General features: G+C 46.1%; 2 protein-coding genes across 2 annotated transcripts; both read left to right on the top strand.

Annotated features, from left to right (window-relative positions):
* The first annotated feature begins 4,394 nt into the window (after positions 1–4,394).
* On the top strand, positions 4,395–34,047 carry LOC138645674 (uncharacterized). The gene is made up of 4 exons (XM_069735131.1): positions 4,395–4,834; positions 10,118–10,244; positions 15,244–15,311; positions 33,233–34,047. Exons 1-4 carry the CDS (start codon positions 4,495–4,497, stop codon positions 33,556–33,558), a joined length of 861 nt encoding a protein of 286 aa, XP_069591232.1. The 5' UTR covers positions 4,395–4,494; the 3' UTR covers positions 33,559–34,047.
* Positions 34,048–48,920: 14,873 nt separating this feature from the next.
* Positions 48,921–128,315, top strand: LOC138645673 (reticulocyte-binding protein homolog 2a-like). The gene is made up of 4 exons (XM_069735130.1): positions 48,921–49,265; positions 92,583–92,709; positions 112,028–112,101; positions 127,757–128,315. The coding sequence occupies exons 1-4, from the start codon at positions 48,947–48,949 to the stop codon at positions 128,200–128,202; spliced, it is 966 nt and encodes a 321-aa protein (XP_069591231.1). The 5' UTR covers positions 48,921–48,946; the 3' UTR covers positions 128,203–128,315.
* The last annotated feature ends 15,864 nt before the right edge of the window (positions 128,316–144,179 follow it).

The following is a 144,179-nucleotide window of genomic DNA, read 5'->3' as shown; positions in this document are numbered from 1 at the left end:
CTGAGCACACGGCCTGAGTGCAGAGAGGAGTGCTGAGCACACGGCCTGAGTGCAGAGAGGAGTACTGTGCACACGGCCTGAGAGCAGAGAGGAGTACTGAGCACACGGCCTGAGTGCAGAGAGGAGTACTGAGCACACGGCCTGAGTGTAGAGAGGAGTACTGAGCACACGGCCTGAGTGCAGAGAGGAGTACTGAGCACACGGCCTGAGTGCAGAGAGGAGTACTGAGCACACGGCCTTAGGGCAGAGAGGAGTACTGAGCACACGGCCTGAGAGCAGAGAGGAGTACTGAGCACATGGCCTGAGAGCAGAGAAGAGTGCTGAGCACACGGCCTGAGAGCAGAGAGGAGTACTGAGCACACGGCCTGAGTGCAGAGAGGAGTACTGAGCACACGGCCTGAGTGCAGAGAGGAGTAGTGAGCACACGGCCTGAGTGCAGAGAGGAGTACTGAGCACACAGCCTGAGAGCAGAGAGGAGTACTGAGCACAAGGCCTAAGAGCAGAGAGGAGTACTGAGCACACGGGCTGAGAGCAGAGAGGAGTACTGAGCACACGGCCTGAGTGCAGAGAGGAGTACTGAGCACACGGCCTGAGAGCAGAGAAGAGTGCTGAGCACATGGCCTGAGAGCAGAGAGGAGTACTGAGCACATGGCCTGAGAGCAGAGAAGAGTGCTGAGCACACGGTGTCAGAGCAGAGAGGAGTACTGAGCACACGGCCTGAGAGCAGAGAGGAGTACTGAGCACACGGCCTGAGTGCAGAGAGGAGTAATGAGCACACGGCCTGAGGACAGAGAAGAGTGCTGAGCACACGGCCTGAGAGCAGAGAGGAGTACTGAGCACACGGCCTGAGTGCAGAGAGGAGTACTGAGCACAGGGCCTGAGAGCAGAGAGGAGTACTGAGCACACGGCCTGAGGGCAGAGAGGAGTACTGAGCACACGGCCTGAGAGCAGAGAGGAGTTCTGAGCACACGGCCTGAGAGCAGAGAGGAGTACTGAGCACACGGCCTGAGAGCAGAGAGGAGTACTGAGCACACGGCCTGAGTGCAGAGAGGAGTGCTGAGCACACGGCCTGAGTGCAGAGAGGAGTACTGAGCACACGGCCTGAGTGCAGAGAGGAGTACTGAGCACACGGCCTGAGAGCAGAGAGGAGTACTGAGCACACGGCCTGAGTGCAGAGAGGAGTGCTGAGCACACGGCCTGAGTGCAGAGAGGAGTACTGAGCACACGGCCTGAGAGCAGAGAGGAGTACTGAGCACACGGCCTGAGTGCATAGAGGAGTACTGAGCACACGGCCTGAGTGCAGAGAGGGGTACTGAGCACACGGCCTGAGTGCAGAGAGGAGTACTAAGCACACGGTCTGAGTGCAGAAAGGAGTACTGAGCACATGGCCTGAGTGCAGAGAGGAGTACTGAGCACACGGCCTGAGAGCAGAGAGGAGTACTGAGCACACGGCCTGAGTGCAGAGAGGAGTGCTGAGCACACGGCCTGAGTGCAGAGAGGAGTACTGTGCACACGGCCTGAGAGCAGAGAGGAGTACTGAGCACACGGCCTGAGTGCAGAGAGGAGTACTGAGCACACGGCCTGAGTGTAGAGAGGAGTACTGAGCACACGGCCTGAGTGCAGAGAGGAGTACTGAGCACACGGCCTGAGTGCAGAGAGGAGTACTGAGCACACGGCCTTAGGGCAGAGAGGAGTACTGAGCACACGGCCTGAGAGCAGAGAGGAGTACTGAGCACATGGCCTGAGAGCAGAGAAGAGTGCTGAGCACACGGCCTGAGAGCAGAGAGGAGTACTGAGCACACGGCCTGAGTGCAGAGAGGAGTACTGAGCACACGGCCTGAGTGCAGAGAGGAGTAGTGAGCACACGGCCTGAGTGCAGAGAGGAGTACTGAGCACACAGCCTGAGAGCAGAGAGGAGTACTGAGCACAAGGCCTAAGAGCAGAGAGGAGTACTGAGCACACGGGCTGAGAGCAGAGAGGAGTACTGAGCACACGGCCTGAGTGCAGAGAGGAGTACTGAGCACACGGCCTGAGAGCAGAGAAGAGTGCTGAGCACATGGCCTGAGAGCAGAGAGGAGTACTGAGCACATGGCCTGAGAGCAGAGAAGAGTGCTGAGCACACGGTGTCAGAGCAGAGAGGAGTACTGAGCACACGGCCTGAGAGCAGAGAGGAGTACTGAGCACACGGCCTGAGTGCAGAGAGGAGTAATGAGCACACGGCCTGAGGACAGAGAAGAGTGCTGAGCACACGGCCTGAGAGCAGAGAGGAGTACTGAGCACACGGCCTGAGTGCAGAGAGGAGTACTGAGCACAGGGCCTGAGAGCAGAGAGGAGTACTGAGCACACGGCCTGAGGGCAGAGAGGAGTACTGAGCACACGGCCTGAGAGCAGAGAGGAGTTCTGAGCACACGGCCTGAGAGCAGAGAGGAGTTCTGAGGACACGGCCTGAGAGCAGAGAGGAGTACTGAGCACACGGCCTGAGAGCAGAGAGGAGTACTGAGCACAGGGCCTGAGAGCAGAGAGGAGTACTGAGCACACGGCCTGAGTGCAGAGAGGAGTACTGAGCACACGGCCTGAGTGCAGAGAGGAGTAGTGAGCACACGGCCTGAGTGCAGAGAGGAGTACTGAGCACACAGCCTGAGAGCAGAGAGGAGTACTGAGCACAAGGCCTAAGAGCAGAGAGGAGTACTGAGCACACGGGCTGAGAGCAGAGAGGAGTACTGAGCACACGGCCTGAGTGCAGAGAGGAGTACTGAGCACACGGCCTGAGAGCAGAGAAGAGTGCTGAGCACATGGCCTGAGAGCAGAGAGGAGTACTGAGCACATGGCCTGAGAGCAGAGAAGAGTGCTGAGCACACGGTGTCAGAGCAGAGAGGAGTACTGAGCACACGGCCTGAGAGCAGAGAGGAGTACTGAGCACACGGCCTGAGTGCAGAGAGGAGTAATGAGCACACGGCCTGAGGACAGAGAAGAGTGCTGAGCACACGGCCTGAGAGCAGAGAGGAGTACTGAGCACACGGCCTGAGTGCAGAGAGGAGTACTGAGCACAGGGCCTGAGAGCAGAGAGGAGTACTGAGCACACGGCCTGAGGGCAGAGAGGAGTACTGAGCACACGGCCTGAGAGCAGAGAGGAGTTCTGAGCACACGGCCTGAGAGCAGAGAGGAGTTCTGAGGACACGGCCTGAGAGCAGAGAGGAGTACTGAGCACACGGCCTGAGAGCAGAGAGGAGTACTGAGCACAGGGCCTGAGAGCAGAGAGGAGTTCTGAGCACACGGCCTGAGGGCAGAGAGGTGTACTGAGCACACGGCCTGAGGGCAGAGAGGAGTACTGAGCACACGGCCTGAGGGCAGAGAGGAGTACTGAGCACACGGCCTGAGAGCAGAGAGGAGTACTGAGCACACGGCCTGAGAGCAGAGAGGAGTTCTGAGGACACGGCCTTAGAGCAGAGAGGAGTACTGAGCACAGGGCCTGAGAGCAGAGAGGAGTACTGAGCACACGGCCTGAGAGCAGAGAGGAGTACTGAGCACACGGCCTGAGAGCAGAGAGGAGTACTGAGCACACGGCCTGAGAGCAGAGAGGAGTTCTGAGCACACGGTGTCAGAGCAGAGAGGAGCACTGTGTTCTGCGTTACATACAGAGTGGTTGGATTTATAGAAATCTTGGGCCCACTATGCTTCTATTTGACGCTGTGTAAGGCTACGTTCACATTAGCGTTTTGCGTGTTTGCGTCGGGCGACGCAGCGGCGACGCATGCGTCATGCGCCCCTATATTTAACATGGGGGACGCATGGACATGCGTTGTGCTGCGTTGTGCGACGCATGCGTTTTTTTTGCCGCAAGCGTCGGGCGCAGAAAACGCAACAAGTTGCATTTTTCGTGCGTCCAAATTTCGGCAAAAAACGACGCATGCGTCGCAAAATGCAGCGTTTTTGCGTGCGTTTTGGTGCGCTTTTATTTGCGTTGTGCGTTGCGTCGCCGATGCAGCGGCGCACAACGCAAATGTGAACGTAGCCTAAGCTCCCCTGCGGTGCGGGTTACGAGCTGCAGCGTGTCAATTATCTACAGCAGAGACGCTGTTCTCACCCATAGTCATTCATTAGATGCAGTAAGTAGTTCACTGAACAGATGCGGCTTTACCTGCGTGAGTAGAACGCAGCGATAATACGATGGATATCCTGATCGCGGATCCGTCCCCAGCTGCTCTCAGGATCTCTGCTCCTATAATGGAACAGGACAGCAGGAGGGTTCAGCAGGTTCGTGGCTACAGCCTTCAAGGGGTTTTCCATCACTTTTTAACATTTTATTATGTGTCCAGTAAAAATGAAGTGATATGGCTTATGGGCTTGGTGTGAACCGAAAGTTGGCATGGTCGGGCCCTCTCCCTGCTGATGGTGTTTACTTGTTACAATGTAGCAATCATTCTCTTTCACTTTCATTCTTGTTATTTTGTTTCCTGTTTCTTTACAGCAAATTCAGCTTCTCCAGACCCCACTATGGATTCCCAGTCCATGAAGGATTATATCAGGAACTTTAGCCTGGATAATGGGCCCCGGGGTCATCAGGGATACTCTCGGGGTCATCAGGGATACTCTCGGGTTCTCCTGCAGATCTTTGGTTACTTAGGTCATGGGAAATCCTCCTTCATCAACTCCTGTAAGTACGTGGTTGATGATGGACCCTATAAGCCCTATGCTAAGATGGCCGGGTCAGCGGAGAAGCCCGAGACCATGATACGACACCAATATCAACTGACGGAGACCATCACCCTGGTGGACAACAGAGGCTGTGCCAAAATGAACAAAAACGAGATTGGAGAAATCTACGCACAACTGGGTGAGAACCGAAGACTGATACATAGTATCACAATGTGTGCTGAGCGTGTATCTAATCCTCTCCTGTGTGATACTGTCTGCTGAGCCGTGTATCTAATCCTCTCCTGTGTGATACTGACTGCTGAGCCGTGTATCTAATCCTCCTGTGTGATACTGTCTGCTGAGCCGTGTATCTAATCCTCTCCTGTGTGATACTGTCTGCTGAGCCGTGTATCTAATCCTCTCCTGTGTGATACTGACTGCTGAGCCGTGTATCTAATCCTCCTGTGTGATACTGACTGCTGAGCCGTGTATCTAATCCTCCTGTGTGATACTGACTGCTGAGCCGTGTATCTAATCCTATCCTGTGTGATACTGACTGCTGAGCCGTGTATCTAATCCTCCTGTGTGATACTGTCTGCTGAGCCGTGTATCTAATCCTCTCCTGTGTGATACAGTCTGCTGAGCGTGTATCTAATCCTCTCCTGTGTGATACTGTCTGCTGAGCCGTGTATCTAATCCTATGCTGTGTGATACTGTCTGCTGAGCCGTGTATCTAATCCTATCCTGTGTGATACTGACTGCTGAGCTGTGTATCTAATCCTATCCTTTGTGATACTGTCTGCTGAGCCGTGTATCTAATCCTCTCCTGTGTGATACTGACTGCTGAGCTGTGTATCTAATCCTCTCCTGTGTGATACTGTCTGCTGAGCCGTGTATCTAATCCTCTCCCGTGTGATACTGTGTGCTGAGCCGTGTATCTAATCATCTCCTGTGTGATACTGTCTGCTGAGCTGTGTATCTAATCCTCTCCTGTGTGATACTGTCTGCTGAGCCGTGTATCTAATCCTATGCTGTGTGATACTGACTGCTGAGCCGTGTATCTAATCCTATCCTGTGTGATACTGACTGCTGAGCTGTGTATCTAATCCTATCCTGTGTGATACTGTCTGCTGAGCCGTGTATCTAATCCTCCTGTGTGATACTGACTGCTGAGCCGTGTATCTAATCCTCTCCTGTGTGATACTGTCTGCTGAGCCGTGTATCTAATCCTCTCCTGTGTGATACTGACTGCTGAGCCGTGTATCTAATCCTCCTGTGTGATACTGACTGCTGAGCCGTGTATCTAATCCTCTCCTGTGTGATACTGTCTGCTGAGCCGTGTATCTAATCCTCTCCTGTGTGATACTGACTGCTGAGCCGTGTATCTAATCCTCCTGTGTGATACTGTCTGCTGAGCCGTGTATCTAATCCTCTCCTTTGTGATACTGTCTGCTGAGCCGTGTATCTAATCCTCTCCTGTGTGATACTGTCTGCTGAGCCGTGTATCTAATCCTCTCCTGTGTGATACTGACTGCTGAGCCGTGTATCTAATCCTATCCTGTGTGATACTGACTGCTGAGCCGTGTATCTAATCCTCTCCTGTGTGATACTGACTGCTGAGCCGTGTATCTAATCCTCTCCTGTGTGATACTGACTGCTGAGCCGTGTATCTAATCCTCTCCTGTGTGATACTGACTGCTGAGCCGTGTATCTAATCCTCTCCTGTGTGATACTGACTGCTGAGCCGTGTATCTAATCCTCTCCTGTGTGATACTGACTGCTGAGCCGTGTATCTAATCCTCTCCTGTGTGATACTGACTGCTGAGCCGTGTATCTAATCCTCTCCTGTGTGATACTGACTGCTGAGCCGTGTATCTAATCCTCCTGTGTGATACTGTCTGCTGAGCCGTGTATCTAATCCTCTCCTGTGTGATACTGTCTGCTGAGCCGTGTATCTAATCCTCTCCTGTGTGATACTGACTGCTGAGCCGTGTATCTAATCCTCTCCTGTGTGATACTGACTGCTGAGCCGTGTATCTAATCCTCCTGTGTGATACTGTCTGCTGAGCCGTGTATCTAATCCTCTCCTGTGTGATACTGTCTGCTGAGCCGTGTATCTAATCCTCTCCTGTGTGATACTGACTGCTGAGCGTGTATCTAATCCTCTCCTGTGTGATACTGACTGCTGAGCCGTGTATCTAATCCTCTCCTGTGTGATACTGACTGCTGAGCCGTGTATCTAATCCTCCTGTGTGATACTGTCTGCTGAGCCGTGTATCTAATCCTCTCCTGTGTGATACTGTCTGCTGAGCCGTGTATCTAATCCTCTCCTGTGTGATACTGACTGCTGAGCGTGTATCTAATCCTCTCCTGTGTGATACTGACTGCTGAGCCGTGTATCTAATCCTCTCCTATGTGATACTGACTGCTGAGCCGTGTATCTAATCCTCTCCTGTGTGATACTGACTGCTGAGCCGTGTATCTAATCCTCTCCTGTGTGATACTGTCTGCTGAGCCGTGTATCTAATCCTATCCTGTGTGATACTGACTGCTGAGCCGTGTATCTAATCCTCTCCCGTGTGATACTGTCTGCTGAGCTGTGTATCTAATCCTCTCCTGTGTGATACTGACTGCTGAGCTGTGTATCTAATCCTCTCCTGTGTGAAACTGTCTGCTGAGCCGTGTATCTAATCCTCTCCTGTGTGATACTGTCTGCTGAGCCGTGTATCTAATCCTATCCTGTGTGATACTGACTGCTGAGCCGTGTATCTAATCCTCTCCTTTGTGATACTGTCTGCTGAGCCGTGTATCTAATCCTCTCCTGTGTGATACTGACTGCTGAGCCGTGTATCTAATCCTCTCCTGTGTGATACTGACTGCTGAGCCGTGTATCTAATCCTCTCCTGTGTCATAATGACGGCTGAGCCGTGTATCTAATCCTCTCCTGTGTGATACTGTCTGCTGAGCCATGTATTTAATCCTCTCCTGTGTGATACTGACTGCTGAGCCGTGTATCTAATCCTATCCTGTGTGATACTGACTGCTGAGCCATGTATTTAATCCTCTCCTGTGTGATACTGACTGCTGAGCTGTGTATCTAATCCTCTCCTGTGTGATACTGACTGCTGAGCTATGTATCTAATCCTCTCCTGTGTGATACTGTCTGCTGAGCTGTGTATCTAATCCTCTCCTCTGTGATACTGTCTGCTGAGCCGTGTATCTAATCCTCTCCTGTGTGATACTGACTGCTGAGCCATGTATCTAATCCTATCCTGTGTGATACTGACTGCTGAGCCGTGTATCTAATCCTCTCCTGTGTGATACTGACTGCTGAGCGTGTATCTAATCCTCTCCTGTGTGATACTGTCTGCTGAGCGTGTATCTAATCCTCTCCTGTGTCATAATGACTGCTGAGCCGTGTATCTAATCCTATCCTGTGTGATACTGTCTGCTGAGCGTGTATCTAATCCTCTCCTGTGTCATAATGACTGCTGAGCCGTGTATCTAATCCTATCCTGTGTTATACTGTCTGCTGAGCCGTGTATCTAATCCTCTCCTGTGTGATACTGACTGCTGAGCTGTGTATCTAATCCTCTCCTGTGTGATACTGACTGCTGAGCTGTGTATGTAATCCTCTCCTGTGTGATACTGACTGCTGAGCCGTGTATCTAATCCTCTCGTGTGATACTGACTGCTGAGCCGTGTATCTAATCCTCTCCTGTGTGATACTGTCTGCTGAGCCGTGTATCTAATCCTCTCCTGTGTGATACTGTCTGCTGAGCCGTGTATCTAATCCTCTCCTGTGTGATACTGACTGCTGAGCTGTGTATCTAATCCTCTCCTGTGTGATACTGACTGCTGAGCTGTGTATCTAATCCTCTCCTGTGTGATACTGACTGCTGAGCCGTGTATCTAATTCTCTCCTGTGTGATACTGTCTGCTGAGCCGTGTATCTAATCCTCTCCTGTGTGATACTGACTGCTGAGCCGTGTATCTAATCCTCTCCTGTGTGATACTGTCTGCTGAGCCGTGTATCTAATCCTCTCCTGTGTGATACTGACTGCTGAGCTGTGTATCTAATCCTCTCCTGTGTGATACTGTCTGCTGAGCTGTGTATCTAATCCTCTCCTGTGTGATACTGACTATTGAGCTGTGTATCTAATCCTCTCCTGTGTGATACTGACTATTGAGCTGTGTATCTAATCTTCTCCTGTGTGATACTGACTGCTGAGCCGTGTATCTAATCCTCTCCTGTGTGATACTGTCTGCTGAGCCGTGTATCTAATCCTCTCCTGTGTGATACTGACTGCTGAGCCGTGTATCTAATCCTCTCCTGTGTGATACTGTCTGCTGAGCCGTGTATCTAATCCTCTCCTGTGTGATACTGACTGCTGAGCTGTGTATCTAATCCTCTCCTGTGTGATCCTGACTGCTGAGCTGTGTATCTAATCCTCTCCTGTGTGATACTGACTGCTGAGCTGTGTATCTAATCCTATCCTGTGTGATACTGTCTGCTGAGCCGTGTATCTAATCCTCTCCTGTGTGATACTGTCTGCTGAGCCGTGTATCTAATCCTCTCCTGTGTGATACTGTCTGCTGAGCCGTGTATCTAATCCTCCTGTGTGATACTGACTGCTGAGCCGTGTATCTAATCCTATCCTGTGTGATACTGTCTGCTGAGCTGTGTATCTAATCCTCTCCTGTGTGATACTGACTGCTGAGCCGTGTATCTAATCCTCTCCTGTGTGATACTGACTGCTGAGCCGTGTATCTAATCCTCTCCTGTGTGATACTGTTTGCTGAGCCGTGTATCTAATCCTCTCCTGTGTGATACTGACTGCTGAGCCGTGTATCTAATCCTATCCTGTGTGATACTGACTGCTGAGCCGTGTATCTAATCCTCTCCTGTATTATACTGTCTGCTGAGCCGTGTATCTAATCCTCTCCTGTGTGATACTGACTGCTGAGCCGTGTATCTAATCCTCTCCTGTGTGATACTGACTGCTGAGCCGTGTATCTAATCCTCTCCTGTGTGATACTGACTGCTGAGCCGTGTATCTAATCCTATCCTGTGTGATACTGACTGCTGAGCCGTGTATCTAATCCTCTCCTGTGTGATACTGTCTGCTGAGCCGTGTATCTAATCCTCTCCTGTGTGATACTGACTGCTGAGCCGTGTATCTAATCCTATCCTGTGTGATACTATCTGCTGGGCCGTGTATCTAATCCTCTCCTGTGTGATACTGACTGCTGAGCCGTGTATCTAATCCTCTCCTGTGTGATACTGACTGCTGATCCGTGTATCTAATCCTCTCCTGTGTGATACTGACTGCTGAGCCGTGTATCTAATCCTCTCCTGTGTGATACTGACTGCTGAAGTTTTTCTTCTTATTCTATCACATCTGATCCAATCTCGGAGAGTCGGTCAGTACTACACCCCTCATCTTCTCACGTCGGTGACTTTCCTGCATTGATCACACAGGGAACTTCCTACCTCTGGAGAAGAAGGTGAATTGGCAGACGGGATTCCACGACATGATGGAGCTTCTGCTGCAGTCGGAGCGGCTGGATCTGTCCTCAGACTTCATAGTCCCCGTGCTCGTCTACAGGTAGCCCAGCTGTTACATGGTACATATAGACAGTGCTCAGCATAAATGAGTACACCCTTTGAAAAGAAAAATTTTGGTCAATATCTCACTGGATATGAGAGCATCTTGCACAATTTTTAAAGTGATTACTATTATTATTATTATTATTATTATTATTATTATTGCGCCATTTGATCCATGGCGCTTTACATGTGAGGAGGGGTATACAAAATAATAACAAGTACAATAATCTTAAACAATACAAGTCATAACTGGTACAGGAGGAGTGAGGACCCTGCCCGCGAGGGCTCACAATCTACAAGGGATGGGTGAGGATACAGGAGGAGAGAGGACCCTGCCCGCGAGGGCTCACAATCTACAAGGGATGGGTGAGAATACAGGAGGAGTGAGGACCCTGCCCGCGAGGGCTTACAATCTACAAGGGATGGGTGAGGATACAGGAGGAGAGAGGACCCTGCCCGCGAGGGCTCACAATCTACAAGGGATGGGTGAGGATACAGGAGGAGTGAGGACCCTGCCCGCGAGGGCTCACAATCTACAAGGGATGGGTGAGGATACAGGAGGAGAGAGGACCCTGCCCGCGAGGGCTCACAATCTACAAGGGATGGGTGAGGATACAGGAGGAGTGAGGACCCTGCCCGCGAAGGCTCACAATCTACAAGGGATGGGTGAGGATACAGGAGGAGAGAGGACCCTGCCCGCGAGGGCTCACAATCTACAAGGGATGGGTGAGGATACAGGAGGAGAGAGGACCCTGCCGCGAGGGCTCACAATCTACAAGGGATGGGTGAGGATACAGGAGGAGAGAGGACCCTGCCCGCGAGGGCTCACAATCTACAAGGCATGGGTGAGGATACAGGGGAGAGAGGACCCTGCCCGCGAGGGCTCACAATCTACAAGGGATGGGTGAGAATACAGTAGGAGAGAGGACCCTGCCCGCGAGGGCTCACAATCTACAAGGGATGGGTGAGGATACAGGAGGAGAGAGGACCCTGCCCGCGAGGGCTCACAATCTACAAGGGATGGGTGAGGATACAGGAGGAGAGAGGACCCTGCCCGCGAGGGCTCACAGTCTACAAGGGATGGGTGAGAATACAGGAGGAGAGAGGACCCTGCCCGCGAGGGCTCACAATCTACACGGGATGGGTGAGGATACAGGAGGAGAGAGGACCCTGCCCGCGAGGGATCACAATCTACAAGGGATGGGTGAGAATACAGGAGGAGGGAGGACCCTGCCCGCGAGGGATCACAATCTACAAGGGATGGGTGAGGATACAGGAGGAGTGAGAACCCTGCCCGCGAGGGCTCACAATCTACAAGGGATGGGTGAGGATACAGGAGGAGAGAGGACCCTGCCCGCGAGGGCTCACAGTCTATAAGGGATGGGTGAGGATACAGGAGGAGAGAGGATCTGCCCGCGAGGGCTCACAATCTACAAGAGATGGGTGAGGATACAGGAGGAGAGAGGACCCTGCCCACGAGGGCTCACAATCTACAAGGGATGGGTGAGGATACAGGAGGAGAGAGGACCCTGCCCACGATGGCTCACAATCTACAAGAGATGGGTGAGGATACAGGAGAGAGGACCCTGCCCGCGAGGGCTCACAATCTACAAGAGATGGGTGAGGATACAGGAGGAGAGAGGACCCTGCCTGCGAGGGCTCACAATCTACAAGGGATGGGTGAGGATACAGGAGGAGAGAGGATCTGCCCGCGAGGGCTCACAATCTACAAGAGATGGGTGAGGATACAGGAGGAGAGAGGACCCTGCCCGCGAGGGCTCACAATCTACAAGGGATGGGTGAGGATACAGGAGGAGAGAGGATCTGCCCGCGAGGGCTCACAATCTACAAGAGATGGGTGAGGATACAGGAGGAGAGAGGACCCTGCCCGCGAGGGCTCACAATCTACAAGGGATGGGTGAGGATACAGGAGGAGAGAGAACCCTGCCAGCGAGGGCTCACAATCTACAAAGGATGGGTGAGAATACAGGAGGAGAGAGAACCCTGCCCGCGAGGGCTCACAGTCTACAGGGGATGGGTGAGGATACAGGAGGAGAGAGGACCCTGCCCACAAGGACTCACAATCTACAAAGGATGGGTGAGAATACAGGAGGAGAGAGGACCTGCCCGCGAGGGCTCACAATCTACAAGGGATGGGTGAGAATACAGGAGGAGAGAGGACCTGCCCGCGAGGGCTCACAATCTACAAGGGATGGGTGAGAATACAGGAGGAGAGAGGACCTGCCCGCGAGGGCTCACAATCTACAAGGGATGGGTGAGGATACAGGAGGAGAGAGGATACAGGAGGAGAGAGGACCCTGCCCGTGAGGACTCACAGTCTGCAGGGGATGGGTGAGGATACAGGAGGAGAGAGGACCTACCCGCGAGGGCTCACAATCTACAAGGGATGGGTGAGAATACAGGAGGAGAGAGGACCCTGCCCGTGAGGGCTCACAATCTACAAGGGATGGGTGAGAATACAGAAGGAGAGAGGACCCTACCCGCGAGGGCTCACACTCTACAAGGGATGGGTGAGGATACAGGAGGAGAGAGGACCCTGCCCGCGAGGGCTGACAATCTACAAGGGATGGGTGAGAATACAGGAGGAGAGAGGACCCTGCCCGCGAGGGCTCACAATCTACAAGGGATGGGTGAGGATACAGGAGGAGAGAGGACCCTGCCCGCGAGGGCTCACAATCTACAAGGGATGGGTGAGGATACAGGAGGAGAGAGGACCCTGCCCGCGAGGGCTCACAATCTACAAGGGATGGGTGAGGATACAGGAGGAGATAGTACCCTGCCCGCGAAGGCTCACAATCTACAAGGGATGGGTGAGGATACATGAGGAGAGAGGACCCTGACCACGAGGGCTCACAATCTACAAGGGATGGGTGAGGATACAGGAGGAGAGAGGACCCTGCCCGCGAGGGCTGACAATCTACAAGGGATGGGTGAGGATACAGGAGGAGAGAGGACCCTGCCCGCGAGGGATCACAATCTACAAGGGATGGGTGAGGAAACAGTAGGTGAGGTTAGAGCTGGTCGTGCAGCGGTTTGGTTGATCGGTGGTTACTGCAGGTTGTAGGCTTGTCGGAAGAGGTGGGTCTTCAGGTTCTTTTTGAAGGTTTCGATGGTAGGTGAGAGTCTGATATGTTGGGGTAGAGGGTTCCAGAGTAGAGCTGATACACGAGAGAAATCTTGTACAGTATACGATTGTGGGAAGAGGAGATAAGAGGGGAGTAGAGAAGGAGATCTTGTGAGGATCGGAGGTTGCGTGTAGGTAAGTACCGGGAGATGAGGTCACAGATGTATGGAGGAGACAGGTTGTGGATGGCTTTGTATGTCATGGTTAGGGTTTTGTACTGGAGTCTCTGGGCAATGGGGAGCCAGTGAAGGGATTGACAGAGGGGAGCGGCCGGGGAATAGCGGGGGGACAGGTGGATTAGTCGGGCAGCAGAGTTTAGAATAGATTGGAGGGGTGCGAGAGTGTTAGAGGGGAGGCCACAGAGCAGGAGGTTACAGTAGTCGATTCGGGAGATGATGAGGGCATGGATTAGTTTCTTACAGGTTCTTCATTAAGGAATGTGCAGATCCAGAGAGGGCAAGAGGGGGCAAGAGAGGGCATGAGGGGCAGGAGGGGGCATGAGGGGGCAGGAGAGGACATGAGGGGCAGGAGAGGGCATGAATGGCAGGAGAGTACATGAATGGGGGCAGGAGAGTGCATGAAGGGCGGCAGGAGAGTGCATGAGGGGGCAGGAGAGGGCATGATGGGGGGCAGGAGAGGACATGAGGGGGCAGGAGAGTGCATGAGGGGGCAGGAGAGTGCATGAGGGGGCAGGAGAGGGCATGAAGGGGGGCAGGAGAGGGCATGAGGGGGCAGGAGAGTGCATGAAGGGGGGCAGGAGAGGGCATGAGGGGGCAGGAGAGTGCATGAAGGGGGGCAGGAGAGGGCATGAGGGGGCAGGAGAGTGCATGAAGGGGGGCAGGAGAGTGCATGAGGGGGGCAGGAGAGGACATGAGAGGGGTGGGAGAGGGCATGAGGTGGCTGTCTGTGTCTGGAGACAGATGATTGTATGTTGAGGAACAGTTCTGAGGAGGAGGTGAGGTGGATGGGGAGGATGGAGGGGGAGATGACCAGCTCCTTACTAGGTGTGGGGATTAGGGGGGTTTGCAAAAAGTGAAGAATTATAGGGGTGAGGGAGAAAACTAACAGAAACATTGTCTAATGTGACTGTATCCAGTTACCTTCAGTTTCCAATTCTGGGCTAATTCATTATATGACACTTATACAAATCTGAGTTTTTCATAAAACATTTTCCCCCGTAACATCACAGTAAGTTTAATAATTAACTCTCATTACAAAATCTTCAGTTTTACTCAAACTAGATGATAGAAAGTCCAAAAGGGGGAAAAGCTTTAAACAAAGCCAAAATGTACGTTTTAAAAGTACCATATATAAAGTTTAGTAAAGACATTATAAAACCACATAAAAAAGAGCGAGCACCACAGGTACAGACACAAGGTGGGAACACCCGGATGAAATAGAAGCATAAATATGTACTCGGAGTATCAAACATTAATGAAGCCCCTATTTATATAGATAAACATATATGTATAAGTGGTCCCGAACACTTACGGTAGCCAATAATATATCGGGAGATATAGGTAAATATTATTTATACTAACAGTGTAGGTATGACAATAAAAACTACTGAACAATGGATATATATACAGTATATACACCTATAGAAAACTGGCAGCACCACAGTCGGATTCTCAGTAGTTCAAGAAGCATGGCTGCCATATTAGAAAATCAACCAGATGTACATTGAACAAGCCAAACAGTAAAAGAGCACATGGTAATAGGTATTTATCTCTGGAGTAGTTACCGGGGACCCACCACACCCGACGCGCGTTTCGGTTTATTAGTAGTAGTAATAATAATAAATGATGTTTCTGTGTAGACGAATCGCTGTGATGTTCTTCTTCTCTTCCAGCGCTGACTGCCTGGTCGCCAATGTCAATGAGATGAAAGAGATTCTTATTGCTGCCAGAGATATCACAGGTACTGTCCTCTGTGGTCACTGTATGGGTGCCAATCCTTCTCACTGCATCAATCCAGCTGGTCCATGCTGCTCGCTCCGTTCTCCAGCTCAGTATGTGCTGTCCACATTATTAGTTATGAATTTAAGGAGTATTCTCAGGTTGTCTCCTTACTTGGTAGTATCTGACAGGGCGGCACTCTTGCTCCATGAGTGACAGTTCTGGTGATTAGCAGAGCTATAGAACTACAAGGTTCCGTGCCGACAATCTGGAAGTGGCAGCGCTTTGGACTCAGCGTATGTTTGCTGCTTCCAAAGTGCTGCCGGCTTCTGAACGCAGGTGATTCCATATGTGATCACTGAACCACGCGGATTCATTGAGTCCAATACATTCTATGGGTGAAATTTTTTATGTGGAGGTTCGCGTCTCTGCAAGAGAAGTAGTCAAATAAATAAGGCAGCACACTGCGTCGCTAAAACATGCAAACATGAAACATGAAAATTGAACTGCATTACTGCACTAGAAATATGAAAAAATGAGAGCGTTTAGCGCATAAATTGGCCAATTCATGTGTACCTGGTAGCTACATTAGTGCATCTCTCGTATACCAGGTCCTAAACTTTCCCTTCCTCGCTGACGGTCAGTTTTTTGAAATTTGTATTCACTAGCCTTCTGACTGAGCACTCCGCCTCTTAGCCACAGGTGTTTTAATCGCAGCAGGTCCGTTACCCCTCCACAGAGAGAGAGAAAGTTAGTCTAAGAAGAGGATTCACAGGTTCCCATTCAGATGGAGACGTTTATTCTCAGCGAGGAAAGGAAAGTGTAGGACCTGGTATACGAGAGATGCCCTAATGTGGCTACCAGGTACACATAAATTGGCCAATTTATGCGCTAAACGCTCCCATTTTTTCATATTTCTAGTGCAGTAATGCAGTTCAGTTTTCATGTTTCATGTTTGCATGTTTTGGCGCCGCAGTGTGCTGCCTTATTTATTTGACTGTATACGAGTTGGTGACTCTAGGTTCAGCACCTGTTCACACTTGATCTATGTTTGGATGTGACGGTCAGTTTTTTTAAATCTGCAAGAAAATAGACATGCTGCAGTCTAAAGAGACGCGCCGCATGTCCGTCTCCATGGGTGAGCCGTGGATGTCTCTGGACGCATAGTGGGCCTTCCATTTCTTGAAATTCCATCCACTATGCTGTAACATCTAAACGATGTGGGTTGGATGCTGCACAAGTACGCAGCATTCAACCCGCAGTGTTTACTGATACATACCATAAAGCTCAACACAAGCTCTGCTGTAACACATTCAGCTCTCAGTGGTTTATTCTGGAGTCTGTACTGGTACCACGGTACTTACATATAGAGATAACAGGGCATGTGAACAAGCGCACTGGTCAGAACAGTGAGAGCAGTGATGCTGGATGCTGAGCACTGTCATTCTACAGGATTCCTAAAAGCAAGAGTAATAACAGCAGCATGTCAGGAGCTGAGATGAAGGGAGGGAGGATACTTCATTTTCTGGAATAATTTCAAGGGTGCCAACACTTTTGGCCATGACTATAGATACAAATTCAAATCACCCCCACTTTACCCTAGTTAACAAAAAAGAAATGTTAAAAAAGCTAACAAACACATTTACTATCAACGTGTCCATTAAAGTCCGATCTATTTAAATCTAAAATTAATTAAACCGATCTCTAAAAACTATTAGGGTATGTGCACACGTTCAGGAATTTTCACGTTTTTTTCGCAATAAAAAACGAGATAAAAGCGCATAAAAAATGAATACATATGCATCCTATCATTTAGAATGCATTCTGTAAAAAAAGAGCAGCATGCTCATTAATTTTGCAGATTTTTTGCGTTTTTCCGGCTATTTAATGCATTGGGAAAAAACGCCAAAAAAAAAGCAAAAAAAAAAAAAACGCTCAAAAAATGCGTAAAAATCACGCAAAAACCGTGAAAAAAAAAACGCGGAACAAAAAGCGGATTTCTGGCAGATATGTCCGGTTTTTGTCAGGAAATTTCTGCAAGAAATCCTGATGTGTGCACATAGCCTTAAAGCGCAAAAGAAATATATATCCTCAATGCCACAATTTTGGAATTTTGGTCATCACAACTCCACAAAAATATGTGATCAAAGTCTCATATGTACCCAAAATAGTACAAAAAAACCAACAGTATGCTTCACTGCTGTTAGATAACCAATAAACATGTGTGGATTGCCTGCCATAAACGGTAATGCTGTAGCCATGTTTAGCTAAATAAATAACCAGCAAAGGTAAAGCAGACAACAGTGGGCTGATATTATTAGGCTGGGAAGGTCCATGGTTATTGGGCTCTTCCCAGCCTAAATATACGAGCCCGCTGCTGCTGCAGAAGTGGAGCATCACATGAGATCCACCAATTCTGGTGCTTTGCCCTCCTCATCTCTATCGCCCTGATGTGGTGGCACTCAGGTAAATGTATTTGCGGGTTTATGTCAGCATCAAGCCCAGGGGTTAGTAACGGAGAGACATCTATCAGACACCCCCATTACTAGCCCAGTAATAAAAAATAAAAAAACACAGACAGAAAAAAATTCTTTATTTGAATAACGTCTCCCCCATACTGTCCCTCGTTCACCAATTTATTATCAAAAATATTCCCATGAAGTTCTGTCGTAGTCCACACTCCCCGGATTCAGTTCCGACGACAGTAAAGTGACCGCTATTCACAGGCGGGGGGTCGTGACGACAGCTCTCATCAAAGCCGCCGGCTCAATGCTGTAGAATCTAATGGATGTGCCAATTCTGGGGTGCCTGTGGGCTGATATTTTTAAGCTGGGAAGGGACAAATAACCATGGACCTGCCCAGCCTGATAATTCTGCTTTACCTTGGCTGGTTATCAAAAATGGGGAGGAGGGATGACCTTATATTGTTTTATTACATTTATGTTTTTGGTTTCCAGTAGTGACCTGTGAGAGGAAGATGCATCCAGTTGCCTTCCCCTTACTGTTTCTTTTCGATTTCAGCACTGTTTCCATCCATGTCAGCAATGTTCCTGCCCTCCTGGCTGGGTCTTCCAGAAAAATGCTTGACTTTCCCATAACTTCCATTATACTCCTTCCTCTAGTTGTGCCGTCTGTGCTTCTGACCTGATCAATTTGAGTACTGAACACCGGAGCATTTTAGTGCTCGATCACTAGTACGGAGCTGAACAATCATATTTCCCATAGCTCCCAACCGTCCCGGATTCGGCAGGACTGTCCTGATTTCGAGGGCTCCGTCCCGTCACGCCTCAGCTTTTCTCCCGCCTTTTACAATACTCACCTGTCCGATGTCTTCTTTGCTCCTGTAGCTCCTCCTCTGGGGCGGGGCAGTTCTCCCGTCTCAGTGCATAAATTAATGGTCTTAATTAGAGGACTTGCGCTCGCCTTACTTTGTTTGCAGGCGGCAGCTTTACTAATGAGCTTATGATAAAAGCGGTAGGAGGATTTGGTGATCTTGGCCTGTATTGCAGGCAGTGAACCCAGGCGCAGACAATACAAGCACATTCGATACAGCCCTGTATTCCTGTGTACCTGTATTCTGAGGTGAGAAAAGTCAGATTTTTGTTCCCATAAAACTAATATTTTTATGATAAGCAATTACAATAGAGTATTATTTTTTTTGCTGAGAACCCACCGCCCTCCATATCCAGGCAGGAGCTGCCACCACTCTGGTGATGTCCAGGGGAGAATTCTCTGTACTTGATCTGCTATAGCAGACACTGACTCCACAGACTGATCACATAGAGATACATTGTACACCGCAGTGGATTTCTAGTTTGAGAATAAAATATTTTTTTTCTTCCTATAAAATTATTACAAAATAATGAAAAACACATAAAATATTGTCATGATTAATGCGCTTAAAAAAAATGTATAATCAGCACAAATCCGCACATGACATGGACATTGCTGTCCCTGTAGTTGTAACGACCTGCACAACACAACGTTTATAAGAACGGTCAATGGCGTATAAACAATGGAGCGACTGATATTTTTTCTCTATTAAACCGATAAAAATGTAGTAAAAGCACAATGCTGAGGCCGTGTTCGCACGTAGTGTAAATGCTGTGTTTTTTTCTTCTGCTTTTTTTCTGCACATTTTCTGCAGGTGTCTGCACCAGACGACGCAATAACAATCTTCTCTGATCATTGCCGTGTTTGCCGCGTTTCTTTTATGTGCGTTGTTGGTGAGGATGTGAAGCCGTTTGCCTTTAATGGTTTTTTAATAATACAGAAAAGCTTTGACTCCGCGCTTAAAAATGTAACTGCTCATACATAAAATAAATCAGATCGTCACGTCTCCCGTTCCCGCAGCAGGTTCGATACTCAGCGTCTCTCCTGACTGCAGTGCTCAGGTCTGCATGCGTGCGCCCCTGCCTCCTGCGCTTTTAAAGGGCCTGTGTCCCTAAAAACTTTTTATATTTTTCTTCCTTCCTCCTCTCTCTGGAGCCCGCCGGGCATTTCACCGATACCCCACCAGGCCAGTCCGACCCTGCCTTGTATATCTAATTCTTCTCCTCGCTGCCACGCATGCCATCCAGCTTGTCCAGTACTTTCTGCTTGCCCTGACCCTCAGCTTAGTGAATCCACTTCACCAGGTGAACCCACCCCACAAATGGAAAAGATACTGTGCCAACTAATACCAAAATGAATAGCAATATATGAACCAAGGACAATGCACGAAATCGGCATCAGCCACCGACCAAAACAACCGAACAAACAACACGATAACCGAGAGCGGAACATCAATAATCCGACCACCAATGCCAACAATAGTAACACGATACTAGTACACCAGTCACCACTAATGTGCCAAACAGCAGTAATACACCAATACATAGCAGGAAACCGAGAGAGACGTCCAAGACGAGCCAGAATCCCAAAATGTGGCTACTGTTCACATTGGAAAACAAGCCAACCTTCATAAGTGTCTGTCCTATATACGTTTATACGTGTGTTTATAGGTCTTATGTATGGCTATATTTTATATGTGTGCTTATGTATGTGTGCTTTTATATATACAGTACAGACCAAAAGTTTGGACACACCTTCTCATTTAAAGATTTTTCTGTATTTTCATGACTATGCAAATTGTACATTCACACTGAAGGCATCAAAACTATGAATTAACACATGTGGAATTATATACTTAACAAAAAAGTGTGAAACAACTGAAAATATGTCTTATATTCTAGGTTCTTCAAAGTAGCCACCTTTTGCTTTGATGACTGCTTTGCACACTCTTGGCATTCTCTTGATAAGCTCCCAGAGGTAGTCACCGGGAATGGTTTTCACTTCACAAGTGTGCCCTGTCAGGTTTAATAAGTGTCTTCAAAGGGAGATTTGTAGTTAAAATTCTGCGCTGCCGCTAAGATGAATTTCAGGAGAGTATAGTTGATTCACAGTGGTTTTATTCAACTCGTTTCAGGGGTCTCATGCCCCCTTCATCAGGAAATACCACACAGAATATACAGGCATCACAGGTATAAATAGTTTTGCTAGGTTACAAAAAAAATGAGCACCAACAGGTCAGATGACTCGGGGTCAAAGTTCAATGATAACACACAATTAACAATTCAAACGATTAGAGAGGTGTATATATAATGACAAAAATACAATGACATCTTTTATGTTTCTAGACAATAGTTCCAAATTTGCAGCATTAAGGAGGAAATTAAAAAAAACAAAAAACGATGTCTACTTAAATGGACAAGAACCTGTAAAGGTACCGTCACATTAAGCGACGCTGCAGCGATATAGACAACGATGCCGATCGCTGCAGCGTCGCTGTTTGGTCGCTGGAGAGCTGTCACACAGACCGCTCTCCAGCGACCAACGATGCCGAAGTCCCCTGGTAACCAGGGTAAACATCGGGTTACTAAGCGCAGGGCCGATGTTTACCCTGGTTACCATTCTAAAAGTTAAAAAAAACAAACACTACATACTTACATTCCGGTGTCTGTCGCGTCCCCGGCCTCAGCTTCCCTGCACCGTGTCAGCGCCGGCCGGCCGTAAAGCAGAGCGGTGACTTCACTGCTGTGCTCTGCTTTACGGCTGGCCGGCGCTCACAGTCAGTGCGGGAAGCTGAAGGCGGGGGACAGACACCGGAATGTAAGTAACATAGTAACATAGTAACATAGTTAGTAAGGCCGAAAAAAGACATTTGTCCATCCAGTTCAGCCTATATTCCATCATAATAAATCCTCAGATCTACGTCCTTCTACAGAACCTAATAATTGTATGATACAATATTGTTCTGCTCCAGGAAGACATCCAGGCCTCTCTTGAACCCCTCGACTGAGTTCGCCATCACCACCTCCTCAGGCAAGCAATTCCAGATTCTCACTGCCCTAACAGTAAAGAATCCTCTTCTATGTTGGTGGAAAAACCTTCTCTCCTCCAGACGCAAAGAATGCCCCCTTGTGCCCGTCACCTTCCTGTTGTGAATTCTGTGGTCACAAGTGGTATTGCAGTCTCTGGGCGTCCTCCCTCAGGTGTTTTGGTGAGCTCGTTGGCTGCCTTGCTATTTAGCTCCACCTGAGTCTGTCTTCCTTGCTCCTTGTCAATGTTCCAGTGTTGGATCTGAGCTACTGCATCTTTCCTTGGACCTGCTGCTCTGCTAGATAAGTGCTTCTAGTTTGTTTTCTGTTTTTTCTGTCCAGCTTGTTATTATCTTTTGCTGGAAGCTCTGAGAAGCAAAGGGGTGCACCGCCGTGCTGTTAGTTCGGCACGGTGGGTCTTTTTTGCCCCTTTGCGTGGTTTTCGTTTTAGGGTTTTTTGTAGACTGCATAGTTCTCTTTGCTATCCTCGCTCTGTCTAGAATATCGGGCCTCACTTTGCTGAATCTATTTCATTCCTACGTTTGTCTTTTCATCTTGCTAACAGTCATTATATGTGGGGGCTGCCTATTCCTTTGGGGTATTTCTCTGAGGTAAGTCAGGCTTGTATTTCTATCTTCAGGCTAGTCAGCTCCTCAGGCAGTGCCGAGTTGCATAGGTAGTGATAGGCGCAATCCACTGCTGCTTCCAGTTGTGTGAGGACAGTTCAGGTACTGCAGTCTACAGAGATTCCACGTCTCAGAGCTCGTCCTATTGTTTTGGGTTTTTGCCAGATCTCTGTATGTGCGCTGATTACTGCACGCTGTGTTGCCTGATTGCCAGCCATAACAGTACAAGGAGCCTATTCAATGATTTCCAATAGAGGGAAAAAAGAAATCCTGACATCATTTTTTTTTCTTAGCTCTGTCTTCAGTCTTTTTTTTCCCCTAGACATTAGAGTGCTTCAGGACACAGCTGTGGACATGGATATTCAGGCTCTGTGCTCCTCAATGGATAATCTCGTTGTAAATGTACAAAAGATTCAAGATACTATTGATCAGAAATCGATGCTAGAACCAAGAATTCCGATTCCTGATTTGTTTTTTGGTGACAGAACTAAGTTCCTGAGCTTCAGAAATAATTGTAAGCTATTTTTGGCCTTGAAACCTCATTCTTCTGGTAATCCTATTCAACAGGTTTTGATTATTATTTCTTTTTTGCGCGGCGACCCACAGGACTGGGCGTTTTCTCTTGCACCAGGAGATTCTGCATTGAGTAATATTGATGCTTTTTTCCAGGCGCTGGGATTGCTTTACGATGAGCCTAATTCAGTGGATCAAGCTGAGAAAAATCTGCTGGCTTTATGCCAGGGTCAGGATGATGTAGAACTATATTGTCAGAAATTTAGAAAATGGTCAGTACTCACTCTGTGGAATGAATCTGCACTAGCGGCTTTGTTCAGAAAGGGTCTCTCTGAAGCTCTTAAGGATATAATGGTGGGATTTCCTATGCCTGCTGGTTTGAATGAGTCTATGTCCTTGGCCATTCAGATCGGTCGTCGCTTGCGCGAGCGTAAATCTGTGCACCATCTGGCGGTATTGTCTGAGAGTAAGCCTGAGCCTATGCAGTGCAACAGGACTATGACTAAAGTAGAACGGCACGAACACAGACGTCTGAACAGACTGTGTTTCTATTGTGGTGATTCTACTCATGCTATTTCTAATTGTCCTAAACGCACTAGGCGGTTCGATAGCTCTGCCGTTATTGGTACTGTACAGTCCAAATTCCTTTTGTCCATTACCTTAATGTGCTCTTTGTCATCATATTCTGTCATGGCGTTTGTGGATTCAGGCGCTGCCCTGAATCTGATGGATTTGGATTATGCTAAACGTTGTGGATTTTTCTTGGAGCCTTTGCGGTGTCCTATTCCGTTGAGAGGAATTGATGCTACACCTCTGGCCAAGAATAAGCCTCAGTACTGGGCCCAGCTGACCATGTGCATGGCTCCTGCACATCAGGAAGTTATTCGCTTTTTGGTACTGCATAATTTGCATGATGTGGTCGTGTTGGGGTTGCCATGGCTACAAACCCATAATCCAGTATTGGATTGGAACTCTATGTCGGTAACCAGCTGGGGTTGTCAGGGAGTACATGGTGATGTTCCATTTTTGTCTATTTCGTCATCCATTCCTTCTGACATCCCAGAGTTCTTGTCGGACTTTCAGGATGTATTTGAAGAGTCCAAGTCTGATGCCCTTCCTCCGCATAGGAATTGTGATTGTGCTATCGATTTGATTCCTGGTAGTAAATTCCCTAAGGGTCGTTTATTTAATTTGTCCGTACCTGAACACACCGCTATGCGCAGTTATGTGAAGGAGTCCCTGGAGAAGGGACATATTCGCCCATCGTCGTCACCATTGGGAGCAGGGTTCTTTTTTGTAGCCAAGAAGGATGGTTCGCTAAGACCGTGTATTGATTACCGCCTTCTTAATAAGATCACTGTTAAGTTTCAGTATCCCTTGCCATTGATTTCTGACCTGTTTGCTCGGATTAAGGGGGCTAGTTGGTTTACTAAGATTGATCTTCGTGGTGCGTATAATCTGGTGAGAATCAGGCAGGGAGATGAATGGAAAACGGCATTTAATACGCCCGAGGGTCATTTTGAGTATCTGGTGATGCCGTTCGGACTTGCCAATGCTCCATCTGTTTTTCAGTCTTTTATGCATGACATTTTTCGTGAGTATCTGGATAAATTCTTGATTGTTTACTTGGATGACATTTTGATCTTCTCAGATGATTGGGAGTCTCATGTAAAGCAAGTCAGAATGGTTTTCCAGGTACTGCGTGCTAATTCCTTGTTTGTGAAGGGATCAAAGTGTCTCTTCGGTGTGCAGAAAGTTTCATTTTTGGGGTTCATCTTTTCCCCTTCTACTATCGAGATGGATCCGGTTAAGGTTCAGGCCATCCAGGATTGGACTCAGCCGACATCTCTAAAAAGTTTGCAGAAATTCCTGGGCTTTGCTAATTTTTATCGTCGCTTCATCTGTAATTTTTCTAGCATTGCCAGACCATTGACCGATTTGACCAAGAAGGGTGCTGATTTGGTTAATTGGTCTTCTGCTGCCGTGGAAGCTTTTCAGGAGTTGAAGCGTCGTTTTTGCTGTGCCCCTGTGTTGTGTCAGCCAGATGTTTCTCTTCCGTTCCAGGTCGAGGTTGATGCTTCTGAGATTGGTGCAGGGGCGGTTTTGTCACAGAGAGGTTCTGGTTGCTCAGTGTTCAAACCATGTGCTTTCTTTTCCAGGAAATTTTCTGCTGCTGAGCGTAATTATGATGTGGGCAACCGAGAGTTGCTGGCCATGAAGTGGGCATTCGAGGAGTGGCGTCATTGGCTTGAGGGTGCTAAGCATCGCGTGGTGGTTTTGACTGATCATAAGAACCTTACTTATCTTGAGTCTGCCAAGCGCTTGAATCCTAGACAGGCCCGTTGGTCGTTATTTTTTGCTCGTTTTGATTTTGTGATTTCATACCTTCCGGGCTCTAAAAATGTGAAGGCGGATGCTCTGTCTAGGAGTTTTGTGCCCGACTCTCCGGGGTTATCTGAGCCGGCGAGTATCCTCAAGGAAGGAGTCATTGTGTCTGCCATCTCCCCTGATTTGCGGAGAGTGTTGCAGAAATTTCAGGCTAATAAACCTGATCGTTGTCCGGCCGAGAAACTGTTCGTCCCTGATAGGTGGACTAGTAAAGTTATCTCTGAACTTCATTGTTCGGTGCTGGCCGGTCATCCAGGAATCTTTGGTACCAGGGAGTTGGTTGCTAGATCCTTTTGGTGGCCGTCTCTGTCGCGGGATGTGCGTGCTTTTGTGCAGTCCTGTGGAATTTGTGCTAGGGCTAAGCCCTGCTGTTCACGTGCCAGTGGGTTGCTTTTGCCCTTGCCGGTCCCGAAGAGGCCTTGGACACATATTTCGATGGATTTCATTTCTGACCTTCCCGTTTCTCAAAAGATGTCTGTCATTTGGGTGGTCTGTGATCGCTTTTCTAAAATGGTCCATCTGGTGCCCTTGGTTAAATTGCCTTCCTCCTCTGATTTGGTGCCTTTGTTCTTCCAGCATGTGGTTCGTTTACATGGCATCCCTGAGAATATTGTTTCTGACAGAGGTTCCCAGTTTGTCTCAAGGTTCTGGCGAGCCTTTTGTGGTAGGATGGGCATTGACCTATCTTTTTCCTCGGCCTTCCATCCTCAGACTAATGGCCAGACCGAACGAACCAATCAGACCTTGGAAACATATCTAAGATGTTTTGTTTCCGCTGACCAGGATGATTGGGTGTCATTTTTGCCGTTGGCTGAGTTCGCCCTTAATAATCGGGCCAGCTCGGCTACCTTGGTCTCTCCATTTTTCTGCAATTCTGGGTTCCATCCTCGTTTCTCTTCAGGACAGGTTGAGTCTTCGGACTGTCCTGGTGTGGATTATGTGGTGGACAGGTTGCAGCAGATCTGGACTCAGGTAGTGGACAATTTGACCTTGTCCCAGGAGAAGGCTCAGCTTTTCGCTAATCGCAGACGCCGTGTGGGACCCCGACTTCGTGTTGGGGATCTGGTTTGGTTATCTTCTCGTCATATACCTATGAAGGTTTCCTCTCCTAAATTTAAACCTCGTTTTATTGGTCCGTATAGGATTTCTGAGATTCTCAATCCGGTGTCTTTTCGTCTGACCCTCCCAGACTCCTTTTCCATACATAATGTATTCCATAGGTCGTTGTTGAGGAGATACGTGGCACCTATGGTTCCATCTGTGGAGCCTCCTGCCCCTGTTTTGGTGGAGGGGGAATTGGAGTATATTGTGGAGAAGATTTTGGATTCTCGTGTCTCTAGACGGAAACTCCAGTATCTGGTCAAATGGAAGGGTTATGCTCAGGAAGATAATTCCTGGGTTTTTGCCTCTGATGTCCATGCCCCAGATCTTGTTCGTGCCTTTCATGTGGCTCATCCTGGTCGGCCTGGGGGTTCTGGTGAGGGTTCGGTGACCCCTCCTCAAGGGGGGGGTACTGTTGTGAATTCTGTGGTCACAAGTGGTATTGCAGTCTCTGGGCGTCCTCCCTCAGGTGTTTTGGTGAGCTCGTTGGCTGCCTTGCTATTTAGCTCCACCTGAGTCTGTCTTCCTTGCTCCTTGTCAATGTTCCAGTGTTGGATCTGAGCTACTGCATCTTTCCTTGGACCTGCTGCTCTGCTAGATAAGTGCTTCTAGTTTGTTTTCTGTTTTTTCTGTCCAGCTTGTTATTATCTTTTGCTGGAAGCTCTGAGAAGCAAAGGGGTGCACCGCCGTGCTGTTAGTTCGGCACGGTGGGTCTTTTTTGCCCCTTTGCGTGGTTTTCGTTTTAGGGTTTTTTGTAGACTGCATAGTTCTCTTTGCTATCCTCGCTCTGTCTAGAATATCGGGCCTCACTTTGCTGAATCTATTTCATTCCTACGTTTGTCTTTTCATCTTGCTAACAGTCATTATATGTGGGGGCTGCCTATTCCTTTGGGGTATTTCTCTGAGGTAAGTCAGGCTTGTATTTCTATCTTCAGGCTAGTCAGCTCCTCAGGCAGTGCCGAGTTGCATAGGTAGTGATAGGCGCAATCCACTGCTGCTTCCAGTTGTGTGAGGACAGTTCAGGTACTGCAGTCTACAGAGATTCCACGTCTCAGAGCTCGTCCTATTGTTTTGGGTTTTTGCCAGATCTCTGTATGTGCGCTGATTACTGCACGCTGTGTTGCCTGATTGCCAGCCATAACACCTTCCTTGGTATAAACAGATCCCCAGCGAGATATTTGTATTGTCCCCTTATATACTTATACATGGTTATTAGATCGCCCCTCATTTGGCTTTTTTCTAGACTAAATAATCCTAATTTCGCTAATCTATCTGGGTATTGTAGTTCTCCCATCCCCTTTATTAATTTTGTTGCCCTCCTTTGTACTCTCTCTAGTTCCATTATATCCTTCCTGAGCACCGGTGCCCAAAACTGGACACAGTACTCCATGTGCGGTCTAACTAGGGATTTGTACAGAGGCAGTATAATGCTCTCATCATGTGTATCCAGACCTCTTTTAATGCACCCCATGATCCTGTTTGCCTTGGCAGCTGCTGCCTGGCACTGGCTGCTCCAGGTAAGTTTATCATTAACTAGGATCCCCAAGTCCTTCTCCCTGTCAGATTTACCCAGTGGTTTCCCGTTCAGTGTGTAATGGTGATATTGATTCCCTCTTCCCATGTGTATAACCTTACATTTATCATTGTTAAACCTCATCTGCCACCTTTCAGCCCAAGTTTCCAACTTATCCAGATCCATCTGTAGCAGAATACTATCTTCTCTTGTATTAACTGCTTTACATAGTTTTGTATCATCTGCAAATATCGATATTTTACTGTGTAAACCTTCTACCAGATCATTAATGAATATGTTGAAGAGAACAGGTCCCAATACTGACCCCTGCGGTACCCCACTGGTCACAGCGACCCAGTTAGAGACTATACCATTTATAACCACCCTCTGCTTTCTATCACTAAGCCAGTTACTAACCCATTTACACACATTTTCCCCCAGACCAAGCATTCTCATTTTGTGTACCAACCTCTTGTGCGGCACGGTATCAAACGCTTTGGAAAAATCGAGATATACCACGTCCAATGACTCACCGTGGTCCAGTCTATAGCTTACCTCTTCATAAAAACTGATTAGATTGGTTTGACAGGAGCGATTTCTCATAAACCCATGCTGATATGGAGTTAAACAGTTATTCTCATTGAGATAATCCAGAATAACATCCCTCAGAAACCCTTCAAATATTTTACCAACAATAGAGGTTAGACTTACTGGCCTATAATTTCCAGGTACAGTATGTAGTGTTTGTTTTTTTTAACTTTTACAATGGTAACCAGGGTAAATATCGGGTTACTAAGTGCGGCCCTGCGCTTAGTAACCTGATATTTACCCTGGTTACGAGTGATCAGTGACCAAAAAAAGGTCCTGATCATTCCCAGCGACCAACGCTCTCCCAGCAGGGGCCTGTGACACATAACGAGATCGTTAACGATATCGTTGCTATGTCACAAAAAGCAACGATATTGTTAATGAAATCGTTATGTGTGAAGGTACCTTAAGAAAAGGAGCTACTCCAGTTCAGAAGCGAATGCCTTACAGATGAACTACCGTGTGGAATCAACAAGTTGCTATTTTCTTATCGAAAATCCATTGGAATCTTTACATTAAATGTGGAATAAAATCATGTTTTATTATTTTCCATTAAAAAATATAAATATATGAAAATTAATTTGTGGTGGTTTGGGGTGATCTAAAATTACGAAAATTATAATTAGTGAGTTTAAAATTGTGTCATGTACGTAAGAGTAACAATTTAAGCTGCGAACCAGCGCTCAAGGTGAGCGCAGAAACAAAGTGAAAGTGACACTTCACCGTCCAGGGATCAATGATAAGATATGATATGTAACAAGAGACAATTTAACATTGCCAGAGATCACAAAGAACAGCAGAGTAAAGTATTGTGTTAAGTGCTCCTGTGGGGAGGTCATTACACCCTGTGAAGCTGCCACAATCAGCAGCAGCTCCCTGGATTTCATCCCAAGGGTAAATAAACCATTGTTCAGGACACAGTTGTGATGGAGACAATTTGTATGGATTAATCAAGAAGTGAAAGCGCTCCTCTCTGAACAATGGTTTATTTACTCTTTGGATTAAGTCCAGGGAGCTGGTGCAGATTGTGGCAGCTTCACCTGGTGTAATGACCTCCCCACAGGAGCACTTAACTCAATCCTCCTTTTCTCTGCTGCTGCGGCTGCTGCTGTGTATTTCTTCATTCCCCTCCCTTGGCAATGTTATATTGTCTCTTGTTACATATGATATCTATCATTGGTCCTTGGACAGGTGAAGTGTCACTTTCACTTTCTTTCTGCGCTCACTTCAAGCTGGTTCGCTGCTTAAATTGTTAGGCTATGTGCACACGTCAGGATTTCTTGCAGAAATTTCCTGACGAAAACCGGAAATTTTCTGCAAGAAATCCGCATTTTTTTTTGCATTTTTTTCCCGTTCTTTTTAGCATTTTGCAAGCGTAATTAGCTTGCAGAATGCTAAAGGTTTCCAAGCGATCTGTAGCATCGCTTGGAAAACTGACTGACAGGTTGGTCACACAAACATAGTGTTTGACAAGTGTGACCAACTTTTTACTATAGATGCTGCCTGTGCAGCATCAATAGTAAAGGATAGAATGTTTAAAAATAATAAAAAAATAAAAAAAATGGTTATACTCACCTGCAGACAGCTGATCTCCTCAGCGGCGTCCGTTCCTATAGATGGTGTGTGTGCAGGACCTTCGATGACGTCGCGGTCACGTGAGCGGTCACATGAGCGGTCACATGACCAATCACAAGACGGTGACGTCATCGCAGGTCCTTCACACAGAGCATCTATAGGAACGGAAGCTGCAGCGTGCACCGCTGAGAGGCGGGAGGACTCCGGGGCCATCAGAGGGTGAGTATATCACTATTTTTTGTTTTAATTCTTTTTTTTACCAATTATATGGTGCCCAGTCCGTGGAGTCTCCTGTCCTCCACCCTGGGTACCAACCGCACATAATCTGCTTACTTCCCGCATGGTGTGCACAGGCAAATTTATTGAACATGTTGTTTTTTTTTTCCGCGATGTGATTTTTTCACGGAAAAAAATGCAACATTTGCACAAGAAATGCAAAATACACTGTAAATAATAGGAGGCATGTGTAAGCGTTTTTTTCGCGCTTTTATCACGTTTTTATAGCGAAAAAACGCGAAACAAAAAGCAAAACAAACTGAATGTGTGCACATGGCCTTACTCTTATGTACATGACGCAATTTTAAACTCACTAATTATAATTTTCGTAATTTTAGATCACCCCAAACCACCACAAATTAATTTTCATACATATATTTATATTTTTAATGGAAAATAATAAAACATGACTTTATTCCACATTTAATGTAAAGATTCCAATGGATTTTCGATAAGAAAATAGCAGCTTGTTGATTCCACACGGTAGTTCATCTGTAAGGCATTCACTTCTGAACTGGAGTAGCTCCTTTTCTTACAGGTTCTTGTCCATTTAATTATGGATCGTGTTTTTTTTTTAATTTCCTCCTTAATGTTGCAAATTTGGAACTATTGCCTAGAAACATAAAAGAAGTAATTGTATTTTTGTCACTATATATACCTGTCTAATCATTTAAATTGTTAATTGTGTGTTATCATTGAACTTTGACACTGAGTCATCTGACCTGTTGGTGCTCATTTTTTTTGTAAACTAGCAAAACTATTTATACCTGTGATGCCTGTATATTCTGTGTGGTATTTCCTGATGAAGGGGGCATGAGACCCCTGAAACGCGTAGAATAAAACCACTGTGAATCAACTATACTCTCCTGAAATTCATCTTAGCGGCAGTGCAGAACTTTAACTACAAATCTCCCTTTGAAGACACTTATTAAACCGGACAGGGCACACCTGTGAAGTGAAAACCATTCCCGGTGACGGCCTCTTGAAGCTCATTTCTCTGGTCGGTGAAGACCTGTGGATCTGCAGCAGCCGCTATCTATATGCTCTAATCTCATCCTAACCAGGGGAGCAAATCTGGTGTATATTCCCCTCTGTGTAACGTGGATAAGAACCTATTGCGCTCTTTGTCTCCCCATTGTTTTGCAATAGGTTTAATAAGTGGGATTTCTTGCCTTATAAATGGGGTTGGGACCATCAGTTGTGTTGTGCAGAAGTCTGGTGGATTCACAGCTGATAGTCCTACTGAATAGACTGCTAGAATTTGTATTATAGCAAGAAAAAAGCAGCTAAGAAAAACGAGTGTCCATCATTGATTTAAGAAATGAAGGTCAGTCAGTCCGAAAAATTGGGAAAACTTTGAAAGTGTCCCCAAGTGCAGTGGCAAAAACCATCAAGTGCTACAAAGAAACTGGCTCACATGAGGACCGTCCCAGGAAAGGAAGACCAAGAGTCACCTCTGCTTCTGAGGATAAGTTTATCCGAGTCACCAGACTCAGAAATCGCAGGTTAACAGCAGCTCAGATTAGAGACCAGGTCAATGCCACACAGAGTTCTGGCAGCAGACACATCTTTTTTGCAAAAAACATATCAACCATCTTTTTACTAGCACTTGCTGTCCACTGTGAATTTTTTGCAACAGAGTGTTTTTGGTTTTACTGTGCTTTTTTGTGTTTTCAAGTCTCTTGGTGGTGTGAACATGTCTCTACGGGCTTGTTCACTGTGCGCGCAGCTCATATGTTCTGGTTTCACATCTCTACAATTGTTAAGAGGAGACTTTGTGCAGCAGGCCTTCATGGTAAAATAGCTGCTAGGAAACCACTGCTAAGGACAGTCAACAAGCAGAAGAGACTTGTTTGAGCTAAAGAACACAAGGAATGGACATTAGACCAGTGGAAATCTGTGCTTTGGTCTGATGAGTCCAAATTTGAGATCTTTGGTTCCAACCACCGTGTCTTTGTGCGACGCAGAAAAGGTGAACGGATGGACTCTACATGCCTGGTTCTCACCGTGAAGCATGGAGGAGGAGGTGTGATGGTGTGGGGGGGGGGCTTTGCTGGTGACACTGTTGGGGATTTATTCAAAATTGAAGGCATACTGAACCAGCATGGCTACCACAGCATCTTGCAGCGGCATGCTGTTCCATCTTTCCATCTGGTTTGTGTTTAGTTGGACCATCATTTTTTTTTCAACAGGACAATGACCCCAAACACACCCCCAGGCTGTGTAAGAGCTATTTGACCAAGAAGGAGAGTGATGGGTGCTACGCCAGATGACCTGGCCTCCACAGTCACCAGACCTGAATCCAATCGAGATGGTTTGGGGTGAGCTGGACGCAGAGTGAAGGCAAAAGGGCCAACAAGTGCTAAGCATCTCTGGGAACTCCTTCAAGATTGTTGGAAGACCATTCCCGGTGACTACCTCTTGAAGCTCATCAAGAGAATGCCAAGAGTGTGCAAAGCAGTGATCAAAGCAAAAGGTGGCTACATTGAAGAACCTAGAATATAAGACATAATTTCAGTTGTTTCACACTTTTTTGTTAAGTATATAATTCCACATGTGTTAATTCATAGCTTTGATGCCTTCAGTGTGAATGTACAATTTTCATAGTCCTGAAAATACAGAAAAATCTTCAAATGAGAAGGTGTGTCCAAACTTTTGGTCTGTACTGCATATATAGTATCTAGTATATGTGTTCTGTATGTCATATATGTATGTGTTTATTATGTGTGTATATTTATATGTGCGCACTGCGTGCCTTTATATGAATGATATGTCTATGACCTGCATATGTTTGTGTATATGTATGTTTAGTATCTGTATGTTACTTGTATACTATATGAGTACAATTGTATATGTTGTGTAGAGAACGTTGGTTGTGGCTTCTCCTCTGCTTTGTACATACTGGGCCCATTACACCCCTTGTGTAGGAGTCTCCTCCATAGATATGGTGAGACGTGTGGACTCCTCGTGTGTCTGGTGGTGACTATTTCTGCTCCTCTCCTAGGACTCTTCCCGACTGTGGTTCTGACCCATGAGATCAGTCATCATCTGTCACAAGTTAAGGAGTCGTTCCGGACGATGGGAGTGAAGAACATGTTCTCTCTGGAAAACTACACAGCCAAAGACAACGTTAAGACCCGGGGGAAACATGAGACCATCCTGAGATGTGTTCAGGAGATCATTAAAGATGTGGAGTTCCGGATGCTGGAGGAACGTGACGCCATCGGTGAGAGAATTGGCCGGAAAAGGTTCCTGTTGGAATTCGCGCACAGGAGAGAATTGGAACAAAAACAGCAGAAGGAGGAGAATAGTGTCTGTGCCATACTGTAGGGGCCCCGAGGATCCTGCTAGTGACCGATTGTCTCGCTTTGTGTACATCCTTGTGTGATTCACTTTACACCTTTCAATTCATACAAAAATAGTATTAGTACTAAATCTTTTTATTCTTTCCATATTGTGGACTTTCTCTGCGTTCCTTAGCGCATGTACCCCTCTATGTCCGCAGTAGGTCTCGGCGGGGATGGGTAACACTTCTTGAGTAGCATTTCTGCCCATGTTTGGTCATGGTACTCTGTCGTTGCTTCTCCTTTGAGGACGTTTTCTGAGACTCTGTGTGATTGTTTGATGATTTTATTACAATCATCCACTATTGAGCTGTTAGTTCTGATTTGTATCACACATGTATGTGACATTGGCTCGTGTGATCATTTGCTAATCTATGATGTATTTATTTCTGTATTTTCTGTAGTGTGAGCGCTCGCTTTCGTTAGTGCCACCATATACCATTGCTTGTTTAATAAAGATTCCCGATTACTTTAATCTATGTCTCAGACCTTTTATGACCATACTGTATGTTCGGTAGTCTCTTTTGGGTTTCCTTATTAGTCACACTATGTACATGTTAGCATATCGACAATGCAGCGCATTTGTGAACCTGTGCATTAATTTAACCCCTTAATGATCTATGACGTGCTATGTGCGTCATAGGTCACCTCCTCCTTTTTGCTGCGGGCTCTGGTGCTGAGCCCGCATCTTTTCTGGCACACGATAGCTGTACCAATCATCTGTTATGTGCCACTAACAGCTGCGGGTGGAATGGCGATCCACCCACAGCTGTTAACTAGTTAGAAGCTGTTGTCAATCTCTGACAGCAGCATTTCACTTGCGCAAACCGGATGCACGTCTTAGCTCCGCCCATCGGTGTCCTTGTCACATGATCGCAGGTCGGCAATGGGTTGGCATGAGAACCCTAGGTCTGCAGGAGACCCCTGTGGTTGTCATTGCCGAACTTCTTTGAGCACTGCTCCGTGGTCGGCATGCACAGTAGATGAGCATTTCTACTATATGGAGCAGTGCAGAAGACCTATGTGTAACACAGGATGATTGCAGCTTCAGAAGTCCGGTCTCATCTTTCATTCCTGACTAGACCCCAAAATGTAATGTGATGATTATTATTATTATTATTATTTATTATTATAGCGCCATTTATTCCATGGCGCTTTACATGTGAGGAGGGGTATACATAATAAAACAAGTACAATAATCTTGAACAATACAAGTCACAACTGGTACAGGAGGAGAGAGGACCCTGCCCGCGAGGGCTCACAATCTAAAAGGGATGGGTGAGGATACAGGAGGAGAGAGGACCCTGCCCGCGAGGGCTCACAATCTACAAGGGATGGGTGAGGATACAGGAGGAGGGAGGACCCTGCCCGCGAGGGCTCACAATCTACAAGGGATGGGTGAGGATACAGGAGGAGAGAGGACCCTGCCCGCGAGGGCTCACAATCTACAAGGGATGGGTGAGGATACAGGAGGAGAGAGGACCCTGCCCGCGAGGGCTCACAATCTATAAGGGATGGGTGAGGATACAGGAGGAGAGAGGACCCTGCCCGCGAGGGCTCACAATCTACAAGGGATGGGTGAGGATACAGTAGGTAGGGTAGAGCTGGCCGTGCAGCGGTTTGGTCGATCGGTGGTCACTGCAGGCTGTAGGCTTGTCGGAAGAGGTGGGTCTTCAGGTTGTTTTTGAAGGTTTCGATGGTAGGCGAGAGTCTGATGTGTTGTGGTAGAGAATTCCAGAGAAGGGGGGATGCACGAGAGAAATCTTGTATGCGATTGTGGGAAGAGGAGATAAGAGGGGAGTAGAGAAGGAGATCTTGTGAGGATCGGAGGTTGCGTGCAGGAGAGTACCGGGAGACGAGGTCACAGATGTATGGAGGAGACAGATGGAGGAGATTGTAGCCTGTTATTCACAAGGATCTCCTTTCTGACCAACACCATGGTGTATGAGCCATGCTGTAAAATATTTCACCCAAAATAGCTTTATGGAGGATTATCAAAAGTGAAATGTCTGAGCTTCCATTCCATGGATTTATCCTTTATCCTCATGATTTGAAGATAGACCTAGATAAGATTTAAGCGACTGGTCTACATTGGTCTTGTCTTGTCTTGTGGGTCAATGTAAATGACAGTGCCCTTGGAATACACTTACTACTACTGATTCTCCATTTAGGAAAGTGGGAAGTCTAATGGGAAGCGCAGGGGCGGACACTGACAGCTTGGGGCCCCTGTGCAAGATATGTGTCAGGAACCCCCTCCTTTTATGGTGACAACGTTGCAAATATATATATATACATACAGTTGTGCTCAAAAGTTGACATACCCCGGCAGAATATTTGCTTTCTTGGCCTTTTTTCAGAGAATATGAATGATAAAACCAAAACTTTTCCTCCACTCATGGTTAGTGGTTGGGTGAAGCCATTTATTGTCAAACTACTGTGTTTTCTCTCTTTAAATCATAATGACAACCCAAAACATCCAAATGACCCTGATCAAAAGTTCACATACCCTGTTTCTTAATACCGTGTATTGCCCCCTCTAACACCAATGACAGCTTGAAGTCTTTTGTGGTAGTTGTGGATGAGGTTCTTTATTTTCTCACATGGTAAAGCTGCCCTCTCTTCGTGGCAAAAACCTCCAGTTCCTGTAAATTCCTGGGCTGTCTAGCATGAACTGCACGCTTGAGATCTCCCCAGAGAGGCTCAATGATATTTAGGTCAGGAGACTGAGATGGCCACTCCAGAACCATCACTTTGTTCTGCTGTAGCCAATGACAGGTCGACTTGGCCTTGTGTTTTGGATCTTTGTCATCTTGGAACGTCCAAGTATGTCCCATGTGCAGCTTCTGGGCTGATGAGTGCAAATATGCCTCCAGCATTTGCTGATAATACTGTATGCTGCATTCATCTTTCCTTCATCCTTGACCAAGTGTCCTGTGCATTTGTAGTTCACACATCTCCAAAACATCAGCGATCCACCTCCATGCTTTACAGTAGGAATGGTGTTCCTTTCATCATAGGCCTTGTTGACCTCTCTCCAAATGTAACGTTTATGGTTGTGGCCAAAAAGTTCAATTTTGTTCTCATCACTCCAAATTACCTTGTTACAGAAGTTTTGAGGCTTGTCCCTGAGCTGTTTTGTGTATTGTAGGTGAGATACTTTGTGGCATTTGCTCAGTAATGGCTTTCTTCTGGTGACGCGAACATGCAGCCCATTTTTCCGATCCATTGACAATTCTTTTGATTTCCTCATGCCTCACAATCCAGAAACATCAGTGGCTGGATGAAGGATGCAAGAGTCTGTCTGGATCCCAGAACCTCACTCAGCTTTTATGCACACGCACTGATTACAAGCAAACAGGTCACAGGTGAGGATGTTACCTTTAGTAGCCATTCACACCCATTTGTGTCAACTTCTGTGCATGTTATCAGGCCACAATCACCAGGGGATGTGAACTTTTGATCAGGGTCATTTGGATGTTTTGGGTTGTCATTATGATTTAAAAAGAGAAAACACAATAGTTGGACAATAAATGGCTTCACCCAACCACTAACCATGAGTGGAGAAAAAGTTTTGGTGTTCTCATTCAAATTCTCTGAAAAAAGGCCAAGACAGCAAAAAAAGCTATAATTCTGCCAGGGTATGTAAACTTTTGAGCACAATTGTATGATGTGCTCATCCACTTACAGACCGTATAGATCACATGCCTTGATCTATCCATTCATTCTCTCTATGGTTCAATGATGTGTAACACCTGAGGTTGCCTCCCTAATCTATAGTATATCCAGCATTATCTTTGTGTGGTCTCCAGGTTTTATCTTATTTGATATAAGTACTACTTGTCGACTTTTGTATGCAAATGTGGGCACTTTTTTTGCTTGTTTTCACCACTTTTTACCTTGTTTGTCCTATACAAACTTTTATACTTTTCCAAAGTTCTGCCTCCGTACTTCTTTGGGCCACTTATTCGCTGCTTTTCCTCCTTTATCTTTCTCCAGTGGGTGTAATGTTTGTCTTCACTCCTACTAGATGAAAGGTTAAAGTCCTTCTAATATCATGCCACATCCACATGTCCTGCAAAGCTGCCAGAATTTATGTTGAAGACTAGGGTTGAGCGACTCTTAGTTTTTTAGGGTCGAGTCGGGTTTCGGGAAACCCGACTATCTCAAAAGTCGAGTCGAGTGGAATAGGCCGATTATCGCGAAAAGTCGAGGATCGACCGAAACACGAAACCCAATGCAAAGTCAATGGGGAAGCATAGTCGGCAGTGAGTGGAGGCCAGGAAAACACCTACAGTGCCCATTTTAATGGCAAAAACATCCATTCTTGTTACTGAAGCTTGTCAATCTTAATTTACCTTATAATAATAGTTAGGCATTGGAAATTGGGGTTCATTTGGCTAAAGTTGTGGGGGGTAGGGCTGGTTCAAGTATTTAGTGGGCCCAGGTAATCTGGACTACCTCAGGGAAGTGGAGCAGGGAGAGGTAAGTATTTAAACTTTGCAAGTGCTGTGATCCAGAGCAAGCAGGGGGGGGCCCACTCGTTGGCATTGGCACTGGCACAGGGCCCCTCAAAGAACGGCGGTGTGTTTGCACGGCGGGGGCGCCTCCCACCAGCAGCGACACTTTTTGCGTACTATGAGGGGCCCTGTGCCAGTGACGTCGCCAACGAGTTTCCCCCCCCACCTGATGAAGGAACCTGCACCTTCATCTGCACCTTCCTCTTTGTCCCCGTGTAAGGTGGTATGGTATGCGGGAAGGGGAACCTGACTTTCAGCAGGGTCACAATCTTGCTGTGTAGCGTGCACGGCGAATGTAGCGTTCTGGCTCAATGTACCAGCAGACTCATCTATCACTGGCTGGGCAATGGGCAGGAGGAGGAGGAAACAAAGATATAGGCCCAAAGAATAAAGTGGGCTAAATGCAGTTCAAAATTGGTAACAGGACTAACCAGGGGGCATTGCTTTGTTCAGTGGAGGACAACTGTAATGAGAGGCTGACACAGAGAGTAGGCTCAAATCAGTAAGTAGGCTAAATGCAGTTCAAAATTGGTAACAGTAGTAAACAGGTGGCACTGGTTTGTTCAGTGTAGGAGAACATCAAGGAGCGGCAGACACCATTGGTAGGGCCAATAAAACAAGTAGGCCAAATGCAGTGTTATATTAAAAACAATTTAACGAGCGCCTGAAGATAGAAGCTAGGGAAAGGCAACCTGGAGAACACCTTGGAGCGGAAGACACCGTTTGTAGAACCCAGACCCAACTTGTAGGCCTAATGCAGTGTTGTTTCAACAACTATTTAACGAGAGCCTGAAGATTGAAGCTCGGGAAAGGCAACCAGGAGAACACCTTGGAGTGGCAGACACTGGTAGTAGGCCCCAACCCAACTAGTAGCCCCACTGCAGTTGTTCGATTAAAAAACTATTTAACGAGAGCCTGAAGATTGAAGCTCAGGAAAGGCAACCTGGAGAACACCTTGGAGCGGAAGACACTGGTAGTAGGCCCCAACCCAACTAGTAGCCCCACTGCAGTTGTTCCATTAAAAAACTATTTAACAAGAGCCTGAAGATTGAAGCTCAGGAAAGGCAACCAGGAGAACACCTTGGAGTGGCATACACTGGTAGTAGGCCCAAACCCAACTAGTAGCCCCACTGCAGTTGTTCGATTAAAAAAAATGCCAGACTGCACTCTTTCTACTATCGGATACCTTTTCAGGCATTGCAGACTGAGCTTCTTTAACCGGATGGACACGCTGTCCTCCAACATGTTTTGGCTTTGCCACGCGTTTTGGGCCAGATACGGGCCTGGCAGATGGAACCTGTTGCGATGTTGATGCCTGCTGCAGCCCCTCCTCCTCCACTTCAGAACTACTGCCGCCTGCACCCTGTTCCCCCAATGGCTGCCAATCTGGGTCAACAACTGGGTCATCTATAACCTCCTCTTCTATCTCGTGTGCAACTTCGTCTGTGTCACCGTGTAAGTCGGTGGTATAGCGTTCGTGACGGGGCAACATAGTCTCATCAGGGTCTGATTCTGGATCAGTACCCTGCGAGGGCAATGTTCTGGTCTGAGTCAAAGGACAAGCATAGTAGTCTGGCTGTGGCTGTGCATCTGTGCACTCCATGTCAGATTCAACTTGTAATGGGCATGGCCTGTTAACTGTTTCACTTTCTAACCATGAACGGTATGTGTAAAGAGCTCCATGGAGTAACCCGTTGTGTTGCCTGACGCATCCTTCTCTGTTGTTCTTGGTGAAGAAGACAAGGAAGCGACTTGTCCCTGACCGTGAACATCCACTAACGACGCGCTGCTTTTACATTTAGCAGTAACAGAAGGGGAGGCGAAAGAGCTAGAGGCTGAGTCAGCAAGGAAAGCCAAAACTTGTTCTTGCTGCTCCGGCTTTAAAAGCGGTTTTCCTACTCCCAGAAAAGGGAGCGTTCGAGGCCTTGTGTAGCCAGACGACGAACCTGGCTCAACAACTCGAGACTTAGGTGCTATATTGCTTTTCCCACGAGCACCTGATGCTCCACCACCACTACCATCATTACCAGCTGGCAATGACCACCCACGGCCACGGCCTCTTCCACCAGACTTCCTCATTGTTTGAAAAACGTAACCAAACTCACGATATTTTTTACTGTAAGACCAATTACAAGGTGAACTCAAACTTCTGTTTGATTTATATATCCCTTTATAGGTGGGTGAGACTGCAGGGAAAATCAGGCCCAATGTATAACAGTACACAGCTTCAGTGGCAGACAGATATGCCACTAACAGGACTGACGCTGTTGCAGACACTAACAATTAAAATCTCCCCCTTTTTATTTTTTCTGGGAGAATATTGAAGAAATGTGGCCCACACTTATACAGTATATGTTTAGTGGCACAAAATTAGAGACAGATGCCACACACAGCACTGGCACTGAGGCAGAATTGCCAATCTTAATCTCCCACTATTTTTTTTTTCCAGGGAGAATTTGAAAAAAATCTGGCCCAGTATTACACACTAGGTTTAATGTGGCACAAAATTTGAGACAGGTGGCACACACAGGACTGGCACCGAAGCAGAAATGCCAATCTTAATCTCCCACTATTTTTTTTTTCCGGGAGAATTTAAAAGAAATCTGGCAGAGTGTTACACACTAGGTTTAATGTGGCACAAAATTAGAGACAGGTGGCACACACAGGACTGGCACCGAAGCAGAAATGCCAATCTTAATCTCCCACTATTTTTTTTTCCTGGGAGAATTTTAAAAAAATCTGGCCCAGTATTACACACTAGGGTTTCTGTGGCACAAAATTAGAGACAGATGCCACACACAGGAGTGGCACCGAAGCAGAAATGCCAATCTTAATCTCCCACTAATTTTTTTTTATTTATGTGAGAATTGGCAAGAAATCAGGCCCACTGTTAGACTGTATGTTTTCTGTGCCAGAAAATGAGACACAGATGCCACACACAGGACTTCCACTGATGCAGATTTGTCAATTTTAATCTGCACCCTTTATTTTTTTTTTCTTCAGGGAGACTAGTGAATAAATCTGGGCCACTGTATTAGAGTATATTTTCTGTGGCAGAAAGTGGCTTGAAGAGATATAACAAAACAAAAAAAAGGGACTGTCCTACAATTACTATCTCCCTGTCTGCAGTAATCTCAGCCACGTATGGCAGGCAGCAATAAGGACTGGACTGATGCACAAATTAAATCAAAAGTGTGGACAAACAAAAAAGATAGCTGTGCAGAAAGGAAGGAGCAACAGGATTTGTGCTTTGAAAAAAGCAGTTGGTTTGCACAGCGGCGTACACACAGCAATGCAGCTATCAGGGAGCCTTCTAGGGCAGCCCAATGAGCTACAGCGCTGAGGGGAAAAAATCTAGCCTCCACTGTCCCTGCAAACAAAAGGTGGTGTTGGACAGTGGAAATCGCTACAGCACAAGCGGTTTGGAGGTTAATGGACCCTGCCTAACGCTATCCCTGCTTCTGACGAAGTGGCAGCAACCTCTCCCTAAGCTCAGATCAGCAGCAGTAAGATGGCGGTCGGGGGGAACGCCTCTTTATAGCCCCTGTGACGCCGCAGACAGCAAGCCAATCACTGCAATGCCCTTCTCTAAGATGGTGGGGACCAGGACCTATGTCATCATGCTGCCCACACTCTGCGTCCACCTTCATTGGCTGAGAAATGGCGCTTTTCGCGTCATTGAAATGCGACTTTCGCGCCAAAGTCGCGTACCGCATGGCCGACCCCACACAGGGATCGGTTCGGGTTTCATGAAACCCGACTTTGCCAAAAGTCGGCGACTTATGAAAATGAACGATCCGTTTCACTCAACCCTAGTAGGGACCTGTTCACACAGGAAATGCAGGTACAGAAACAAGCCAGAAGGAAAGGAGAATGAAGGAACAGGTTGGGACCTGTTCACACAGGAAGAGAAGTGCAAGACTGCAGATAGGAGTGGAAGAGCAGCAAGAGATAGCGTAGCAACAAAAGCTAAGCAGAGCAGAACCGCAAGGAATGCGGAGAGGAGCTGCAGCAAGAGATTTCTGCAGAAGCGGAGCCACAAGGAATGTGGAGAGGAGCTGCAGCAAGAGGTTTCTGCAGCAGCAAAGCAGAGCAGAACCGCAAGGAATGCGGAGAGGAGTTGCAGCAAGAGATTACTGCAGCAGCAGAAGCTAAGCAGAGTACAACGGAGCAGAACTGCAGGAGTGCGGAGCAGAGGTAAAGCCACAGAGGTACAGAGAAGGCAGAGCCGCAAGAGTGCGGAGCATAAGCAGACTGAGAACACATGGAAAGACACAACAACAGGGAAGGAAGCCACAGACGAGGAGACCGAGATAAGACTAAGTTCAGACAAGGAAATGGAACAAGACAAGAAACAAGGACAAAGACACAGGGGCCAGGATATTCTGCCTCCTGGAGGGTGGAAAACAAGATCAAGGCAATAGCACAGAGAAAAGCCTCCTGAGAGGGAGTAACACAGAGCAAGGCCAGGCAAACTCCGAAGCTAAACACAAACTGAGCTAACACATTGCACAGGCCCAGACCACAGGGTGGAGCTGCACTATATACAGGAGGCATCTTGGTAATTGGTCAGGAACAGATTAGACAGGTGCACCTGATTCCTATAAGAACCAGAGAGTTCAGGAGCTGCCCCCCTATTCACACAGCCAGGAAGCATCCAGAGAGCAGAGGCACAGAATATGGAGCTGGCACAAAACAGAAACCACATCATGGCCTGGAGCATTGGGTAATAGTGTGAGAGATGAGAGACCATGCCATGATGCCAGCAGAGTTGTTACAGATGCCCATAGTATATTTAAAAAATTTACCCTCAATAGGTATGTTTGTCAGCCCATGCACTTAGTGTATGGGCATTACGAGTCTAGAAGATTCGCTCCTTTGTAATGGGACAGTTTTTTTTATGAGGCCCTCATCCATATTTCTTCCAAGGGGGGATTGGAGTGCATGCAAATTTGCCCTTGCATTCAATGCATAAGGAAACAGTATGGCAGGACCAACTGAAGAATGCGAAGTGGGTTTTCCTGTGGCCTCCAGTATCGGGGTTCAAAGGCTTATTGGGTGCATATGACATGGTAGCAGGGCGGGCCTTTCATTCAATGCAACATTTTTTCAGGAAGCCCTCCTGTACCTCTCGTGAAAGGGGTATTGGGGAGCGTTGTAATTCTTGGCAGCCCAGCCACTCACTGGATAGGCAATAACAGCATAGGAGACCCACTGTTTAATAATGGCCCTTTAAGAATATTAATGCCACCTGATGCCCCTCTAAAAATAGGCTCTGTGACTTTAAGAATCCCTCCTTCATAAATGAAACAAGATGTGTCAGGTATGTGTCACACACCACATGGCCAGCTAGGGGTGTTACATGTTACAATGACATTTCCCAGTGAATGCATTTGTAGTGGTTGAAAGCAATGTTAAAGTTGAAAAAACACATCAAAAGCGAGGCGTGTGAACATACCCCAGGTGGTGGAGGAACATTTTGGTCTGAGGTAAATTATTTTGCTTTATATCCTTCCTCTAGTGTTAGGGTCATTTAAATGCATACAAATTCTACATACATTTGTTTATTGCATCAAGACTTTTTGACTTTTTCAGGAACTTATTTTTAAACAAAATACAATAAAATAAAACTATTTTACTAAATTGTAAAAAGCTCTTATTAAATTTATAACATTTGTGTTGTTGGGGTCAATTTCGACCCAGGTCTAATATAAGAATAAAAAAACAATAATAAGTCCCAAAACTGAACTCCTAAACACAAACAAAACTCATAAACAAAAAACAGACAACAGCCCACAGCCAGCTCTACCTCCAACAACTTGAGTTAGGGACATGTCCAGGCATGTATGGCCAAATCAGCTTAGAGTTGGTACTTTGCAGAGTATACATCTCCAGTTTACACATGCATCAATGAGGAGAAGATTTGATGTAAGCCAAATTCTGGATTATATCTTAGATGATAATGAATCAGAGGACACAGCAGCAAACTGATACAGATGAACAGGTTTCTGAGGAGGAAGATGACGTGGAGTATCAACCGGAAGACACAGACAGTTCTGATCAGTCTGATGAGGAGGTCACTGGTGCTGAAGCTGCTCCCGCTAAAAGATTCAAATCCAAAAGTGGAAAGATCAGTTGGAGCTCAGTACCTCCAGATGTACATGGCAGGGCAGACGCTGCAAATGTCACAAAAATGACCCCTGGGATCACAAGGTTTGCTGTGACAAGAGTAAGTGACATCAAGACATGTTTTGATCTGTTTATGCCATTGTCAATAAAAAAAGTCATTATTGCTATGACAAACCTTGAAGGAAAAGAAGTCCACGGCAACATGTGGAATGACCATGATGATGTCCTGGATGCCTACATTGGTGTTCTTCTCCTTGCTGGAGTGTACAAATCCTGCAATGAGGCCACTGATAGTCTCTGGGACGCATCGACAGGCAGGAATATTTTCCGGGCAACAATGTCACTTCAAAAGTTTCAAATGATATCAAGAGTCCTCAGATTTGACAACAGAAACACCAGAACAAAATCTGACAAACCTTGCTCCCATCAGGGATGTTTGGGAGAAATGGGTGCAGCTCCTTCCACTGATGTTCAATCCAGGGCCAGAGGTGACAGTAGACGAACATTTTCTCCCTTTCCGCGGAAAATGCCCCTTCCGGCAACATGTGCCAAGTAAGCCAGGCAAATATGGCATAAAAATCTGGGCAGCCTGTGATGCAAAAACTAGCTATGCATGGAATCTACAGATTTACACAGGCAAGTCTGCAAGTGGCATCCCTGAAAAAAAAACAAGGACTGCAGGGTCACAACATTACTTGTGACAATTTTTTTTACCAGCTATGACCTTGGACATGAACTTCTCAGGAGGAAAATCACCATGGTGGGCACAGTGAAAAAAAGCAAACCTGAGCTGTCCGCTGAATTGTTGCAGATGAAAGACAGGGCTCCACTTTCCTCAAAGTTTGTTTTTACAGACTCCACCACTGCTGTTTCATACTGCCCCTAAAAACGACGGAATGTGGTACTGATGTCCACACTTCACAAAGATGCTGCTGTGTCATCAGGAAGTGACAAAAAGCCCAGAATCATCCTGGACTATAACAAAAACAAAGGAGGAGTGGGCAACCTGGACAAGCTGACTGCCACCTACACTTGCCAGCGAATGACTAGGAGATGGCCAATGGTTGTATTTTACAACATCCTTGATGTGTCAGCATGCAATTCATTTGTGTTGTGGACCCACATTCACCAAGGATGGAATTCAAAGAAAAAAAACAAGCGGACAACACAAAGAGCATCATCACCAGCATCCTCCTCAACCAGGCCTGCCTCAACATCAACCACAACAGCCACAACCCCAGTGAGACCACCTGATTCTAAAAGAAAGAGGTGTCAGGTCTGCCCTAGCAATAAGGACAGAAAGACAAACACATCGTACTTCGCCTGCAAAGAACACACAAAAAATGTCACTTTTTGCCACACATGCATCTAAATACTAATGCATCTAAAAACTAGAACTTTATTTCTGTTGATTTGATTTGCTTGATTGATTGCTGTTTATTTGTTTGACCTAGAAAAGCTACTTTTTATTATTATTGCTATTAATGTTAATATAATTTTCATCTTTTATTTGTATTAAAGTTCTATAAAAAAAAATCTTGTGTTTTGCCTTTTTCATAAAGTAGTTAGATATGGGTCAAAATTGACCCGTAACACGATAGATGTTACTAGAGTTAATAATATAAAATATATATATGTATATTTTTTCTACATTTAAGAAATGTGTTCTAAAACCCTTCAGTAATAGTCAGGTAATATAATAAACTTTTTTAAGTTTACATTATTCTCTTGAGATTCATTTCACAATATTTTTATATTGAAAATGAAGAGTATAGTCTCAAATGAAAGGCCCAGGGGGCCACAACAAAAATATTAAAATCAATCCTTCCATGGATGAGAAACCCTAACAAGGTAACTAAGAGGTAAGAAACAAATTGGATCATAAATAACTGTTTTTAGGGCATCCTAGGGGTGATTTAAGACACGGGTCAAAACCGACCCGTTAACATAAGAAAGAGTAACAGAAAGCTAACACTAGAGGAAGGATATATACAAGTCATTACCCTGGAAAGGATGCACCTTAACAAATTTCCCAGCAAAATCCATTTTGGTTATGTTATTGTATGTTTGTTGGTGCACCTGTAAAAATGGCGTGAAACTCTGACAAAATTGCTTACAGCTGTGACCTAGGAGTCTGAAATATTTCCAGGGGCGATCCTCATGATGTTCCTGTGTCATTTGAGCAGTGTTTCCATCATTTTCTGCCATTTTTAGACCTTAAGATGACCCCCGGGGGTTTGCGGTAAAAATACTCGGGTTTCCCATAGACTTACATTGGGCTCGTTGCTCGGGTCGAGTACCTGAGTATTCCAATTTGCTCGCTCATCACTAATCGTGACGTCAGCAAAGCATTTGATAAAGTATCTCATAGTATCCTTATTGAAATAATGACTAAGTATGGAATGGACAAGGCAAATATTAGGTGGATTCATAACTGGCTTAGTGATCGGACCCAAAGAGTGGTCGTAAATGGCTGCACATCCAGTTAAAAGAATGTCTCAAGTGGGGCACCTCAGGGCTCTGTCCTGGGCCTGTATTGTTCAACATCTTTATCAATGATTTAGATGAAGGAATTGAGGGTACACTGATTACATTTGCTGATGACACAAAGCTAGGAGGGATAGATAATACTAGAGAAGAGAGAGGATTCAAAAAGATATAAATAAACTGGAGCAGTGGGCAGCAACTAACAGAATGGTTTTTAATTGGGAAAAATGCAAAGTACTACATCTGGGCAATAAAAATGAAAAAAGCCTATACAGAATGGGAGGAATAGGGCTAAGCAACAGCACTTGTGAAAAAGACTTGGGTATACTAATAGATCACACACTGAACATGAGTCAACAGTGTGATGCAGCAGAAAAGAGGCAAATGCAATTCTGGGATGTATTAACAGAAGCATACAGTCTAGATCACGTGAAGTCATTATTGTCCTCTACTCCTCTTTGGTCAGACCTCACCTGGAATACTGTGTCCAGTTTTGGGCTCCTTCTTTTAAAAAGGACATCAACAAACTGGAGCAAGTTCAGAGAAGAGCGACCAGAATGGTGACCGGTCTGCAAACCATGTCCTATGAGGAACGGTTACAGGATTTGGGAATGTTTAGCTTGCAAAAAAGAAGACGGACAGGAGACTTAATAGCTGTCTACAAATATCTCGAGGGCTGTCACATTGTAGAAGGATCATCTTTGTTCTCATTTGCACAAGGAAAGACTAGAAGCAACGGGATGAAACTGAATGGGAGGAGACACAGATTAGATATTAGAAAAATCTTTTTGACAGTGAGGGTGATCAATGAGTGGAACAGGCGGCCATGAGAGGTGGTGAGTTCTCCTTCAATGGAAGTCTTCAAACAGAGGCTGGACAGACATCTGCCTGGGATGATTTGGTGAATCCTGCTTTCAGCAGGGGGTTGGACCAGATGACCCAGGAGATCCTGTCAAACTCTAACATTCAATTCAATTCAATTCAAATGAGCTTTATTGGCAGGACTAAGTACATGTTAGCATTGCCAAAGCATATGGTAAAAATACGGGGGTGGGGGAGGGGGGCATATAGAGGTCCAGGATATATGTTTCCAGGGTGGGGTACAGGAGTCCATGACATATCAGGCTCTTTAGTCGGGGGATAGGGACATGTCTAGTGTTGGGGTACAGGAGTCCATGACATATCGGGCTCCTCTTAGTCTGTGGCAGGCACTGACATATTCCGCTGCTACGGCCGCTGCACTTTCCTCTTCCCCCAGTATTATCGGCAGTTTCTCTTCCTCCTCCATGGAGGTGAAATCTGGGAGGAGATCAGACAGTCTTTTGAAGTGAGTGTCCCTCACTGCGGAGTATTTGGGGCACCTCAGCATGAAGTGGGCCTCATCCTCCACGGCCTCCTGGGGGCACTGCTGGCAGAGTCTGTTCTCTCGGGGCTTGTAGTTCTGTGGGTGCCGCCCGGATTCGATGAGTAGGCTGTGGGCGCTCAGTCTGTACCGGCTCAGGATCTGTCGATCTTTGGGGTTTTCTAGTTTCTCTAGATATGGGGCCAGTTTGTACTCCCTCTGTAGATTCCGGTATATTGTCAGTTCTATGATTCTATGAATCAGAAGTGACCTCCCTTCAACAGAGAAGAGTGGAAGAGAAGAAGCTGCTCTGTCGACGTGATATCACCAGGAGCCACAGAATAGAAGTTCATGACCGCTATGAGTCAGCAGAGATTGGTGCTAAAGTTCTAAGAACCATAGGTAAAAATTAGCACAGTCCCGGGATAACCCTTTGACTATACTGCTACTGTTAAACTTTGAACGTTCTGCAATTTATAAATTGGCCAAAACATCTGGAAAACAGAAAGCAATTTATTACTGGAATTGTGCATTTTTTTCCTTTATGATTTGCACAAAATTTTTCTTTAAATGTCAATTAAATGTGCTCCATTCCCATATTTAGTGATTATATGTATACCCGAAGATTTTGGCTCAAATTTAGTGACATTTTCATGGAAAATGTGACGTTTTGCTTAGAAAAGACACAAAAAATTAAACACTTGAGAGTTTTTTTTATTTTGCGCAAGAATTTGGCACAAGAAATGTCAACAACTTGCACAAGGACAAAATGTGTTGTTTCCTCCATCTAGTTGGTACATTTCCAAATGTAAAAGTGAAACTAAGGGGCAAAGGTGTGAACGGTTAGACGGCAAAAACACTGAGGATAAAGATACAGAAGAGAAAAGTTCTTATAGGAGATGGACGTCAAAAAGCTTCAAGAAAATATCTGTAGTTTTACCCTGGATGACGGGCCCCGGGGTAATCAGGGATACTCGCGGGTTCTCTTGCAGCTCTTCGGTTACTGTGGTCACGGGAAATCCTCCTTCATCAACTCCTGTAAGTACGTGCTGGATGATGGAGAAGATTTCATAGCACACGCTGAAGCAGCAGGTAATAATGAACCCATGACCATGGAGAGACAAGCCTGCGACCTCACCAAGAACATCACCATGGTGGACAACAGAGGGAGTTCAAACATGAACATCTTCCAGAGAGCAGAAATCTACGCCCAACTGGGTGAGTAAATGCTAAAAACATGAATATGGGAAGAGAATAATAGTACTGTCCTTATTACATCCTCTTATACATAGTATGACAGAGGTGACATCCATAGCTGGATCTAATGATGGTATATGGAGGATTGGGCATGACATGCTAACAGTGACTCCTTGGTTATTATGTAAAGTGGCGCGCGGTGGGATCCATGGGCGAGGTAATCATGTTTCATGCCCCGACATGCTACATGAAAATAGAGGTCTTGGCTGGGTGTGTGGACTTTAACACGAGGTCACTTCACCCTTGCAGGCTGCATGGTGCTTGTGATTTAGGCTGGTCAGGACCAGATGTTATTGCGTTCAAAGAGGGAGACCTCCACTTAATAATAAGCTGTCTTTTACAGAACCTTGATGTAGGGAGGAGTATGTACAGAGGATAGCGGGCACAAATCTTCATGGACATTTCTTCTAATACACAGAATATCATAATCCACCTTGCTTTTACTTCCTAAACTCACACGATTATGCCTCATTTAGTTACTCTGCCATCACCACAACACAGTACATTGCTCCGGGAGCCTCCCTTGCCCCCAATAACAACACTATAGTCTAGTGCAGGGGTCCCCAAACTACGGCCCGCGGGTCGCATCCGGCCCCCGGAGGCCTTTTACCCGGCCCCCGCAGCAATTCACATGTTCCTCTCACTTCTGAGCGCCCGGCGCTATGCAGAAGCGAGAGTTCGGCGCTCATCTTCCAGACTGAGACTCCAGACCTAGATGAGCACGTCGCACGTAGTGACGCGTGACGTGCGCATCTAGGCCTGACAGACGAACAGCGAGGAGCGCGGGCAGCACGCGAGCGGCTACGCAACAGTGCACTGCTAGGTAATGTATAGTTTTCTTTGTTTTTTAAGCGGGGATGGGGGGTGGGGTTTGGGAGAGAACACAGAGCATGGGAGCTGGACCTATATGGGAGAGAACACAGAGCATGGGAGCTGGACCTATATGGGGGAACACAGAGCATGGGAGCTGGACCTATATGGGGGAACACAGAGCATGGGAGCTGGACCTATATGGGGGAACACAGAGCATGGGAGCTGGACCTATATGGGGGAACACAGAGCATGGGAGCTGGACCTATATGGGGGAACACAGAGCATGGGAGCTGGACCTATATGGGGGAACACAGAGCATGGGAGCTGGACCTATATGGGGGAACACAGAGCATGGGAGCTGGACCTATATGGGGGAACACAGAGCATGGGAGCTGGACCTATATGGGGGAACACAGAGCATGGGAGCTGGACCTATATGGGGGAACACAGAGCATGGGAGCTGGACCTATATGGGGGAACACAGAGCATGGGAGCTGGACCTATATGGGAGAGAACACAGAGCATGGGAGCTGGACCTATATGGGGGAACACAGAGCATGGGAGCTGGACCTATATGGGGGAACACAGAGCATGGGAGCTGGACCTATATGGGGGAACACAGAGCATGGGAGCTGGACCTATATGGAGGAACACAGAGCATGGGAGCTGGACCTATATGGGGGAAGACAGAGCATGGAGCTGGACCTATATGGGGGAAGACAGAGCATGGGAGCTGGACCTATATGGGGGAACACAGAGCATGGAGCTGGACATATATGGAGGAACACAGAGCATGGGAGCTGGACCTATATGGAGGAACACAGAGCATGGGAGCTGGACCTATATGGGGGAACACAGAGCATGGAGCTGGACCTATATGGAGGAACACAGAGCATGGGAGCTGGACCTATATGGGGGAAGACAGAGCATGGGAGCTGGACCTATATGGGGGAAGACAGAGCATGGAGCTGGACCTATATGGGGGAACACAGAGCATGGAGCTGGATCTATATGGGGGAAGACAGAGCATGGAGCTGGACCTATATGGGGGAACACAGAGCATGGAGCTGGACCTATATGGGGGAACACAGAACATGGAGCTGGACCTATATGGGGGAACACAGAGCATGGGAGCTGGACCTATATGGGGGAACACAGAGCATGGAGCTGGACCTATATGGGGGAACACAGAGCATGGAGCTGGACCTATATGGAGGAACACAGAGCATGGGAGCTGGACCTATATGAGGGAACACAGAGCATGGAGCTGGACCTATATGGGGGAAGACAGAGCATGGGAGCTGGACCTATATGGGGGAACACAGAGCATGGAGCTGGACCTATATGGGGGAACACAGAACATGGAGCTGGACCTATATGGGGGAACACAGAGCATGGGAGCTGGACCTATATGGGGGAACACAGAGCATGAGAGCTGGACCTATATGGGGGAACAGAGAGCATGGGAGCTGGACCTATATGGGGGAAGACAGAGCATGGAGCTGGACCTATATGGGGGAAGACAGAGCATGGGAGCTGGACCTATATGGGGGAACACAGCATGGGAGCTGGACCTATATGGGGGAACACAGAGCATGGAGCTGGACCTATATGGGGGAAGACAGAGCATGGGAGCTGGACCTATATGGGGGAACACAGAGCATGGGAGCTGGACCTATATGGGGGAAGACAGAGCATGGGAGCTGGACCTATATGGGGGAACACAGAGCATGGGAGCTGGACCTATATGGGGGAAGACAGAGCATGGAGCTGGACCTATATGGGGGAAGACAGAGCATGGGAGCTGGACCTATATGGGGAAACACAGCATGGGAGCTGGACCTATATGGGGGAACACAGAGCATGGAGCTGGACCTATATGGGGGAACACAGAGCATGAGAGCTGGACCTATATGGGGGAAGACAGAGCATGGAGCTGGACATATATGGGGGAGCACAGAGCATGGAGCTGGACCTATATGGGGGAACACAGCATGGGAGCTGGACCTATATGGGGGAACACAGAGCATGGAGCTGGACCTATATGGGGGAACACAGAGCATGAGAGCTGGACCTATATGGGGGAAGACAGAGCATGGAGCTGGACATATATGGGGGAACACAGAGCATGGGAGCTGGACCTATATGGGGGAACACAGAGCATGGAGCTGGACCTATATGGGGGAACACAGCATGGGAGCTGGACCTATATGGGGGAACACAGAGCATGGAGCTGGACCTATATGGGGGAACACAGAGCATGAGAGCTGGACCTATATGGGGGAAGACAGAGCATGGAGCTGGACATATATGGGGGAACACAGAGCATGGGAGCTGGACCTATATGGGGGAGCACAGAGCATGGGAGCTGGACCTATATGGGGGAACACAGCATGAGAGCTGGACCTATATGGGGGAACACAGAGCATGGAGCTGGACCTATATGGGGGAACACAGAGCATGGAGCTGGACCTATATGGGGGAACACAGAGCATGGGAGCTGGACCTATATGGGGGAACACAGCATGGGAGCTGGACCTATATGGGGGAACACAGAGCATGGGAGCTGGACCTATATGGGGGAAGACAAAGCATGGAGCTGGACCTATATGGGGGAAGACAGAGCATGGGAGCTGGACCTATATGGGGGAACACAGAGCATGGGAGCTGGACCTATATGGGGGAACACAGAGCATGGAGCTGGACCTATATGGGGGAACAGAGAGCATGGGAGCTGGACCTATATGGGGGAACACAGAGCATGGAGCTGGACCTATATGGGGGAACACAGAGCATGGGAGCTGGACCTATATGGGGGAACACAGAGCATGGAGCTGGACCTATATGGGGGAACAGAGAGCATGGGAGCTGGACCTATATGGGGGAAGACAGCATGGGAGCTGGACCTATATGGGGGAACACAGAGCATGGAGCTGGACCTATATGGGGGAAGACAGAGAATGGGAGCTGGACCTATATGGGGGAACACAGAGCATGGAGCTGGACCTATATGGGGGAACACAGAGCATGGAGCTGGACCTATATGGGGGAGCACAGAGCATGGAGCTGGACCTATATGGGGGAAGACAGAGCATGGACCTGGACCTATTTGGGGGAACACAGAGCATGGGAGCTGGACCTATATGGGGGTGATTGTTGGTATATTGTTTTTGTAGGGCTGTATATATATATACAGTGGGGCAAAAAAGTATTTAGTCAGTCAGCAATAGTGCAAGTTCCACCACTTAAAAAGATGAGAGGCGTCTGTAATTTACATCATAGGTAGACCTCAACTATGGGAGACAAACTGAGGAAAAAAAATCCAGAAAATCACATTGTCTGTTTTTTAACATTTTATTTGCATATTATGGTGGAAAATAAGTATTTGGTCAGAAACAAAATTTCATCTCAATACTTTGTAATATATCCTTTGTTGGCAATGACAGAGGTCAAACGTTTTCTGTAAGTCTTCACAAGGTTGCCACACACTGTTGTTGGTATGTTGGCCCATTCCTCCATGCAGATCTCCTCTAGAGCAGTGATGTTTTTGGCTTTTCGCTTGGCAACACGGACTTTCAACTCCCTCCAAAGGTTTTCTATAGGGTTGAGATCTGGAGACTGGCTAGGCCACTCCAGGACCTTGAAATGCTTCTTACGAAGCCACTCCTTCGTTGCACTGGCGGTGGGCTTTGGATCATTGTCATGTTGAAAGACCCATCCACGTTTCATCTTCAATGCCCTTGCTGATGGAAGGAGGTTTGCACTCAAAATGTCACGATACATGGCCCCATTCATTCTTTCATGTACCCGGATCAGTCGTCCTGGCCCCTTTGCAGAGAAACAGCCCCAAAGCATGATGTTTCCACCACCATGCTTTACAGTAGGTATGGTGTTTGATGGATGCAACTCAGTATTCTTTTTCCTCCAAACACGACAAGTTGTGTTTCTACCAAACAGTTCCAGTTTGGTTTCATCAGACCATAGGACATTCTCCCAAAACTCCTCTGGATCATCCAAATGCTCTCTAGCAAACTTCAGACGGGCCCGGACATGTACTGGCTTAAGCAGTGGGACACGTCTGGCACTGCAGGATCTGAGTCCATGGTGGCGTAGTGTGTTACTTATGGTAGGCCTTGTTACATTGGTCCCAGCTCTCTGCAGTTCATTCACTAGGTCCCCCCGCGTGGTTCTGGGATTTTTGCTCACCGTTCTTGTGATCATTCTGACCCCACGGGGTGGGATTTTGCGTGGAGCCCCAGATCGAGGGAGATTATCAGTGGTCTTGTATGTCTTCCATTTTCTAATTATTGCTCCCACTGTTGATTTCTTCACTCCAAGCTGGTTGGCTATTGCAGATTCAGTCTTCCCAGCCGGGTGCAGGGCTACAATTTTGTTTCTGGTGTCCTTTGACAGCTCTTTGGTCTTCACCATAGTGGAGTTTGGAGTCAGACTGTTTGAGGGTGTGCACAGGTGTCTTTTTATACTGATAACAAGTTTAAACGGGTGCCATTACTACAGGTAATGAGTGGAGGAAAGAGGAGACTCTTAAAGAAGAAGTTACAGGTCTGTGAGAGCCAGAAATCTTGATTGTTTGTTTCTGACCAAATACTTATTTTCCACCATAATATGCAAATAAAATGTTAAAAAAACAGACAATGTGATTTTCTGGATTTTTTTTTCTCAGTTTGTCTCCCATAGTTGAAGTCTACCTATGATGTAAATTACAGACGCCTCTCATCTTTTTAAGTGGTGGAACTTGCACTATTGCTGACTGACTAAATACTTTTTTGCCCCACTGTATATATATATATATATATATATATATATATATATTGGTATTTTACTAATAGCAATTTGGAATCCCTAGGAAACAATGACGTCAAGAAAGAGAAAAATTGACTCGGAGTGTAGGATATTCAAAGAACAGTGGACTTATGATTACTTTTTCATGCAGTACAAGGAAAGAGCTGTGTGTTTGATATGTCAGAATATAGTGGCTGTGTTTAAAGAATATAATTTGCGTCGACACTATCAAACTCAACATAAAGATAAATATGATTGTTTGGTTGGAGATGTAAGGAAAGATAACATATTAAAACTGAAACATTCATTGACAACTCAGCAAAATACTTTTGTGAAGCAGAAGCGGCTAAACATTTCATCACTGCGAGCAAGTTTTCAAGTTGCCAAGCTAATAGCGTGCACTGGCAGGCCATTCGTGGAGGGAGAATTTGTTAGAGTGCCTTTTTTTCCGTCGCCAAAGAGATGTGTCCAGAAAAGTCAGACTTGATTAGTACAGTTAGTCTTTCAGGATCTACAATTACACGAAGGATTGAAGAAATGGGAGACAATTTGCATCAGCATTTGCAAAACTTTGCAAGAAAACTTTCCTATTTTTCCTTGGCACTTGATGAGAGCAATGATGTTTGAGATTCTGCACAACTTCTAATTTTTATTCGTGGGACGAATGACAATTTTGAAGTCATGGAAGAGCTTGCTGCACTGCAAAGCATCAAAGGAACAACTACAGGAGAGGATATCATAGTAACATAGTTAGTAAGGCCGAAAAAAGACATTTGTCCATCCAGTTCAGCCTATATTCCATCATAATAAATCCCCAGATCTACGTCCTTCTACAGAACCTAATAATTGTATGATACAATATTGATATCTATGAAAAGCTTTCCCAAACTGTGAAGGATTTGGAGCTAGACTGGGCTAAACTAGCCAGTGTGACAACTGATGGTGCACCTAGCATGGTGGGGTCTAAGAAAGGAGTAATTGCTTGCATTAAACAAGAGATGGACAAACGTAACCATTCTCATCCAATAGCCATACACTGCCTCATCCACCAACAAGCGCTATGTAGTAAATCACTGAAGTGGGACTCTGTTATGAAAATCGTGGTATCCTGTGTTAACTTCATTAGAGCTAATGCACTAAACCACTGACAATTTCAGGAATTTCTGTCTGAGCTAAATGTTGCCTATGAAGATATTCTGTACCACACAGAAGTCCGTTGGCTGAGTCGAGGCAGAGTTTTGAGAAATTTTTATGGCTTCCACAGATTGCAGATTTTATGCTGTCAAAAAACAAAGAAGTACCAGAGCTCAGTGATGCAGAATGGAAATGGCACCTCGCCTTTCTGACAGATGTAACAGAGCTACTCAACAGTTTAAATGTGCAACTTCAAGGAAAAGGGAAGCTCATCTGTGATATGCACTCACATGTGAAAGCATTTGAAGGAAAATTAGGCCTCCTTATCAATAGTGTTGAGCGATACCGTCCGATACTTGAAAGTATCGATATCGGATAGTATCGGCCGATACCCGAAAAGTATCGGATATCGCCGATACCGATACCCGATACCAATACAAGTCAATGGGACACCAAGTATCGGAAGGTATCCTGATGGTTCCCAGGGTCTGAAGGAGAGGATACTCTCCTTCAGGCCCTGGGATCCATATTAATGTGTAAAATAAAGAATTAAAATAAAAAATATTGATATATTGACCTTTCCGGAGGCCCCTGGACATCACCCCTGGTAACCGGCAGCCTTCTTTGCTTAAAATGAGCGCGTTTAGGGCCTTCCATGACGTCACGGCTTCTGATTGGTCGCGTGCCGCTCATGTGACCGCCACGCGACCAATCACAAGCCGTGACGTCATTCTCAGGTCCTAAATTCCTAGAATGAGAGTTTAGGGCCTGAGAATGACGTCGCGGCTTGTGATTGGTCGCGTGGCGGTCACATGAGCGGCACGCGACCAATCAGAAGCCGTGACGTCATGGTAGTCCCTAAATGCGCTCATTTTAAACAAAGAAGGCTGCCGGTTACCAGCGTGATGTCCAGGGGCCTCCGGAGAGGTCAATATATCAATATTTTTTATTTTAATTTTTTATTTTACACATTAATATGGATCCGATACCGATTCCCGATACCACAAAAGTATCGGAACTCGGTTTCGGAATTCCGATACCGCAAGTATCGGTCGATACCCGATACTTGCGGTATCGGAATGCTCAACACTACTTATCAAACAAGTGAAAGAGGAAAATTTCTGCCATCTCCCCTTAACTCAAAATCTGTTAGCAGAAAAACCCATGGTTGCATTTCCAAAAGAAACATGTGTGAATTCACTGGAAAAATTGCAAAAGGAATTCCAATTCAGATTTAAAGAGCTTCATCTCCATGAACAGGACATACAGCTTTTCCGTAACCCATTTTCTATTGATATTGAAAATGTGGATGCAATTTACCAAATGGAACTGGCTGAACTGCAGAATTGTGACTCTCTGAAAGACGCCTTCAAGTCAAGCAGCTTGCCTAACTTCTCTGCATCTCTCCCCTCTGAGACCTATCCTAATCTCAGGAATCATGCACTCAAAATGGCAACCATCTTTGGCAGCACTTATGTTTGTGAACAGACTTTTTCCAGAATGAAACATTTGAAATCTCCAACCAGATCTAGACTAACTGATGTGCACTTGCATCACTTGTTACGGCTAGCAGTGACAAATATGGAACCGGACATTGACCACCTCATCAGTCAAAAGCAGGCCCATAGTTCCCATTGAAATAATGGTGAGTTTGTTGATTTAAATTTACTAGTTCTTTATTTTGAATATTGTATTTGTTCCCTGTATGTTTTTTACTTTAAAATGAGATATGTGTAGTGCACATAGGGATTTTCACAGTTTTTTTTATAGTCCGGCCCTCCAACGGTCTGAGGGACAGTGAACTGGCCCCCTGTGTAAAAAGTTTGGGGACCCCTGGTCTAGTGCAAGACTGCTGTACTTCAACCAGTGGTTTTGCTTCCTTTTTCCCTTAGGGGAGCTACTTATGTCATTATGGCCATTACTTAGCTTCTCTACCTGCCGACGCCTTGAAACTACCACCCAGGGCACTCTCTCCATTTATCACATGTTCTGTTCTGATGAGTCCTGTTACTTCACTGTCTTGCAAATTCAGGACTGTTCCACTAGGCCTCCTGCTCCACATCCCATTTCCAATAAATCAGTCACTCCATCTACCACTTTTCTTCATCTCTACTCTGGATCTCGCTATCCATTGCCTCGGTCTCCTCTGACTTCAGAGACACTTCTTGCAGCTCTGTTCCCTAGTTAAACCATTGGTCTGCTTCTGCTGCATGCTGGGCCCTATCTACATCCTGACAGGAAACTCCCTCTGTCCCTTCACTTTAGCCCCTCCCACTCTGGATTAGTCCCAACTGTTAAACCTAACAGCAACCACTTTGTGCTGGGCAGAACACCACTCTATCACTATCAATATACATTACTAAACATACTACATATTACATCCCATTACATTAATACACATATCTTCAAGGAGGAATATGAGAAAACTTTCATCTTCTTACAATCATAACATTTTTTTATTTTAAAGGGAATATATCAGAAGGTTTTTGTTATATAATCTGAGAGCAACAGAACAAATAGGGCAAGCAGGTCTGATTCCAGGGATGTATCACTTACTGGGCTGACTTGTGTAGTTTTCATAGAATACCTGTTTTCTCTGCTGTAGATGTAGCAGAACTGAGAATGGAGAGCGCTGTATAACCCGCATCTGGCAGCTTCCTGAGTATAACCTGCCCACATCCCTTATTGTCAGCTTCCTGTGTATAACCCACCCACATCCCCAACTGGCAGCTTCCTGTGTATAACCCTGCCCACACTGCTGATTGGCAGCTTCCTGTGTATAACCCCACCCACACCCCTTATTGCCAGCTTCCTGTATATAACCCCACCCACATCCCCAACTGGCAGCTTCCTGTGTATAACTGTTGTGAATTAAGCTTTTGGGCTCCCTCCGGTGGTTGTAGATGGTAATGCAGTTGTCCCTGGGCTGCAGTCTTGGACAGGTGTATCTGCTAATTGCAATTCTGACTGGGGTATTTAGCTTTGCAGGACACATTAGTCCTTGCCAGTTGTCAAAGTTCCTTTGGAAGTGTTGGTTCTCTGTTATGATCTGGTGGCCCAGGAGCAACATGAGACGATCTCTGGAGTAGGTGGTACCTGTACTGACCGCAACCCTGAACCTAACGCCGCAATTAGCAGTAGCCGTGGAATGTACCTAGCGCTCCCTAGACATCTCGACACAGCCGGAGGACTAATTACCCCTAAAGATAGAAAAGGGAAAACTATCTTGCCTCAGAGAAAATCCCCAAAGTATAGACAGCCCCCCACAAGTAATGACTGTGAGAGAAGAGGGAAATAACACACGCAGACTGAAATCAGGATTTAGCAAAGGAGGCCATTCTAGCTAGATAGAAAGGATAGGACAGAGTACTGTGCGGTCAGCATTAAAACACTAGAAAATATCCACCATAGTAACATAGTAACATACATAGTAACATAGTTAGTAAGGCCGAAAAAAGACATTTGTCCATCCAGTTCAGCCTATATTCCATCATAATAAATACCCAGATCTACGTCCTTCTACAGAACCTAATAATTGTATGATACAATATTGTTCTGCTCCAGGAAGACATCCAGGCCTCTCTTGAACCCCTCGACTGAGTTCGCCATCACCACCTCCTCAGGCAAGCAATTCCAGATTCTCATTGCCCTAACAGTAAAGAATCCTCTTCTATGTTGGTGGAAAAACCTTCTCTCCTCCAGACGCAAAGAATGCCCCCTTGTGCCCGTCACCTTCCTTGGTATAAACAGATCCTCAGCGAGATATTTGTATTGTCCCCTTATATACTTATACATGGTTATTAGATCGCCCCTCAGTCGTCTTTTTTCTAGACTAAATAATCCTAATTTCGCTAATCTATCTGGGTATTGTAGTTCTCCCATCCCCTTTATTAATTTTGTTGCCCTCCTTTGTACTCTCTCTAGTTCCATTATATCCTTCCTGAGCACCGGTGCCCAAAACTGGACACAGTACTCCATGTGCGGTCTAACTAGGGATTTGTACAGAGGCAGTATAATGCTCTCATCATGTGTATCCAGACCTCTTTTAATGCACCCCATGATCCTGTTTGCCTTGGCAGCTGCTGCCTGGCACTGGCTGCTCCAGGTAAGTTTATCATTAACTAGGATCCCCAAGTCCTTCTCCCTGTCAGATTTACCCAGTGGTTTCCCGTTCAGTGTGTAATGGTGATATTGATTCCCTCTTCCCATGTGTATAACCTTACATTTATCATTGTTAAACCTCATCTGCCACCTTTCAGCCCAAGTTTCCAACTTATCCAGATCCATCTGTAGCAGAATACTATCTTCTCTTGTATTAACTGCTTTACATAGTTTTGTATCATCTGCAAATATCGATATTTTACTGTGTAAACCTTCTACCAGATCATTAATGAATATGTTGAAGAGAACAGGTCCCAATACTGACCCCTGCGGTCCCCCACTGGTCACAGCGACCCAGTTAGAGACTATACCATTTATAACCACCCTCTGCTTTCTATCACTAAGCCAGTTACTAACCCATTTACACACATTTTCCCCCAGACCAAGCATTCTCATTTTGTGTACCAACCTCTTGTGCGGCACGGTATCAAACGCTTTGGAAAAATCGAGATATACCACGTCCAATGACTCACCGTGGTCCAGCCTATAGCTTACCTCTTCATAAAAACTGATTAGATTGGTTTGACAGGAGCGATTTCTCATAAACCCATGCTGATATGGAGTTAAACAGTTATTCTCATTGAGATAATCCAGAATAACATCCCTCAGAAACCCTTCAAATATTTTACCAACAATAGAGGTTAGACTTACTGGCCTATAATTTCCAGGTTCACTTTTAGAGCCAAAAATAGATACAAAAATCTCCACAACTAACTAAAGGCATGGAGGGTATATTTCTGCATCTCCAGAGATACCAGCTTGGATAAACAAATCCTTATACAGACCAAGCTGGACTAAACAAACATGAGGAAGCACGGACAATAAGGCCCACAGCATGTGGACTGCAAAAAACAAGGCCAGAACTTATCTTGGAAGAAATGAACAGCCAAGCAGCAGAGACCAGGCAGGATTGTGAATCCTTCATGAACAATGTACAACTGGCATTAACTAAAGGGTGAAGCAAGACTAAATAGCCCAGTTAGAATTGCAATCAGTGGACACACCTGACGACTGCTGTGAGCCACAGACAGCAGCACTACCACTTATAACCACCGGAGGGAGCCCGAGAGCAGAATTCACAACAGTACCCCCCCCCCCTTGAGGAGGGGTCACCGAACCCTCACCAGAGCCCCCAGGCCGATCAGGACGAGCCAAATGAAAGGCACAAACCAAATAGTCAGCATGAACATCTGAGGCAACAACCCAAGAATTATCCTCCTGGCCATAACCCTTCCATTTGACAAGATACTGAAGCTTCCGCCTCGAAAAACGAGAATCCAAAATCTTCTCAACCACATACTCCAACTCCCCATCAATCAATACCGTTGCCGGAGGATCAGCAGAGGGAACAACGGGCACCACATATTTCCGCAACAAATATCTATGAAAAACATTATGGATAGAGAAAGAGGCCGGAAGGGTCAAACGAAAAGACACTGGATTGATAATCTCAGAAATCCTATAAGGACCAATAAACCGAGGCTTAAACTTAGGGGAAGAAACCTTCACAGGAACATGACGAGAAGACAACCAGACCAAATCCCCAACCGGAAGCCGGGAACCAACACACCGGCGACGGTTAGCAAAACGCTGAGCCTCCTCCTGAGACAATACCAAATTGTCAACAACATGAGCCCAAATTTGCTGCATCCTGTCAACCACAGAGTCCACCCCAGGACAATCAGAAGGCTCAACCTTTCCTGAAGAAAAACGAGGATGAAAACCAGAATTACAAAAGAAGGGTGAAACCAAGGTAGCAGAACTAGCCCGGTTATTAAGGGCAAACTCGGCCAATGGCAAGAAAGCCACTCAATCATCCTGATCAGCAGACACAAAGCATCTCAAATAAGTTTCCAAAGTCTGATTAGTTCGCTCGGTTTGGCCATTTGTCTGAGGATGGAACGCAGAAGAAAAAGACAAATCGATGCCCAGCTTAGCACAAAAGGCCCGCCAAAACCTAGAAACAAACTGGGAACCTCTATCAGACACAATATTCTCCGGAATGCCATGCAAACGAACCACATGCTGAAAGAACAACGGGACCAAATCAGAAGAGGAAGGCAATTTAGGCAAAGGTACCAAATGAACCATCTTAGAAAACCGGTCACAAACCACCCAGATAACCGACATCCTCTGGGAAACTGGAAGATCTGAAATAAAATCCATAGAAATATGCGTCCAATGCCTCTCAGGGACCGGCAAAGGCAAAAGCAACCCACTAGCGCGGGAACAGCAAGGCTTGGCCCGTGCACAAGTCCCACAGGACTGCACAAAAGAACGCACATCCCGTGACAAAGAAGGCCACCAAAAGGGCCAACTAACCAAGTCTCTGGTACCGAAAATCCCCGGATGACCAGCCAACACAGAACAATGAACCTCAGAAATCACTCTACTAGTCCATCTATCAGGAACAAACAGTTTCCCCACAGGACAGCGGTCAGGTTTATCAGCCTGAAATTCCTGAAGAACCCATCGCAAATCAGGGGAGATGGCAGAAAGAATCACCCCTTCCTTCAGAATGCCGACCGGCTCAAGGACCCCAGGAGAATCAGGCAAAAAGCTCCTAGAGAGGGCATCAGCCTTAACATTCTTAGAACCAGGAAGATACGAGACCACAAAATCAAAACGGGAATAAAACAGGGACCATCGGGCCTGTCTAGGATTCAGCCGTTTGGCAGACTCAAGATAAATCAGATTCTTATGATCGGTCAAGACCACAATACGGTGCTTGGCCCCCTCAAGCCAATGTCGCCACTCCTTAAATGCCCACTTCATAGCCAACAATTCACGATTGCCGACATCATAATTGCGTTCCGCAGGCGAAAACTTTCGAGAAAAGAAAGCACACGGCTTCATCACGGAACCATCAGAATTCCTTTGAGACAAAACGGCCCCTGCCCCAATCTCAGAAGCGTTAACCTCAACCTGAAATGGAAGAGAAACATCCGGCTGACGCAACACAGGGGCAGAAGTAAATCGGCGTTTAAGCTCCAGAAAGGCAGAGACAGCCGCAGAGGGCCACTTCACCACATCAGCGCCTTTCTTGGTCAAATCGGTCAGGGGTTTAACCACACTGGAGAAGTTGGCAATGAAACGGCGATAAAAATTAGCAAAGCCCAAAAATTTCTGAAGGGTTTTCACGGATGTGGGCTGAATCCAATCATGAATGGCCTGAACCTTAACCGGATCCATTTCCATAGATGAGGGAGAAAAAATGAAGCCCAAAAAAGAAACCTTCTGTACTCCAAAGAGACACTTAGACCCCTTCACAAACAAAGCATTATCACGAAGGATCTGAAATACCATCCTGACTTGTCTCACATGAGACTCCTAATCATCTGAAAAAATCAAAATATCATCCAAATATACAATCATGAATTTATCAAGATAATTCCGAAAGATATCATGCATGAAGGACTGAAAAACAGATGGAGCATTAGAGAGTCCGAATGGCATCACAAGGTATTCAAAATGGCCTTCGAGCGTATTAAACGCAGTTTTCCATTCGTCACCCTGCTTAATACGAACAAGATTTTATGCCCCTCGAAGGTCAATCTTAGTAAACCAACTAGCCCCCTTAATCCTAGCAAACAAGTCAGAAAGCAAAGGCAAAGGGTATTGGAATTTGACCGTGATCTTATTCAAGAGGCGATAATCAATACAGGGTCTCAAGGAGCCATCCTTCTTAGCAACAAAAAAGAACCCCGCTCCCAACGGTGAAGAAGATGGCCGAATATGCCCTTTCTCCAAAGACTCCTTAACATAGCTCCGCATGGCGACATGTTCTGGCACAGACAGGTTGAAAAGTCGACCCTTAGGAAACTTACAGCCTGGAATTAAATCAATCGCACAATCACAGTCCCTGTGCGGTGGGAGGGAACTGGACTTGGGTTCATCAAATACATCCTGAAAATCAGACAAAAACTCAGGAATTTCAGAAGAGGGGAGGAGGCAATTAACATCACAGGAATGTCACCATGAACCCCCTGACAACCCCAACTAGTCACAGACATAGATTTCCAATCTAATACTGGATTATGCATCTGTAACCATGGGAAACCCAGCACAATAGCATCATGCAAATTATGCAATACCAGAAAGCGACAATCTTCCTGATGGGCTGGTGCCATGCACATGGTCAGCTGTGTCCAAAACTGAGGTTTATTCTTAGCCAAAGGTGTAGCATCAATGTCCCTCAAAGGAATAGGACTCTGCAAAGGCTGCAAAGAAAAACCACAACGTCTGGCAAATTCTAAGTCCATCAAGTTTAAAGCGGCTCCTGAATCCACAAATGCCATGACAGAAAAAGACGATAATGAGCAGACCAGGGTCACAGACAACAGGAATTTAGGTTGTACAGTACTGATAGTAACGGAACTAGCGATTCTCTTGGTACGCTTAGGGCAATCAGAAATAACATGAGCAGGATCGCCGCAGTAAAAACACAACCCATTCTGACGTCTGAATGCTTGTCGTTCAGCTCTAGACACAATCCTATTACACTGCATAGGCTCAGGACTCCACTCGGAAGAGCATGACACAGTGTGCACCACTCTGCGCTCACGCAAGCGCCGATCAATCTGAATGGCCAGAGACATAGAATCACTCAGACCAGCAGGCGTGGGGAACCCCACCATAACATCTTTAACAGATTCAGAAAGACCTTTTCTGAAAATTGCTGCCAAGGCATCCTCATTCCACTTAGTCAGCACAGACCATTTTCTAAATTTCTGGCAATATGATTCCGCCGCTTCTTGACCCTGGCACAGGGCCAACAAGGTTTTCTCAGCATGCTCCACCAAATTAGGTTCATCGTACAATAACCCTAGCGACGGAAAAAATGTATCAACATTAAGCAAGGCCGGATTCCCAGATTCTAAGGAAAATGCCCAATCCTGAGGGTCACCACGCAGCAGAGAGATGACAATCTTAACCTGTTGGGTGGGATCACCAGAGGAACGGGGTTTCAGAGCAAAAAACAGTTTACAATTATTTTTAAAGCTCAAAAATTTAGACCTGTCTCCAAAAAACAAATCAGGAGTTGGAATTCTAGGCTCCAAAACCGGAGTCTGAACGATATAATCGGAAATACCCTGTACTCTAGCCGCAAGCTGATCCACACGAGAAGCCAATCCCTGAACATCCATGTCAGTGCCAAACTCCAGAGCCACCCAGAGGTAAAGAGGGAAAAAAAGACAAAACAGACTACAGAAAAAAAAAAAGGCTCAGCACTTTCTTTCCCTTCTTCTGAGATGCGATTAACTCATTGTTGGCCAGTTGTACTGTTATGATCTGGTGGCCCAGGAGCAACATGAGACGATCTCTGGAGTAGGTGGTACCTGTACTGACCGCAACCCTGAACCTAACGCCGCAATTAGCAGTAGCCGTGGAATGTACCTAGCGCTCCCTAGACATCTCATCACAGCCGGAGGACTAATTACCCCTAAAGATAGAAAAGGGAAAACTATCTTGCCTCAGAGAAAATCCCCAAAGTATAGACAGCCCCCCACAAATATTGACTGTGAGAGAAGAGGGAAATAACACACGCAGACTGAAATCAGGATTTAGCAAAGGAGGCCATTCTAGCTAGATAGAAAGGATAGGACAGAGTACTGTGCGGTCAGCATTAAAACACTAGAAAATATCCACCACAGAAGATACAAAAATCTCCACAACTAACTAAAGGCATGGAGGGTATATTTCTGCATCTCCAGAGATACCAGCTTGGATAAACAAATCCTTATACAGACCAAGCTGGACTAAACAAACATGAGGAAGCACGGACAATAAGGCCCACAGCATGTGGACTGCAAAAAACAAGGCCAGAACTTATCTTGGAAGAAATGAACAGCCAAGCAGCAGAGACCAGGCAGGAATGTGAATCCTTCATGAACAATGGACAACTGGCATTAACTAAAGGGTGAAGCAAGACTAAATAGCCCAGTTAGAATTGCAATCAGTGGACACACCTGACGACTGCTGTGAGCCACAGACAGCAGCACTACCACTTATAACCACCGGAGGGAGCCCGAGAGCAGAATTCACAACAGTTCTCTGCCTGGCCTCTCCTGCTTAGCTGCCAATTCAGCAAAGATAAGTGTCTGTTTCTTTTTCTGAGGCACACATGCTGTGTGCTTATTTTCAGTGCTGTTCATTTGTTTCTATTTGTCCAGCTTAGACTGTGTCAGTTGTTTTTCTCAGTCTGGTTGGATTCTCTGGAGTTGCAGATATACTCTCCAGATCTTTAGTTAGGTGGTGGAGTTTTGTATTTTCTGCTGTGGATATTTTTGTAGTATTTTTTATGCTGACCGCTTAGTATCCTATCTTATCCTTTTCTATTTAGGCAGAAGTGGCCTCCTTTGCTAAATCCTGTTTTCTGTGTTGTGAATTCTGCTTTTGGGCTCCCTCTAGTGGTTGTAGATGGTAATGCAGTTGTGTCTGGACTGCAGGATTGGACAGGTGTATCTGCTAATTGCAAAGCTGACTGGGGTATTTTGCTTTGCAGGACTCATTAGTCCCTGCCAGTTGTCAATGTTCAATTGCCAGTAATGGTTCTCTTCCTGGCCTCTCCAGCCTGCTGCCATTTCAGCTAAAGATAAGTGTCTGATTCTTTTTCTTAGGCTCACAGTCTGTTTGTCTATTTTTCAGTGCTGTTCATAGTTTCTATTTTGTTCCAGCTTCGACTGTCCTGTTGTTTTCTCAGTCTGGTTGGATTCCCTGGAGTTGCAGATATACGCTCCACATCTTTAGTTGGGTGGTGGAGTTTTGTATTTTTCTGCTGTGGATATTTTGTAGAATTTGTGCTGACCGCTCAGTATCCTGTACTATACTTTCCTATCTAGGTAGAAGTGGCCTCCATTGCTAAATCTGTTTTCCGCCTGCGTGTGTCTTTTCCTCTCCTACTCACCGTCATTATTTGTGGGGGGCTGCCTATACTTTGGGGGTCTACTCTGAGGCAAGTCAGTTTTCTTATTTTCCATCTTTAGGGATATTTAGTCCTCCGGCTGTGTTGAGGTGTCTAGGTCTGGTTAGGCACACCCCACGGCTACTTCTAGTGTCTGTGATAAGATCAGGGTTAGCGGTCTGTACAGGTCCTTCTCAAAAAATTAGCATATAGTGTTAAATTTCATTATTTACCATAATGTAATGATTACAATTAAACTTTCATATATTATAGATTCATTATCCACCAACTGAAATTTGTCAGGTCTTTTATTGTTTAAATACTGATGATTTTGGCATACAACTCCTGAAAACCCAAAAAACCTGTCTCAAAAAATTAGCATATCAATAAAAGGTTCTCTAAACGACCTATTACCCTAATCTTCTGAATCAACTAATTAACTCTAAACACATGCAAAAGATACCTGAGGCTTTTATAAACTCTCTGCCTGGTTCATTACTCAAAACCCCCATCATGGGTAAGACTAGCGACCTGACAGATGTCAAGAAGGCCATCATTGACACCCTCAAGCAAGAGGGTAAGACCCAGAAAGAAATTTCTCAACAAATAAGCTGTTCCCAGAGTGCTGTATCAAGGCACCTCAATGGTAAGTCTGTTGGAAGGAAACAATGTGGCAGAAAACGCTGTACAACGAGAAGAGGAGACCGGACCCTGAGGAAGATTGTGGAGAAGGACCGATTCCAGACCTTGGGGAACCTGAGGAAGCAGTGGACTGAGTCTGGTGTGGAAACATCCAGAGCCACCGTGCACAGGCGTGTGCAGGAAATGGGCTACAGGTGCCGCATTCCCCAGGTAAAGCCACTTTTGAACCATAAACAGCGGCAGAGGCGCCTGACCTGGGCTACTGAGAAGCAGCACTGGACTGTTGCTAAGTGGTCCCAAGTACTTTTTTCTGATGAAAGCAAATTTTGCATGTCATTCGGAAATCAAGGTGCCAGAGTCTGGAGGAAGACTGGGGAGAAGGAAATGCCAAAATGCTTGAAGTCCAGTGTCAAGTACCCACAGTCAGTGATGGTGTGGGGTGCCTTGTCAGCTGCTGGTGTTGGTCCACTGTGTTTCATCAAGGGCAGGGTCAATGCAGCTAGCTATCAGGAGATTTTGGAGCACTTCATGCTTCCATCGGCTGAAATGCTTTATGGAGATGAAGATTTCATTTTTCAGCACGACCTGGCACCTGCTCACAGTGCCAAAACCACTGGTAAATGGTTTACTGACCATGGTATTACTGTGCTCAATTGGCCTGCCAACTCTCCTGACCTGAACCCCATAGAGAATCTGTGGGATATTGTGAAGAGAAAGTTGAGAGACGCAAGACCCAACACTCTGGATGAGCTTAAGGCCGCTATTGAAGCATCCTGGGCCTCCATAACATCTCAGCAGTGTCACAGGCTGATTGCCTCCATGCCACGCCGCATTGAAGCAGTCATTTCTGCCAATGGATTCCCGACCAAGTATTGAGTGCATAACTGAACATTATTATTTGATGGTTTTTTTGTTTGTTATTAAAAAACACTTTTATTTGATTGGATGGGTGAAATATGCTAATTTTTTGAGACAGGTTTTTTGGGTTTTCAGGAGTTGTATGCCAAAATCATCAGTATTTAAACAATAAAAGACCTGACAAATTTCAGTTGGTGGATAATGAATCTATAATATATGAAAGTTTAATTGTAATCATTACATTATGGTAAATAATGAAATTTAACACTATATGCTAATTTTTTTAGAAGGACCTGTATAGTTACCACTACTCCAGCGAAGGTTATTTCATGTTGTTCCAAGGCCGCCTGATCATAACATTTCTGCCTGCGTGTGTCTTTTCCTCTCCTACTCACAGTCATTATTTGTGGGGGGCTGCCTATCCTTTGGGGTTCTGCTCTGAGGCAAGATAGTTTTCCTATTTCCATCTTTAGGGGTATTTAGTCCTTCGGCTGTGTCGAGGTGTCTAGGGTTTGTTAGGTACACTCCACGGCTACTTCTAGTTGCGGTGTTAAGATCAGGGTTTGCGGTCAGTATAGTTACCACCTACTCCAGTGAAAGTTTTCATGCTGCTCCAAGGCCACCTGATCATAACATATAACCCTGCCCACACTGCTGATTGGCAGCTTGCTGTTTATAACCCCACTCACATCCCAGACTGGCAGCTTCCTGTGTATAACCCCACCCACACCGTGGTTGTCTGCTTTCTGTGTACGCTGAACATTGTGAGAAAGCTGCCAATCAATGGTGGGGGTGGGGTTACATAGATTAGCTGGACTGCACTACATGTGAGATGTAGTCAGGTAGTGTTTAAATGAGTTATCCAGTACTCAGACAACCCCTTCTCAAATACCAATGTTTGCTCCCAGTAAAATACCAACATTTATATTCACCTCTGGTGCAAACGCCATTCCAGCAGTGATAGCACTGGATCTCCTGGGGCCCTGCAGCCAATCAGTGCTGGTTTCATTGTCCCCTTTTTCAGACCAATCAGATATGAAGAGGAACCTTGATGAATTTCAATACACTTTGTCATCAAGATTTTGTTTCTCGATAAAACATTTTATTGTTAGCTGTGAGCCCCGAGCGCTCCACTGTGTCCACCTCTTCATGAGACATGGATCTTTCTCCTCATTGGGCTTCTTTCATGGGACCAAACACTTTATGCTCGATGGGGCAAGGTCAGGGCTATAGGGAGAAGGAAGCTTTATCTCCTCAAAACAAAGTCAGGATCCTTCTCTGTAATGGACACTTGTGTGATCTTCATTATATTTCTCTCTGTACAGTTATGTGCAAAATACCAGCAGTCTGATATCACTAATCAGTTTAATTACTGGTTGTCACGGAACCCAACTGGATAGGTCAGGGTTCCCACCAATCTGTCACGGTTCACAGGGAAGATACCTTTATCATCTTCACCACTCACAATTTGTCACGAACCGGGGTTGTTTGGTTGCCCCTGGTTCCTTCTGAAGGGGATTTACCTATATCCCACTTCCCAGTTCCGGTTTGGAACTTGCAGCTCTCTGGCGCCCCCCTTACCCTCAGGCCAGACAGGGTACTGCACATATGGTAATTAGTCACCAGAAAGGCTGCCTATGTACTGACTATTGGGCACACTGCAGCGAGGGCGATATAACTGCTCCCACGCAGACGGGAACAATAATTATCAACACTGCCGTCGCTACAAAGTCTCCCAAACCCACAGGACAAATTATGCTGCCACCAGCTCCGATTTTCCAAGTATTAGCGGGTCCAAAGCCCACACAAATCAGAAGCGTAATTCACTTCAGAGGATGCGACAGTTCGTTATAGAGCAGGGCGAGACAAGCTACTGTTTTTACTCCAAAAAAAAAAAAAGTAGGCACTGTTTACAAAGCATAAAAAGATATTATAAGTCTAAGTTCACATTAGCGTTGCGCCGCTGTTGCGTCGGCGACGCAGCGGCGACGCGCCCCTATGTTTAACATAGGGGACGCGTGCGTCTTTTTGGTTGCGTTTTTCGCCACGTGCGTCGTTTCCGACGCTGGCGTCGGACGCACGAAAACGCTACAAGTTGCATTTTCTGTGCGTCCGATTTTGGTCAAAAACGACGCAAGCGTCGCAAAACGCGCGCGTTTTTGCGCGCGTTTGCGCGCGTTTTTCGATGCGTCGCGCGTTGCGTCGCCGACGCAGGGCGGCGCAACGCTAATGTGAACGTACCCTAAAGAAGACAAATCATGTGTACAATACAAATTACAAATAAAATGGGATTAACAGAAGAAAAAGTTCCTTATCATTTCAGCTCCTGGCAGACCATGTGACCCGAGGGGAGGGGCGAGACGTCAAGATGCATAACAGAGTGTCTCTCAGCTAGCTTCCTGGTCAAAAGGCTAGTGAAAACTGAGCTCTCAGGGTCTTTTACCCCTTGGTCATGACATCACTAAGTGTGCAGAGCTATGGAGTGCACTCCTACTTTCTCCTAGGGACTCAGAGTTATGTAACATTCCTTTCCCCCATAGCTCCTGGATGCAACCTCATAACGATCCTGGAATTATCATTGATCTTATTTTGCAACTAGCATTCTATTAAGACCAGGGTATTTGACATTCCTCAAGCTCCTCTGATAGCTGTTATAATCCATCAAATCTAACAGCTCAGCAGATCCATCCTCACATTTAGAGGGCACCAATCATCCAGTTCTGATCCTGGACACATTATTGGACCATCTTGGTCACAGAACTGAGTCACAGTCGCTGTAATAACCTGAGGCCTACAAACAGGCTTGGACCCTGAAGGCAGTAATCATAGTCCGCCATTTATTTGCAGACTCACCACATTATATCCACCTCCATATGGAGGATCACGAGAGCGAGAGGCAGTGGGGCTCACCCCTGTATCTGGAGAACCCGGAGGATCTATCGGAGAGGCTCCGGAGACTGGGAACGGTGAGGAGACTAACCGGCTCGAGCAGGCCACCGACGCACCGGCGGTGTTTCCCGCCCTCCCTTTTATTACCTGCGGTGGAGCACAGTCTTGGCGCACCGGCCGCGGATTGGCGTCTGGAGAGTGGAGAGTCAGCCTCGCTCACCTGCGGGCCGAATATACCGGGGCTGCACCCCTGTGGTGACTCCCTCCTTGCTGCGGCATCCTCTGGTGCCTGGTTCCCGCCGCGAGCACCGGCCTACCTACTGAGTGCCCCAGAGCCTGTCCTTCCACTGACTGAAGAAGGCCTGGACTCCCGCCGGAGCTTTGACTGGAGTGACACCAGCCGGACGGAGCTACGCCGTTCGCTGCGGGAGGTAAGGGGACCGGTGGGAGACAACCTAACTGCGGGTGCGCCGACGGCATTCCCCGCCCTCCCCATCTTTCATCCCTGCGACAGGAACTAGCTGCGGTGCAGACCGCGGAGACAGCGCCTAGTGGGAGAGAGTTCGGCGGCACTAACCTGCGCACGGAGCACTCCAGAACTGCCTGCCCGCAAGACATCCACCTCCCAGCGGCGTCTCTTAGAGCCTGATCTCCGCGGCGCTTAGCACCAGGAGGCCGAGGGCAGAAGGGAGACCGCCTGACAGAGGTGAGCGCTGGGGGGTCACTGACTGCAGCGTTTCATCTGCCTGGACCTGAGGCCATTGAACTTGGGGTAAACGGGCCTGCGCTGGGGGACGCTGGTGTTCTCCTAACGGGCAGTGCTCTTATAATCAGAGAGCATATCTAGATCTCCCTGGGGAGGAGGACAAGGCGTGGGGACTGAGTATTGTGGATCCCTCGGCCTGGGAGCACCTGGGAAGCGGCCTAAGATAAACTGATAAGATTCATCAATCCTTCTTAAGGTACCTTCACACGGAGCGACTTTCCAACGAGAACGACTGCGATCCGTGACGTTGCAGCGTTCTGGATAGCGATTTCGTTGTGTTTGACACGCAGCAGCGATCTGGATCCTGCTGTGATATCGCTGGTCGGAGCTAGAAGTCCAGAACTTTATTTCGTCGCCAGATTGGCGTGTATCGTTGTGTTTGACATCAAAAGCAACGATGCCAGCAATGTTTTACAATGGTAACCAGGGTAAATATCGGGTTACTAAGCGCAGGGCCGCGCTTAGTAACCCGATATTTACCCTGGCTACCATTGTAAAAGTTAAAAAACCAAAAAAACACTACATACTCACATTCCGATGTCTGTCACGTCCCCCGCCGTCAGCTTCCCTGCACTGACTGTCAGCGCCGGCCGTAGAGTAAATGCAGAGCATAGTGGTGACGTCACCGCTGTGCTTTACTTTACGGCCGGCGCTGACAGTCAGTGCAGGGAAGCTGACGGCGGGGGACGTGACAGACATCGGAATGTGAGTATGTAGTGTTTTTTTAACTTTTACAATGGTAGCCAGGGTAAATATCGGGTTACTAAGCGCGGCCCTGCGCTTAGTAACCCGATATTTACCCTGGTTACCATTGTAAAACATTGCTGGCATAAAAGGATAAAAGGCCTACCAGAAACCATGGCTTCTGAAGCCCTAACCAAGGCTGCTACAGACACATTCCACTCTCTCCTCTTAGATCAAGACCCACAAGATACTGTATAGAAATTGTGAGGATTCATAGGGCACTCCGTCCTAAGCCTAAACAAGGGGAACCACCTCAAGATGTACTATGTAGATTCCTTGATTTCCGCACCAAAGATTTAGTACTAAAACGTGCGAGAGAGGCACAAGAAATTAAATTTGAAGATTCGCATCTCAAACTATTCCAGGACTTGTCAGCAATAACCCTGAAGAAACGCTACTTACTTAAGCCATTCACTGAGGCTGTCCTCCAGAAAAAACTGCAATACCGCTGGCTTTATCCATTTGGGATACAGGTCATTACAGAGGATAAAGACTCCAAGCCAGATCTTCGGCAGACATCAGGAAAATGTGCAAAGAATTAAACATTTCCCTCGACCAATACCCGGTCATTGAGACTTTTCATGCAGCCTCTTCACTACAACCTCTTCCTACTCCTGTACCATGGCAACCTGTTTCCACTCCTAAATCTCAGAAAACAAGACGTAAAGGTTCCAGAATGACTCCAACTAAAGACCAGGACACTTGAAGAGAGTATTAAATTTGAAACTAAGTTCTTATATAGCTCTCCCAGAAACTGGGCTCTTGTTCATTAACCAATTGTGCAATCCTTTTGCACTAGTTAAAGCAATGACTTTATTTTGGTTATATAATACAGATGTTGATATAGTTAACCTCCAAACTAGCTGATAGTATGTTACCACTTCCAGTTCAATATCCTAATATGTTGCACTCAATTGAGTGCGTTGTTGTCCTTATTCTTCTTATGTTGTTTCAACCCTTCCTTGTTGTGAATTCCGTGGTCAGGCTCCCTCCTGTGGTCACGAGTGGTACTGCGGCTTCTGGGTTTCCTTCCTCAGGTGATGAGGTGATGTCGTTAGGTGCTGCCCTATTTAACTCCACCTAGTGCCTTGCTTGTTGCCTCCAGTCAATGTTCCTGTGTTGGTCTTGTTCCCTTCTGGATCGTTCCTGTGGCCTGTATTACCTGCATGAGCTAAGTTTGCTGGTTTCACTTTTGTTTCTTTATTTTCTGTCCAGCTTGCGTTTTTGTTATTTTTTGCTTGCTGGAAGCTCTGGGACGCAGAGGAGGTACCTCCGTACCGTTAGTCGGTACGGAAGGTCTTTTTATGTCCTCTGCATGGTTGTTTGTAGGGTTTTGTGTTGACCGCAAAGCTACCTTCCCTATCTTCGGTCTGTCCAGTCAGTCGGGCCTCACTTTGCTAAAATCTATTTCATCTCTGCGTTTGTTGTTTCATCTCAACTCACAGTCATTATATGTGGGGGGCTGCCTTTTCCTTTGGGGAATTTCTCTGAGGCAAGGTAGGCTTATTTTCCTCTCTTAGGACTAGTTAGTTTCTCAGGCCGTGCTCGAGGCGCCTAGGCAGTGGTTAGGAGCGCTCCACGGCTGCCTCTAGTGTGGTACGATAGGATTAGGGATTGCGGTCAGCAGAGTTTCCACGTCTCAGAGCTCGTCCTATGTTATTGCGAACTGTCAGGTCACCTTGTGTGCTCTTAACCACTAGACCCATCGTGGTTCTGAACTACCAGATCATAACAGTATTGGAGGCCCAAAGTACTAATGCTTCTCAATAGAGGGAAAAAAGAAGCTCTGAGACCATTTTTTTTCTTTGCACTGTGTTCTGCCTTTTTTTTCCCCTAGACATTTGGGTGGTTCAGGACACAGGTGTAGTGATGGACATTAAAGGTCTGTCTTCATGTGTGGATCATCTCACTGCAAGAGTACAAAATATTCAGGACTTTGTGACTCAGAATTCTATGTTAGAACCAAGAATTCCTATTCCTGATTTGTTTTTTGGAGATAGAACTAAGTTTCTAAGTTTCAAAAATAATTGTAAACTGTTTCTGGCTTTGAAACCTCGCTCCTCTGGTGACCCAGTTCAACAAGTTAAGATCATTATTTCCTTTTTACCTGGCGACCCTCAGGACTGGGCATTTTCCCTTGCGCCAGGAGATCCTGCATTATGTAATATTGATGCGTTTTTTCTGGCGCTCGGTTTGCTCTATGATGAACCTAATTCAATTGATCAGGCAGAGAAAAAAATGCTGGCTCTGTGTCAGGGTCAGGATGAGGTAGAGATATTGTCAGAGGTTTAGGAAGTGGTCTGTGCTCACTCAGTGGAATGAATGTGCGCTAGCAGCGATTTTTAGAAAGGGTCTCTCTGAAGCCCTTAAAGATGTCATGGTGGGATTTCCTATGCCTGCTGGTTTGAATGAGTCTATGTCTCTGGCCATTCAGATCGGTCGACGCTTGCGTGAGCGTAAAACTGTGCACCATTTGGCGGTATCATCGGAGTATGAACCTGAGCCTATGCAGTGCGATAGGACTTTGACCAAAGCTGAACGGCAAGAACACAGACGTCGGAATAGACTGTGTTTCTACTGTGGTGATTCCACTCATGCTATTTCTGATTGTCCTAAACGCAATAAGCGGTTCGCTAGGTCTGCCACCATTGGTATGGTACAGTCGAAATTTCTTTTGTCTGTTACTCTGATCTGCTCTTTGTCATCCTATTCTGTCATGGCATTTGTGGATTCTGGCGCTGCCCTGAATTTGATGGATTTGGAGTATGCTAGGCGTTGTGGGTTTTCCTTGGAGCCCTTGCAGTGTCCTATTCCTCTGAGAGGAATTGATGCTACGCCTTTGGTCAAGAATAAGCCTCAGTATTGGACCCAGCTGACCATGTGCATGGCTCCTGCACATCAGGAGGATATTCGCTTTCTGGTGTTGCATAATCTGCATGATGTGGTCGTGTTGGGGTTGCCATGGCTACAAGCCCATAATCCAGTATTGGATTGGAAATCAATGTCTGTGTCCAGCTGGGGTTGTCAGGGGGTACATGGTGATGTTCCATTTCTGTCTATTTCGTCATCCACCCCTTCTGAGGTCCCAGAGTTCTTGTCAGATTACCGGGATGTATTTGATGAGCCCAAGTCCAATGCCCTACCTCCACATAGGGATTGTGATTGTGCTATCGATCTGATTCCTGGTAGTAAGTTTCCTAAGGGCCGTCTGTTTAATCTGTCTGTACCTGAGCACGCCGCTATGCGGAGTTACGTTAAGGAATCCTTGGAGAAGGGTCATATTCGGCCGTCATCATCGCCACTGGGAGCAGGGTTCTTTTTTGTGGCCAAGAAGGATGGTTCGCCGAGACCTTGTATTGATTACCGCCTTCTAAATAAAATCACGGTCAAATTTCAGTACCCCTTGCCGCTGTTGTCTGATTTGTTTGCTCGGATTAAGGGGGCTAGTTGGTTCACCAAGATAGATCTTCGTGGTGCGTATAATCTTGTGCGGATAAAACGGGGCGATGAATGGAAAACAGCATTTAATACGCACGAGGGCCATTTTGAGTACCTGGTTATGCCATTCGGGCTTGCTAATGCTCCATCAGTATTTCAGTCCTTTATGCATGACATCTTCCGAGAGTACCTGGATAAATTCCTGATTGTATACTTGGATGATATTTTGGTCTTCTCGGATGATTGGGAGTCTCATGTGAAGCAGGTCAGAATGGTGTTCCAGGTTCTGCGTGCTAATTCTTTGTTTGTGAAGGGATCAAAGCGTCTCTTTGGTGTTCAGAAGGTTTCTTTTTTGGGGTTTATTTTTTCCCCTTCTACTATCGAGATGGACCCTGTTAAGGTCCAGGCCATTTATGAGTGGACTCAGCCGACATCTTTGAAGAGTCTGCAAAAGTTTCTGGGCTTTGCTAATTTTTATCGTCGCTTCATCAGTAATTTTTCTAGTATTGCTAAACCATTGACTGATTTGACCAAGAAGGGTGCTGATGTGGTCAATTGGTCTTCTGCTGCTGTGGAAGCTTTTCAAGAGTTACAGTTAGGGCCAGAAATATTTGGACAGTGACACAATTTTCGCGAGCTGGGCTCTGCATGCCACCACATTGGATTTGAAATGAAACCTCTACAACAGAATTCAAGTGCAGATTGTAACGTTTAATTTGAAGGGTTGAACAAAAAAATCTGATAGAAAATGTAGGAATTGTACACATTTCTTTACAAACACTCCACATTTTAGGAGGTCAAAAGTAATTGGACAAATAAACATAACCCAAACAAAATATTTTTATTTTCAATATTTTGTTGCAAATCCTTTGGAGGCAATCACTGCCTTAAGTCTGGAACCCATGGACATCACCAAACGCTGGGTTTCCTCCTTCTTAATGCTTTACCAGGCCTTTACAGCCGCAGCCTTCAGGTCTTGCTTGTTTGTGGGTCTTTCCGTCTTAAGTCTGGATTTGAGCAAGTGAAATGCATGCTGAATTGGGTTTAGATCTGGAGATTGACTTGGCCATTGCAGAATGTTCCACTTTTTGGCACTCATGAACTCCTGGGTAGCTTTGGCTGTATGCTTGGGGTCATTGTCCATCTGTACTATGAAGCGCCGTCCAATCAACTTTGCAGCATTTGGTTGAATCTGGGCTGAAAGTATATCCCGGTACACTTCAGAATTCATCCGGCTACTCTTGTCTGCTCTTATGTCATCAATAAACACAAGTGACCCAGTGCCATTGAAAGCCATGCATGCCCATGCCATCACGTTGCCTCCACCATGTTTTACAGAGGATGTGGTGTGCCTTGGATCATGTGCCGTTCCCTTTCTTCTCCAAACTTTTTTCTTCCCATCATTCTGGTACAGGTTGATCTTTGCCTCATCTGTCCATAGAATACTTTTCCAGAACTGAGCTGGCTTCTTGAGGTGTTTTTATGCAAATTTAACTCTGGCCTGTCTATTTTTGGTATTGATGAATGGTTTGCATCTAGATGTGAACCCTTTGTATTTACTGTCATGGAGTCTTCTCTTTACTGTTGACTTAGAGACAGATACACCTACTTCACTGAGAGTGTTCTGGACTTCAGTTGATGTTGTGAACGGGTTCTTCTTCACCAAATTAAGTATGCGGCGATCATCCACCACTGTTGTCATCCGTGGACGCCCAGGCCTTTTTGAGTTCCCAAGCTCACGAGTCAATTCCTTTTTTCTCAGAATGTACCCAACTGTTGATTTTGCTACTCCAAGCATGTCTGCTATCTCTCTGATGGATTTTTTCTTTTTTTTCAGCCTCAGGATGTTCTGCTTCACCTCAATTGAGAGTTCCTTTGACCGCATGTTGTCTGCTCACAGCAACAGCTTCCAAATGCAAAACCACACACCTGGAATCCACCCCTGACCTTTTAACTACTTCATTGATTACAGGTTAACGAGGGAGACGCCTTCAGAGTTAATTGCAGCCCTTAGAGTCCATTGTCCAATTACTTTTGGTCCCTTGAAAAAGAGGACGCTATGCATTACAGAGCTATGATTCCTAAACCCTTTCTCCGATTTGGATGTGGAAACTATCATATTGCAGCTGGGAGTGTGCACTTTCAGCCCATATTATATATATAATTGTATTTCTGAACATGTTTTTGTAAACAGCTAAAATAACAAAACTTGTGTCACTGTCCAAATATTTCTGGCCCTAACTGTACATGTTTGTCATCTCCCTTATATATAGTATACACCTACAGTTAGGGCCAGAAATATTTGGACAGTGACACAAATTTTGTTATTTTAGCTGTTTACAAAAACATGTTCAGAAATACAATTATATATATAATATGGGCTGAAAGTGCACACTCCCAGCTGCAATATGATAGTTTCCACATCCAAATCGGAGAAAGGGTTTAGGAATCATAGCTCTGTAATGCATAGCGTCCTCTTTTTCAAGGGACCAAAAGTAATTGGACAATGGACTCTAAGGGCTGCAATTAACTCTGAAGGCGTCTCCCTCGTTAACCTGTAATCAATGAAGTAGTTAAAAGGTCAGGGGTGGATTCCAGGTGTGTGGTTTTGCATTTGGAAGCTGTTGCTGTGAGCAGACAACATGCGGTCAAAGGAACTCTCAATTGAGGTGAAGCAGAACATCCTGAGGCTGAAAAAAAAGAAAAAATCCATCAGAGAGATAGCAGACATGCTTGGAGTAGCAAAATCAACAGTTGGGTACATTCTGAGAAAAAAGGAATTGACTGGTGAGCTTGGGAACTCAAAAAGGCCTGGGCGTCCACGGATGACAGCAGTGGTGGATGATCGCCGCATACTTAATTTGGTGAAGAAGAACCCGTTCACAACATCAACTGAAGTCCAGAACACTCTCAGTGAAGTAGGTGTATCTGTCTCTAAGTCAACAGTAAAGAGAAGACTCCATGACAGTAAATACAAAGGGTTCACATCTAGATGCAAACCATTCATCAATACCAAAAATAGACAGAAAAACACCTCAAGAAGCCAGCTCAGTTCTGGAAAAGTATTCTATGGACAGATGAGACAAAGATCAACCTGTACCAGAATGATGGGGAGAAGAAAGGGAACGGCACATGATCCAAGGCACACCACATCCTCTGTAAAACATGGTGGAGGCAACGTGATGGCATGGGCATGCATGGCTTTCAATGGCACTGGGTCACTTGTGTTTATTGATGACATAAGAGCAGACAAGAGTAGCCGGATGAATTCTGAAGTGTACCGGGATATACTTTCAGCCCAGATTCAGCCAAATGCTGCAAAGTTGATTGGACGGCGCTTCATAGTACAGATGGACAATGACCCCAAGCATACAGCCAAAGCTACCCAGGAGTTCATGAGTGCCAAAAAGTGGAACATTCTGCAATGGCCAAGTCAATCTCCAGATCTAAACCCAATTGAGCATGCATTTCACTTGCTCAAATCCAGACTTAAGACGGAAAGACCCACAAACAAGCAAGACCTGAAGGCTGCGGCTGTAAAGGCCTGGCAAAGCATTAAGAAGGAGGAAACCCAGTGTTTGGTGATGTCCATGGGTTCCAGACTTAAGGCAGTGATTGCCTCCAAAGGATTTGCAACAAAATATTGAAAATAAAAATATTTTGTTTGGGTTATGTTTATTTGTCCAATTACTTTTGACCTCCTAAAATGTGGAGTGTTTGTAAAGAAATGTGTACAATTCCTACATTTTCTATCAGATATTTTTGTTCAACCCTTCAAATTAAACGTTACAATCTGCACTTGAATTCTGTTGTAGAGGTTTCATTTCAAATCCAATGTGGTGGCATGCAGAGCCCAACTCGCGAAAATTGTGTCACTGTCCAAATATTTCTGGCCCTAACTGTATGTCTTCTCTTGTATATAGTATATACCTGTATGTCATCTCCCCTGTAAATTATTATTATTATTATTTATTTATATAGCGCCATTAATTCCATGGTGCTGTACATGAGAAGGAGTTATATATAGAGTTATAGATATCATTTACAGTAAACAAATTTACAGTGACAGACTGGTACAGAGGGGAGAGGACCCTGTCCTTGCGGACTTACATTCTATGGGATAGTGGGGAAGAGACAGAAGGTAGGGGCGAACTCTGCTTCAGGAAAATGGCCGTCGAGATCGCCATCTGCGCATGCGCGGCATCCCGCGGCCATTTTCCTGAAGCCCCGGGAAGCCGAGAAGAACCATCTGCGCACGCGCAGCCTCACAAAGATGGCCGCGCCCACCGATAAACGCCTGAATAGCGCAGATCGCGCTATTTTGCTTGAAGCTGCGCAGTGGATTCGCCACTTGGACATGAGCACACCACTACACCACCAACGGAGATCTGGGGGAGAAACAGCGCTGTCACCACGCCCATATGACCTGACCAGCGTGAGTGACAGCACCAAACGGCTACTTTTCAAAGGTATTTCAGCAGCATAGATGGGGAATAAAGGCTCCAAAATACACTAATGTAAAGCCCAGCTCTGCCCCTATTTAACGCTATTTTTAGCTCTTCTTGAAAAAACGGGGTGACAGGTTCCCTTTAAACACATGGTAGGAAAAGAAATATTACCATTCACATGAATCATGGAATCACAAGAATGGCAAAGAAGGGTCCAGTGATCGGCTCCGGAGAGATCAGAGAAGATCTTCAGTTACAGGGGAGTCCTACAGCCATCAGAAAACCCCAATGTGAGGCCAAGCTATGCCCAAGAAACCCTCGTAGTGTGCCATTGCTGAAATAAAGTCATGTGATGAAATGGTTACAGTTTACCAAAGAACAGACTGACCTAAAGAGAAATGGAGGAACATTCTATGAACAGATTATTATTATTATTTATTTATATAGCACCATTAATTCCATGGTGCTGTACATGAGAAGGGGTTACATACAGGGTTATAGATATCGTTTACAGTAATCAAGTTTACAATGACAGACTGGTACAGAGGGGCGAGGACCCTGTCCTTGCGGACTTACATTCTATGGGTGAGAGCAAGTTTGTTCTTGTTGGGTGTAAATCCCACAGACAGCTTTTGAGATGACTGATGAACACTGAATTCGGGCCACAGTAAATGTAAAGACTGGAAACCATGTTTAAGACTAAACACAGTTATCCATTTTTATTTAAAAATAACAAACACAGTTATACTCACCTAACGACAAATTTCACTGAAGCCCTTGTTCTCCTGAACACCACTGGTGACTGAACGGCTGTGAGCGCGGCTCCGTTCCCAGCCGGGCTGAACTGCTGTGACCTCAGTGCGATCCCCGATAGCAGCGGGAGAGTTTTTTTCACGGTGCTAGCAGGGATGTCACCGAGGTCACCGTAGTTCAGCCCAGCTGGGAAGGTAGCCTCATTGACCAGATGTAACCACTATGACATCACTACTTGCCTCTGAAGCCGCGCTCACAGCCGCTTAGTCATCAATTCATATTCATTTTGATTTACATTGATAATTGTTTCATTGTTCAGAACACATTCCACTATGCAATGAATAAAAATTTGCAGCAGGAATATTTCATTCAGACATATCTAGGATGTGGTATTTTAGTGTTCCCTTTATTTTATTGAGCAATGTATATTCTGGCTTGGAGGAGGAGTTAGTTAGTCTGTCGAGGAAGAGAACAGAGTGGAAGCAGACAGAGAGAGTCAGAGAGGAAAGTTGGGGGCATGCAGCCAAGCGGTGCTGCAGCTCCTGGAAGGAAAGAGAAACAGAGCAGTTGTAGGAGACTGACAGGGAAGAGAAGCAAAGGAGAGTAAAGAGCTGGAGAGAAGCTGCGACTGAGCTTCCTCCAAGCTGAAGCACAGAATACCGATAGCCGGAAGACCGAGGTTGTGGAGGTTACTTTATACCCATGGCAGAAACCAGCAGACAGCAGATTGCAAGTATCCTGTTCACCATTAATACCTGAAGGCACAGTAACACATAGAGCCAGGAGTCATCTGAGAGACCCTGTAAAAAGGCTGGAGTTACCTGCCATGCGGGTAGTGTCCTACCTAAAAAGGGGACAGAGAGAAAGTGAGGACCTTGTGTGAGGCCTAAAGCAGAAAGGGACTACAAAGCAGCACAGAGAAGAAGGCTTCCAATCCCACCTGGCTAGGAGGATTCTTGAGCCGCTTTCAAGCCGGCTGGACCACACCAGCACCTGTGATCTGGTACCCAGGACTGTGGCTGTCTTACATCAGTAAAGAGGTAAAGAGACTGCAACCTTGTGTCCTCTATTTCTTACTACACCATCTATCATCTGTCCCCACTACATCGGGAGCCCTGGGGACCCAGCTTCACCTGTGGGAAGCCATACCATCCTTGCTGCAGTACCATCACCCCAGTGGATCCCTTTAAGCAGTGTTGGTCACCTCTGACCGAATACCACAGATGTCGTGTCTCGAATCCCACTGCGCTGCCACCAATATGTCATGATTCCTGGGAAGCATACCGTTATCATCCCCACCACTCACACTAATTTGTCATGAACCGGGGTTGTTTGGTTGCCCCTGGTTCTTTCTGAAGGGGATTTATCTATATCCCACTTCCCAGTTCCGGTTTGGAACTTGCAGCTCTCTGGCGTCCCCTTATCCTCAGGTCAGTCTCAGTACTGCACCGAGGATAATTAGTCGCTGCAGCGAGGGCGATATAACTACTCCCACTCAGGCAGGAACAATAATTATCAACGCCACCGTCATTACAAAGCCTCCCAAGCGCACAGGACAATTCCGCTGTCACCAGCTCTGATTTCTTACATAGTAATGGGTCCGAAGCAACCCAAATTAGTAGCGTAATTCACTTCAGAGGACGTGACTGTACATTATAGAGCAAGGAGAGACAAGCTAGTAATTTTATATTCTACTCCCAAAAATGTAGGCAGTGTTTACAGAGGTATAAAAAGATATTATAAAGAAGACAATTATCGTAAGTACAATACAATTAGAAATTAAATGGGATTAAAGTTGAAAAACACTTACATTTCGTTATGTCATATCATTTCATGGCTGACCGTGTGCTGTGGGGGATGAGCGAGCATATATCCAGATGCATCACACCCCTGTCTGTCAGCTAGACCCCAGACAAAGGCACATGAAGATTGCTGCTTCACTCACTTATTTCCTAGCCTAAAACCAAGGCACTCCCCCTGTGGTGACCTCACTTAGAGGCTAAATCCTCTTCTTAGAGTTATGGCAACCATTTTTATGCCTAGCTCGCTGTACGAACCTTGTATATGAAAGACACAATGATCAGGAGGTGCAGCACATCAGGGCGATTATTTTAAGTGTAAACACTGCGTAGTTACCCAACCCGCTTACAGAGAAACCCGCTCCTTGCACTCATTGGATTTAGCTTCAAGCGATTTCAGGGAGTTATAGAACCCTCGATGGACTTCCGGAATATATAATCCTTATATCTCTAGCCCTGATAGGTGCCCATATATAACCTTAAAAGAACAATAGAAGCTCATGCTTTCTATACCAGTTTTAGCCAGTATTGGATGGGAGGGGGAATGAGTAATGTAGGGATACTTGTCTGCCCGCAGCCTAGTGCCATATAAATTCTTGAGAGAGGGGGAAAAGATGGGTTTACAATTACACACAGAAGCAGAGGGAGAAAGAGTGGCTCAGAATTCCAGCCTTGTTTTGGCAGGCAGAGGAAACTGCGGCAGAGAGTTCTGTATGTGTAACTGAAGCAGTCAGAACTTCTTCCTATTTCCTGACATGGTGTCACGAACATTTCTTATGCATCAACCCCTTAAAGTCCTTTCCTTTAATTTGGACGCCCAGGGCTACGGACCGGGTCGCTGCCCTTATTACTTCCTCTTTAATGACCACCAGACCGAGTAACCCCTAGGCCCTGGCGGGAGCTCCAACCTGGTGTCACGAACAGGGAGGGCCGACCCATTAAAATGGTTCTTGTGCGCCTAAGAGACTGTGCTTAGTTGTGAGAACATTGAATTGCTAATTGCCGCCAAAACTGCCACCATTACAGCACCACGAGGAGCACAGGAGGAGAAAGGCGTACCATCGTGGGTGGAGAGTAGCTGTGCGGCGCGAAAGTCATGAATGGCTCCTTCAAGTGTTGGTATACCACAAGGACATGTCCATCGGCAAGGAAGGTCCGCCTCCTGATTTGTTATGGTGGGAACCAAAAGAAGAAGAAGCCCCGCCCACGGAGAACAGAGCAGGAACAGCACATGTGTGCAGCCGCGGACCCGGAGAAAAAGATGGCAAGCAGTGGCCACCCGAGGGTGGAGAAGCATCAGAAGACTGTCCCGGTATCCTCTAGTAGACACCAAGGAGAGCAGACGTGTCTGTCTGCTCTCTGCTGGATGAGGACAATAAGGCGCCGTGCTAGTGGCAGCCCATTGCAGCAGCAATAGTTTTGTTTTGTTTTAGTTTTGTTTTGTTTTATTTTGTTTTGTTCTACTTTACTTTATTTTATTTTGGAATTATTTTTGTTATGTGTGAACCTTTTTCTTTCTGAACCTCAGCTTTTTGGTACTCCTAAGGAATTTTCTTTTCCCCAATACCTTCTCCTTCTGAACTTGGATCCGCTGGAATGCTTCCCTTGGATTTATGCTGAACCCTTGGATTTATGCTGAACCCTTGGATTTCCCCTTGGCTGGTTGCTTCTGAACCTGGGATACTCTGATTTGTTTCCCCTGGATGCATACTGCTACCCACAGCTTTCTGGATGTATGCTTCTGATCCTTGGCTCCCCTGGAAGGTTTCCCTTGGATGTTTGCTGCTACCCGCAGCTATCTGGATTTACAGTGCATTTGTGATCTCCTTGCAACCTAGGACTGGTATTATACGCACCTACTGCCAGGCGGCCACTACCTGTCTGGGAATTGGTACAGTTATGTCTGGAGGCGTGCACTGTATACCTCCCTACACGGACAGGCTTAGTGCGACTAACATGGGCAAGGTTTTGATTGATGTCCCTAAGTCTGTTCATAAACGTGTTGCTTACTCAAGGGTCCGACTTCTGGAGCTGCGCAGGCTAATGCCTTCTCCTGCGGTGGGTAGACCATGTGTCCCGTGTGAGGTAAGGCGACCCTACAGAGGCTGCAGAGCGGGCAAAAAACTTAAGGCAAGGCGAAGACGGTTTAAACCTGTAGTTCCGTCCATCATCATGGGGAATGTTCAATCACTGGGTAATAAGTCGGATGAACTGCTGGCATTAATACGGACCCAGAGGGAATACAAGGAATGCAGTTTGATATGTTTTACTGAAACATGGTTACGTGGCGAGATCCCGGACTCAAGTGTTTCAGTACCAGGATTTCACATGGTCCGGGCGGATAGAGACACTATGAAGAGCGGCAAAAAAAAGGGTGGTGGAGTTATACTCTACATAAACAATGGTTGGTGCAATCAGGGGCATGTGACTGTAAGGGAGCGCCATTGTTGTCCGAACATTGAATTGCTAGCTGTTGGCCTCAGACCTTACTATATTCCTAGAGAATTCTCGCTTGTTATTACAATAGTGTTGTACATACCACCAACTGCAAACCATGAGGCTGCAGGTGAAGTGCTGTCAGGAGTCATTGCCCGGCTCCAGATGAAACACCCCAACTCGCTTACTGTAATCTCTGGGGATTTTAACCGGGCTAAAATGTCTACTGCCTTACCTAAATTCTATCAATTTGTTAAATGTACAACACGTGACAAAATTACGTTGGACTTACTCTATGCGAATGTCAAGAATGCTTATTCATCGTCTACCCTGCCGCCCTTGGGGAAATCTGATCACAATCTTGTACTATTGTCACCAGTCTACCAACCTCTTGTTAGTACACAGCCTCCTAAGATTAAATCAGTTAGAATGTGGAATCCAACAAATGAACAGGCTTTACAGGATTGCTTTCATCTTACAGACTGGGATGTGCTGCTTGGGACAATGGACGAGTATACAAATGTTAATGAAGTGGTTGGTAGAGTGACTGACTACATTAACTTCTGCACTGATATGTTGGTGCCGACTAAAAAGATTAGGTGTTTTGCAAACAACAAGCCATGGATAACAAAGGAATTGAAGCATTTGCTCAACAGGAAAAAAAAGGCATTTAAACTGGGTGACAAAGAGGAAATTAAAATGATACAGCATGAATTGAAGCATAAAATAAAGGAGGCCCAGGAAGCCTTCAGAATTAAACTTGAAAAGAAACTGTCCCACAATAATACCAGAGAGGTTTGGGCAGGAATGAAATTACTGACTGGGCTTAAGCTGAGGCTTGAAAATGATCCAGGAACAATGGACAAGGCTAATGAGATGAATGAGTATTTCAACAGGTTCAGCAGTACATGTGTACATGTGCCAACTGATAGTGGATGGGAACTGGGTGCAAATTCTGCAACATCGATATTGGAGGATGAGCAGACCTATTTTAGAGTATCCGAAAATGATGTGAGGAGGCAGTTTAAGTCACTTAGCATTGGTAAAGCTGCAGGACCAGATGGACTCAGCTCACGTGTCCTTAAAGTGTGTGCAGACCAGCTGTGTACTGTCTTTACACGCCTATTTAATGGAAGTATACAAACACAGAGGGTACCGGTGTTATGGAAAACTTCCTGTCTGGTGCCGGTACCCAAGACTTCTTCTCCTGCAACCCTAAATGACTATCGTCCTGTAGCCTTAACATCTCATGCTATGAAGGCCTTGGAAAGATTAGTGCTTGCTCACTTAAGACCGAGGGTCAATGCTTTTATTGATCCCCTTCAGTTTGCTTACCGACATAGATTGGGGGTGGATGATGCTATTCTTTCTCTGTTACATAGGGTACATTCATTTCTGGAGAATGACGGAGCCACGGTGCGAGCGATGTTCTTCGATTTCTCGAGTGCATTTAACTCCCTGCAGCCACTTTTACTACACAAAAAGATGACTGATATGAAGGTGGAGGAGGGGATGAGAAATTGGATAACTGACGACCTATCAGATCGGCCACAGTTTGTACAGATGGGAGCAGTGGTGTCAAGCAGATTATTGAGCAGTGTAGGTGCCCCCCAGGGAGCGGTGCTTGCGCCCTTTCTATTCACACTGTATACTTCAGACTTTCAGTATAAATCTGAACTTTGCCATCTTCAAAAATTTTCGGATGACTCTGTGGTTGTGGGATGCATTAGGGGAGATCAGGGGGATGAGGAATATAGAAGGGTGGTGTCGAATTTCGTGGATTGGTGCAATGGTAACTATCTGCAGCTAAATGTTAAGAAAACCAAGGAGTTGGTGGCCAACTATAGCAGGATAAAGTTGGAATGCTTACCGATCACTATTGCTGGTCAGGAGGTAGAGCAGGTGGACAGTTACAAATATTTGGGGGTCCATTTGGATAGCAAACTGGACTGGAGATGCCACTCAGAGTTTGTCTACAAGAAGGGGATGAGCAGACTGTATTTCCTAAGGAAACTGAGGTCTTTTAATGTGTGTAGCAAAATGTTAGAAATGTTCTACCAATCTGTGGTGGCAAGTGCCATCTTTTTTGCAATCACGTGCTGGGGTAGTAGTGTGCGGGCCTCTGATGCTAATAAGCTGAATAAGATTATTAAGAAGGCAAGTTCTGCTGTGGGCTGCAATCTGGACTCTTTTGGGGAGGTAGTGGAGAGAAGAACTCTGAAAAAGTGTATGGCAATTATGAACAATAATGCACATCCATTATATGAGCTATTCATGAGACAGAAGAGCACCTTCAGCAACCGGCTAATACTTCTGAGGTGTAAGAAGGAAAAATATAGGAAATCGTTTGTGCCAACTGCCATGGGAATGTACAACAATAACATTAGGGTTAAACCACCAAGGTGAATGTCTACTTATTTCTCTACATTCAGTTCACTCGTTGTGTATGTCCTATTCTAATGTATAATGTTCTTCTGTCAACAAACTGTCATGTCAACTATGGAATTCCTTTATGATTTTTATGATTTAAGTTGTGCTGCTGTGATACCATAATTTCCCACGGGATCAATAAAGTGTATCGTATCGTATCGTATCGTATCGTATCGTATCGTATCGTATGATGGGAGCAGGACCCGGACCCACTGACGCTTCTGGATCCGGAGCTCCAGGGAGCGCAAGTGGAGTAGCTGAGCCGCCAGCTCCTAAGCACATAGCTGACCACGGTAAGGAAATGAAAGGCAGCCCTGCGCAGAAAGACCATGCTGGAGGAGCCATCAGCATCCAGTGTCTCAGCAGGGGAGCAACCCGGCACCGGAGGGATCACATCTGAAGCAGGTATGAAGAACGACCCTGCCCCGGTGACCAACCCCACTCCAGCGACTGCTCCTGCCCCAGCTACTCACCCCGCTCCAAAGACTGACCTTACCACAGCTACCGACAGCTATGCTCTGCAGAATGAAGAGACACTGGTAGGCCTGCTCCCAACACCACCAGCTCCCTGACCTTGTTGGCATTATTACAATGTTGCCTAGGACAGGCATCCGGTGTAGAGGGGCACATAAAGGCTCTGCTGAAACCCACAGGCACACCACTGGAGGTGAGCGCAGAGGGAGTTGAATTTCAGAGGGACAATCCGGGGGCAGACCTAATTGGGTTCCCTGGGGAGGCCCAACCAGAGGAGTCCCATATAGAAGTCCTCAGCTGGGAGGAGTATGGTCAGCGCTTAGAGTTAAATTGGAAGAAGCAGGATGAGGAACATGATGCCCGGTGTATGGCCATAGAAGAGCACAATCTGGGGGCCAAAGCTCAGGCCCATAAGGCCAAACGATCAGACCGGGGCCCATAAAGAACAGGGCGTTATAGTGGCCTTGCACCTTAAAAAGGGTTGGGGTTTCCTTAAAGAGCCTGGACTATTGGCAGAAGTCTTTGTCACCCGATGTGACATTGAATCTTACCTTTTAGAGGGGCACCTGGATAGGGACCTCTACCCAGGGGATTGCGTGACCTACACCCGTCACTGGGGTGAAGAAGAGTGGTATGCCCTAAACGTTAGAAAATACAAACTGACAGCTGCCAGTCCTGACAAATCAGCAACACCAAAGACAGCCAGACCTAAGTCACCTGCAAGTAGTGCAGCCCCAATATCTGCTGAGGTAAAGCCAGTGCTTCCAGCAGCAAAAATGCAGCATACAGTGTGTTCACGGGCTACACATCAGATGTGGAAACACAGTGCAGGAGCTCTCAGACCTCCATAGTAGGAAAGGATCAGATTTTCATTATCCTAGGGATAAGATTGGATCCCAGGATGAAAGAGAGTAACATCCAGATGCTACCATGGAAGAGGCAAAATTAGTACAGATAAGAAATATGACTGTAAACTGTTAAAGTTCGTTTAACCTGGCAAGGTTTCTGTTTAAAAGGTCCATTTGTTTGAAAAGACACTGAGGCCATGGACAGTGAATGGTCCACAAACTTTGCTTGTAAATAGTTGGCACCTCATAAGGTGATTTCTACTGGTTTTACACGGAACCATTGAAGAAACAGTCTATTTTTGTTTACATTAAAAAGTTGTTTGCCTTAAAGGGACCAAGAAGAAAAACTGTTTGGCGTGGCCGAATAAGAGGTTCAGAAAGGAGACCACTTATGCCTTACAGCCCGCACAAAGCCTACGTTGGGGGTTTAGAGCGGGTCCCCCCGCATCATTGCTGTTGTTGGCGAGAGAGATCTCACAATTTAATGAAACCGAAACTGTTATTGATACTTGAATGTTTGCACTTTTAATTGCACTACCTCAGATTAAGAAAAAGTTGCCCTTATTGCACTGTATTAAAGTGTTAGTGTTAAATATTGCTAGAGAAGTTAGCCAGTAAAAGAGAATAGAATTGTATTTAATATGTCAGATAATTAATAAATGCACAAGTAATATTTTGTATTACAGAGAGTTTTATATTTTTGGTAAAGCTAATGTTTTGCACTTATATATGTAGTTACTGTAATGTTAAAGAAGATTACCTCCCATAAAGGGAAGCAAAAGTTTGCTTTACCTGTTTAATCTGTTGTATGCATTTCAAAAACTTTGCAAATGTCTTTAACCTGTTATTGTGTTTTTGTTTTCCCAGACCGGGAGTACTGGATTTAACAGAGGGGGAGTGTAACCCCCCAGGTAACCGGTTGTTACAGTGGTATTGCTTTCCTCACAGGGAAAGTGATGCCATGCTTGGAAGCGAGGAAGGATCCCTTTGACAGGTATTCACATACATGCAACATGTTCTGACTCCCGGCCAGAAGGGGGAGCTCTGAACCCGGTTTCAGGGGAGCTTCCCTAGATAATATGGATTCTGGCTTGGAGGAGTTAGTCTGTCAGAGGGAGAGAACAGAGAGGAAGCAGACAGAGAAAGTCAGAGGGGAAAGTTGGGGCCATGCAGCCAAGTGGTGCTGCAGCTCCTGGAAGGAAAGAGAAACAGAGCAGTCTGTACTAGACTAACAGGGAAGAGAAGCAAAGGAGAGTAAAGAGCTGGAGAGAAGCTGCGACTGAGCTTCCTTCACTATGAAGCGCAGAATACCAGTAGCCAGAAGACAGAGGTTGTGGGGGTAAGTTCATGCCCCATGGCAGAAACTGGCGGACAGCAGATTGCAAGTCTCCTGTCCACCATTAACACTCGAAGGCACAGTAACACAGAGACCAGAGTCATCTGAGAGACCCCTGTAAAAAGGCTCGCGTTACCTTCCATGTGGGTAGTGTCCTACCTAAAGGGGGACAGAGAGAAAGTGAGGACCTTGTGTGAGGCCTAAGGCAGCAAGGGAGTACAACACAACGCATAGAGGAAGGCTTCCAATCCCACCTGGCTAGGGGGATTTCTGAGTCGCTTCCAAGCCGGCCGGACCACACCAGCACCTGTGATCCGGTACCCTGGACTGTTGCTGCCTTACATCAGTAAAGAGACTGCAACCTTGTGTCCTCTATTTCTTTCTACACCATGTATCATCTGTCCCTACTACATCGGGAGCCCTGGGGACCCAGCTTCACCTGTGGGAAGCCATACCATCCTTGCTGCAGTACCATCACCCCAGTGGACCCCTTTAACCAGCGTCGGTCACCTCTGACTGAATACCACAGGTGGCGTCACGAACATTTCTTTTTCAACAACCCCTTAAAGTTCTTTCCTTTAATTTGGACGCCCAGGGCCATGGACCGGGTCGCTGCCACTGTGACTTCCCCTTTAATGACCACCGGACCTGGTTCCGAGTAACCCCTAGGCCCTGGTGGGCACTCCACTCACATCCTTCAATGAATATCGGCACTAGACGCACACTCAGACCACAAAAAAACGAGTCACTGCTGTCCTTTCCTGCAAATGACAAGTAGGATGGGCAGTGATTCCTGCACATCAGTCACAAAGGAACTCATATAAGGCTGCTGTCACACGATCAGTATTCGGTCAGTATTTTACATCAGTATTTGTAGCCAAACCAGGAGTAGAACAATTAGAGGAAAAGTATAATAGAAACATCTGCACCACTTCTGTATTTATCACCCACTGCTGGTTTTGGCTACAAATACTGATGTAAAATACTGACCAAATACTGATAGTGTGATGGCAGCCTTACACATTCAAATCTGCACAGCAATGACTGGAGGTCAGCTAACTAGTGAGGAAAGCGCTGACAAGGCAGTGCGGCCAACAGAAGTTTTCATATATAAAAAGCCTTCTTGGCTAAAAAATTTTTTACACAAGATCTTCAGATCCTATGCTTGTCTGCACCCTGACACCACAGCTCCTTGTCTTCTGGGGTTCCTTGCTCTGCTTGTCTCCACTCTGACTCCCCATCTGTTTGTTCTGTGTTTCTTTCTCTGCTTGTCTGCATCCTGACACCCCAGCTCTGTGTCTTCTGGGGTTTTGTGCACTGTTGGTCTACTCGCTTTCGCTCGTCGTTTCTTATTCATAAAGTAATTCAGCAAGTCCAGCTCCAGTACTACCACCCTCGAATCTTGTGATCACCCTGACCTGATATTTAGTGACCACTTCACCTGGTGAGCACTAACACCACAGCTTCTTTAACCACATTTTGATTATTCCACTTCCTTTATTAGTTTTTTGATTACTCCTTTTTCCCTCCAGCGGCTCCACAGCAATAACCCTAACAGATGTGAGCAGTAATCCAGATCAAAGTTAATATGTTTTCTTGTAGGAAATTTCCTCCCCATTGGTGAGAAGGTGGAGTGGATGAAACACTACAAAGACATGATGACCAGACTGCAAGATGCCGAAGGGAAAAAAAAGTACTCCGACTTCATTGTCCCCATCCTCATATACAGGTGAGGGGCCACAGACCCCCAGATCAGAGTAGTAGGGCCACAGCCAAACATATCAGAGTAATAGGGCCACAGACACCCAGATCAGAGTAATAGGGCCACAGCCAAACATATCAGAGTAATAGGGCCACAGACACCCAGATCAGAGTAATAGGGCCACAGACTCCCAGATCAGAGTAATAGGGCCGCAGACACCCAGATCAGAGTAATAGGGCCACAGACCCCCAAATCAGAGTAATAGGGCCACAGACCCACAGATCAGAGTAATAGGGCCACAGACACCTAGATCAGAGTAATAGGGCCACAGACACCCAGATCAGAGTAATAGGGCCACAGACACCTAGATCAGAGTAATAGGGCCACAGACATCCAGATCAGAGTAATAGGGCCACAGACACCCAGATCAGAGTAATAGGGCCACAGACACCTAGATCAGAGTAATAGGGCCACAGACACCCAGATCAGAGTAATAGGGCCACAGACACCCAGATCAGAGTAATAGGGCCACAGACATCCAGATCAGAGTAATAGGGCCACAGACACCCAGATCAGAGTAATAGGGCCACAGACACCTAGATCAGAGTAATAGGGCCACAGACACCCAGATCAGAGTAATAGGGCCACAGACACCCAGATCAGAGTAATAGGGCCACAGACCCCCAAATCAGAGTAATAGGGCCACAGACACCCAAATCAGAGTAATAGGGCGACAGACACCCAGATCAGAGTAATAGGACCACAGACCCCCAGATCAGAGTAATTGGGCCACAGACACCTAGATCAGAGTAATAGGGCCACAGACACCCAGATCAGAGTAATAGGGCCACAGACACCCAAATCAGAGTAGTAGGGCCACAGACACCCAGATCAGAGTAATAGGGCCACAGACCCCCAGATCATAGTAATAGGGCCACAGACCCCCAGATCAGAGTAATAGGGCCACAGCCAAACATATCAGAGTAATAGGGCTACAGACACCCAGATCAGAGTAATGGGGCCACAGACACCCAGATCAGAGTAATAGGGCCACAGACACCCAGATCAGAGTAATGGGGCCACAGACACCCAGATCAGAGTAATAGGGCCACAGACCCCCAGATCAGAGTAATAGGGCCACAGACCCCCAGATCAGAGTAATAGGGCCACAGACACCCAGATCAGAGTAATAGGGCCACAGACCCCCAGATCAGAGTAATAGGGCCACAGACACCCAGATCAGAGTAATAGGGCGACAGACACCCAGATCAGAGTAATAGGACCACAGACCCCCAGATCAGAGTAATTGGGCCACAGACACCTAGATCAGAGTAATAGGGCCACAGACACCCAGATCAGAGTAATAGGGCCACAGACACCCAGATCAGAGTAATAGGGCCACAGACACCCAGATCAGAGTAGTAGGGCCACAGCCAAACATATCAGAGTAATAGGGCTACAGACACCCAGATCAGAGTAATGGGGCCACAGACACCCAGATCAGAGTAATAGGGCCACAGACACCCAGATCAGAGTAATGGGGCCACAGACACCCAGATCAGAGTAATAGGGCCACAGACCCCCAGATCAGAGTAATAGGGCCACAGACCCCCAGATCAGAGTAATAGGACCACAGACACCCAGATCAGAGTAATAGGGCCACAGACACCCAGATCAGAGTAATGGGCCACAGACACCCAGATCAGAGTAATAGGGCCACAGACCCCCAGATCAGAGCAATAGGGCCACAGACACCCAGATCAGAGTAATGGGCCACAGACACCCAGATCAGAGCAATAGGGCCACAGACCCCCAGATCAGAGTAATAGGGCCACAGACACCCAGATCAGAGTAATAGGGCCACAGGCCCCCAGATCAGAGTAATAGGGTCACAGACACCCAGATCCGAGTAATAGGGCCACAGACCCCCAGATCAGAGTAATAGGGCAACAGACACCCAGATCAGAGTAATAGGGCCACAGACACCCAGATCAGAGTAATAGGGCCACAGACCCCCAGATCAGAGTAATAGGGTCACAGACACCCAGATCCGAGTAATAGGGCCACAGACCCCCAGATCAGAGTAATAGGGCAACAGACACCCAGATCAGAGTAATAGGGCCACAGACACCCAGATCAGAGTAATAGGGCCACAGACCCCCAGATCAGAGTAATAGGGCAACAGACACCCAGATCAGAGTAATAGGGCCACAGACACCCAGATTAGAGTAATAGGTGTTGTGAATTCTGTGGTCGGGCTCCCTCCTGTGGTCATGAATGGTACTTCGGCTGGTTCTGTCCATGGACTTCCTCTGGGTGTTTCTGAGTTTCTTTCCACAGGTGACGAGGTTAATTCGTTAGCTGGCTGCTCTATTTAACTCCACTTAGATCTTTGCTCCATGCCACCTGTCAATGTTCCAGTATTGGTGTAGTTCACTCCTGGATCGTTCTTGTGACCTGTCTTCCCATCAGAAGCTAAGTTCCTGTTTGTTTTTCTTTGGTTTGCTATTTTTTCTGTCCAGCTTGCTATTTTTATTGCTTCTTGCTTGCTGGAAGCTCTGGGACGCAGAGGGAGCGCCTCCGCACCATAAGTCGCTGCGGAGGGTCTTTTTGCGCCCTCTGCGTTGTCTTTTTGTAGGTTTTTGTGCTTGACCGCAAAGCAACCTTTCCTATCCTCAGTCTGTTCAGTAAGTCGGGCCTCACTTTGCTAAATCTATTTCATCTCTGTGTTTGTATTTTCATCTTTACTCACAGTCATTATTTGTGGGGGCTGCCTTTTCCTTTGGGGAATTTCTCTGAGGCAAGGTAGGCTTTATTTTTCTATCTTCAGGGCTAGCTAGTTCCTTAGGCTGTGCCGAGTTGCATAGGGAGCGTTAGGCGCAATCAACGGCTATTTCTAGTGTGGTGGGATAGGATTAGGGATTGCGGTCAGCAGAGTTCCCACGTCCCAGAGCTCGTCCTTAATTATCAGTGACTATCTGGTCATTCTGTGTGCTCTTAGCCACCAGGTCCATTGTTGTCCTGACCACCAGGTCATAACAGTACAGGTGGCCAAAAGTACTAATGCATCTCAATAGAGGGATAAGAGAAGCTCTGAGATCATTTTTTTTCTTTGCAGCGTGTTCTGTCTCACTTTTCCCCTTTACCTCTGGGTGGTTCAGAACACAGGTGTAGACATGGACATTCAAGGTCTGTCCTCTTGGATGGATAATCTCACTACAAGGATACAATACATTCAAGATTTTGTGGTTCAGAATCCGATGTCAGAGCCTAGGATTCCAATTCCTGATTTATTTTTTGATCCTTGGCTAGATGAAGAGAATGGGGCATCAGACTGCGCTGCTCGCCTGTCAGGATAATGTACCAGAGAAGTCCAAATAGAAGTAGTAGAGAATAGACTTTATTTCTACGCGTTTCGTGGTGATCACACCACTTCCTCAGGACAGTCTATACACATACACATACAGGGTCTTGTATTTATAGCAAAAGAAGGCACATGGAGACGCCTTTCAAAGGAAGAAAAAAAACACAAACAAAAAACACCACACCCAGTGGGTGGGGAATCTGACTTAAAACACAATTTCAAACATATATATACATCATAAAACACACGAAACAATCATAAAATATAATTGAGTAAAGCACTTAAAACCATTGCTCATACTTGTAAAAATCTAAATACAAAAAAACACATTAAAAAGAATAACTTTTACAAGCTGGGCGAGTGCTAGAACCTACAGTGTTAAAACATTTATTCTTTGTCAGGACCCTGCTACTGATGTTTTGAACCATTGAGCCGTGGGTGGATTTGATTGGATTGTTTTGTTTGGTGGTAATTTCACAAGAGTCTGTGAAATCAAAGAGATAACAGTGGAAAGAAAAAAAAAAAAAATAGAATCCCTGAGAATTATTCTTTATTTTTATTCTTTTCCCTTTCAGTTGAACAAATCAGTTGTTTCGTTGAGTCCATGGGGATTTATGGTGTTCAGCTTGTGAATCCAGAAGATCTCTTTTCTGTTGAGAGTCTGGACTCTCTGGATAATTCTAATCGAGCCCAGACTCTCAACAGAAAAGAGATCTTCTGGATTCACAAGCTGAACACCATAAATCCCCATGGACTCAACGAAACAACTGATTTGTTCAACTGAAAGGGAAAAGAATAAAAATAAAGAATAATTCTCAGGGATTCTATTTTTTTTTTTTCTCTTTCCACTGTTATCTCTTTGATTTCACAGACTCTTGTGAAATTACCACCAAACAAAACAATCCAATCAAATCCACCCACGGCTCAATGGTTCAAAACATCAGTAGCAGGGTCCTGACAAAGAATAAATGTTTTAACACTGTAGGTTCTAGCACTCGCCCAGCTTGTAAAAGTTATTCTTTTTAATGTGTTTTTTTGTATTTAGATTTTTACAAGTATGAGCAATGGTTTTAAGTGCTTTACTCAATTATATTTTATGATTGTTTCGTGTGTTTTATGATGTATATATATGTTTGAAATTGTGTTTTAAGTCAGATTCCCCACCCACTGGGTGTGGTGTTTTTTGTTTGTGTTTTTTTTCTTCCTTTGAAAGGCGTCTCCATGTGCCTTCTTTTGCTATAAATACAAAACCCTGTATGTGTATGTGTATAGACTGTCCTGAGGAAGTGGTGTGATCACCACGAAACGCGTAGAAATAAAGTCTATTCTCTACTACTTCTATTTGGACTTCTCTGGTACATTATCCTGACAGGCGAGCAGCGCAGTCTGGTGCCCCATTCTCTTCATCTAGCCAAGGATCATCACATCGGGGCTTGCAGCAGCCGCCAATGCTAAGTGCAGTGGTTGTGTCTTACACAACCATAATAGGTGAGTGAATTCATACTATCTCTCACGAATATTCCCTTTATCTCGGATAAGACCCTATGTGCGCTCTGTATTCCTTCTAGCTACCCTGATTTATTTTTTGGCGATAGATCTAAGTTCTTGAATTTCAAAAATAATTCTAAATTGTTTCTAGCTTTGAAACCTCGCTCCTCAGGTGATCCTGTTCAACAGGTAAGGATCATTATTTCTTTGTTACGTGGCGACCATCAAGACTGGGCATTTTCCCTTGCGCCAGGAGATCCGGCATTGCGTGATGTGGATGCGTTTTTCCTGGCGCTTGGATTGCTTTATGACGAACCTAATTCAGTGGATCAGGCAGAGAAAATCTTGCTGGCTCTGTGTCAGGGTCAGGATGAAGCAGAGATATATTGTCAGAAGTTTAGAAAGTGGTCTGTGCTCACTCAGTGGAATGAATGTGCCCTGGCAGCAATCTTCAGAAAGGGTCTCTCTGAAGCCCTTTAGGATGTCATGGTGGGATTTCCCATGCCTGCTGGTCTGAATGAGTCTATGTCTTTGGCTATTCAGATCGATCGGCGCTTGCGTGAGCGTAAAACTGTGCACCATTTGGCGGTACTATCTGAGCATGGGCCTGAGCCTATGCAGTGTGATAGGACTTTGACCAGAGCTGAACGGCAAGAACACAGACGTCGGAATGGGCTATGTTTTTACTGTGGTGAATCCACTCATGCTATCTCCGATTGTCCTAAGCGCACTAAGCGGTTCGCTAGGTCTGCCACCATTGGTACGGTACAGTCTAAATTTCTATTGTCCATTACTCTGATTTGCTCTTTGTCATCCTACTCTGTCATGGCATTTGTGGATTCAGGCGCTGCCCTGAATTTGATGGACTTGGAGTACGCTAGGCGCTGTGGTTTTTTCTTGGAGCCCTTGCAGCATCCTATTACATTGAGAGGAATTGATGCTACGCCTTTGGCCAAGAATAACCCTCAGTACTGGACCCAATTGACCATGTGCATGGCTCCTGCACATCAGGAGGATATCCGCTTTTTGGTGTTACATAATCTGCATGATGTGGTCGTTTTAGGGTTACCATGGCTACAGGTCCATAATCCAGTATTGGACTGGAAATCTATGTCTGTGTCCAGCTGGGGTTGCCAGGGGGTACATGGTGATGTTCCATTTTTGTCAATTTTGTCTTCTACTCCTTCTGAAGTTCTGGAGTTTTTGTCGGATTATCAGGATGTATTTGATGAGCCCAAAGCCAGTGCCCTACCTCCTCATAGGGATTGCGATTGTGCAATTAATTTGATTCCTGGTAGTAAGTTTCCTAAGGGCCCTCTGTTTAATTTATCTGTGCCAGAACACGCCGCTATGCGGAGTTATATAAAGGAATCCTTGGAGAAAGGCCATATTCGCCCATCGTCATCACCGTTGGGAGCAGGGTTCTTTTTTGTGGCCAAGAAGGATGGTTCTTTGAGACCTTGTATTGATTACCGCCTTCTTAATAAAATTACTGTCAAATTTCAGTACCCTTTGCCGTTGCTGTCCGACTTGTTTGCTCGTATTAAACGGGCTAGTTGGTTTACCAAGATAGACCTTCGAGGGGCGTATAATCTTGTGTGTATTAAACGGGGCGATGAATGGAAAACAGCATTTAATACGCCCGAGGGCCATTTTGAGTACCTGGTTATGCCATTCGGGCTTTCCAATGCTCCATCAGTATTTCAGTCCTTTATGCATGACATCTTCCGAGAGTACCTGGATAAATTCCTGATTGTATATTTGGATGATATTTTGGTCTTTTCGGATGATTGGGAGTCTCATGTGAAGCAGGTCAGAATGGTGTTCCAGGTCCTTTGTGCTAATTCCTTGTTTGTGAAGGGGTCAAAGTGTCTCTTTGGAGTTCAGAAGGTTTCATTTTTGGGGTTCATTTTTTCCCCTTCTACTGTCGAGATGGACCCTGTTAAAGTCCAGGCCATTCATGATTGGACTCAGCCGACATCTGTGAAGAGCCTGCAAAAGTTCCTGGGCTTTGCTAATTTTTATCGTCGCTTCATCGCTAATTTTTCTAGTGTTGCTAAACCGTTGACTGATTTGACCAAGAAGGGTGCTGATGTGGTCAATTGGTCTTCTGCGGCCGTGGATGCTTTTCAGGAATTGAAGCGTCGTTTTTCTTCTGCCCCTGTGTTGTGCCAGCCAGATGTTTCGCTCCCGTTTCAGGTTGAGGTTGATGCCTCTGAGATTGGAGCAGGGGCTGTTTTGTCGCAAAAAAGTTCTGATGGCTCGGTGATGAAGCCATGTGCTTTCTTTTCTAGAAAGTTTTCGCCTGCTGAGCGCAATTATGATGTTGGTAATCGAGAATTGTTGGCCATGAAGTGGGCATTCGAGGAGTGGCGTCATTGGATTGAAGGAGCTAAGCATCGCGTGGTGGTCTTGACAGATCACAAAAATTTGACTTATCTCGAGTCTGCCAAACGGTTGAATCCGAGACAGGCTCGATGGTCGTTATTTTTCTCCCGTTTTGATTTTGTGGTTTCTTACCTTCCGGGCTCTAAGAATGTGAAGGCTGATGCCCTGTCAAGGAGTTTTGTGCCTGACTCTCCGGGTGTTTCTGAGCCGGCAGGTATTCTCAAAGAGGGGATAATTTTGTCTACCATCTCCCCTGATTTGCGGCGGGTGCTGCAAAAATTTCAGGCTGATAGACCTGACCGTTGCTCAGCAGAGAAACTGTTTGTCCCTGTAAATGGACTAGTAGAGTTATCTCTGAGCTTCATTGTTCGGTGTTGGCTGGGCATCCTGGAATCTTTGGTACCAGAGATTTGGTGGCTAGATCCTTTTGGTGGCCGTCTTTGTCACGGGATGTGCGTTCTTTTGTGCAGTCCTGTGGAACTTGTGCTCGGGCTAAGCCCTGCTGTTCTCGTGCTAGTGGGTTGCTTTTGCCCTTGCCGGTCCCGAAGAGGCCCTGGACGCATATTTCTATGGATTTTATTTCGGATCTCCCCGTCTCTCAAAAAATGTCAGTCATTTGGGTGGTTTGTGATCGCTTTTCTAAGATGGTCCATTTGGTACCCTTGTCTAAATTGCCTTCCTCCTCTGATTTGGTGCCATTGTTTTTCCAGCATGTGGTTCGTTTACATGGTATCCCGGAGAACATCGTTTGTGACAGAGGTTCCCAGTTTGTTTCGAGGTTTTGGCGATCCTTTTGTGCTAGGATGGGCATTGATTTGTCTTTTTCCTCGGCTTTCCATCCTCAGACAAATGGCCAAACCGAACGAACTAATCAAACTTTGGAAACATATCTGAGATGCTTTGTTTCTGCTGATCAGGATGATTGGGTGTCCTTTTTGCCGTTGGCTGAGTTCGCCCTTAATAATCGGGCCAGCTCGGCTACTTTGGTTTCGCCGTTTTTCTGCAATTCTGGTTCTGGGGATTTGGTTTGGTTGTCGTCTCGTTATGTTCCTATGAAGGTTTCCTCTCCTAAGTTTAAGCCTCGTTTCATTGGTCCGTATAAGATTTCTGAGGTTATCAATCCTGTGTCATTTCGCTTGGCCCTTCCTGCTTCTTTTGCCATCCATAATGTATTCCATAGGTCGTTATTGCGGAGATACGTGGCGCCTGTGGTTCCATCCGTTGATCCTCCTGCCCCGGTGTTGGTTGAGGGGGAGTTGGAGTATGTGGTGGAGAAGATTTTGGATTCTCGTATTTCGAGACGGAAACTCCAGTACCTGGTCAAGTGGAAGGGTTATGGTCAGGAAGATAATTCCTGGGTTTTTGCCTCTGATGTTCATGCTGCCGATCTGGTTCATGCCTTTCATTTGGCTCGTCCTGGCCGGCCTGGGGGCTCTGGTGAGGGTTCGGTGACCCCTCCTCAAGGGGGGGGTACTGTTGTGAATTCTGTGGTCGGGCTCCCTCCTGTGGTCATGAATGGTACTTCGGCTGGTTCTGTCCATGGACTTCCTCTGGGTGTTTCTGAGTTTCTTTCCACAGGTGACGAGGTTAAGTCGTTAGTGGGCTGCTCTATTTAACTCCACTTGGATCTTTGCTCCACGCCACCTGTCAATGTTCCAGTATTGGTCTAGTTCACTCCTGGATCGTTCTTGTGACCTGTCTTCCCATCAGAAGCTAAGTTCCTGTTTGTTTTTCTTTGGTTTGCTATTTTTTCTGTCCAGCTTGCTATTTTTATTGCTTCTTGCTTGCTGGAAGCTCTGGGACGCAGAGGGAGCGCCTCCGCACCGTGAGTCGGTGCGGAGGGTCTTTTTGCGCCCTCTGCGTGGTCTTTTTGTAGGTTTTTGTGCTTGACCGCAAAGCAACCTTTCCTATCCTCAGTCTGTTCAGTAAGTCGGGCCTCGCTTTGCTAAATCTATTTAATCTCTGTGTTTGTATTTTCATCTTTACTCACAGTCATTATTTGTGGGGGCTGCCTTTTCCTTTGGAGAATTTCTCTGAGGCAAGATAGGCTTTATTTTTCTATCTTCAGGGCTAGCTAGTTCCTTAGGCTGTGCCGAGTTGCATAGGGAGCGTTAGGCGCAATCCACGGCTATTTCTAGTGTGTGTGATAGGATTAGGGATTGCGGTCAGCAGAGTTCCCACGTCCCAGAGCTCGTCCTTAATTATCAGTGACTATCTGGTCATTCTGTGTGCTCTTGGCCACCAGGTCCATTGTTGTCCTGACCACCAGGTCATAACAAATAGGGCCACAGACCACCAGATTAGAGTAATAGGGCCACAGACCCCTAGATCAGAGTAATAGCGCCACAGACACCCAGATCAGAGTAATAGGGCCACAGACCCCCAGATCAGAGTAATAGGGCCACAGACACCTAGATCAGAGTAATAGGGCCACAGACCCCCAGATTAGAGTAATAGGGCCACACACCCCCAGATTAGAGTAATAGGGCCACAGACCCCCAGATCAGAGTAATAGGGTCACAGACACCCAGATCAGAGTAATAGGGCCACAGACACCCAGATCAGAGTAATAGGGCCACACACACCCAGATCAGAGTAATAGGGCGACAGACACCCAGATCAGAGTAATAGGGCCACAGACACCCAAATCAGAGTAATAGGGCCACACACACCCAGATCAGAGTAATAGGGCGACAGACACCCAGATCAGAGTAATAGGGCCACAGACACCCAGATCAGAGTAATAGGGCCACAGACACCCAGATCAGAGTAATAGGGCCACAGACACCCAGATCCGAGTAATAGAACCACAGACCCTCAGATCAGAGTAATAGGGCCACAGACACCCAGATCAGAGTAATAGGGCCACAAACACCCAGATCAGAGTAATAGGGCCACAAACACCCAGATCAGAGTAATAGGGCCACAGACACCCAGATCAGAGTAATAGGGCGACCGACACCTAGATCAGAATAATAGGGCCAAAGACACCTAGATCAGAGTAATAGGGCCACAGACACCCAGATCAGAGTAATAGGGTGACCAACACCTAGATCAGAGTAATAGGGCCACAGACACCTAGATCAGAGTAACAGGGCCACAGACACCTAGATCAGAGTAATAGGGCCACAGACACCCAGATCAGAGTAATAGGGCCACAGACACCCAGATCAGAGTAATAGGGCCACAGACACCCAGATCAGAGTAATAGGGCCACAGACACCCAGATCAGAGTAATAGGGTCGCAGACACCCAGATCAGAGTAATAGGGCCACAGACACCTAGATCAGAGTAATAGGGCCACAGACCCCCAGATCAGAGTAATAGGGCGAACTACACCTAGATCAGAGTAATAGGGCCACAGACGCCCAGATCAGAGTAATACGACCACACACACCCAGATCAGAGTAATAGGGCCACAGTGTTATGGACCTGGTGGTTAGGAGCACCAGGAATGACCTGATGGTTAAACTTATAGGACAAGCTCTGGGAAGTTGGAACTATGCTGACCGCAATCCCTAATCCTATCACACACACTAGAAATAGCAGTGGAGCGAACCTAACAGGCCTAGTCGCCTCGGCACAGCCTAAGAGCTAGCTACCCCTAGAGATAGAAAGTAAAGCCTACCTTGCCTCAGAGAAATTCCCCAAAGGAAAAGGTAGCCCCCCACAAATATTGACTGTGAGGTAAGATGAAATAGACAAACATAGGAATGAAAGAGGATTCAGCAAAGGGAGGCCAGACTGACTAAACAGATAGAGGATAGAAAAGGTAACTTTGCGGTCAGCACAAAAACTACAAAAGACCACGCAGAGTGTGCAAAAAAGACCCCCGCACCGACTCACGGTGCGGGAGGTGCCACTCTGACTCCCAGAGCTTCCAGCTAGCCAGACAGAATCATAATAGCAAGCTGGACAAGAAAATATGAACAACAAAATTAACCAGCAGGGACTTAGCTTTTGCTGGAATACACAGGTCACCAGAAAGATCCAAGAATGAACTGAACCAGTACTGGAACATTGACAGGTGGCATGGAGTAACGATCTGGGTGGAGTTAAATAGAGCAGTCAGCCTAAGAATTAACCTGGTCACCTGTGGAAGGAACCTCAGAAGCAGCAGCTCCACTCACAGCCACCAGAGGGAGTCCATGGACAGAACTCGCCGAAGTACCATTCATGACCACAGGAGGGAGTTCCAAAACAGAATTCACAACAGTACCCCCCCCCTTGAGGAGGGGTCACCGAACCCTCACCAGAGCCCCCAGGCCGACCAGGGTGAGCCAAATGAAAGGCATGAACCAGATCAGCAGCATGAACATCAGAGGCAACAACCCAGGAATTATCTTCCTGACCATAACCCTTCCACTTGACCAGGTACTGGAGTTTCCATCTCGAAATACGAGAATCTAAAATCTTCTCCACCACATACTCCAACTCCCCCTCGATCAACACCGGAGCAGGAGGGTCAACGGAGGGAACCATAGGCGCCATGTATCTCCGCAACAACGACCTATGGAACACATTATGGATGGCAAAAGAAGCCGGAAGGGCCAAACGAAATGACACAGGATTAAGAACTTCAGAAATCTTATAAGGACCAATGAAACGAGGCTTAAACTTAGGAGAGGAAACCTTCATAGGAACATAACGAGATGACAACCAAACCAAATCCCCCACACGAAGTCGGGGACCAACACGGCGACGGCGGTTAGCGAAACGTTGAGCCTTCTCCTGGGACAATGTCAAATTGTCCACCACGTGAGTCCAAATTTGCTGCAACCTGTCCACCACAGAATCCACACCAGGACAGTCCGAAGGCTCAACCTGCCCTGAAGAAAAACGAGGATGGAAACCAGAATTACAGAAAAAAGGCGAAACCAAAGTAGCCGAGCTGGCCCGATTATTAAGGGCGAACTCAGCCAAAGGCAAGAAAGACACCCAATCATCCTGATCAGCAGAAACAAAGCATCTCAGATATGTTTCCAAGGTCTGATTGGTTCGTTCGGTTTGGCCATTTGTCTGAGGATGGAAAGCCGAAGAAAAAGACAAATCAATGTCCATCTTAGCACAAAAGGACCGCCAAAACCTCGAAACAAACTGGGAACCTCTGTCCGAGACTGTTCTCCGGAATGCCATGCAAACGAACCACATGCTGGAAAAACAATGGCACCAAATCAGAGGAGGAAGGCAATTTAGACAAGGGTACCAAATGGACCATCTTAGAGAAGCGATCACAAACCACCCAGATTACCGACATCCTTTGAGAGATCGGGAGGTCAGAAATAAAATCCATGGAAATATGCGTCCAGGGCCTTTTCGGGACCGGCAAGGGCAAACGCAACCCACTGACACGAGAACAGCAGGGCTTAGCCCGAGCACAAGTCCCACAGGACTGCACAAAAGAACGCACATCCCGTGACAAGGAAGGCCACAAAAAGGATCTAGCCACCAAATCCCTGGTACCAAGGATTCCGGGATGACCAGCTAACACCGAACAATGAACCTCAGAGATAACTCTACTAGTCCATTTATCAGGGACAAATAGCTTCTCCGCTGGACAACGGTCAGGTCTATCAGCCTGAAATTTCTGCAGCACCCGCCGCAAATCAGGGGAGATGGCAGACAAAATTACCCCCTCCTTGAGAATACCAGCCGTCTCAGGAACATCCGGAGAGCCAGGCACAAAACTCCTTGAAAGGGCATCAGCCTTCACATTCTTAGAGCCCGGAAGGTAAGAAACCACAAAATCGAAACGGGAGAAAAACAGCAACCATCGAGCCTGTCTAGGATTCAACTGTTTGGCAGACTCGAGATAAGTCAAATTCTTGTGATCCGTCAAGACCACCACGCGATGCTTGGCTCCTTCAAGCCAATGTCGCCACTCCTCGAATGCCCACTTCATAGCCAACAGCTCTCTGTTGCCAACATCATAATTACGCTCGGCAGGCGAAAACTTTCTAGAAAAGAAAGCACATGGTTTCATCACCGAGCCATCAGAACCATCAGAACTTCTCTGAGACAAAACAGCCCCTGCACCAATTTCAGAAGCATCAACCTCGACCTGAAACGGGAGCGAAACATCTGGCTGGCACAACACAGGGGCAGAAGAAAAACGACGCTTCAACTCCTGAAAAGCCTCAACGGCCGCAGAAGACCAATTGACCACATCAGCACCTTTCTTGGTCAAATCAGTCAACGGTTTAACAACACTAGAAAAATTAGCGATGAAGCGACGGTAAAAATTAGCAAAGCCCAGGAACTTCTGCAGACTCTTCACAGATGTAGGCTGAGTCCAATCATAAATGGCCTGAACTTTAACAGGGTCCATCTCGATAGTAGAAGGGGAAAAAATGAAACACAAAAACGAAACCTTCTGAACTCCAAAGAGACACTTAGATCCCTTCACAAACAAAGAATTAGCACGCAGGACCTGGAAAACCATTCTGACCTGCTTCACATGAGACTCCCAATCATCCGAAAAGACCAAAATTTCATCCAAATATACAATCATGAATCTATCCAGATACTCTCGGAAGATGTCATGCATAAAGGACTGAAACACAGATGGAGAATTAGAAAGTCCGAATGGCATCACCAGGTACTCAAAATGGCCCTCGGGCGTATTAAATGCAGTTTTCCATTCATCGCCCTGTTTAATACGCACAAGATTATAGGCCCCTCGAAGATCTATCTTGGTGAACCAACTAGCCCCCTTAATCCGAGCAAATAAATCAGACAGCAGCGGCAAAGGGTACTGAAATTTAACCGTGATATTATTAAGAAGGAGGTAATCAATACAAGGTCTCAAAGAACCAACCTTCTTGGCCACAAAAAAGAAGCCTGCTCCCAACGGTGACGACGACGGGCGAATATGACCCTTCTCCAAGGACTCCTTTATATAACTCCGCATAGTGGCGTGTTCTGGCACAGATAAATTGAACAGTCGGCTCTTAGGAAACTTACTACCAGGAATCAAATTAATAGCACAATCACAATCCCTATGAGGAGGTAGGGCACCGGACTTGGGCTCATCAAATACATCCCGGTAATCCGACAAAAACTCAGGAACTTCAGAAGGAGTGGAAGACGAAATTGACAGCAATGGAACATCACCATGTACCCCCTGGCAACCCCAGCTGGACACAGACATAGATTTCCAATCCAATACTGGATTATGGACCTGTAGCCATGGGAACTCCAAAACGACCACATCATGCAGATTATGCAATACCAAAAAGCGAATATCCTCCTGATGAGCAGGAGCCATGCACATGGTCAATTGAGTCCAGTACTGAGGCTTATTCTTGGCCAAAGGCGTAGCATCAATTCCTCTCAATGGAATAGGACACTGCAAGGGCTCCAAGAAAAAACCACAACGCCTGGTAAAGTCCAAGTCCATCAAGTTCAGGGCAGCGCCCGAATCCACAAACGCCATAACAGAATAGGACGACAAAGAGCAAATCAGAGTAATGGACAAAAGAAATTTAGGCTGTACCGTACCAATGGTGGCAGACCTAGCGAACCGCTTAGTGCATTTAGGACAATCAGAGATAGCATGAGTGGAGTCACCACAATAAAAACACAGCCCATTCTGACGTCTGTGTTCTTGCCGTTCAGCTCTGGTCAAAGTCCTATCACACTGCATAGGTTCAGACCTCTGCTCAGAGAATACCGCCAAATGGTGCACAGCTTTGCGCTCACGCAAGCGCCGATCGATCTGAATGGCCAAAGACATAGACTCATTCAGACCAGCGGGAGTGGGAAATCCCACCATGACATCCTTAAGGGCCTCAGAAAGACCCTTTCTGAAAATTGCCGCCAGGGCACACTCATTCCACTGAGTAAGCACAGACCACTTTCTAAACTTCTGACAATATACCTCCGCTTCATCCTGACCCTGACACAAAGCCAGAAAGTTTTTCTCTGCCTGATCCACTAAATTAGGTTCATCATAAAGCAATCCAAGCGCCAGGAAAAACGCATCAACATCACGCAATGCAGGATCTCCTGGCGCAAGGGAAAATGCCCAGTCTTGAGGATCACCACGTAACAAAGAAATAATGATTTTAACTTGTTGAATTGGGTCACCAGAGGAGCGGGGTTTCAAAGCAAGAAACAGTTTACAATTATTTTTGAAATTCAAGAACTTAGATCTATCCCCAGAAAACAAATCAGGAATAGGAATTCTAGGCTCTAACATTGGATTCCTAACCACAAAATCTTGAATGCTTTGTACCCTTGTAGTGAGATGATCCACACAAGAGGACAGACCTTGAATGTCCATATCTACACCTGTGTCCTGAACCACCCAGAGGTAAAGGGGAAAAGAAAGACAAAACACAGTGCAAAGAAAAAAAAATGGTCTCAGAACTTCTCTTATCCCTCTATTGAGATGCATTAATACTTTGGGTCACCTGTACTGTTATGGACCTGGTGGTTAGGAGCACCAGGAATGACCTAATGGTTAAACTCATAGGACAAGCTCTGGGAAGTGGGAACTATGCTGACCGCAATCCCTAATCCTATCACACACACTAGAAATAGCCGTGGAGCGAACCTAACAGGCCTAGTCGCCTCGGCACAGCCTAAGAGCTAGCTACCCCTAGAGATAGAAAGTAAAGCCTACCTTGCCTCAGAGAAATTCCCCAAAGAAAAAGGTAGCCCCCCCACAAATATTGACTGTGAGTTAAGATGAAATAGACAAACTTAAGAATGAAAGAGGATTCAGCAAAGGGAGGCCAGACTGACTAAACAGATAGAGGATAGAAAATTTAACTTTGCGGTCAGCACAAAAACTACAAAAGACCACGCAGAGTGTGCAAAAAAGACCCCCGCACCGACTCACGGTGCGGGAGGTGCCACTCTGCCTCCCAGAGCTTCCAGCTAGCCAGACAGAATCATAATAGCAAGCTGGACAAGAAAACATGAACAACAAAATTAACCAGAAGGGACTTAGCTTTTGCTGGAATACACAGGTCACCAGAAAGATCCAAGAACGAACTGAACCAGTACTGGAACATTGACAGGTGGCATGGAGTAACGATCTGGGTGGAGTTAAATAGAGCAGTCAGCCTAAGAATTAACCAGGTCACCTGTGGAAGGAACCTCAGAAGCAGCAGCTCCACTCACAGCCACCAGAGGGAGTCCATGGACAGAACTCGCCGAAGTACCATTCATGACCACAGGAGGGAGTTCCAAAACAGAATTCACAACACCACAGACACCCAGATCAGAGTAACAGGGCCACAGACACCCAGATCAGAGTAATAGGGCCACATACACCCAGATCAGAGTATTAGGGCCACAGACACCCTGATCAGAGTAATAGGGCCACATACACCCAGATCAGAGTATTAGGGCCACAGACACCCAGATCAGAGTAATAGGGCCACAGACACCCAGATCAGAGTAATAGTAGGGCGACAGACTCCCAGATCAGAGTAATACGACCACACACACCCAGATCAGAGTAATAGGGCCACAGACACTCAGATCAGAGTAATAGGGCGACAGACACCGAAATCAGAGTAATAGGGCCACAGACACCCAGATCAGAGTAATAGGGCCACAGACACCCAGATCAGAGTAATAGGGCCACAGACACCCATATCAAGGTAATAGGGCCACAGACACCGAGATCAGAGTAATAGGGCCACACACACCGAGATCAGAGTAATAGGGCCACAGACACCGAGATCAGAGTAATAGGGCCACAGGCCCTCAGATCAGAGTAATAGGGCGACAGACACCCAGATCAGAGTAATAGGGCCACAGACACCGAGATCAGAGTAATAGGGCCACAGGCCCCCAGATCCGAGTAATAGGGCCACAGACACATAGATCAGAGTAATAGGGCCACAGACACCCAGATCAGAGTAATAGGGCGACAGACACCCAGATCAGAGTAATAGGGCCACAGACACCGAGATCAGAGTAATAGGGCCACAGACACCGAGATCAGAGTAATAGGGCCACAGGCCCCCAGATCCGAGTAATAGGGCCACAGACACCTAGATCAGAGTAATAGGGCCACAGACACCCAGATCAGAGTAATAGGGCGACAGACACCCAGATCAGAGTAATAGGGCCATAGATACCCAGATCAGAGTAATAGGGCCACAGACACCCAGATCAGAGTAATAGGGCCACAGACACCTAGATCAGAGTAATAGGGCCACAGACACCCAGATCATAGTAATAGGGCCACAGACACCCAGATCAGAGTAATAGGGCCACAGACACCCAGATCAGAGTAATAGGGCCACAGACACCCAGATCAGAGTAATAGGGCCACAGACACCCAGATCAGAGTAATAGGGCCACAGACACCCAGATCAGAGTAATAGGGCCACAGACACCTAGATCAGAGTAATAGGGCGACAGACACCCAGATCAGAGTAATAGGGCCACAGACACCCAGATCAGAGTAATAGGGCCACAGACACCCAGATCAGAGTAATAGGGCCACAGACACCCAGATCAAAGAAATAGGGCCACACACACCCAAATCAGAGTAATAGCACCACAGACACCCAGATCAGAGTAATAGGGCCACAGACACCCAGATCAAAGTAATAGGGCCACAGACACCCAGATCAGAGTAATAGGGCCACAGACACCCAGATCAGAGTAATAGGGCCACAGACACCCAGATCAGAGTAATAGGACCACAGACACCCAGATCAGAGTAATAGGGCCACAGACACCCAGATCAGAGTAATAGGGCCACAGACACCCAGATCAGAATAATAGGGCCACAGACACCCAGATCAGAATAATAGGGCCACAGACACCCAGATCAGAATAATAGGGCCACAGACCCCCAGATCAGAGTAATAGGGCCACAGACCCCCAGATCAGAGTAATAGGGCCACAGACTCCCAGATCAGAGTAATAGGGCCACAGACCCCCAGATCAGAATAATAGGGCCACAGACACCCAGATCAGAGTAATAGGGCCACAGACACCCAGATCAGAGTAATAGGGCCACAGACACCCAGATCAGAGTAATAGGGCCACAGACACCCAGATCAGAGTAATAGGGCCACAGACACCTAGATCAGAGTAATAGGGCCACAGACACCCAGATCAGAGTAATAGGGCCACAGACACCCAGATCAGAGTAATAGGGCCACAGACACCCAGATCAGAATAATAGGGCCACAGACCCCCAGATCAGAGTAATAGGGCCACAGACCCCCAGATCAGAGTAATAGGGCCACAGACACCCAGATCAGAGTAATAGGGCCACAGACCCCCAGATCAGAGTAATAGGGCCACAGATACCCAGATCAGAGTAATAGGGCCACAGACACCCAGATCAGAGTAATAGGGCCACAGACTCCCAGATCAGAGTAATAGGGCCACAGACACCCAGATCAGAGTAATAGGGCCACAGACCCCCAGATCAGAGTAATAGGGCCACAGATACCCAGATCAGAGTAATAGGGCCACAGACCCCCAGATCAGAGTAATAGGGCCACAGACACCCAGATCAGAATAATAGGGCCACAGACCCCCAGATCAGAGTAATAGGGCCTCAGATACCCAGATCAGAGTAATAGGGCCACAGACACCCAGATCAGAGTAATAGGGCCACAGACACCTAGATCAGAGTAATAGGGCGACAGACACCCAGATCAGAGTAATAGGGCCACAGACACCCAGATCAGAGTAATAGGGCCACAGACACCCAGATCAAAGAAATAGGGCCACAGACACCCAGATCAGAGTAATGGGGCCAGAGACACCCAGATCAGAATAATAGGGCCACAGACACCCAGATCAGAATAATGGGACCACAGACTTCCAGATCAGAGTAATAGGGCCACAGACCCCCAGATCAGAGTAATAGGGCCACAGACCCCCAGAGCAGAGTAATAAAGTCGCATCTCAACATCGAGAAATACTAATGGTTCTGTAAAATGAGTCTTCACTTCCCGTCCTCTGTATGTGATTGTTCGATTATAAGACGCTGAAGAATTGAGGTCTACTAAGGCTGAGATAGAAATTTGTGATGATAGTTATGCTTCTCTTTCAATCAGGTGAATCATTAATATTATTTTCAGTTTTTTAAAGTAATTTATTATTAAATTCTTGTTCCAGTGCCACAACTAAGCTGAACGATGGTGGTCGTGAAGCAGTGAAGGAGTTTATGACGAATTGTGTGGCGATGACCGGTAGGTGATAAATGATCGCTCGGTGTGGAGAGAACAGCAGAAACATGGAGTTCGATTGCATCGGATATACTGGTTTAAAGAAACAATGGTAGTAGTAGCAGTAGTAGTTTTGAAGGTGTAACTTATCCAGTTAATCGGTCTCCAGGCAGTAGGGATCACGAAGCAAGCGATGGCGATGGGGTTGGTCTGGTGAAATCCTGGAAAGAGCTACGAACTGTGTCCTGGCTGCAGTGGTTAGTCTCTGATGCCTTCCGCGGGATACTTAGTCCATATACTGACTTTGCGGGAAGGGTACGAGCCACAGCACTGTCTGAGCCCAGCGTTGCTCTGCAGATATACACCGGGGGGGGGGGGGGGGAGGGGGGGTGTCAGGGGACAGTTCACGGTCACACACCCGGTCTCTCTTAGGGCTCGGAGCGTCTGGCACCTTACTTTGCGGGGTAAAACTGGCACACGTCATGTCTCTGCTCACAGTCTCTGTGGGTAGTAATGGGAATGATCGGGCGTGGGCCTGCACTGCTACCCTGCTCAAGGGACAGAGCACTCACTTCTCCCTGCTGTACTCTGTCTGTTCCCGCCAAGTCTGACTGCTTCCGCGCACGCTGTGGCTCTAGCAACTTAGCCACGCCCCTACTTTCAGATGCCAAGGTTGGTCTGGTCCCCTAAGCTTTCCCCCGGACAACAGAGGAGACAGCCCTAAGAGTTCCGGACCCGGCACAGAACAGGTACCCACAGCCCGGTCCTTCTTCTTACACTTCCCCTCTCCTTTTGCTCGCCATTCCATGGGCGAGAGTTCTTGTAGAAAACATTGACACTCTTCTATCTCTTGGATAATGCCCTGCCAAAGACATTTCTCAATCTGATACATGCGATACAGTTCTTCCATCACTCGCCCCTGGAAATAGGCGCTTTGATCAGAGTGGATTCCTTTCGGACAGCTGTACACTTGAATGAAGTCTGTGGACTGTGCCGCTGATTCAGCAGTCTGATCCCGGGTCTGAGTCACCACAGCGAATTTGGTGAAGGGGTCGGTCATCACTAGACAGTGTTCGTAACCAAGGTGAGCCGGGCCTATAGTCAAGTAATCTATCATCAACACCTCTAGGGGAGCAGAAGTCACGATGGATTGCGCAGGAGCTCTCTGTTCCGGAGGCTTAGCCAACTCACATCTTCTACACTGCCAACAGGCTTCCTCTACCGCAGCTTTTAGTCGAGGATGATAGGCTAGCTTCTGTAGCCACTGGAATGTCTTCTCCGGGCCACAGTGGGCCCCACTTTCATGAGCCTCCATGGCCACCTTGGGAAGCAGCTTTTCGGGGAGTACCACTTGCCAGGTAACTCCCAGTTCTCGGTTCAACTGAATCTTCCGATACAATATACCGTGTTTTAGTTGAAGCCTTTCCCACTGTTGACGGATCTGCTGAGGATTTGTCCCTGCGTGGCCGCCACTGTCCTGGTGAAATTACGGAACTCAGGGATCTCTTCTGCCTCCAGCTCTTCATCCCGGTTGGGTCCAGGTCACTCATGTGTCACTTTGAATAAAGCGTCTGCTTGGGTGTTCTCAGCTCCTCTCCGATAGGCGATCTTATATTGGTACTTAGCCATTTGGGCCACCCATCGCTGCTCCATAAAAGCTGGCTCTATATGGACTTCGACTCCTTCCAGAGGGGTACAGGCTCGAATGGGCAGAGTGAGCATGGTTTGACCTGCTGGTAAAACAAGGTTGGCTGTGGCCGGGATGATCACCTTACCCAATGTTTTTTCGTCACTCGAGGTATTTTGGGCCTGGGCCAAAAAAAGAAGAATGTCCAACTCCACCGAATCCGTGAAGATAAAATTTCTTTATTCACAAACTTGTAACATAGAGGATACAAACTTCAGCACAAACCATGTGGGTGTGAATCTCAACATGTTTCTGGAGACTAAGCTCCCTTAATCATGACGTCTTGGGCCTGGGCCACCCGGATCAAATGTTGGAACACTTTCCTTTGTGGGGTGCAAGGGCTCCACCGATTCAGAAACGTCTGCTGACTCATTGATCAGGAAGATTCCAAATTCTTTCAGTACGTTCATCCCTAAAGTCACAGCAGCGCCGTTGCCAGGGTCCCCAGCAGTCAACAAGACTCCCTTTCGGCCTACATTTTTGCCGCACACAGTGATTTGCATCCAAACTACCCCTGCGACCGGGATGGGCATCTGATTAGCAGCTGTCAAGTTGATCACTAGACCCCATTCAGTCCGCATCGTTTCGGGGAAATGACATCTGAAGTAGGTCTCAGGCATAGTGATGACTTGAGAGCCAGTGTCCACTAAACAGTGGACGGCCCGACCATCCATTTTGGTCCTGTCACGGTGCAGACCGTGACTGTCAACTATATGTCACGGATCGGGGTGACCTTTGGCCAGCACACGGCTATCACATGTGCAGGGGGCTTATCTTAGCTATCCCTCCACTGCTACAATGTGATGAAAACACACACAAGGCTATTGACCTATCAATTTACAGCAGGGGCTTATTTTAGTTATCCCACTGCTGCTACAATATAACACGAACTGCAGGGATTTATGTATATCCTGCTTTACAGTTCCGCTTGAGAACTTGCAGCTTTCCGGCGCCCCCCTTACCCTCGGGTCAGTCAGGGAACTACACCTAGGATAATTGGTCGCCGGATGGGCCGCTTCCCTGTGGACTGGTTAGCAGGCACGCTGCAGTGAGGGAATTATAAATGCTCAGGCCACAGTCAGACAATAGCTTATGAAACCCCGTTCCGTCGCTGCCAGCTGTACACACCTAGCCAGAACACACTTCGCTGCCACCAGCTCCGATTTCTCACAGAGGGGTTCAGAGCCAACCCAAATTAGTAGCGTAATTAACTTCAGAGGATTTAGGGTACGTTTTAGAGCAAGGGAACTCCATAAAAAGATTAGGCAGTGTTTATAAAAGGCATATAAAGATTTTACAATATGAAACAATTTAACGTATGTACAGCAATTATAAAAAAACAGGGATTAAAACAGAGAGTAACACTCACATGTGCTCAGATCATTTCAGGCTAACCATGCTAGTAGGCGGAGCCAAATGTCCCAGTTCATCAGAAGGACCAGCTATAACAGCTCCTCAGGCAAGACTGAAGGTTGGGTTGAGTGCCGTGCCTTATACTTCTGGGCTTGTAACATCACCAAAGGGGGTTGAGTTACCATCGCCCTCCCCTTTCCTCAGAGGTATAGATTTGTTAGCAATACCTATAATTCTCAGAACTTGGCTTGCGACCATGGCAGAGTCACAGCACACACATCAGTAATCTTATATTAAAATTAGTTTTCTATTGAATCCAAACGTGGTCTGGCTATTCCGCTCTATTTACGAGAAATCCATTTCTCAGTTTCTGGTGGAGCTAGACTCCAGCAAAAGGCCACGTTGGGAAGCTTTATTAAGGCACGTTCTGAATATGTTTCTGGCATATCTCAATCATACAATGGCGGCGCGCTATGGCTTATGTAATAACTCCCCCTTTTCAACAAGCAACGTGGCTGTGCTACATGCTACGCGGCAGTGCTATATGCTACGTGGCTGAGCTATATGCTACGTGGCTGTGCTATATGCTACGTGGGCTGTGTTATATACTATGTGGCTGTGCTATATACTACATGCTGTGTTATATGCTACAATAGCTATCACTCATGTAAGAAGTGAAATCTTGCATTGTACTATACCTATATTTCTCTGCTGTATCTGTGCATCATGAATCGTGGTATGTGTTAAAGGGGGGGGGGGGGCACTGAGACTCTTTCGCCCGGGGCCCTCAAAAACCTGGAGCCGGCCCTGGAACCAATGCCTGCTATTGTAGGCCGACCAGGTGGATTTTTCAGGCATTTATGTTCCTTAGGAAGGTGATAGAATATCGCAGTGTTGGGATTCCTATTTGTCAGAAATTTCTTTTCTTTTTTATTTATAATATTTTTTCCAAAAGCTTCATTAATTAAATAATGATATTCAACTATACATTTTTTTGGAAGGATCCGAATTTAATTTTTTATAATATTTTTCATCGCCAAGTATATTATTTGCTTCTTTCAAATATATATCCCTATCCTGAAGTACTATACCCCCCTTTATTAGCCTCCCTTATTACTATTTTGGCATTATCCTTAAGATTTTTTATGGCACTTCTTTCTTCCCTAGAAATATTATTTTTATAGCCATTTATTTTTTTTATTTTAAAAATTGGTTTTTAGAAAAATAAGATTCTTTATTAAAATTATTTTTTTCCTCAGTCATGTGTCTGAATTCTTCATTTACCATTGAAAAAAATGTTTCCAAGTTGCTGCCCCGATGATGAATCGGGTTGAAATTAAACTGTGGACATATTTCCTTGTGCAGAAAATTATCTTTTTTATCTGTAGTTTCTTCTTTTTTCTGTTCTATATTTTCCAGAATGGAAAAATGACGTGTTATTGTTAATTTCCGTACATATTTATTGAGATCTAAAGAAAGGTCGAAGGATTTTGCTTTTTGTGTTGGGCAAAACCCCAGACCTTTGGAGTATGTTTCCACGTTCAGGAAACGCTGCGTGTTTGACGCTGCATAGAGCCGCAGCGTCAAACACGCAGCGTCCAGATGTTACTGCATAGTGGAGGGGATTTTATGATATCCCGTCTGTACTAAACACGCAGGCTGCAGACCCGCGGAAATGAACATGCGGCACGTCTTTTCAGAACTCAGCATGTCTGTTTACAATGCGGCGATGCTCTGTCGCCGTGCCGTAAATTTACCATTGACAATCATTAGACCGCATCCAATGATTGGTCACATGCGCAGTAACTGCGTTAACGCAGCTTACTACGCATGTCTACTACTCACATGCCGGCTTACCTGTCCTGCCGTTGGAAGTCCCGCGTCCACTGCAGTTCTCGCGGTAAGATACAGTGGGGCAAAAAAGTATTTAGTCAGTCAGCAATAGTGCAAGTTCCACCACTTAAAAAGATGAGAGGCGTCTGTAATTTACATCATAGGTAGACCTCAACTATGGGAGACAAACTGAGAAAAAAAAATCCAGAAAATCACATTGTCTATTTTTTTATAATTTTTTTTGCATATTATGGTGGAAAATAAGTATTTGGTCAGAAACAAACAATCAAGATTTCTGGCTCTCACAGACCTGTAACTTCTTCTTTAAGAGTCTCCTCTTTCCTCCACTCATTACCTGTAGTAATGGCACCTGTTTAAACTTGTTATCAGTATAAAAAGACACCTGTGCACACCCTCAAACAGTCTGACTCCAAACTCCACTATGGTGAAGACCAAAGAGCTGTCAAAGGACACCAGAAACAAAATTGTAGCCCTGCACCAGGCTGGGAAGACTGAATCTGCAATAGCCAACCAGCTTGGAGTGAAGAAATCAACAGTGGGAGCAATAATTAGAAAATGGAAGACATACAAGACCACTGATAATCTCCCTCGATCTGGGGCTCCACGCAAAATCCCACCCCGTGGGGTCAGAATGATCACAAGAACGGTGAGCAAAAGTCCCAGAACCACGCGGGGGGACCTAGTGAATGAACTGCAGAGAGCTGGGACCAATGTAACAAGGCCTACCATAAGTAACACACTACGCAACCATGGACTCAGATCCTGCAGTGCCAGACGTGTCCCACTGCTTAAGCCAGTACATGTCCGGGCCCGTCTGAAGTTTGCTAGAGAGCATTTGGATGATCCAGAGGAGTTTTGGGAGAATGTCCTATGGTCTGATGAAACCAAACTGGAACTGTTTGGTAGAAACACAACTTGTCGTGTTTGGAGGAAAAAGAATCCTGAGTTGCATCCATCAAACACCATACCTACTGTAAAGCATGGTGGTGGAAACATCATGCTTTGGGGCTGTTTCTCTGCAAAGGGGCCAGGACGACTGATCCGGGTACATGAAAGAATGAATGGGACCATGTATCGTGAGATTTTGAGTGCAAACCTCCTTCCATCAGCAAGGGCATTGAAGATGAAACGTGGCTGGGTCTTTCAACATGACAATGATCCAAAGCACACCGCCAGGGCAACGAAGGAGTGGCTTCGTAAGAAGCATTTCAAGGTCCTGGAGTGGCCTAGCCAGTCTCCAGATCTCAACCCTATAGAAAACCTTTGGAGGGAGTTGAAAGTCCGTGTTGCCAAGCGAAAAGCCAAAAACATCACTGCTCTAGAGGAGATCTGCATGGAGGAATGGGCCAACATACCAACAACAGTGTGTGGCAACCTTGTGAAGACTTACAGAAAACGTTTGACCTCTGTCATTGCCAACAAAGGATATATTACAAAGTATTGAGATGAAATTTTGTTTCTGACCAAATACTTATTTTCCACCATAATATGCAAATAAAATGTTAAAAAAACAGACAATGTGATTTTCTGGATTTTTTTTTCTCAGTTTGTCTCCCATAGTTGAGGTCTACCTATGATGTAAATTACAGACGCCTCTCATCTTTTTAAGTGGTGGAACTTGCACTATTGCTGACTGACTAAATACTTTTTTGCCCCACTGTAAGTTCTCGCGATAACTTAGCTTACCGTGACAACTGCCGTGCAAGTGACCGGGGGGTTATCGCCGGTCACACTAGGCTGGTTCTCACGGTCAGCTGATTGTGAGTGCTAGAATGTAGGTGATCATCTACAAGCTCTGCTGTCTGGATGTCAGGCATCCAGATATAGCAGAGCCAGACTCGTCGTGGGACACTCGATATTAAATGGACTATATCGGACTCAGGGAGTATACTGTTGGTTTATTATTTTTAATTTTTTTCTTGGAGAACGAGGGTGTCGCAGGAATGAGCGTACAATAAAGATGTCAAAACTGTGTGGTGCTTTATTTCATTAAAATACTTTATTCTGCATGTGTGTGTTTTATTAACCCTTTATTACTATTGGATTAATAATGGATAGGTGTCATAATTGAAGCCTCTCCATTATTAATCTGGCTTAACCCCTTAGCGACCGCCGATACGCCTTTTAACGGCGGCCGCTAAGGGTACTTAAACCACAGCGCCGTTAATTAACGGCGCTGTGGAAAAAGTGAATAGCGCCCCCCAGAGTCGGATTTTCTCCGGGGTCTCGGCTGTCGGGGGTAGCCGAGACCCCAGAGAACATGATTCGGGTTTTTTTTTACCCACCCCGCATTTGCGATCGCTGGTAATTAACCGTTTACCGGCGATCACAAAAAAAACGCGATCTTTTTAATTTCTCTGTCCTCCGATGTGATCGCACATCGGAGGACAGAGAAAAGCGGTCCCAGGTAGCCCCCCAATACTCACCTGTCTCCCCCGATGCTCCTCGTGTCTCCCGGTGGGCGCCTCCATCTTCAAAATGGCGGGCGCATGCGCAGTGCGCCCACCGGCCGGCCCCGCGAGAATCTTTGGGGTTTCGGCTGCCGGGGGGTAGCCGAGACCCCAAAGAACATGATCGGGGTTGGTTTTACCGACCCCTGTTTTGCGATCGCCGGTAATTAACTGTTTACCGGCGACCACAAAAAAAAAAAAGTAAAGTGTAATTCTCTGTCCTCTGATGTGATCGCACATCAGAGGACGGAGAAATAGGGGGATTCGGGGACCCTAGCATACTCACCTAGGTCCCTGGATCCTCCTGCTGCTCCTCCTGGCTGCCGGGGAAAAGAAAATGGAATATAGAGATCACTGCACACGTACAAGGAAAAGGTATGCTTGCAAGTGAAAGTTTATTTATAGTGGTTTATGAGGTCAAGCGACTGGTAAATTTTGACGTTTCGGCCAATACATAGCCTTGGTCACAACGTCGCTGCAAAAAACATAAAGATACAACTATTTACAATATAATATTTACAAAAGACAATGAAAACATGTTCTGTACACTATATACAAGATAAAAACTAAAGGGCATGGATGATAATCATGTACAGAGAAATGGCTCTGTGAGACTAAGTAACGAAGTATGCTAAATTGTGGTGCATCATTGCCAAGGGTTGTATATAAAACAAAAGGATCAAAAGAAGGGAATCCATCTTTGACACGGATGGATGTGCATAGAATAGTGCCTGCAGCTCAAACAAAGGATATATTAAAGATTCATATATAGGGCAGAAAGTGGCCCCTAGAGTCTTATCATCTAAATGGATCACATTCATTTCTAAGTAAAAACACAAGGCCGGCCACAGCTCAGGACACGGGAGTGTCAGCACCGGATTCATTTGGGAACCCCTTCGCCAGCGCCAGCACCCACCTAGACACGGCTGTGTCAGGATCCCCGCACATTGCCTATACGCAAGGCGCATCTCAGAGGGCCATACTGCACGTCGGAGCTCTTTCATTGACTTCAGACACCACTGTGTCAGATGTATTTGGACACACCATTCCTTGGACGTATGTCTGGTTTATCAGATAAGTATCCTCACACCTTTTTTTACTTTTTATCCTCTCTCTAATGCCGTATATCTCATATCAACTTCTTTCTGTTAGTGGCATAGACATGGGCATTGTACCCTAAGGAGCGCTTATGAAATTAACTTGCCCCTGGACCCAATTTCTTTTGCCAAACATTTCCACAGGTCAGATATTGTTCTTTTCTTTTAGTGATACTAGCACCATACTGTTATGACACACCCTCATTACTATACCTTCCAACAGGCTTCTGGCACACGACTTTGATAGCCACCTACTCCATTTGCTCCAAAGAGAAATCACTCAGCCCTCACTATGTGAGTTCCTATGAAAAGTACATGGTAGGTCTCCATTCCCATCTATATGTTTCTTGATACTTCAACATATATCCAGCGAACAGTTACACTTATTTCATTTTCCACCAGGACATAACCTGTCGCCAGTACCACACTTATAAAACCCTGAACTGAAACTTAAACTCTGCGTATTAGGTGGGCCACTCTTTTTTGCCTTGTGTTTTTACTTAGAAATGAATGTGATCCATTTAGATGATAAGACTCTAGGGGCCACTTTCTGCCCTATATATGAATCTTTAATATATCCTTTGTTTGAGCTGCAGGCACTATTCTATGTACATCCATCCGTGTGAAAGATGGATTCCCTTCTTTTGATCCTTTTGTTTTATATACAACCCTTGGCAATGATGCACCACAATTTAGCATACTTCGTTACTTAGTCTCACAGAGCCATTTCTCTGTACATGATTATCATCCATGCCCTTTAGTTTTTATCTTGTATATAGTGTACAGAACATGTTTTCATTGTCTTTTGTAAATATTATATTGTAAATAGTTGTATCTTTATGTTTTTTGCAGCGACGTTGTGACCAAGGCTATGTATTGGCCGAAACGTCAAAATTTACCAGTCGCTTGACCTCATAAACCACTATAAATAAACTTCCACTTGCAAACATACCTTTTCCTTGTACGTGTGCAGTGATCTCTATATTCCGTGAATTTGGAACTATTGGTTCCCTTCACTAGCACCGTCACCCTCACCTCAGTTGAGTGCTAGCCATCATAAACTCTTGGATCGGGGAAAAGAAAATGGCGGGCGCATGCGCAGTGCGCCCGCCATCTGTCTCCATCTGCTGGTCGGCAGGAGAACAGCAGTTGGGGCTAAAATTAGGGTTAGGGGTAGGGTTAGGGCTAGGGTTAGGGCTAGGGTTAGGGCTAAGGTTAGGGTTAGGGGTAGGGTTAGGGGTAGGGTTAGGGGTAGGGGTTGGGTTTGGGCTAGGGGTAGGGTTAGGGCTAGGGGTAGGGCTAGGGTTAGGGTTAGGGGTAAGGTTAGGGCTAGGGGTGGGGAGCACGGTGGCGCAGTGGTTAGCACAGCAGCCTTGCAGCGCTGGAGTCCTGGGTTCTAATCCCACCCTGGACAACATCTGCAAAGAGTTTGTATGTTCTCTCCGTGTTTGCGTGGGTTTCCTCCGGGCACTCCGGTTTCCTCCCACATTCCAAAGACATACTGACAGGGAATTTAGATTGTGAGCCCCATTGGGGACAGTGATGATAATGTGTGCAAAACTGTAAAGCGCTGCGGAATATGTTAGCGCTATATAAAAACAAAGATTATTATTATTATTATAGGGGTAGGGTTAGGGGTAGGGTTAGGGCTAGGGCTAAATTTAGGGCTGGGGCTAAATTTAGGGTTAGGCTTCTTTCACACTTACATCGGTACGGGGCCGACGCATTGCGACGGCCCGACATACCGTCGCACGTTGTGAAAATTGTGCACAACGTGGGCAGCGGATGTAGTTTTTCCTGGTGAGGAGGGGGCGGAGTTACGGCAACGCATGCGCGGTCAGAAATGGCGGATGCGACATACTAAAAAACGTTTCATTGGACTTTTTTTGTGCTGACGGTCCGCCAAAACACAACTGATCCAGTGCACGACGGACGCGACGTGTGGCCATCCGTCACGATCTGTCTGTAATACAAGTCTATGGGCAAAAAACGCATCCTGCGAACACATTTGCAGGATCAGTTTCTTGTCCAAAACTACGGATTGCGACGGATGCCAAATGACGCAAGTGTGAAAGTAGCCTTAGGACTAGGGTTAGGGTTGGGGCTAAAGTTAGGGTTAGAGTTGGGATTAGGGTTATGGTTTGGATTAGGGTTGGTATTAGGGTTAGGGTTGGCATTAGGGTTACGCTTGGGATTAGGGTTAGGTTTGGGATTAGGGTTAAGGTTAGGGTTGTGATTACGGGTGTATTGGGATTAGGGTTAGGTTTGAGGTTAGGGTTGAGATTAGGATTAGGGGTGTGTTGGATTTAGGGTTTTGATTAGGGTTATGGTTAGGGTTGACATTAGGGTTGTTTTGGGGTAAGGGTTGTGATTATCGTTAGGGTTAGTGATTAGGATTATGGATCGGGTTGGGATTAGGGTTAGGGGTGTGTTGGAGTTGGGTTGGAGCTAGAATTGGGGGGTTTCCACTGTTTAGGTACATCAGGGGGTCTCCAAACACGACAGCCAATTTTGTGCTCAAAAAGTCAAATGGTGCTCCCTCCCTTCTGAGCTCTGCCGTGCGCCCAAACAGTGGGTTACCCCCACATATGGGGCATGAGCTTACTCGGGATAAATTGGACAACAACTTCTGGGGTCCAATTTCTCTTGTTACCCTTGGGAAAATAAAAACTTGGGGGCTACAAAATCTTTTTTGTGGAAAAATATATATATATATATTTTTTTTATGACTCTGCATTCTAAACTTCTGTGAAGCACTTGGGCATTCAAAGTTCTCACCACACATCTAGATAAGTTCCTTGGGGGGTCTAGTTTCCAAAATGGGGTCACTTGTGGAGGGTTTCTACTGGTTAGGTACATCAGGGGCTCTGCAAACGCAACATAATGCTCGCAGACCATTCTATCAAATTCTGCATTCCAAAACGGCGCTCCTTCCTTCCGAACTCTGCCTAAACAGTGGTTTACCCCCACATATTGGGTATCAGCATACTCAGGACAAATTGGACAACAACTTTTGGGGTCCAATTTTTCTTGTTACCCTTGTGAAAATAAAAACTTGGGGGCTAAAAAATCTTTTTTGTGGAAAAAAAAAATATTTTTTATTTTCACGACTCTGCATTATAAACTTCTGTGAAGCACATGGGGGTTCAAAGTGCTCACCACACATCTAGATAAGTTCCTTAAGGGGTCTAGTTTCCAAAATGGGGTCACTTGTGGGGGGTTTCCACTGTTTAGACACATCAGGGGCTCTCCAAACGCGACATGGCGTCCGATCTCAATTCCAGCCAATTCTACATTGAAAAAGTAAAACGGCGCTCCTTCACTTCCAAGCTCTGCGGTGCGCCCAAACAGTGGTTTACCCCCACATATGGGGTATCGACGTATTCAGGAGAAATCGCACAACAACTTTTGTGGTCTAATTTCTCCTGTTACCCTTGTGAAAATAAGAATTTGTGGGCGAAAAAATCATTTTTGTGTAAACAAAAGCGATTTTTTATTTTCACGGCTCTACGTTATAAACTTCTGTGAAGCACATGGGGGTTCAAAGTGCTCACCACACATCTAGATAAGTTCCTTAAGGGGTCTAGTTTTCAAAATGGTGTCACTTGTGGGGGGTTTCCACTGTTTAGGCACATCAGGGGCTCTCTAAACGTGACATGGCGTCCCATCTCAATTCCAGCCAATTCTGCATTGAAAAAGTCAAACGGCGCTCCTTCACTTCCAAGTTCTGCGGTGCGCCCTAACAGTGGTTTACCCTCACATATGGGGTATTGGCGTATTCAGGAGAAATTGCATAACAAAATTTATGGTTACATTTCTGTTTTTACACTTGTGAAAATAAAAAATATGGTTCTGAATTAAGATGTTTGCAAAAAAAGTTAAATGTTCATTTTTTCCTTCCACATTGTTTCAGTTCCTGTGAAGCACGTAAAGGGTTAATAAACCTCTTGAATGTGGTTTTGAGAACCTTGAGGGGTGCAGTTTTTAGAATGGTGTCACACTTGGTTATTTTCTATCATATAGACCCCTCAAAATGACTTCAAATGTGATGTGGTCCCTAAAAAAAAATGGTGTTGTAAAAATGAGAAATTGCTGGTCAACTTTTAACCCTTATAACTCCCTAACAAAAAAAATTTTTGTTTCCAAAATTGTGCTGATGTAAAGTAGACATGTGGGAAATGTTGTTTATTAACTATTTTTCATGACATATCTCTCTTATTTAAGGGCATAAAAATACAAAGTTTGAAAATTGCAAAATTTTCAAAATTTTCGCCATATTTCCGTTTTTTCATAAATAATCGCAAGTTATATCGAAGAAATGTTACCACTAACATGAAGTACAATATGTCACGAAAAAACAATCTCAGAATCAGCGGGATCCGTTGAAGCGTTCCAGAGTTATAACCTCATAAAGTGACAGTGGTCAGAATTGCAAAAATTGGCTCGGTCATTAAGTACCAAATTGGCTCTGTCACTAAGGGGTTAATGTCATCTTACAATAGCAAGGTGACATTAACCCTTCATTACCCCATATCCCACCGCTACACGGGAGTGGGAAGAGAGAGGCTAAGTGCCAGAATAGGCGCCATTTCTGGGGCGGCTGCGGACTGGTATTTGTAGCCGGGGGTCAATATCCATGGCCCCTCTCTAGGCTATGAATATCAGCCCGCAGCTGTCTGCGTAGCCTTTCTGGCTATAAATTATATGGGGACTCCACGTTATTTTTTTGGCGGGGTCCCCCTGTTTTTATAGCCAGTAAAGTCTACGCAGACAGCTGCGAGCGGATATTCATAGCCTGGGAAGCTCCATGGGTATTAACTCCTTCCCAGGCTACAAACATCAGTCCCCCAGTCGCTGGCTTTCCCTCTTTGGCAGAGAATTTTTTTTTTTTAAATTAAACATATTGCGTTTAAGGCTGGGGTCAATACCCGACGCAGCTGCGGGCACTCGGGACTGGAGCGTTCAGCTACATAGAAATACATGCAGCCGCACGCTCCGCTCCTGAGTGCCGGTGGCAGTGCCGGGTATTGAAGCGAGAGACTTGTGTGAGTTTCTCGCGAGTGTGACCCCGGCCTAACGCAGATTTCGTGGGTGTGTGTGTGTCTTTATTTAAGGCCGGGATCACACATGTGAGAAAGTCGGACGAGTCTCGCATCTTAATACCAGGCAATAGAAATACATGCAGCCACAAGCTCCACTCCCGAGTGCCGGCAGCAGTGCTGGGTATTAAGATGCGAGACTTGTCCGAGTTTCTCGCATGTGTGATCCATCTATCGCAGGGGTGTCAAACTGCATTCCTCAAGGGCCGCAAACAGGTCATGTTTTCAGGATTTCCTTGTACTGCACAGGTGATAATTTAATCACCTACACACATAATGATTACAGCACCTTGTGCAAAGCTAAGGAAATCCTGAAAACATGACATGTTTGCGGCCCTTGAGGAATGCAGTTTGACACCCCTGCTCTATCGTATCTTCTGTCTATTATCTATCGTATCCATCTATCTATCTATTATCTATCAATGTATCTATCAATATATCTATCTAGCTATCTATTGATATATCTATATGAATAGATAGATATATTTATAGATAGATATATCGATACATAGATAGATACGATAGATACATACAATAGATAGATAGATACACTTGCTTTGGCAAAACTGATGTGTATTTGGTCCTGCCAATAAAGCTTCTTTGAATCTTTGATAAGATAGATATCTATCGTATCGATCTATTATCTATCTATCTGTTATCTATCAATATATCTATCTATCTATCATATTTATCTATGGTATCTATCTATCGATATATCGATAAATATATTTATAGATGGATTGGTAGATAATAGATAGATATATCGATAGATAAATACCATAGATAAATATGATAGATAGATCAATAGATAGATACGATATATTCATAGACAGATAGATAATAGATAAATAGATAATAGATAGATCAATACGATTGAATAGATACAATAGATACATATAATAGATACGATAGATAGATAGATACGATAGATATCTATCGTATCTATCTATCTATCTATCTATCATCTGTCTGTGTGTGTAAACATTATTCTTCAATGGAGTATGTAAATGAACAGGTTGGACAAGAAATGACATCACAATTCTTTTTTTTTTGTATATGTTTATTTAGCTTACAAAAACACACACAAATCCGCATAAAAAAACGCATGAAAAACGCAGGTGACCTGCCAGTGACCTCAAGGTGCAGATTTGGTGCAGATTTTACCTGCGTCAAATCCTGAGCAAATCCTGACGCAATCCTGACCGTGGACACATACCCTTAGGAAGCACCGCTAATTCAGCTTCTGTTGGACAGTATTCAGATAAAAGATCCGGATGGTATTTCTGGTATTAGTAGTGACCTCTATCATTTCTTTTCCTTTTCTGTATTCGGCAGTGTTTTTCTTTTTTCTACCTCCTCTGGACCCTCTTGGCCTCCTTTTCTTTTTAATGATTTTGTGGAGGTTTGGGGTAAATATTTTAGGATCGTATTTATTTCCCCTCCTTGGGTCGTTAGCGGTGCTGCTATTTGTGAACCATTCTCGATACTTGGTAATAATATCTCTATATGTAGATAAGGAATTAATAGAACAGAAAGTGCAGATGATGTAACGCAGCCCTAGTGAGGGTCCTGTTCTCAGCTCCTGCCACCGGAGGTTGGCGCCCTATATGTAGTGACAGTGGTGCCTCCGCTCCTCCGTGCCTGTCCTTAGGGTTCCTATTACGCCCTATGATAAGAGGAAAAGATAAAGAGTATTTGTAGGCCCTGAAATAGCTGACCGTCAGTATTAACCGAGATAAGGCAGTCACAACAGTGAGGTTAACAAGTTCATCCACCAACCGTCAAATGTCAGAAGAAGGAAAAATTATACCAAAAAATTCCAAATCATCAGCAGGTCGATAATGTAACTGTAGGATTATAAGAATGTGCCAACAATTAATGATCCTGTAGCTATGGCAACAGATGAAGTCAAAAAGCTTGTGTAGCCATCATTGGTGGTTCCAAAAAAGATAAGTCCGTGAGAGTAAACTGCCTTACCCTGATTCTTATATATCTGACTCCTGCCTGCCATATACTGCATCTGTTTTCTGTCTGTTTGGGACAATTGTCCGTCCAGCTTTAACAACTACTTAATAAGCCATGAATACAGTAATGGTCGTATCATCCCAGATCATCTTCTTACATCTGTGTCTCTTGCAGGAGTCGCCCCCATCGTTGTCATCACCAAAAAAACCAGTGGAAACTTCATGGAGGCTGAGAAGGAGTTCAAACTGAAAGGAGCCGAGGTTGTAATATCTATAGAGAACTACACGGAGAAAGATCATTTCAAAACCCGGGGGAAAACCACAGCTATCCTGAAGGTTATTCACAGCGCACTGGAAGACGTCAAATATCGGCTGACACAGGAAAGAAATCCCCAGAAAGACTGGAGAGAGCGGAAGAAGTTCCTGCTGGAGTATATACATAAGGCAGAAATGAAGGAAAAAGAGAATGAGATGAGAAGAGTGGAAAATAGGAGAAGAGAGGAAGAAATGAGAAGAAGAGAGGAAGAAATGAGAAGAGAGGAAGAAATGAGAAGAGAGGAAGAAAAGAAAAGAGAGGAAGAAAAGAGAAGAGAGGAAGAAAGTCGTTGTCTTATACTGTAAACCGGCTCTTAATGATGTTTACATAATAACCAAAAGGAGGGAATTGTATGTAAACCGCTAGTGCTGAAATGCTTATATTATACCCTGATGCTAAATATACACGTCTACATCTTATCAAGTCTTTGTCTTCCTTTCCTGTGTGCAAAATTATTAGACAAGTGTGAATTATGACTAAATCGCCATTTCCTGCAGATTTCCCGCCTCTGACTTTTATAAACCTGAATGCTGATTGGATAAAGCAGATCAGGTGACACGTATTTGTGTAATCAGGGGGTGTGGCCTCACTATGCCCCGCCTTTTATCAGGTTGTACAAAAGTAATAGGAGCTTGCCCTCATCAGGCAAAAATGGCCAAAAAGAAATTTCCGGACTCTGAGAAGTCCCAGATTATTCCCTGTCTATAGAGGACCCGGCTCCTGAGATTTTCAGATATTACAGCAAAGGTGAGGAGGCTGAGCCCGACCACCACTGAGCAAGACACAGAAGTACAAGGTGCTCAGAGACATGGCCGGGGTGAGGAGGCTGAGCCCGACCATGACTGGGCAAGACATAGAAGCACAAGGTGCTCAGAGACATGGCCAGGGTGAGGAGGATGAGCCCGACCACCACTGATTGAGCACTGAGCACCTTGTACTTCTGTGTCTTAGAGACACAGCCGAGGTGAGGAGGCTGAGCCCGACCACCACTGAGCAAGACACAGAAGTACAAGGTGTTCAGTAGAGTTGAGCTACTTTTACTTTTTTCGGATCGAGTCGGGTTTTGCAAAACCCGACTTTGTCAAAAGTTGGGTCGGGTGAAATCAGCCAATTATTGCGAAAAGTCGGGGATCGACCGAAACACGAAACCCAATGCAAGTCAACGGGGGAGCATAGTCAGCAGTGAGTGGAGGCCAGGAAAACATGTACAGTGCCCATTTTAATGTCAAAAACATCCATTCTTATTACTGAAGCTTGTCAATCTAAATTTACCTTATAATAATAGTAAGGCATTGAAAACAGGGGGTCATTTGGCTAAAGTTGTGGGGGGTAGGGCTGGTTCAAGATTTTTGTGGGCCCAGGAAACGCGGAATACGTCACGGCGGTGGAGCAGGGAGAGGTAAGTATTTCAACTTTGCAAGTGCTGTGATCCTTTTTCAAATAATTTTTATTGGAGTTATAACTTTTTAACCGGGCAGGAAAAGCTAGGAAGGGACGGAGGGGAAGGGTGGGATATGGAGATAGGGAAAATAAGCCCCTATAATAATAGGGGAAACAGGCAAACATATAGTAGATTAGTGTAAACATCATAGCTTAAATGATGTACATATTAGGCTATAGGATAGCATAAGTAATGCTTTGTGAAGATTCGCTAAGTAAACATCTAGTTCTGTCATAAAATAAAATGACATGGTAGGCTATAAACTAACATGAGTAATGCTTTGTACAGATTCGCCAAATAAACATTAGAAGGTAGGCTATAAAAATGGAGTGCCTGTCATGGACTCTAAGCTTAATATAATGCAGATAGTAGCTTGTGGTGTGCGGGATCACCTCCTGATGGTCCCGTGACAATGTGGGCAAAAAGTCTGGCTCAGTATCAAGGCTAATTGTTGGGAAGAAAAATAAATTTGACTTATAAGCGTAGTAATAATAAATGATTTTATATATGGGACAGGACTCCAGGTCAAGTAGGACCGGTGGGGAATCTAGGAGGATTCAGACCATGTCGCTGCAGAAAGATCATACCCTCCTCCGGAGTTGCAATATGTTCAGTTCCAGTCAGAAGTTTCACCAAAATAGTGGAGGAGGGCGACCATGAATACGCAAAATGGGACCTCCGGAGTTCCCGTGTGATGGATGAAAAATCACGTCGTTTTTTCAAGGTATCCTTAGACAAGACTCTTAAAAATGTTAGGTGGCCATAAAGGGAGAGCAGAAAACTTTTTTCGGAGATGTCAAACAGTTTACCCCTGACCCAGGCTGGAAAAAAGGAGACAATAATGTCTCTTGGCACATCTGATGGGAGGTTCACAGGTTTTTTAATTCTGTAGACTCTCTATAGTATTGGGATCATTAAGGTCAGGAAAGAATTTAGAAATCATTTTGTGAACGTAGTTTTTCAAATGAGGGGGTTTAACGGATTCCGGGACTCCCCTAATCTTCACGTTATTTCTATGTCTGTGATCCTCGAGAGTCGCCAGGTTACGTTTGAGTGAGTCTATGTCTCTTTGCATACTGTCTAGTAAGGCAGAGGACATGTTAAGAGTTGGAAAGGTACCTGAGTGGGGAAGATCACTACCCTCAGGGGAAAAGTCCTCCACACTACTGTCCGAAGAGACTACAGAGGGTTCGTGTGAGTCATGTGTAGATGAAGAATAATGATCACAGACAGATGATCTTGAGGAAGATAAAGATGAGGAGGAACCCAAGCTTTCCGCAATAGAGGTCAGCGCATCTTTTATGTATGACTCTGATGCTGTATCCGAATAGGAAGATCCCGAATTTGGTGGTTTAAAAAAAACTGAATCTGGTAATCGGAATTGTAATTGTTCCTTCAATTTTTTGTTAAAGTTGTCGCAGAAATCGCTCATCATATTGTCTATAGACGCTATAGTGAGAGCTATTTTCTCCTCCATAACAGGGGAAGAGCATGAAGACCTTGAGATGGGATCCTCCCCCCCTTGTTGGAACAGTCATTAGGACTCTGCTCTTGTGCATTTAGTGTATTATAACTTGAGTATAATGCACCTTCCGGTTTGGCTGTGAATGCTTTTGGGATGACAGTTTTAAGCCCCTTGTAATAATTATATGGATACTATGGAATCTAATAGCATGGGATAAAGCCAGTCCGAGAACAAAGTTGCAGCAAAGAATATTTTACTCAAAACAGAAAAGTAAACAGATATTTCTGCAATTGTAACGAGGTGATCAGCTCTATATAGTAAATAATAGCAGACAGAACATAATACAGATATTCCTGTTACAGTGACGAGGTCCTCAGCAAAATATAGTAAGTCACAGCAAATGGAGAGGCGAACAGATATATAAACAAGGAAGTCCGATAAGGTTATTAGTGCAAATGCACACAGTCCTTAAATGAGGAAGTCCAGCAAAACTCGATCACACATGTACACAGTAATTGTAGAAGGAGTCCAGTAATTCACAGATGAGGCGTTGTGTGAATGCAGTCCTGGGAAAGAGAGGATGAGGGAAAAAGAGAGAGCGCTATCTAAGCGTAGCAAGTGAGTAAATATTCCTGAATGAGACAAGCACAACTTGAATCTTGCTCACCTGGTGTGGTTGTGCAAAGAGGCACAACACTGGGAAAAGTTTTGCAAACAAGGAAGATACTTCCACAGGTACGCAGCCCGTTGCAGAGGTTCCAGAGATAGCTGAATGCAGACCACTGAGTAGTGAACAGAAGTAGCTGGGAGTTCACCAGCAGAAGCTCAGGAGCCAGCAGCACAAAATACTCAGGCACCTTAGCACACATGACCCGGACTTAAATAATCTGGACAGACAGGAAGTTCCATGACAGGGCGAGATACAAGACTCCATCTTGGATCAGGGCGAACAGGCACTAGGAAATTCCAGAATCAGGTAGGTCCCCCATACGATATGGCGGTGGAGTCCTACTATACCTGGGGTGGATGTCTTGTTAAGCGGTACTCCCGTGCCCTGTTGATGGCGGCGTGACCAGGGAGAGGAGGTAGGACTATTAAATAGCAGCGGTGATCGCCGGACCGGAAGTCCCGCTGTATGGGGCAAAGAGGAGCTACTGCGCATGTGTGTGTCACCATAGTAACTGGCTTTTGTATAGAACCTTGCGGTGATAAGAATATATAGACATCTCCGATTCAAAAAAGAAATGCACAAAATGCAGGTATGCCCGGCACTCAACAAGCTGCTATTCCTCAGAACAATTGTAAGTGTGATCTCCAACAGGCTAGGCGGGTTCCGTTCCCAATGAAGATGAGGCGGTGCTATGCATACATAGATAGTGATCCAAACGCATAAAAAGAGAAAAAAATGCAGCACTCACCCACATCTTCCAAAAATCAGAAGTCCTTTATTTAGGCATTACAAGCCATGTCGGACGTGGCATGGCATAGACAACACAGCGGAGGGGAGCGGGAGTGAATGGAGACAAGACAGACGACGGCCGTTTCGCGCTCCTGCGCTTTTACGGGTCAGGTGAATACTACTGGTGATGTCACTTCCTTATATAGGACAGGACTTACCATATAAAACACATATAAACATTTATAAACATTATTTAAAACCAACCTGTCTCCATCCACTGCATTTTACCGGCGAACTAAATGAGAATAGCCATGTCCAATTTATCATTGAGCCCTCATGGTCCCTGAGCGTTAGTTTTAAGCATCCATCGAGCTTCCCTTTGCAGCAATACCTTATTGTGATTGCCCCCTTGCTGTGGAAACTTAACTATCTCCAAACCAGCAAAGCTTAGCAGGTGGGGATCGCCGCCATGCATATCTTGCACATGTCTCACTAGGCGTACACGTCCCTTCCCTGTTAATACAGAGTTACTGGACCATAAGAGGCCTGATTGTTTTCCCGATATAAAATCGGTTACACGGACAAAAAATTGCGTAAACTACGAATTTAGTTTTACATGATACAAAATCCATTACCTTATGGTGTATGGTGCCGACTTTTAAAGGGTTATCAGTCTTGTGCAGATGACACATGCTGCAACTCCCACATTTAAAGTTTCCCTGGGGCATTGATTTCTTAATCCACATGTTATCCACGTTAGCGATCCAATTTTTAACCACTAGGTCTCCTATATTAACAGACCGTTTATACGCAAAAAGAGGGGAAAAAACGGATACATTTCTGAAATCCGTATCGTTTTGCAGTACGTGCCAATTTCTATGCACTGCAGCACGAATATCGTTATCCAACGGACTATGTTTAAACGTAAACGTGAACTTGCGATTTTCGCCCCCATTAGTGATTAAGCTTTTCCCTTTATTTACTCTTTTGCTGCCCTTTTTTAATAAATAAATTTGGGATAACTTGGCTGCCCTCAATTCTGCCTGATGTAAAATCGGCTCCGGGTAACCTCTATTTTTAAAACGCATTTTTAGTTCCTGTATTTGGCTCTTATACGTTTCGTCACAATTATTAATTTTTCTCAGCCTAACCATTTGGCTGTATGGAATGCTGTGTCTGGTATGGTTAGGATGGGCACTTGGGAAATGCAGAACATTGTTAGTGGCCGTAATTTTTCTATGGACACTTGTTTTAATTAACCCCTCTCTGATCTCAACTTTTACATCCAGAAAGTCCAATTCTCTATTGTTAAACACAGATGTGAACATGATGTTGTCCTCATTATTTTCGTTCAAGAATGCGACAAAGTCATTGAAAATTTGCTCCCCTCCGTCCCACACAATAAAAATATCATCAGCAAACCTCAAGTATAGACGAATATGCTTCAGATAAGGATTCAGGGGCCCGGTGACATGCTTCTCCTCAAACGGCGCCAAAAAGAGGTTTGCGAAGACGCATGCCACCAGAGTCCACATCGCAGTGCCAACTCTTTGGCTATACCACTTGTCCAAAAATTTAAACGTGTTATTTGACAGGACAAACTCTAAACCATCCAAAACAAACTAAATAAAGTCCTGGTCTTTTTCCGTATTCGTGAGGATGCGGTGGATTGCCTCCAGCCCCTTATGCTGCGGGATTCTTGTGTACAGATTGACAATGTCAATGGACGCCAAAGCAAAAGTTGGCTGCCAACACATTACACTTCACACTCCGGCCACTAGGGGGAGCAAAAGGCTTTATTTATTGGGCCACTCCTCACACTGGTAAAACTAGGGGCTGGGGAGGAAGTTAGTCAGAAGTTGACTGGGTTGGAACCAGGCAACATCCCGTGGCAGGGGGTGTTGCAGGGAGAAGGCGCAGGGGGGTCCCTGTCAGGCGTGGGAACCTGGCAGGCGCCTAGCGAACAGAACAGAACATTACGGAACTGTGCCTGCACTACCTTGCGGCGGTATCCTAAGAAAGAGACAAGAGGGGAAGAATATTGTGGAACAGTGTAAACGAGATCAGCACAAAGGAGAGCCAGTAAGAGTCGTGCCGAGAGAGAAAGGCAACATCTTACTGAGGCGCGTAGTCGGTGGCCGGATCACCGTAGGAGTAACTGACTTCAGGCCTTACTTCAAATTCCGCTGGACAGTTGATTATAGTTTGGCTGTCTACCTTTTACACCTACGAAGACATAGGGGGCAACATTGGGAGAGGGGCGTCTCTAGGGTCCCGGAAGACCTCCAAGCCTTCCCGTCAAACGGGTGGCGTCCTAGCCATACTTTATCTGGGGGACGTTAGAAACTAGCAACATCTGGAACCAAAGAACGAGAGAGAGAGAGAGAAAGCTGTACAGAACGAACGAAGGAGAACAGCAGTTGTGAGGACTGTTCCGAATGCTCAGCAGGATAGGACTACAACACACAAGCGCTAGTGGTAGGCAACGATTTCCATCTGCGAGGGAAACTCTGGATGTGCCCATCGGACCGGCCGGTCTCTGATAGCCCGGTTGAACGTGCTCTGGACTGAGTGTACTGAAGCCACCAGTAAAGAGGTAAAGAGACTGCAACCTTGTGTCCTCGTTATTGCCTGCACCTCACACCATCACCATCCACCTTACTGGGAAGCCCTGGGGACATACTTCACCTGTGGGAAGTTATACCATCCAGCTGCCATTCCATCACCCCAGCGGACCCCACAGCAGTGTCGGTCGCCCTGACCGAACACCACAGGTGGCGTCACGAACTACTGACAGACTGTACTACCATTTTCATTGGATGCCCCTTAGCAGGGTCACGACTGGGTCTAGCCACCGTGACAACCTCAGCACCGAAGGAGAAGGGACCGGTACCGAGTGACTTGTGGCCCTGTGTCTGGGGGCGCTCCACTTTCACTTTGTGCAGTTAACGCTCCAGGACACATGTTTGCGTTTTTTTTGGGTGCTTTTTTTCTCCTTCCTCGTCGGATTTTTTCCCCCCTAAAGGGACTGCAGCCGTGGGATTTGCTGCACACGATGACGCCGCGTTTGAAGAGGTAGAAGCGGCATCTTCCCCGATCTCTTCAGTAGCGCTAGAGTCTGAATCTGTAATCCATCGCGGGGGAATTTTTGTTTTTTTTTGCCAAACTTCCTTGGGCGATTTTTGGAAAAAGTTTTTTTGGGGTTATTTTTATTCCATGAGAATATTTGGCCCGTCTCAAAGTCACGTTTATCTCTAAGAAATTTGTATTTTTTCTTTTCTTTAGTTTCCATTTGCACCATGACGAGTTTTTTCTCTAATCTTTTTTGAGAAATTTTATAATTGTCTTCGCTCATGCGGGACGCCAATTCCTGTTTCGATTTCTCTAGTTGCTCGCATACACTGCTGTAATCCTTTTCGTTTTGAGAAATCACCAGCTGTAGTAAATTTTGTGAGCACTGCAGGTGTATTTGCTCCCATGCCTTTTGAAAGCTGAGGTCATCCTGAAATTGTGAAATTTCTTTAAAAACTCTCAAGCCTCTTGGCACACGATTACACTCAACATAGGACTTAAGAGACTTAATAGTCCAATACAGGCGAATTTCTCTCTCCGCCAAATTATGGATTTTAAGTTCCAAATTCTTAGTGCTAATCAATTCCAGTTCATCTTTCAAATTAGGCTAGGGTCACATTGCGTTAGTGCAATCCGTTTAGCGCTAGCGCTAGCGGGTTGCGCTAACGCAATGTTTTCTATGGGGCTGCGGTCGGGGTTGCGGTAACGTCCCCGCTCTCGCAGATCTCCGATCTGCGAGAGCGGGGAACGGACCGTGGGCGCGCCTCGGACGCTGCAAGCAGCGTCCGCGGCGCGCCAGGAATCCCCGGCGCGTCGCTAGCGCGTGCCGAACATGGCACGCGCTAGTGAAGCGCGTTCCCATTAGCGTGAATGGGCGCGTTAACGGCCGCGTTGCACGGCGTTAATTTAGCCGTGCAACGCTGTCCGTTTAACGCGGTCCCATAACGCAATGGGAACCCAGCCTTACAGTCCATGAAAAACTCCGCAGCTCCCTCTCTGCCTGCCATTAAGCCACTTGGAACCTCTCCATCATTACCCAGATCCACAAGTACTTCCATTTCCATGGTGGACAATACAATCAGCGCAGCTCTTACTTCGTGCTCAGGTGCACTGAAAACAGATCCACAGACATCTCCGATTCAAAAAAGAAATGCACAAAATGCAGGTATGCCCGGCACTGAACAAGCTGCTATTCCTCAGAACAATTGTAAGTGTGATCTCCAACAGGCTAGGCGGGTTCCTATAGTAATAGCGCTCCTAAGGCATATAAGTGAGTGTTTAGGAATAGCTGGATTATGTGATACAGAGTTTGGTATGTATAAGATATAGGCGCTGTGTGAGTGTCGCCATAGTAACCGGCTTTAAATGACAACTTGCAGTAATCAGGATCCATAGTCATGATGCTCCTAAGAGCGTGTAAGTATGTTAGGGATAGCTGGACTATGCGATAAAGGATCTGATGTGATTATAGGATACAGGCCCTGAAGGGAAAACAAGATAAATGATAAAAAAAAAATAATAATAAAAAAAATAAGAGGTGGTATAAATGAATGGACCAAAATAAAGTTGAAAATAAAAAGGGGGTGAAAACATTTTTTGGGCTCAGAAAATAATAGAATAATGAAAATATAATATGGAAATGTGAAAATAAATATTCCAAAATAAAAATAAAGAGACACTTTTGCGTACTATGAGAGGCCCTGTGCCAGTGACGTCGCCAACGAGTATTCCTCCCCCCACCTGATGAAGGAACCTGCACTTTCATCTGCACCTTCCTCTTTGTCCCCGTGTAAGGTGGTATAGTATGCGGGAAGGGGAACCTGACTTTCAGCAGGGTCACAATGTTGTTGTGTAGCGTGCACGGGGAATGTTGCGTTATGGGTCAATGTACCAGCAGACTCATCTAGCAGTGGCTGGGCAATGGGCACGATGAAGTGGAAACACAGATATAGGCCCAAAGAATAAAGTGGGCTAAATGCAGTTCAAAATTGGTAACACAGGACTAACCAGGGGGCATTGCAGTGGAGGACAACTGGAATGAGAGGCTGACACAGAGAGTAGGCCCAAATCAGTAAGTAGGCTAAATGTCTGCCCGATTTTTTTCATAAATAAATAGGTGGCATAGCTATGTACAGGGGTGGGCTCCTATGCTGAGTAGCAGACAGTGGTAGTTGGCGCAAATTATTAACTGGTCTAAATGGAGGGCAGGGCCCCTGTATATTTTTACTATCATCTATCATTTCAACAAATTTGTATTGGCAGTGCCATTGAAGGATTTAACAGCACAGACTACACAGTGGTGGAGCAGGGAGAGGTAAGTTTTGCAAGTGGTAGAGCACTGTTCGAGCAGGGGGGGAACACTCTCTCATGGGCAGCGGTACTGGCACAGGACCCTCATATTACGACGGTGTGTCTGACGTTGGTTGTGCACCACCACCATCAGAGACACTTCATTGTGCTATGAGGGACCCTGTGCCAGTGCCGTCGCCCAAGAGTGGGCCCACCCACCTGTCCAGGCAAACGGCACTCGCACAGGTGCTTGCGCCAGGTGGTGACCACGGCCCCGTGGGGGGAGTCAGCCCATTTAGGGAGGTATAAAAATGGCCTATGGTGGACAATCAGCAGCTGCAAATGGCGGAATTGGAGCAGTCAGTAAGAGGAGGCCAAAAGCAAGACATTTTTCAGGCAAGCTACGTGTCAGCAGAGGAAGGTGGGGCAAAATAATTTGTAATCCAGTTGTGGTTCATTTTAATGAAGGTTAGATCATCTACATTTTGGGTAGCCAGACGAGTCCTTTTTTCGGTCAGTATTGAACCAGCAGCACTGAAGACTCTTTCTGATAGCACACTAGCTGCCGGGCAAGCAAGCTCCTGTAATGCATATTCTGCTAATTCAGGAAAGGTGTCTACTTTAGATGCCCAGTAATCAAAGGGGAATGACGGTTGAGGGAGAACATTGATAAGGGAGGAAAAATAGTTAGTAACCATACTGGACAAATGCTGTCTCCTGTCACTTTGAATCGATGCAGTACCATGGTGCTATTAGTACTAATAGCAGGTGCTATTGTGCTTTTGCCACTACCACCAGATGCACCACCACTACCATCAGTACCAGCTGGCAACCACCGCCCACGGCCTCTTCCACCAGACTTCCTCATTTTTTGGAAAATCTAACCAAAATAACAACCGTTATATGGTACTGTGAAACAAGGTAGAAGGTGTATATAAATGTGTCGAGAATTTGAATCTCCCTTTTTTTGGGGAGACTGAACCAAAACTCAGGCCCAGAGTATAACACAGCGTAATGTAAGTGGCAGAAAGTGACTGGCTGATATACCACAAACTAACAGAACTGACGTAGATCCACTTTGTGGGAATTTGAATCTCCCTTTCTTGGGGGGGAGACTGACCCAAAACTCAGGCCCAGTGTATAAAACAACAGAATGTAAGTGGCAGAAAGTGGCTGGAAGATATATGAAAAAATACATGGGCTGTAGTACAATTTCAATCTCCCTACAATGATCTCAGGACAAGTATGGCAGCAATAAAAAGGACTGCGGCACACAAAAGTGTGGACAAATAAACAGGAGAACTGTGCAGAAAGGAGCAACAGGATTTGTGCTCTGAAAAGCAGTTGGTTTGCACAGCGGCGTACACACAGCAATGCAGCTATCAGGGAGCCTTCTAGGGCAGCCCAATGAGCTACAGCGCTGATGCACAAAAATATAAACTCCACTGTCCCTGCAAAGAAAAGGTGGTGTTGGACAGTGGAAATCGCTACAGCACAAGCGGTTTTGTGGTTAATGGACCCTGCCTAACGCTATCCCTGCTTCTGACGAAGCGGCAGCAACCTCTCCCTAGGCTCAGATCAGCAGCAGTAAGATGGCGGTCGGCGGGAACGCCCCTTTATAGCCCCTGTGACGCCACAGAAAGCCAATCACTGCAATGCCCTTCTCTAAGATGGCAACCAAAATCCCATGTACATACTTAGAGACCAGGGTGGCAGAGAATATCGGTCTGCAAACCCAAATCAAAAATCAGCTCCAAACAGTATCAAATAACAGCAGAAGGACAAAAAGAACAAACTGATTATAATAAAATGATACAGTGGGGCAAAAAAGTATTTAGTCAGTCAGCAATAGTGCAAGCTCCACCACTTAAAAAGATGAGAGGCGTCTGTAATTTACATCATAGGTAGACCTCAACTATGGGAGGCAAACTGAGAAAAAAAAATCCAGAAAATCACATTGTCTGTTTTTTTAACAATTTATTTGCATGTTATGGTGGAAAATAAGTATTTGGTCAGAAACAAACAATCAAGATTTCTGGCTCTCACAGACCTGTAACTTCTTCTTTAAGAGTCTCCTCTTTCCTCCACTCATTACCTGTAGTAATGGCACCTGTTTAAACTTGTTATCAGTATAAAAAGACACCTGTGCACACCCTCAAACAGTCTGACTCCAAACTCCACTATGGTGAAGACCAAAGAGCTGTCAAAGGACACCAGAAACAAAATTGTAGCCCTGCACCAGGCTGGGAAGACTGAATCTGCAATAGCCAACCAGCTTGGAGTGAAGAAATCAACAGTGGGAGCAATAATTAGAAAATGGAAGACATACAAGACCACTGATAATCTCCCTCGATCTGGGGCTCCACGCAAAATCCCACCCCGTGGGGTCAGAATGATCACAAGAACGGTGAGCAAAAATCCCAGAACCACGCGGGGGGACCTAGTGAATGAACTGCAGAGAGCTGGGACCAATGTAACAAGGCCTACCATAAGTAACACACTACGCCACCATGGACTCAGATCCTGCAGTGCCAGACGTGTCCCACTGCTTAAGCCAGTACATGTCCGGGCCCGTCTGAAGTTTGCTAGAGAGCATTTGGATGATCCAGAGGAGTTTTGGGAGAATGTCCTATGGTCTGATGAAACCAAACTGGAACTGTTTGGTAGAAACACAACTTGTCGTGTTTGGAGGAAAAAGAATACTGAGTTGCATCCATCAAACACCATACCTACTGTAAAGCATGGTGGTGGAAACATCATGCTTTGGGGCTGTTTCTCTGCAAAGGGGCCAGGACGACTGATCCGGGTACATTAAAGAATGAATGGGGCCATGTATCGTGAGATTTTGAGTGCAAACCTCCTTCCATCAGCAAGGGCATTGCAGATGAAACGTGGCTGGGTCTTTCAACATGACAATGATCCAAAGCACACCGCCAGGGCAACGAAGGAGTGGCTTCGTAAGAGGCATTTCAAGGTCCTGGAGTGGCCTAGCCAGTCTCCAGATCTCAACCCTATAGAAAACCTTTGGAGGGAGTTGAAAGTCTGTGTTGCCAAGCGAAAAGCCAAAAACATCACTGCTCTAGAGGAGATCTGCATGGAGGAATGGGCCAACATACCAACAACAGTGTGTGGCAACCTTGTGAAGACTTACAGAAAACGTTTGACCTCTGTCAATGCCAACAAAGGATATATTACAAAGTATTGAGATTAAATTTTGTTTCTGACCAAATACTTATTTTCCACCATAATATGCAAATAAATTGTTCAAAAAACAGACAATGTGATTTTCTGGATTTTTTTTTCTCAGTTTGTCTCCCATAGTTGAGGTCTACCTATGATGTAAATTACAGACGCCTCTCATCTTTTTAAGTGGTGGAACTTGCACTATTGCTGACTGACTAAATACTTTTTTGCCCCACTGTATATCTTTTAGATATATCATAGAAAAGGTAAAATGTCAAAACAATATATAGAACACCAAAAACAATGCAGACTGTTATGAATCCCACCCACACCTATCCCCACCCCACATATACACTTCAGTCACTGGAAAAATAAATAAATAAAGGTCCAAAGACCGTAACTCAGGGAAAAGATAGTGCGTCCAAACAAGGACATCAGGGAAGCAGCATGCATGAATCAGATGATCGGGAATAAAGTTACACCCGTCTATCTAAGATCTAAGGAGCAATAGTGCATGGCAAGAAATGCAGCGCTTACCAACAGATGAGTGGAAACAAGGAGGGGGGTGGATGGAGGGTCCCGACGTGCGTTTTGCGGCAGCTAGAGGCCGCTTTCTCAAGGGAGTGTGTCCCAGGTCCCTGCAGGACCTTCTAATAACCCCATGAACTTAGTCACATGGCCTGAAATGGCCAATCGGGATGGCTAGAGTCGGCACATACGCACTGAGGCCATCAGGTCCTGAACTGCAGATAGGGCATCACAGGAAGTGCACACACACCAGGGGAGAGCCCACCAAGTGGTGCACACACCATAAAGACGCCCATCCGCAGACAGGAAACAATAGGTCGCAGTGCGATGCGCACAGCCATGAGAGCATGTATGAGGACCTTAACCTTCTCTAAGATGGTGGGGAACAAGACCTATGTCATCACGCTGCCCACACTCTGCGTCCTCCTTCATTGGCTGAGAAATGGCGCTGAATGCGTCATATGAAACGTGACTTTGGCGCGAAGATCGCCGACCTCATGTCCGATCCCACATTAGGATCGGGTCAGGTTTCATGAAACCCAACTTTGCCGAAAGTCGGCGATTTTTGAATTTGTCTGATTCGTTTCGCTCAACCCTACCGCTGATTATTGTGTAAGTTGCGGCAGTCCCCGGCCAAGCAGTTCCCACACGTTGTATCCAAGTATTGCCAAACTGTTTCCCATGAAACAGACAGTAGTCCCAAGTGGTACATGATCCAAAGTAGAGGACGGTGCAGCTGACAGTGGACCTCCGACTTACCATGTTGCTAGTAGGTATCAGCCATGGTCTCCCACAGAACAGATGTATTTGACTGCACAGCTGCCAGACATTAACCAATGACCTATGACTTTTGCCAGACAGTGTGGGGTGATACAGCACACATACCAGGAAACCAGACAGGACATGCAACAGTTAGTGCGTTCAGCCCTGGGGAAAGCACCTTCCACCCGACTGACAGCTGAGACATTTAAAATGTACCCAGGGGGAAATGGTCCCCAAGGTGGAGAACCTAACAATGCCAGGTCAGGGTCTGACTTTGTTGAAGCCCTAGAAAAAGCCTAGATTAGACAGGAGGAAGTATCGGTGCATTTGGAAGACTGTGTACAGGACCCGAAGGAGCCCCCCCTGATTATTTCTACAGGTTGCAACAACGATGGTCTGATATGGGTTATGGTGAAGATGATAGAACTGCGACACATTTGTTAAGTCATGCATATATGCAAGGGATTGATAAGTATGTGAGAGAGAAGGTGATGGCAAGTAGACCAGATTGGAGATCCTGCCCCCCAGGCGATCTTGCTAAGATTGCACATGGAGTCAGTTTGGACTCGCAGAAGCAAAAGGCTAAGGTTCACTTTCAGAGGAGTGGACCCTCACAGAGAGGTGGGGGATGTGGAGGACCCATTACGGGCCCTAGATTGTGTTACGGATGTAAGAAACCAGGACATTTTAGGAAAGATTGTCGCACAAACCCATACCCAGATAAGGTTCCCACCCCTGCTACCCCCCAGACCGCCGACTAGGTAATTGGCAGCCTGCAACTGTGTCCTCTAGTCACTTTACCTCCCACCCCCGACTGTACAGTACAGGTGAGCCTGCCAGGAGGAACTACAGCAGACTTTCAGGTTGACACAGGAGCTGACAACTCAGTTATCACACTTTCAGACTGTCCATTACCCTTCCGTGACACCACCGACTTTGTCATGGCCACACCTTTCAATGCACCGACCCAGACCTTGGGACTGAGAGAACCCATTCCCCTCTCCATTTGTGTGAAGACCTTTCTAATTTGCTGGGAGCTGACGTCTTACGGAAACTACAGGCGGTTATTACTTACCATGATGACGGAACAGTGACTATGGCCCCTCAACTTAAACCCAGTACCCTCTGCAAGATCATGGCCCTGGATGCAGCTGCAAGTACTGCAGAAAGTGATCTGCACCCACTGCACCTGCCCTGGATCAACTCCCCACTGATCTGTGGGCAAAAGGCAAAACTGATGTGGGAAAACTAAACGTTCCTCCCGTAATAATCAAATTGAAACCAGGGGCAGCACCGCCCCTATTGCGTCAGTACCCTCTGAGTGCTGCTCAGGAGGCTGCAATAGATGCACAGTTACACAAATAGCTGGAATCAGGGGTTGTTGTGCCTACACAGTCCGTTTGTATCCAGTAAAGAAGAAGGTTAGGCCTGGGGAGCTGGTGAATTATAGAATGGTCCATGACCTCAGAGCAGTCAATGCTCCCTTGGTTCCTAACCCACACACCTTGTTGGCCCACATACCTGTTAACAGTATTTGTTTTTCAGTGATTGACTATGCAAATGCCTTTTTCAGTGTTCCATTGAGCCCAGATTGTCAGTATCTTTTTGCTTTCATCTTCCACAACAAGCAGTATACTTGGACTGTCCTACCACAAGGAGCCCAGGATTCTCCTACTATCTTCTCACAGTGCATGGCACAAGTCCTACAAGGCTGGAATGTTGAGGGAGTAGTTTTCATTCAGTATGTTGATGACCTATTGCTGTGTGCTCCTTCTCGTTCTCTGTGTAAAATGGCCACGATCTCTTTACTCTTTTTCTCAATGAAGGTATCCAAACAAAAATTACAGTTTTGCTTAAGTACTGTTGTGTTTCTAGGACATTGTCTCTCTCTAGGGAAAAAGCACCTCACCCCTGAGCGAAAACAGGCTATTATGGACATGCAGCCCCCACAGAATGTGCAGGGCCTCCGTGTGTTTCTAGGACTAACGTCCTACTGTCGTCCATGGATTCGTTCTGCCTTCATCTTAATGCAACCTCTATATGACTGTATCCAACCTGTCCCCTTCTGCCTTACACCAGAGGCACTTGACTGTTTTTACTCTCTGAAATTCTGCATTGTTTCCTCTCGAGCTTTGGGCATCCC

This window comes from Ranitomeya imitator, chromosome 7, assembly GCF_032444005.1.
Source record: "Ranitomeya imitator isolate aRanImi1 chromosome 7, aRanImi1.pri, whole genome shotgun sequence".
Lineage (NCBI taxonomy): Eukaryota > Metazoa > Chordata > Amphibia > Anura > Dendrobatidae > Ranitomeya > Ranitomeya imitator.
The sequence above is the reverse complement of the archived record's forward strand: the minus strand, read 5'-3'. Positions and strand labels throughout refer to the sequence as shown.

Excerpts from the sequence above, each read along its gene's own strand:
- LOC138645673 (XM_069735130.1), top strand. The coding sequence starts at position 48,947 with ATGGACGTCAAAAAGCTTCAAGAAAATATCTGTAGTTTTACCCTGGAT. Across the intron at positions 49,266-92,582 it reads AGAAATCTACGCCCAACTGG|GAAATTTCCTCCCCATTGGT; the intron begins GTGAGTAAATGC and ends GTTTTCTTGTAG. Across the intron at positions 92,710-112,027 it reads GTCCCCATCCTCATATACAG|TGCCACAACTAAGCTGAACG; the intron begins GTGAGGGGCCAC and ends TTCTTGTTCCAG.
- LOC138645674 (XM_069735131.1), top strand. The coding sequence starts at position 4,495 with ATGGATTCCCAGTCCATGAAGGATTATATCAGGAACTTTAGCCTGGAT. Across the intron at positions 4,835-10,117 it reads AGAAATCTACGCACAACTGG|GGAACTTCCTACCTCTGGAG; the intron begins GTGAGAACCGAA and ends TTGATCACACAG. Across the intron at positions 10,245-15,243 it reads GTCCCCGTGCTCGTCTACAG|CGCTGACTGCCTGGTCGCCA; the intron begins GTAGCCCAGCTG and ends CTTCTCTTCCAG.